Source organism: Tetrao urogallus, assembly GCF_951394365.1.
Source record: "Tetrao urogallus genome assembly, chromosome: 7".
Lineage (NCBI taxonomy): Eukaryota > Metazoa > Chordata > Aves > Galliformes > Phasianidae > Tetrao > Tetrao urogallus.
In genome coordinates, this window is record NC_136820.1 from 46,167,630 (window position 1) to 46,294,505 (window position 126,876).

The 126,876-nt window shown below is 41.2% G+C and overlaps 4 protein-coding genes across 6 annotated transcripts; 1 reads left to right on the forward strand and 3 right to left on the reverse strand.

Annotated features, from left to right (window-relative positions):
* Positions 1-6,097: 6,097 nt before the first annotated feature.
* LOC306948552 (sodium channel protein type 5 subunit alpha-like) lies at positions 6,098-43,022 on the reverse strand (the record flags this gene model as incomplete). The annotated part of the gene is made up of 25 exons (XM_079538188.1): positions 6,098-7,242; positions 8,678-8,942; positions 9,339-9,439; positions 12,346-12,487; positions 13,364-13,417; positions 14,219-14,473; positions 16,817-16,954; positions 18,458-18,631; positions 19,430-19,584; positions 20,649-20,760; positions 23,242-23,694; positions 24,442-24,795; positions 25,520-25,672; positions 25,785-26,023; positions 27,423-27,525; positions 29,446-29,637; positions 30,731-30,925; positions 33,101-33,245; positions 34,091-34,154; positions 35,068-35,289; positions 36,397-36,488; positions 39,638-39,766; positions 40,860-40,949; positions 41,594-41,712; positions 42,750-43,022. 25 exons carry the CDS (start codon positions 43,020-43,022, stop codon positions 6,098-6,100), a joined length of 5,364 nt encoding a protein of 1,787 aa, XP_079394314.1.
* Positions 43,023-58,157: 15,135 nt separating this feature from the next.
* WDR48 (WD repeat domain 48) lies at positions 58,158-78,927 on the forward strand (the record flags this gene model as incomplete). 3 transcript variants are annotated; one of them, XM_079538421.1, is made up of 19 exons in its annotated part: positions 58,158-58,214; positions 63,498-63,638; positions 65,164-65,242; positions 65,452-65,534; positions 65,649-65,778; positions 67,952-68,040; positions 68,809-68,910; positions 69,215-69,439; positions 70,436-70,510; positions 70,859-70,961; positions 71,424-71,521; positions 72,330-72,437; positions 72,763-72,859; positions 73,689-73,784; positions 74,787-74,892; positions 76,143-76,230; positions 76,788-76,864; positions 77,850-78,042; positions 78,832-78,927. In XM_079538421.1, the coding sequence occupies 19 exons, from the start codon at positions 58,167-58,169 to the stop codon at positions 78,925-78,927; spliced, it is 2,034 nt and encodes a 677-aa protein (XP_079394547.1). The 3 variants fall into 3 exon arrangements, with proteins under 3 accessions (XP_079394547.1, XP_079394545.1, XP_079394546.1); XM_079538419.1 differs by having other exon boundaries at positions 58,167-58,214; positions 65,164-65,233; positions 65,470-65,534; XM_079538420.1 differs by lacking the exons at positions 58,158-58,214; positions 65,164-65,242 and having other exon boundaries at positions 63,617-63,638.
* Positions 78,928-83,658: 4,731 nt separating this feature from the next.
* On the reverse strand, positions 83,659-89,128 carry GORASP1 (golgi reassembly stacking protein 1; the record flags this gene model as incomplete). The annotated part of the gene is made up of 9 exons (XM_079538719.1): positions 83,659-83,939; positions 84,152-84,307; positions 84,525-84,669; positions 85,262-85,403; positions 85,944-86,074; positions 86,423-86,509; positions 87,620-87,823; positions 88,623-88,703; positions 89,066-89,128. The coding sequence occupies 9 exons, from the start codon at positions 89,126-89,128 to the stop codon at positions 83,659-83,661; spliced, it is 1,290 nt and encodes a 429-aa protein (XP_079394845.1).
* Positions 89,129-109,752: 20,624 nt separating this feature from the next.
* CSRNP1 (cysteine and serine rich nuclear protein 1) lies at positions 109,753-115,218 on the reverse strand (the record flags this gene model as incomplete). The annotated part of the gene is made up of 4 exons (XM_079538502.1): positions 109,753-110,736; positions 111,641-111,937; positions 112,603-112,862; positions 115,047-115,218. The coding sequence occupies 4 exons, from the start codon at positions 115,216-115,218 to the stop codon at positions 109,753-109,755; spliced, it is 1,713 nt and encodes a 570-aa protein (XP_079394628.1).
* Between the last annotated feature and the right edge of the window lie 11,658 nt (positions 115,219-126,876).

Here is a 126,876-nt window from a genome sequence, read left to right on the forward strand (position 1 = left end):
AGAGCCCCATCCAGCCTGACCTTGAGTGTCTCCAGGGATGGGGCACCCACCACATGTCTGGGCAACCTGTGCCAGTGCCTCACCTTCCCTATTGCAAACCACCTCTTCCTTATATCCAATCTCAACCTCCACTCTTTTAGTTTGATATCATTTCCCTTGTCCTGTCACGACAGACCCTGCTGAAGAGCCTGTCCCCTTTGTTCTTACAGCCCCTTTCAACACTGAAAGGCTGCTCTCAGCTCTTCCCTGAGCCTTCGCTTCTCCAGGCTGCACAGCCCCAGATCTCTCATGCTGTCCTTGTAGGAGAGGTGTTTCTTCCCTTAGATCATTTTTGTGTCTCTCCTCTCAACATGCTCCAACAGGTCCAAATCTCTCCAGTACTGAGGACTCCACAACTGGACACAGCACTGTGTGGGTTGAAATCAGTTTGAGCACATTTCTTCAAATTCTTTTGTTAGTTGCCTTTTTACATGCTGTGTTGGACTCAGCCAGGTATACTCACCACCTATGCTGGTTTGGTAACTCCAGAGACACACTCTGTTAAAGAACTCGTGGTGAAATATTTACACCACCCAACTGACATAGAAGTCCAGCTAAAGTGAAGGCAACCCTCTGGTCTCCTTTGTGTTGAGAAAAAGTCAGCTTTCTTAGCAACCATTATGATCACTGACACTCTTCATTATTCTCTTTGAAGGCAGATTGCACTTTTCCCATCTCCATTCAGCCTTATTCCATGGTACAGGATACCTGGTCAGTCACACAGGAAGCAAATGCTTTTTCCCTGGACTGAATACAGAGTAAATGTAGAAAAATGAAGTGGGCAATATTAATTTTTGGAGCAGTAAGATTTTTTTGGCAGCTGGGTATATTCATGCATATGAATCTGATGAAACAATATGGCATAAGGAAACAGAATAACACAGAGATATGTTTTCTTAAAAAAAAAAACACAGAACCCATCTATTATATTTAAGATGACATGCAGCTGTTTGTTAAGGGATAAGGACCCTACTCAGGGGACAGTGAGAGACCTCAGCTGTTACCCATTATATGTGATGCCTCTCAACCAGCATATTCTGCCATTTGCACAGATGGTGGACCAAATAATATACAGTAGGAAGCTCAGAATCTGATCAGCAAAGTAGGCATAACGGACATAAGTACAAGTTTTATATTAAACAAAATGTCAGCCTGATGGGCCATATATAAATATAGGGAGGAACTAAATGCCATTCTCTAAAGCTGCTGCGGTGGGGTCCCATTGGTATGATTTGGACTAATATTTACTGTTGTTTCACTGAAAAGTGGGAGAAATTTTCTTTAAATGTTGTCCAGAAGTAGAAAGTGAAGCAGCAGCTGGAAGCGTTCATGGGAATTTTTGTGTACAGACAGTGAGGAATTTGTTCTCACACACAAGTACAGACTCCTGGCTGTAACAGCTACAAGCTCCTCTAGTAGCAATAGCAGGGGATGTAGCAAATGAGGAACAAAGGAATGACTTTCCATTATATTTGTCTCTTTATGTCTGTGTTATTATAGTAACTGATACTTCCAGCCATAGCCAAAAAAAAATAAGTAGCTATTTGGAGCAGTGGTATGAAATCCTCCCTGGTAAGTTCTACAGAGAATGCTAAGAGTTGTAGCATAGCAGGACACTACTAAAATACTATCTCTGTTCTATTCTTTTCATTTGAAGAAAGATGTAAACATTGAAAAATGCTGTAAAAGTTTATTTTTCTTGTGAGTACTTTAATATACCTGTGGGGACAAATCATATGCAGTGCTTGGACAGGAAAACAGGACAGCTTTTCTGGTAAATCTAACCTAGCAATGCTCTGACCTTAGCTCCTGAATAAGGCCATTCTCTGGGACCCTGCAGAGAAGAAACTGCAGGGCCCTCAATCTGCACAGAACACTTGCAGCTTTGAATTAAAGTAATAACTGTTACCAAAATCAGTTTGGCTTGTCTTACTTTAGCTCTACAGAACTATGAAAGCAGATGAGTGTAACAGATTTGCCCAAACAGCTATATTTCCTGAGGGGTTGCCAAAACATCTCTATTGCTCTTTCAAACCTCCCTGCAAATCAATAAAACCACTTACTAAGTTGATGCCTTCACATATTTTCTCTGGAATTTGCAGAGCAAAGAGCCTAAACTCCTGCCACCACACTCTGCTCTGATACTGCTCAATGTCCTTAGCCAAATATTTATAATGGATGGGGTTACTGAGGAAACTCTCAGAAATCTAACACGACACTGTAGGAGTTACAGAGGTCTCTTATTGTGTTCCCAGAGGTAGATAGATAAGAAGCCTTCTCTTGATTTTCTCTCTAATTGGTCTAATTAATCTATTGTACAGAAGACCTAGAGGTGCATATCCAAAATCTTGCTGACTGGTTTTACTCAGACCCCTGTGCAACACAAATGGCTGGTAAATAAGGAGGGTAAGACCTGTGTGCCTGTAAAAATTACATTTGAAAAGGATATGGCCACTGTCATGGAGTCATAGAGCAATCCAAATTTCATCTAACCCAACCCAAGGCCAATCCAGATCCAACTTTGGAATTAAATCAAGTTGCTCAGTGTCCTGTCTGGATCTGAATTTCTCCATGGACAGAAATCCCACCTCTCTGGATGATCTGTTCCAATGCTGACCCACCCACACTGCAGATTTTTGTTTTTTTTTCTAATATCTAACCAGAACTTGCTTGTTAAAGTGCCTCTTGGATGTATCAATGTGCACCCCAGAGACACTCTCCCATCTCTATGATCACCTTTTGGGAAGCTGAGGGCAAAACTTAGAGCCATCCTTTCACCTCTTCTTCTTAAGATTAAATAAAACAGCCTTTCACCCTCTCTTTATGGTCATGTGCTTCACCAACTTGTTAGTCCTAGACTTACTCTAATGTCTCTTATGTTGAGGAACCTCCCAAAACTGAGCTGCATTAATTTTTAAGAGACATGGAATTTCATTCCTAATCATCTATGACTACTTCTTGGTAGCAGAGCACTGAAATGCTGGGTTTGAATTTGTAAATATCTGAGTTAAACAGCAGGAGTATCTGCCTCTTTAAAGTAAAGCTTGGGATGTTGTACTGTTGGACTGAGAATCAGGAAGAAAGTTTCCTTTGATTGCTCCCAATTGTTTTTTTTATGATGCAGGTTCCATCTATGGAACTAAAATCTGCTGTTACACAATGCTTGTTTTGAGCAGGGAAGGCACAATGGATGCTTCTAAGCTCTCATTTCAGAATATCCTTTTGCTAGAAATGACAATACTTCATGATACCAAAGGAGAAGGGTCATTATGCTGCTATTCCATCAGTCATCAGAATATGGGACATTTCCTTACTATGCATCTGGGATGAGACACTGTGCTAAGTGAACTAGCTAACAGGATTATTGATAGTGCACTGTTAATTTCCTATTAAGATTCTATAACATTTTTAGTATCGATGGGAGGCAAAGTAGGCCATGATTTTCTTTTTCTTTTTTTTAATAATGCAACCAAAAACATTAGTAAGTATGAATTTGTGAAGCTGATAACTGGCAGGTTGTTAAAACTGAAAAGCCTTCTACAACCATAACAGTGACTGAAGAAGCCATCCCCTGCATCCAGGTGTGATAAGATACCAGGTATACACACAGAAGTGCTAATGCAGAAGGCATGCCCGTGTTCTGAGCAGCAGCAAGGATGAGCAGCTCTGCATGCACCAGCCCTATTTTTATTCCTCAGCTCTGAAACAACAGAGCTGAGAAGAACAGAAAAACAACTTTTCCTTGGCAGGTGAAAGAGGTTTTGGAAGGCAATCCAAACTGTAGAGTCTTACAGCAATCCAGACTGTAAAGTCTGCTGACCCAAATCAGACTTGCTATTACTTGGCGGTAGTTAAGAACAGCGGCAATAAGTACAGCTCCTCCTGCATAATACAACAGATCTCTCAATCCGAATAGCAATCCTGATCTGTGCATAAAGCCTTTTTTATGGTTCTGAGGTGAAATAATCCCCAAGGATGTGCATATACCAGCTGAATAGTCCCAGCAATGAAAATGAGGCCTTCATCTCTCCGATGTTTCCAATTCCAGACTATGACATAGCACCTGCTGCTTCACTCAACGTAACCTTAAACTGTAAAAATCTGATGCAAGAAAAACCTCGGCATCTTGTAAAACGCTGTTTAAAACTCTCTCACGTACCTGTCCCAGTCTTTCTTTCTATTCCAGGACACAAGAGCACAGCACTCTCACCCCTGCCTAACAAACGTTTCCCACTGCGGTGAGCAGAGACGCGCTCACAACCAGCGCCGGGAAGATGCAGCGCGGTAGGAGGACGGCTGCTTGCAGGAGGCAGTCTTTCACAATAATGAAGATCTGTCAAGCTGTCACATGTGAAATCCCATTCACAGCCAGCAAAAAGAGCCCCTGCTGAGAACCGTGGCTACAGCTTGAGAGCCCAGTGCAGAAAAACAGAGAACTGTGACATTATTTTCGAAGTTACTTACAATTAATTTAATAGTTCCACGTGGAGGTTTGCCATCTGCTTCGCTTGACTGGCCACCTTCTAAAGCACAGTAAACGCTGCCATCTAACGGCACCTCGTTGTCGAACACGAGCTGACAACTCACGGTGGCGCACCGAAGTAGTTTTGCCTGCCGAGCATCACTCGCTGTGCACAAAAGCAACCTGTGGTGCACAGGAATGGTGCCAAGCACAGCCACTACGTCCATGCACACAAATCTGAGTTGTCCCAAAAGGTTTGCAAGATCAATTATTTTTTTTCTTTTTTTTTTTTTTTCTCCCAAATGTAAGCTGCTCTGGAAGTAATACAGTTCAATCCTAAACTTGTTAGCTCTCAACTTTGATGTGCTTCTACTTATCCTATGCTTAGATTTGCCTATATTTTTCATGTTTTAATAGTATTTAGTACAGGAAATAACTGTGAGAATTGAGTAATGACTTGATACATGGGCTAAAAGTGTTAATCTTTTTGATTCGATAATGAGTAAAACTTTCAGAGTTTTTTTTGTCCTATTGGACAGTTCTATTTCATAGAACAATACAATGGCTGAGGTTGGAAGGCCCCTTAAAGATCATCAAGCTCCAAACCCCTGCTGTGGCTGTATTCTGTAACGGCAGATTGTGTCATGTAATAAACCAAGACTGAAAGATAAGACACCTCTTACAAACCAGACAAAACCATGTAAGCATCTGAACTCTTTATTAATTAGCCACAGTTCATCAGCAGATCTGAGACAACTGTGTCAGTTCACCTGATGGAACCAATCTGATAAAAAACAGTGAAAGTAATGTTAATACAAACTCATCCATACGTTTTGTTGTTGTTGTTGTTTTAAAGCCAGTATTTATTACTTAGGTACAGTGATTGTTAAGACTTTCATGAAACAATGGCTCTTACACAATCCCCTTTGATTTTTCAAACACTGCCATCAGTTTTCCTGCGTTGAATGACACAAAGAACACATTATGTATAACCTTCAAGCACAGCCACTGGAGGATCATTTGCTAAATCCACTTAGTTGCACGTGTAAAGACATCAAGAATCCTTCAGTGTAAATACTCCCAAAGGAACCAGGAGGAAGATGGTCTCAGACAACCTACAAGTGATTATATTTAAGCATCCTGAATGAGCGCCTTCACAGATAATGCAGTAATTATTTCATTTTGCTACAACAAGCAAATTTACAATCCAGGCATTCTCTCTGAGGAGATACACATTGTTCTACAGCCCTGTGTGCCTACTGATCATATTACAGCACATCTTGTGCAGATTTTTTCCATATAATCAGAAATATGAAGGAACAAAAAAGAAAAAAACAACACAAGTAAAAATTAACTCAGGAGCTCCACCAGCTGATTAAAAAAAAAAAAAAAAATCCATAGTTTGAGTTTCATTTAATTTTTATGACATATTTGTGGCAATCTTATTTAAGGAGCATTTGCAAAATAGAATAATTACCATACTCAATAGATATTATAATCTCTTTACATTTAGAATACCATGCTCTGGGAGCAAAACGTTTTCTTTGCCAGAAAACAGCTGTCAGTTTTATCACAAATGGTGCAGCTTGGGACAAACTATGTGCCCACCTTATTAGCATCTGTTCCAGCAATACCATCATAGAATAACGGGAGGGAGATGGAAGATGTAGCCTGAGATTTATCTAGCTTCCTCCCATAATTTTCACTCAGCATTGATGCAATGAGACGATCTTTCTCATGCATCTCTTCGGCGTAGACCGCACTGTTGTAACGTCTGCGACAGTTTAAGAAAGGCTTATGTTTCAGAGAACGCTGCAGCAAATGCCTCCTGAAGGCCCTCTGAATAACAAGCGCTGACACCTCCTCTTGCTTTCTTTTAAGTGTAGTAGTAATTGGCTTGTAGGGAACCTTAGATGGATTGGCAGCCATAAATTTTTCTTCCATGTGTAATTCAAGACCTTCAAAATTTCCAGTTTCTCCCAAAACCCGTTTAGTGAAGGCAAGCAAGATATCCAAGCAGTGAATCTTATCTCCACTCACCATTGGGAGGTCCATGGATATGAGCTGAATTGTATTTGGCTTTGGAATGCGTAAGGGCTCTGCCAGAGCGTCTGCAAAGTCTGAAAGTGCAGAATATTCAATAAACTGCGTTGCCTGAGGATCGAAATTTCCCCAGGTTTCATAAAACATATCAAAGTCGTCCTCAGAAAGAGGATCTGCACTTTCTTCAGTGGCAACACTGAAATTCTCTAAGATGACAGCTATGTACATGTTTACAACAATAAGGAAGGATATGATGACATAGCTTACGAAAAATGTAATACCAACCACTTCATTTTTGCAAGTAGTGCTGTCCTTATTTGCTACGTTGGGAGCGCAAGTTTTGGAATCTTTTAACACTGGACTCAAGAGGCCATCCCAGCCAGCTGATGTTGTAATTTGGAAGAGACAGAGCATGCTACTATCAAAAGTTTGAAAGTTGAAAAGGTTATTGATCCCACCTTCCCAGGCAAGACAGGCAAAATTTGTCATGCCCACAATAGCATAAATGAACATAACCAGAAATAGCAAGAGGCCAATGTTGAACAGAGACGGAAGAGACATCAATAAGGCAAAAAGAAGAGTTCGAATTCCTTTGGCTCTTTTGACCAATCTCAGTATGCGGCCAATTCGTGCCAAACGAATAATTCTCAGAAGCGTAGGAGAGAAGAACTTTGAAAAGGCTTCAGCAAGTGCAATACCTTTGAAATGAAAAAAAGAAAATATTTTCAGGACGTATCAATGGCATTCTGCATTTACGGTCATTTTGTTACATTCCATGCTTTGGGTGAGGTAAGTCATCAACTTCATCACTTCATATGACATCGCTTTCAAGTAAAAAGATTATCACCAGTATTGCAATGGCTTATGAAAGAGGTTAGGAAAAGCAAAACAATTTGTAATACCTTGAAATATTGCAGAATTATCAAGTTTCAGTTTAATGTGAAAAATGCATTCTCGCAAATTTCTGTAACTCAGGGGATGAAGCAGGGTAGTATTTTTAAAAAACCCTTTACAAATCATTTGGCTTCTGTGCTGTGAGGCTCACCCCCTTGCTGTTGTCCAACTGCTCCTGCTGGCATGAGCCAGATGTTAAAAGCTGAAATTGACTATAATGCTTGGTATTCAGATGAGAGACCAGAGAAAAAGAAAATAAAACTGTTCACTATTCACTATTGATAATATTGATAATATATTGATATACTGATAATAATCACTATTAATCCTCCATCACAATTCATTCCAATGATCCTACCGTTGCCTTCAGCAGTAGCAAAGTATGATTACAAACAGATGACCTAAGAACCAGCGGTCTTTTGGATTTCATGGAATAGCTTCCATGAATAGGGATGAAACAGAAAACAGTTTTTCAGACCAGTTTTTCTTTACTACGCCGTCTTTGCGCAAAGGTTATGAGAGGAGTTTCCACAGCCACACACAGTCATGCAGACAAAGAATGGTGTTAAGCTATTCAATTTTCCTAAGCTTTCCTCACCAGCTCTCACGATCTGGCTTCTCAAAGGAAAGTCCTGGAAATAAAAGTCTCCCATTTTTCATACAAATGAATTTTTAACCCCAAATTAGTTTTACTGAGAAAATGATGGCTACTTGGATTACTTACAAATCAAAAGTAGAAAAACATTGAGACTACCACAACGTAAGTACCACAGCTTAGAAAAGATGCTGCTTCATTAAAATGCTATTCTGGTAATTACTCAGTAAAACTCATACAAGAGAGAGAAAGAGAGAGAAAGAGAGAGAAAGAGAGAGAAAGAGAGAGAAAGAGAGAGAAAGAGAGAGAAAGAGAGAGAAAGAGAGAGAAAGAGAGAGAAAGAGAGAGAAAGAGAGAGAAAGGAAGAAAGGAAGGAAGAAAGGAGAAAGAGAGAGAAAGAGAGAAAGAGAGAAAGGAAGGAAGAAAGGAGAGAGAGAGAGAAAGAGGAAAGAAAGAATTTTTCTTTTAATACTCTGCAAAAAATACAATGGAAAATAGCACATAACATTTTAGAAGGAATCAATTTGTGTATGGTTTGTAAAATGGACCTGGAATTTATCAGATACATGTCAATTGTTACTTCATTTTGAAATTTGGCTGAATGTTAAGACACACCATCTGATCTAGCAGCAGTTGATACTTACTAACTAGTGAAAGGACCACAACAACTAAATCAAATATGTTCCAGCCAATGGTGAAGAAATAATGTCTCAAGGCTATTATTTTTATGACGCATTCCCCAGTAAATACTGCCACAAAGAAGTAGTTGATCCTTTTAAGAACATCCCTGACATCTTCATTGTCACTTTCTGCCATCATCACAACCATATTTAGACAGATGAGAGTCACCACACTAATGTCAAACGCTTTGTGTGACACTATATCAAAGAAAAATCCTTGAAATGCATTCTGTGGAGAGAGAGAGAATGGATTCATGTTACTTCTAAGACTCAGGCAACACTCAAGTATTAAACAGCAATTTTTGGTTCGAATTTAAGACAATAAAAAATTAACAATATGGTGCTAGAAGCATTTTAGGGGATTTCTTTGGACATTTTAAGATAACACTCAGTACGTGGCCAAGTATTCTCACGTATCATGCAACTACATTTCCTTAGAAAAAAACTACACAAAAGGAAAACTGTGCATAGGAATAATTATTGAAGCAGACATTTTAGTATAAGCAGAGTTGTAGGCTGATGATGGGCTCCAACTTGTAAGTTTAGTTCCAGATGCCCTGCTGCACGATTTGAACTGGACACCATCTTTATATTTTCTACCATGCTCCATTTTAAATGGTCTCACCAATGGTCTTGGGATGGGTTTTTGAGGTTTCTTGGATCCAAGTTTTTTTAGGGCATTATAGTACTTTTTCTGTTCCTCAGTCAAAAAGAGATCTTTTCCACCTAAGTAGAGGGAAAGAATACTGTTACTCAATTGAAGCTTAGGCACTTGACTAAATAAACACCAGCAAGTTTATGTTGAAAACAAACAACGACAACAAAAATAACACACAAAAATTCTGAATTCTGAAACTCTTTCAGTATTTCTTCTTTTCTTTGAAAAGGGGTGCTGAAAAAAAAAATGATCAGAGCTTGGTGAAAATCAATTCTGATCAGTATTCCTGAGTTAGATTCCTCAGCTGGGAGAGCCCTTCTGAAGTTCTGAGGAACCTATTTCATATTTTAACCACAACAGAAGAACTCATCAATAAAATGCTTTTCATTTATGTTTTTGGGAAAGGCCAGAGAAGAAGTGCATGGCTGAGTTACCAAGGAAGATAAAGCACTTTGGGACTGAATTCTTTGGGATTCTCTTTACCACAAATTTCTGGTACTGTTCTATTTACTGCCTATGCCATCTGTATTACTTAGCAATTATCCAGGAGAAGCCATCACAGAATCACTGAATGATTAGCATTTCGTAAAGCAAACATGTAACAACATCTCCTAGGGCATCTAAGCTCCCCATCGCTCTAGCAAGACCTCTGAAAATTCAATTTACATTTATTACAATCTATCACAATGAAAACCCCCCAAAAGGAGAAAAGAAATGAAAAAAAAAAAAAAAAAAATACACGCTTAGATCATGTACTCAGAAAAAAGTGTTAAATCCACATCAAGCTCCAGAAAGTGTTCGGGCTCATCAGTTGCTTAACTAACATTACTGCTGTCAGCTGGGATCATGCCTGGTACTTTGTTGTAAAAGGGAATTATGACCGTGAAATTGGACAGTTGCTCCTCATACATATCTTTTCTCTGACCAGATGCAGAAAGGCAACAAATTTCTTGTGCGCCTTTTTATCTTCTACCCAAAGCAGCAGTGCTTTGGTGCTTGGAGTAAAAGTCAGCCTGTGGAAATGATGAAAAATTCAGCCTATGGAAATAATGAAATTGCTCCTGTGGAGACTGTCTTTCATATGTGTACCTTGAAATTGCAAACCCCCTGTCAGTCTGCCAACAAAAATGCTTACTTGTTTTATTATAAGACTCCCAGTGGATTCATGGACTCAATTACCCATATTATTATGGATATATTAAGTTCCTAAATGAATCAGGGACAGAACTCAATCAACAAATAAGCTTGATAATAAATAAGGTTCCAGATGCTAAAGTTTACCAGGGAAGGCTAACTGTTGCTTTTCACTTGCTTTGTTTTTCAAGATTTTTCCTTCAGCTTCTGACTTAATAAAAATTTTCGATAATCCAGTACAATATGGAGAAGAAACAGTCCTCCTGGGCTTTAAGAAGCCTTTACATGGTTATCTGTCTTTTTCCTGGGGTTTGGATCTGACTACAGAATTCTTTTTTTTTTTTAAACTTAATAAAATAATTTGTAGAGTAATTTACTGAAGACTAGATTTTTTTTATTTTTATTTTTTTAACAAAGCTAGTTTTAGAAAAAGTTCTGATTAACAAGGACTTCTCAAGTTTCTTCACCAGGAAAACAGCTGCCACTTCTGCCATCAGCATTTATGGGGTTTAATCATCCTTACCATGTTTGTTAGGTGTTTCCACTCAGCAAAAAGGGCTGTTCTGTTGTCCACAGAAAGTCTTTAAAGCACAATCATAGAATGATTTGGGTTGGAAGGGGCATTTAAGATCATCTAGTTTCAACCCCCCAGCTATAGGCAGGGACACCTCCCTGTAGAAGATTGCTCACAGCCCCATCCAGCCTGGCCTTGAACGCTTCCAGGGAAGAGACACAACCTCACTGGGCAACGTGTTCAGCCTCTCACCACCACCACGGTAATGAACGTCTTCCTGATACCTAGTCTAAACCTACCCTCTTCCAGTTTAAAACTATTTCCCCTCATCCTGTCACTGAATACCCTTATAAAAAGTCCCTCCCAGGTTTCCTGTAGGCCCCCTTCAGGTAATTGAAGGCCTCTATGAAGTCTCCTTGGAGCCTCTTCTTCTCCAGCCCCATAGGGGAAGAGAGCCCCAGCTCTCTCAGCAAGCCTCATAGGGGAAGTCCACTGGATCTGTTCCAACAGCTCCATGTCCTTCTTGTGTTGGGGGTTCCAGAACTGGGCACAGTACTCCAGGTGGGGTCTCAGAGCAGAGTATGGGGTCAGAATCGCCTCCCTCGACCTGCTGGTCACATTTCTTGACACTTCTCTTGATGCAACCCAGGATATGGTTGGCCTTCTGGGCTGCAAGCACACAGTGCAGGCTCATGTCAAATCTTTCATCAAGTGACACTCCCAAATCCTTCTTCTCAGGGCTGTTCTTAAGCCATTCTCTTCCCAATCTGTCTCTGTGCTTGAGATTGCACTGACCCTGGTGCCAGGTCCCTCTGGATAGCACCTCTTCCCTGTAGCATGTCAACTGTACCACTCATCTTGGTGTCATCTGCAAACTTCCTAAGGATTCACTCGATCCTACTGTCCATGTCACCTACAAAGATGTTAAGTAAGACCAATCCTGACGCTGATCCCTGAGGAATGCCACTCGTCACCAGTCTCCACTTGGAAACGGAGCTGTTGATCACAACTCTCTGAGTGCAACCATCCACCCAATTCCTTATCCAGTGAGTGGTCCATCCACCAGATCCATTTTTCTGCAATTTGATGACCTGGGTGTCATGCAGGACAATGTCAAATGCTTTGCACAAGTCCAGGTAGGTTACATCACGTTCTCTTTATCCTCTGATGCTGTAACTCCACCATAAAAGGCCACCAAGCCTTTTATTCACCAAGCCTTAGATCTCTATAAGTAGTTACCTGAAAACTGTATAAATCTACATGCCAAACTGGCACAGACTCAATCAAATTGGGATTACAAGAGACATGAATTATTTCATACAGTACTTATCTTTTTCCTTTGTTGGTTAAAGTTGCTGATTACCACTCCAATGAAGAGATTCAGCATGAAGAAAGATCCAAAAATAATAAAAATCACAAAGTAAAAATACATAGGAAAGAATGCCTCAAATTCTGGCTGTAGATCAACCTGTTACCAAAAAAAAAAAAAAAAAGGAAAAAATATTAGTAAAAATTAGATAATAACAGCTTTGTTATTTCCAATCTATAATAACTATTTTTTTTATTGTAAGGAAGAATACACTTTTTTTTTTTTATTTAAACATTTACATGTGGAACAAGTCTTGTTCTGTCTTGTAGCTCTATGTAAAGGAAAATGCCAAACCTAGCTTTAGCAAATTACTTAAGTAATCAATAATAATTTCCAATCAGAAGGGATACTGCAAATGCCTGAATCAGAAAAACAACTCAGGCTGAAACATTTTGGTGAAGTTACCAACCTCTTGAACACTACCCCAGACAAGCAGCAATTCAAATTGCTAGCTCGCTATGATCAATTGTTCAAGCAAGGATCTTACTTTTAATTAGCAGCTACTTCATGATTGGTGTTTGAATGAAAATGGAAATAGCAGATGAAATTAAATATGTAAAAGTTAAAACATACTGTACTAATGAGTGTAAGAAACACCACTCAGAAATGGGGAATAGTAAGAATATCTAACATAGGGAACAAGCCTTCATAAATACCTGCTAAACATGAAGGAAAATTTGCTTCAGAGGCATAATCCCTCTAAGATCTCCTCAACTCTGTTCCTAAAAAAGACTTGTACAAAACATGCAACATCTTGTGCAGCATCACTCTATTTCAATACATTTTCTCTCATCTAAGTGCCAGGTATTTGGTATTCCACAGACTTCTGTTTCACTGCATTGTGTTAAGCACTGATCTGAATGTATTTCTCATTTGATAATGCAAATAAAGCTGAAAAAATACACTGCATGTCTAAAACAAAAAAAAAAAGGGGGGGAGGAAAGAAGTGAGAAGAAGTGAGAAGAAGTGACCCACCTCACGTGCATCCACTGCTGCATACATAATGTCCATCCAGCCTTTAAAAGTTGCCTGAAAATAATTACATCACTGAGTTTATTCTCATTAAAAGTAAATTAAAAAATTAAAATTAAAGTAAAAGATGAGGTAGAGCTAACATAAATGTGTTTACAGTCAAAGAAAAAAGAGCAGTGTGCTACAAAAATGTTGTAGTGATCTACTTAATTAGCAAAGAGAAACAAATTTTAAAAAATGGGTGTGAACCATTAATTGTTTTAATCAAGGTTTTTGTAAATTCTGTATTTCTTGGAAAACAGTAAAAGTTTATGTTCAACTAGCAAGTATATTCTAAAAGACAGAAAATAAATTCTAAGACAAACATCAGTTTTAGCATTTCTGAAGATTCTAGAAGGCTTTGAGGATGCAGGGCAAGGAACACTTAGATAGAACATGGGGAGAGGAAGCACTTCAAAAGGTGTTTCCATCATGTTCTTGTGGTACTAAGATCAGTAAGTTAGCATCCAGACACTTCATGACTTAAATAATATCAGAAATACAAACAAACTGCATTGAGCTATTTCTCTGTTCCCCAACACAGAACTAATTTGTGCACTAGATGAGTGCTTTAAATCCATGAACACTTCAGGGTTGGTATATTTATCAAAACTGCAATAAAAATCAAAAAGCCATGAAACAAAGTTGCATATGAGCGTACTTTATCAGGAGCTGAGCAGCTTACAAGCATGAAAAATATTTATTTAAGCTAGAAAATATCATCTCTTGCAGCAAGAAAAACAAATGCAGTGGTGTCCTGTGGCTGGGCTGCTCTTTTCTTGAAGAAAGTGAAGCTGAGTATATTTTTACAGAACTTACCACTTGGAGAAGAGCCAAGTATCCCATCCCAACATGATCAAAGTTTACATCGCTATTTGTCCATTTCCCTCCATAATCATCACAGTCACTTTTGTTGTGAACTTTTCTGTTATCTCCTGCCTCAGGCACACATTTCCAAAATTTTTTTCCAAGTAGTTTTACTCCTACAATGTTAAACAGGAGCCAGAAGACAACACAGACGAGTAAAACGTTCAGGATCGAGGGGATAGCTCCCAAAAGGGCGTTCACAACAACCTTAAACAAATAACATGAATGAAAAGAAAGAGTAACTTGTCACATTCAGTAGAACACCTTCCCTCTCCCCCGAAAACATTTTCTTTTTTCTTTGGTATCTACGAAGCTTCTCACTCACAGAAAAACTAGCTGATGACATATTTAAAGCCAACCCTCAGCTGACACCAAGCTTGTCTTAACATCTTGTGCTATCTGTCTTGTCGTACTGAGGAAACAGAACAGATGGCAACCAGAATTATCCTTGAGTATAAGATGTACATTAAGAAAAGTAGCCTATAGTGGCTCTGGACTCTAAAGACAGGTATAAGGGAACAGGTTGTCCTCAAATACTACCATGCCATAAATAATCCTCATTTACGTTGGAGAAGTTTTGTAAGAGAACACAAGCTTGACCTCCACAACAAAATGAGCCTCACGTGATAACCATTAGGAACTGACTGCAAACAGTACAAGCAGAACAATTAGGTTTCCAACATGACTGATTTTTTTTGGTTAGCTCTCTTCCTTCATTTAGGTTTGCTTGAGGACAAGGTGAATGCAAGACTGCGGTATGCATTAGATCTCTTACAAAAATGATACCACTGAAAATGAGATTCCAGCTTTTGAGTGTCTCTGCTGGTAACATTGGTAGACCTGGCTCAAGCAGCAACAAAAACTCGCATTCAGGAACCCACCACATTAATGCTGACAAGAAGGACCATGGTTGTTGCCAGTAGGAATTTTGGGACTATCTTATATTTCTTTTCACCCTTTTTTGTCATTTTGTGTGGGGCATAATGAAGCTCTGGAAATAGATCACTGCTAGAATAATGAGAAAATTCCAAGAATTTTATCTTGGCCTTGGATAATATTCACTAGAAGTACACAACACACTAGGAACACACGTCAGCTGTTCCAACCTTGATCATATTGTTCAGGGTCTCCAGTCACATTCTGATTTTTCTCCCCAGGATGGAGGTTCCACTACCTTTCTAGGCAAATGATTACATCTGCATGACAATTATCTTATTTAACAGGAATATCACTCGCTGCCAACTCATTCTTTCTCATCTTCCCCATGCAGTCCTATCAGAAAACTTTAGTTCAATTTTCTGTAACTTAGGTAATTAAAGACAACAATTAGATCGGTTATCTATTTAGATCTCACGTGATCCTCCTTCTCTTCCCCTGACAGAACAAGCTATACCCTTCACCTCTCCAGCTACATTATTCAGATTGCTAATGAAGCTGTAAGTAGTATGGACCCCAGGACTGAGCCATCAATAATGATCTAGGATTCAACTCAATCCTGCACACTGAACTTAGCAGTTCAGCCAATTTTCATTTTAGTTCATCTACCCAAACCATATTTAATCTCCATATGAGACCATGGATAACTTTTCCCTTCCTCAGACATCTTGCCATAGAGGATAATCAAGACAATCTTCATAAATTCACACCGGTTGATTTCATCTGATTTCTTGTCCTTCACATTTGTAAGGAGAATTTGCTCAATAGCCATCCTGGGGCCTGACTTTAGCATCTCATCACTTTCTGTAATCTGACATAGGTCAGATAATTTATATCACATCACATCACATATCTTATTTCTTCCCATTGGCTTTAAATGCTCCAGACAGAAACTGCTCTGAGCAGACTAAGGTTAAATAAGAAGAATCTCCTCCTCTGTTAAGAAAGTTCCACCCAATTTAAGTATGCAAAGGATTGTCCTCTGTCACACCCACCCAGTGCAGGGACCCTACCCAGAGACACCTGTCAAGGTAAGTTGATACAATCACAGCAGTTTAAAGAAGGGGAATTATGAAAAGGAGCTACAAAAAGTGAATAAATTCACTGCTTCAGCTGAAACATTTAATCATTTTTTTCCAGTTCCTAACTTCTTGTCTGAGGGAGGAAGGAAAAAATAAGAAAGGTCTGTAGTCATTACACTTCTTAGGCCATGGAGATCAATAGAAAATACAACTTCCATGGTACAGTATCCTCCTTGCGTAACAGTTTGTTTGGGATAATTGGACAAATGTTTTCCATGTCTGAAGTAAAATAAGGAATGGGCTTCAGAAATGTACCAGTTTAAAAAAAAAGTCTTTCTTATACAGATGTAATGAAATTTTGGAAATGTGAAGAAATATTTAAGTAGTCTCATTGATGTACACCATAATTCATTGTATCAGCACACTATAATTCAATTTCCTTCTCTCATTTGTATTTATATATTTATATGAAATTATTTTTGAAATGACAACCATTTTAATGTTATTTCAAGTCCCCGGATAGAGATGTTACCTCATAATAACTTCAGATGCACCTGCTCCAGAACATACACACCCCTCCCAACATCCATACCTTTATCCCTTCAAATCTTGACAAAGCTCGTAGAGGCCGCAGTGCTCGCAGCGTCCTGAGAGACTTCAGGGCACTCTCAGAGGAACACTGTAAATTTTGTCCTGAATTTTTTCTTAGCCCCCAGGAAACACAAGAAATCTGTGTTTATTGAATTGAAAATGAGATTATTAACTGGCATTCAAAAGCTTACTCCATTTCTGTTTGCAGACAATCACAGATCAATGGTGACTGTAGCTCTGATCAGTAAATCAAATGCTAACAATATTTACTCACAGCTATACCTAATAGGTAATGTAATTTTATTTTTTCAGACATTTTTCAAATAATGGCATTCTTTCATTTTTATTAACATATATATGTTCGGCTTTTCTTTCAAAATCAGTTCTTGTAATACCTCAGAAGGTCAGTATAACAACAAAAATGCAACTATGGTAATTCCACAGAATATAAGGTTTGAAAGTACTCAAATAAATGATTCTCCTTTTCTTTATAATTATTCTCAGAAGCAGATCTAGTAATTTCATGCCATGTCCACATCTTTATAAAAAAAAATATTTTCTTTCAAAAGGTAGACAGTCTCGATTTTAAATCCTCTTAAGACAGAAACTGAGCTGAAAGCATTAGAAAAAAATCTTTCAATAGTTAGGGTTTATTTTTTTCCCCACTGTCATAATTTGTCTCTTTCTTCCTAACTGAATTTGTTATCTTCTTGTCTAGTCACTCGATATTTTCATGCTCTTCCACTGTTTTGGTCACCTTCGCTGTGAAAATTGCTGATCTGTAATTGCTAGAGTCATGCTTTACATTCTTTTTATACAGTCACAGTTAGATTTTTCTGTTGAAATTTCTGAGTATTCACAGTTGGGCTGGGATTGTTTAGTCTAGAGAAGAGGAGGCTGAGCAGAGACCTCACTGCACTCTACAGCTGCCTGAAGGGAGGCTGTGATGAGGTTTGGCCTCTTCTCCCATACAACAAACAGGACCCAAGGAAATGGCCAGAAGTTGCACCAGGGGAGATTTAGATTTGATAAAAGAAAAAACTTCTTCACTCAAAGAGTGGTCAGGAGCTGGAATGACCTGTCCAGGGAGGTGGTGAAGTCACCAAACCTGGCGGTGTTCAAGAGGCATCCGGATGAGGTGCTACGAGATAGGGCTTAGTAGCTTAGTGGGTGGTAATGGTGACAGGAGGACAGTTGGACTAGATGATCTTGTAGGTCCTTTCCAACCCTGTGATTCTATGATTCTATAACTGCCAGGATTTATTCATCTAAATTTGTTCTCTTTTAAATAAGCAACTCTACTTTTTTCTGTTTCTGTATGATGGAGCTGCCAGCACTTTCTCATTTTTCTATCATCTTAACTAACTCAATTTCATTTCTGATTGCTAATTGCACTCTCTCTTTACTACGGAGAAGATTTATGTAACTGAGATAGTCCTCGACAACAGCAATAAAACACATTTAAGTAATTTGTTATCACCTAGAATTTCCATTTAAATTTGTCTACCGTTCCATTTGATTGCAATTCTTTTCAGCTTCTTGAAACTTTTACAATCCAGTTTAATCCCAATCCAATTTTCCATATAGTTCTTTATATAGAAAAAAATCAGAATTCTAAATGTAAGTTCAATATAATACTTACACACACAATGATGAAGTCGAGCCAACACCACATATTTGTGAAATAACTGTGCAAACCATAAGCTACCCATTTCAGAAGCATCTCCATAATAAAGATGTAAGTGAATACCATATCAGCATACTCAAGGAGCTGCTTAACTGTTTTTCTTTGGTCAAGGTAAATATCTTCAAATGCCTGGAATTTCAGAATTAATTTTAAGGCTGTTTAGTAATTTTACAGTAAATTATTTTAGAATTGCACAGTATGGTTTATTCTACCCGTTTCATGTTATGTTATTGGCTACTTCTTTTTATGCGTAGAAATAAAAATCTAAATAGTAAACATCATTTTCAGATTGGTTGAAAAACTTCAGGTTATTTCTGTTCTAGACTTCTTCAATAAGTACCTGATGAGTGCCTGATATGGCTACCAAAAATCTTAGCTTCCCAAATAAGTAGATAATTTTTAAACCCTGAAATCCCTCATAGCTAAGTTTAAATTAAACACATTAACCAATCGCTTTCAGGCCTAAACCTCCCAAAGCTGCCACCACCTTCAGTCAATCTGCAGAGTTGTAATACAGGTATGAAAAAACACAACACACACCTTGCCTGTTCTTTCCAGAAGTTTTGAATTTCTCACAAAACCCCTGAAAATCCTTGCTGTCAGTAAGGATTTTGGAAAATGCTTTATTGTGTAATCACTTCATTGTCTTGTTCACTTGCTTTTAACAGATTTGCTGCTCTACCAATTTATTGTAAGTTATTGATACTGCCAATCAATTCCCAATTCCTTTAATAGCTGCATTATTTCTTCACCAATCCTCTGGCGATGTCTTCCTACTTCCTTTCATCCCCCAGTCCTCTATCATACTACCTCCATCTCCACTTCATGTCTCCTATGGCCAATATTTCTAGTGATCTATCCACCCATTCCCACCACCACCAGTTGACAACCCTCCATTCAAAGTTTGAGAAATTGAATGAAATTTACCAGTGCTGCACTGCTCAATACTATTATAAAAATGATAAAATTTTCAAACCAGCTATGTTTGACAATTTTGTAGCAGGTTTTTCTAAATTTCCACCAAGTGCTGCCTGGAAACTTAGTGATATCTACGCTGCAGCAAGGAAAATGTTTGACACAACCTGAAAAGAAAAAAAAAAAAGCATATGAGCTTAATGGAAAATACAGTGCCACAGAATGTAAAAAGTGTATGAAGAGTGCACAAAGAATGTGCTGTTTCACTCATATGACCTTGCTGCGGCTGGAGGGATCTACAGCTGAAGAAAAGATAACATCTGTAGGCACACAGAACTGCTTTTTATAATGTATTTCATACATGGAAAAAGCAGAGAAAGCTTTGTGTATACAAACACACAAGCATTCCATATGAAAAAGCATCACTGCTCTATAGAAAAACTCTTGCTGGTTTTGTTATCTCACATTTATGCTTTTTGCTGTTAAAAGAGAGATGACCTTATGACTAGTTTAGAAAATTATTACTTTTATTCATTATTTCACTTGATTGCTCTGCACAAACATTGCAATAAGCTTCTGCTTGCTATTTTGCACATCCTTTCATCTTCAAAGGTAACATGATTGAAACATGACAGTCCACGCAGTCTAAGGAGCTGCTGAGGCAATTAAATACAGATGGCCACGCTGGGATAAACCAGACAGTCTTTTAAATTCCATTGGATGCACTGAGTGGATATTCACCCACTGCACTGAGATTTCAGACAGCTGAAATGCCACTTCAGATACCAGAAGTCAAGACGTATATCCTGGCTGACCTCCATCTGCCCCTTCAGAAGTGCTTTATTAAATGCCCTCACTCACATACACTCAACTACAGCCTGATGTCACAATCTAAGCGTGAATCACACTCCAAAGACAGCATTTCACAGCCTAAACACAGGTGTTTAGATCCATTTTAGGCCCATTGGGGTACCCTATAGTGCCTGTGTCATTTCTGCCAGCTCTATGCAGTTATCGTGGGTACTCTCAGGCATTCCATACAGAACTAAATGCCTGTGTTCAGGCATCTCTGTCCTGCTCCAGTTCTGTGCTGGCTCTGGCTATATTTATTTGACTTTTTATATGTACAAACTGCTCAGGAGAATGACATCTGTCAATCTGGAAACATTCAAACAGATACCTTTGAATATTAGTTCATTTGGTATCCCTGTGATACATAAGATCTACTTACTTTCTGTGCAACAGTCCTTAGGTAAATGTGTTTTTTTAGGCTGGGGATACAGGTCTATAAGAGTGACTGGGTCCACGGTGCTGGCTTCAGAATAGCTACCAACATCAAATCCCTGCACAGAAGAAGGCATAGAAGAAAATTATTTCTTTTTCCCTTAATAAAGACATTTAAAGCACATTCGAACTAAATAAAATCTCCCTCTCCTTCAAATAAAGGAATAAAGAAAACTAAAGTCATTATGGAAAACAAGCATAAATCAGCCCAAAAATGTAAGTGCCCTGACATGGAAGGGCAAGGCATGGGGACAGGTACAGGAATAAGAACCCAAGAAAAGGGAGGACTGTCTCTTTTGACAGCCATGATGGTCTACACTAACTTAAGTTCATTGACATAGACAAAAATGATTTAAACCCACATTTATATAATTAAGTAATTTACACCAAATAAAACTCTGGGGAATTTTATCTAAAACCAGCACATCTTAAAGTGCTCGGAGGTAATGATTCAGAATTACCGAATTCCCATTTTGTTTTTGTGTGGTAAGCTACAAATATTCACCTTTTTTTGCATATATATACATATATATATATATCTATTAACGTGGAACTACACTGCGTTAGCTAAGCTAAAATCTATAGCTTCTAGATGAGAAGCTATTTGAGTGGACCCGTTTTAGAGAATAAATTTTTACACTGAAGGATGATGGCAAACAGTTACCTACAAAACTGATGAGTGTATCAATTGAGTTTAAAGAATGCTCCTTGCTTAATTTCTGTTCACTTGTAGAAAGTAATATATTTAGTTACACAGTTAGCAATGGCTGCTCATGAGACTCAAAGCTCCATGTTTTAGTAGCCATGGTGCTGATGGGTTGACAGTTGGTCTAGATGACCTTAGTGGTCTTTCTAACCTTAACAATTCTATGATTTCTGTTATAAATTACTGTCACAAAGCACCACCTTCTGCACAATCAAGACTTTGGAAAATGCTCGTCCTGTTATTGCTGAAAATGTTAATCCCTAGAACACTCAGAAGATGGTAACTGTTACAAATACCTCTTCTTGCTCTTTATTTTTGTACGTTTCTGAAGTCCAAGAAATCTGACTCAGGAGACTTGAGTTTCGGCACTGCTCTCTGTGTCTCAATCTGTCTTCCTAAATGAAGTAATGCAAAACAATTGATTTTCCACCTTTTTCTTCCAGAGAGTTGTTCTTGAAGGAATAAATATTTATCAAAGTGTAAAGCATCCACAGAATTAAGCATGTCTGTCTTTTTATAGAGAATTATATAATACCTATTGAAGGCATGTAGAAAGTGTTTTTTTTCCCCCTCAATTCAAACACTTTGGTCCTGTGGTTATACTGTGAAAGTATATCATTTCTCGAGACGTACATTTATCCCAGTGATGGGTTCCTGCATCCACTGTAGAGGCTCAGCTGCAATCTCTACAGCTGCATTGCAGTAGACTCCTCTTTCTGGCTGGAGGCCAAAGAGCTCAGTGATCCCTAACAGCTCTCAGTCCTCTTGTTGATGTAAAATGAAGACAGTACATAACACGTAAAAATAACCAAAGTAACCCATAATGCAATCCAAAACATATTTCAAATTGTCAAAGATGACTCTAAGGCGATCAACAATTTCTGCTTCTTTGAAAATTTGCCCAAATATAAGACAACGTCTCCTCTTGTGATCAAAAATATAGGAAATGAATTCTAGAAGTCCACCTAGACACTGACCATATAACAATCTAAGCGAGATCAGCATCTGCTTTTCATATTTTTGCTGTGGCATAATGCTAAGTTACTGCACTTTGAGCCCAAATATCATAAGCTACTCTAAGATGCTTTCTACCTTGCTTTAGCAAATAACTTTCAAAGAAGTTCCTTCTTTAACAGCTTTAGCCAGTCTGTACTGGTACATCCTTCACACAAAGTGTCTGAGAAGGTCTTGCAATGTTTCTTTTGGTTCACCTTTTGGCAAAAGACTGCGGAGAACTTATATGCATTTAGGTATCTGCACTTAAGCGCCTATAGATTAAGCTTATTCCTGCCCTCTGCAGCAAAATTAAGATATACAAAAGAGAAACTAAAATATCACAGAGGAGAACAAGGGATCAAAAAAACTCAAACACGTTGGTTTGGTTTTTTGTTTGTTTGTTTTTACAGTGAAGATCTTATTTGCATTTGCTTTGGCTTCCGAACAACTGAGAAGCAACATATGAGCACTACAGCTAGAGACCTGTCTTCCAAAATATCCAAATGCCATTGATAAGGCTAAGGAGACAAAAAACAAGAATGTCTGTCTTGATAAAACTTCATTTAGCAATTGACAATAATAAAATGAAATAAAATAGCTATAAACAGATTTACAGCTACCACTGAGAAGAATAATGAAAAAGTAGACACCCAACTTCTCCTGCTGAATAACTGAGACTGCTGAATAGCTCTTGCATTTTGAAGCTACTAGAAGAACAAAAAGTAAAACTGTGGAGATGACAGAAGAAATAACATTTACAACAGTGCCTTAAAGACTGTATTTGCAGAGTTGCAAATTTGCAAGTTACAGCACATTTCCTATCATTAATACTTCTTACCCATTTTCTGTATTCTCCTTCTGTGTATACACTCTGCTCATCATCACCTTCATCAGTATAAGTCTCTGCTACTGCAAGGGGAATGTGGCCACTATGGTAGTTTAAAGAGCCTTCATATTTCCCTTCTGCTGAGGAACTCTCTTCATTATTATAACATCCAATGTCAAAACAACTGTTGTCTGCATCCTTTCCAACATCTGTCATAGCATAGTTATTTTTCTCTAAGTCTTTGAAGGAACTTTCTCCCAAAGTCTTCTTTTTGGCTGCTGTTTTTTTGCTTTGTTCCATGGTTTTGCCACATTTATCCAAAATTCTCAGTTTCACAGACTGCAGGCCCTTACAAATCCGTGCAATGGCAATCTCACATTTACTCTGTTTTTCAGCTTCCTCTTGTCCCAGTGAGGAGTCAGTATTGAAAGAACTCAGCAGCAGGGCAATGAATAGGTTGAGCACCTTGAAGGAAATAAAGCAAGCTGAAGACACCGCTACTTGTAACAGAAATAAATAAGTAAATAAAAAGATCAGAAAACCCTTCTTGTGCAAATAGATAAAAAAATAAATAAAAATCTCTCTTTCATCAACTGCTCTGCTATCAAATTGAGCGTACGAAAAAAATTTCTTCTTCCAGTCAGTAATAGAATGAGAATGAATGCTCACTGTAATGGAGTGTTCTTACCAAAGCATATAGTTATGTATTATGCTTCTAAAAAAGGTATGCAAAGATGCAGAATTTTCCAGAAAGTTTCAGCTTCTAGAGGAGCTGTATGCAAGATGGACAAACAGGAAGAAAAAAATCTAACTCACACATTAGAGTGAATCTAAATCATGCAGTCTACAAAATCTGGGTACTGTAGCCTTTTGATACTTTAAGGGTAAGTCGGTAAGCATTTAAAGCAGTTCTGTTGCTTGACCTTAGCAGCACAAAAGATGAAGAAAGCAAATTACCAATGAATTATGGGAAGTGCTGCATGTCTGTGCTCTTATTAGAATGAATCATTTTGTGTATTTTAATTATTGGTTACTTCTTGTGTAAGAAAGACATGGAAATAAATGAAAAATTGAAAATAGAAACCATAGAAACAAGCTAACATCCAGAAAACTGAAATGCAGGAATACTCTTCAAATGATAACATTTACCTAAGGGAAAAAGATGCCAACGTAACTTGGTTCAGTAGGGATGGAAAACAGCTTGAAACTCACCACTAAGTTTCCTATCACCAGGACTAGCAAGAAAATGGGAAGACACAGCCCTTGTCCAGCCACTTCCATGCATTCCCACATGGTTTCAATCCATTCTCCACATAATATTCGGAATATGACCAGGAATGAATGACAAAAATCCTTCATATGCCAGCGTAAGTTCTCGGTTGTACTTATTTTGTAGAAGTTAGCACTGTAACATTTGCCCAAAACCTGCTTTCCTACTACAGCAAAAATAAATACAGTGATAATCAAAACCAGAGTGAGGTTACCCAGTGCACCAACTGAGTTTAGAATTATTTTCATGAGAGTATTTAAGGCTGGCCACATCTTTGCCAATTTGAAGATCCTGAGCTGCAAGTAAAACACAAGGGAACAATGAGAGGCAGAACAGCACACAAACACACAAACAGACCCTGCGTTTATCACGCTGCCTTCACTGCCAAATTCAACACCACCCACCATAATTCATCCCTCCATATAAAGGTTTTTAGCTGCTCAGATCCAAAAGTTTTCTACTTAAGTTCAGATATAATTTTGAATTCACAGCAAGGGTGTAGTAAAAAAAAAAAAAAAATTAGTTAAAAAATGACATTATACATAGATATCTGAGAGATAGCCCTTTATCTAAGAAACTGGGAAGCCTGCTCCTAAATCTAAGCCTTGAGAAAAGCCATGTTATTTGAGGAAAGCCACAATGTACCTAGGAAAAGACAAGTAGTGAAGGCACCTTTGCTATCTTTAAGCTCAGATAACACATTTTCTAATCTGAAAATCTAAAATGTAGTTGATTAGTGACACTCTATGGACCTAACAGAGAAGTGGTGAACTTACTAAGTCAAATCTCTAAGGGGGAGCACTGCCAGAGCTTTTGTAGTATCCCATATACACAGCATAATAAACATATTACATATATTCTTTGCCATGCATCTAATATTCATTCCAATTTAACATTCATGCTAGCTTACTATTTGCTTACAAAGAGAACAATAAAATAATTTGAGGGTATTTCCACTGCAATGTCTTCACAAATCTATACAATGCAAGTACTTCTAAAAAAGAATACAGACATAATTACCAGCCTGAAAAATGTCATATTTTCATGAAAGCTTATTAGGCCAATCATCACAACTATACTATCAAAAATATTCCATTTTTGCTGAAAGTAGTAGTATGGATCTAGAGCGATGATTTTCAAGACCATTTCTGCTGCAAAAATCACGGTGAAAACCTGGAAAAAGAAATTCACCATAAAGTCACTGAAAATGTATGCCTCTTTATGAGACTGACCAGTCAGTCTGGAGCTATAACTCCATTCTTGATCTGTGAGTGACCTAACTTACCTTGTCACTTATGCAAATCAATCTTTTTTCAGAAGGAGACATGTCAGGGTGCTCCAGAGCCATGAAAAAAGTATTCACTATAATGCAAATCATGATTATGAGATCGACAAGTGGATCCAAAGCTATCAATTGCACCTTCCCTTTGACTGCTCTCCAGAATGGGCAACAGTTCCAAATCAGATACTTCTGAACAAGACGTTTCCAAACCAAAGCGAATCTCGCCTTCGCATTTTGCTGCTCTAAATGATAAAAGTGACATACAAATAATCTCACAGTATGAAGAAAAAGACCAATACTGGTATTTATTTTCACGCTTCGGTTCCTATCTTCTGAGAAAAATGGTATGATTGGAAAAAAAAAATGTTTCATTCACGCTACACCACCTACTCACAGGCTAATTAAAGATCATAAGCAACAAATTCCATGATTACAGAAACAGGTGATATTACTCACTCGTTCATATTGCCATTATCCTGGGGGATGAGAACATACCTGCTCTAAGGAGAAATAACTTCCTGTATTTGGGAAAACATACGAATTGTTTTCTGTCAGTTGTACCCTCATGGTCACAGAAGCAGAGAAGTGCCCACTTCCATCTTTTTCAAAACACTGTCCCACGTTCTAGAAGACTGATGACTTTCCCTTTAAGCCTTCTCTTTGCAATACTGAATCAGCTCAGCCCAAAGCAAGTGTTCCAGTCCTTAGCTGTCTTAGTGGCACCCTGCTGAACATAAGTTAGTTTTCCAAGGTATTCCCTATAACGTAGGGAACCAAAACTGGGTACAGTATGTGCTCTAACAAGCATTTAATTAAGGGTAATAATCATTCTTCTCAGTCTCCTGGCTATGCTTCCTTTAATACAGCCCAGAATGCTGTTAGCCACCCCTGCTGAACTCATGCTCAGCTTGCTGCCCAAAAGGACTGCAAAAGGACAAGGGCTTGTTCTGCAGAGCTGCTTCTCAGGCAATCAGCTAGCTCCCAGTTTATACTGTTGCAAGAGATTCTTGCACTTATGTAGAAGTCTGTCCTTGCTGAATTTTTGTCAGGTTTTTGTTAGCCTGTGCCATCAGTCTGCCTAGGTCCCTTGCCCTGCCTGTATCAACAAGTCTCCCCCAGTTTGGTGCCATCTCTGAATTTTGAGACCAAGTCCTCTATTGCCGCCTCCAGGTCACTGATGAAAACAGTAGGACAGAAAGGATCCTAAGATACCACTCTGTGGTACTCTATTTGCTTACCTAACCCACAGTAAAAAGTATCATGCCCACCAGACTCTCAAAGCCCAAGAATCCAGCCAGTTCTCTGATCAGCTGGCTGCTCACCCATGCAGACCTTAACATCCCAACAGGGATACAAAAATACTCTGGAAAGCCTTACTAAAAACAGTGACAACATTGCCTTCCTCTCAGCCACAAATCCCAGTGACTGTATTGTGCAGAGCAATCAGGTGTGATTTAGGCTTGGCAATTTCAAGTTACAGTTGCAATTATATGTGATCTGAGAATATTAATTTCATTGAAACTCAGATTTTAATTTCCCCTACTCATTATTAAACAATGTCAATTGCTCGTGATATTTTGCTCTCTTCAGTCAAGGTACACAATCAGAGTTGAAAAAAGTACTGAAGAATTAATGACTTACTCATGTTATCTGTAATAACAGTGGCTGCACTCATTAACCTCTGTCTCTGATAGGGATCGTTAATAGAGTCCATTGACAACTCATAAGACAATAGGATCTGCCTCTTTGGTTAGAAAGACAACAGAAGATAGTACAACAAGAGAATAAATGAATAAATGTTTGCAAATGTAAAATTATTCACAGCATAATATAAATGTACAGTTAAAGTGTTTAAAATTTGTTTTAGATATACACTGTAATGAAGCCTTACCTTGCTGAAGGAATGGAATATAAGACAAAACAAGAAAATACCATGTGAACACAAGGGTATGTCATTAAAAATGCTACCATGTGTCTCCTTCTGAAAATAAAGTCTTGCTAAAAATAATTTTGCCATTATAAAATGCATATAATCATATATAGTAAGAAACCTTAACAGGAGAGCAAGGGAAAAAAGAATAATTCCAAACTTTCTTGAGACAGATAATAGGAACACACAAAAAGATGACTGAAGATCAGTTTGAATAACTGGTTATGGAACTATTTCTAATAAATGACAAACATTAACTAATGTTAATAATAGCTATTTAGTGAGTCAGAATTATTGGTTTCCTCATCCATTTTAAGCCTATCAAGAATATCAAACTGCTTAAAGCTAGGAATGGGACCACTTCAGTTTTCACTAAAAGCTACAGAATGCTGATCTCAGTGTTCCTGATATACACTGAGAAACAGCCAGGCCAACACCTGCATCCTACAAAATACTCATTACAGTGAAAGATTATGTTCCTGACACATTAACTATGTACACACACCCCCAGTGCATATACAGTCTTTAAAGACTACACTGTGGTAAAACAGGTTATAAAGAATAGGTGGCAATCTCTGAGGTAGACAAAACCAGAAAGAAGGAAGATTCCAGCATTAGGATGGAATTAGAGCTACCAGCTAGTAACGAGTTACCAACCAGATCACAATGCACAGTCTTAGTGATCATTTTCTGCACAACAATTGAGGTAACTTCCTTTACGAGGAAGATATGCAACCAGCGATATGCAATATCATCACTTTAGACTTTCATCATAAGAAAATTCTTACAACATATTCCATAAAATTATTATTAAGAGAATTAAACTGACATCCTTAGCCCTAGGGGTTTAATATTAACTAATTTATTTCTGTTCTTTGCTATTTTAATGACTTCAAAGCTAAGCAAAACTTAGCTGATAGAAGAGTCATAAAATAGACATGTGAAATGAATTTGCAATAGCGTGCTAAAATGTCCCTTTTTTCAGTCTGCATTTTTTCAGAATCTAAAAAAAACCCAATTAGAACATTTTAATCATATCCAAGTCACTAGGGCAACTTGTCTGTTCATTTCTTTCTCTAATATTCGGCCCTTCTGTAATGTCCCTTTCTGCAATACATGTAATATTGAGAAACCTCTAAAAATTCATGTGTCTTCCTGAATGAAGTTTCCAAGTTTCTTTGTTTCTGAAATTCCTGTCTGTTCACAAACTCTCAGAGCATAAGCCTTTAGGAAGGTTAAGAACATCCATCAAAACTAAGCTGTTTACTGTTTAGCTGTTCTTTTCCTTTTAACCAAATTAAACACCTGGTTACAGGAAGTCCTCTGATAAACCACTATTTAAAACAGGAAAGGATTATCTAGATTATCTAGATTGTCAAGTTCTTATGGAATTGATGTTCTCTAAAGTTTTCCACCTGATCCACTTTCTTCTCTTTGTTTTGGCATCTTTAGCCTTTTCTTACAATTAAAAGTAAAGTGTACACTGAAGAGTGCTCATTTTTAGCAGAGGTTGCACGACTATTAGGTTGCCATAACAGGAAACAAACTGGCACTGTCTTAGAGTTGTGGATTACAGAATCACATAATCGCAGGGGTCCCTTCTCTAATGTTTCTTTCTGCAATATTTATCATATTAAGAAACCTCTAAAGGAAGGAAAGTAAGGAAAGACCTTCTTTCAAACAGCCATATCACATGCAAGTCTAATGAATATATCCTGTATTTTGAATACTTACCAGCTTCTTGTGGCAATGATCAGGCTGTGAACGAAGCATACTTTCCTCGTTACTTTGATCACCTACAATTAAACTTTGCCTTGAAACAGGCTTTTCTCCCCTCATCTCTTTTTCTTGTGATTTTTCTAAGTCAGCAACTGACATTTCAGATTCAACATGGGAGGCTTTATTACTCTCTCCAGCAGACAACATCTGGAAATGAAGCAACAAAAAGTATGTCTATTAATACAAGCCAAATAAACAGACTAGGATCATACATTACCTTTTGGATACCAAACTACTGTAAAGGGGTTTGAGTTGCATTTTGTATTCCTAAGACTGAAAGATAAAAGCAGGGTTAGTTTTCAGCTACCATAATTTAAGCTTGCCCCTGTCACTTTAGATATTGTATTCCATATGTGAAATACAGAATATTCAGGCATATTGTTTTACTCTCCCTTTTCTCACTTCGGATCTTGAGCACGATGACAACAGAAGAATCAGGGTTCAAACTACATCCTAAAAATATTAAAACTTTTTTACTAAGTAAACTTTGAAAGCTCAAATTTCACTCATAGAAACAGCACAGGCTTATCCACAGCTCTGTAGAAGAAATTTGGTACAACAGTGATGCTTTTTGTCTTAACAATGAAATGGGATAGTTGGTATGGAAAATTTGTACGTCCTCTTACAAGTCTGACTTTTCTGATTGCTAGCTGCAAATTGGAGGTACCTTTCACAAAAGTCAGAGGATAAATGATACCTTACCAATGATTTTCAATCTGTGTTTTTGCTTCCGCTGGGCGCTTAACTTCTCAGGAATAAAATAAAACGAGATCCCAAGTCTGCTATGGGCCAAGAAATTAAAGAATCTAGGCAATACTGTGCCAAGAAGAAGAGGAAAATATATATTTGTAGCGTGTCAAAACCAACAGCAAAGAAACTAATGCAGTTCCTGGATGCTCCTTTACATGAACATGGAACTAATGGTACTAGCCTGGCAAAGGCTGCCTATCCTGGTCTTGTCAGCTGGTAGACGTTCTGTGTGCAATCATTCAAAAAGAGCTCAGCTGAACACAGTGGCTCTCAGAAAGTGGGTATTCTTACACAGTCCTGAAATCCATCTGCAGTTCCAACCTCAATCTCAAGAAATTAAAGAAATGTCAACTTTCCTCATGGATGCATGTATCTCTACCTGTACTTCATTTGTCAGACTATGCAGTGATAGAAAAGACAGTTTGTTATATTCAAGGATATAAGAAAAAATATATATTTTATTCTTTATTATATACAACAATTTACAAACCTGTTCTTTCTCAAGAATTTTTTTAGCATCCTGAAGTAATTTTTCCTTTGCCTGTGTTTCAGCAAGAGTAGCTTTGTTCTGCTCTTCATATGCCATAGTTACTACAGCCAATATCAGATTGAAGAGATAAAATGAGCATAAAAAGATGACAGCTATAAAAAATAAAATGTAGCTCTTCCCAGATGAACGGATAGTCTATGAGAAAAAAAGGAAAGATCATAACAGGTTCTTAAAATACAAACATTTGCAGTAGGATTAGAAATTAGCAATTTATTTTCCTATACAATGCAAGAGGTCAAGATACTGCACTGTTTTCTTGACACAGTAGCAGGATCTACCTCTGGTCTAGGTTATGCAGAAGGTCTAGGAATACATCTAATCAGGAGCTCATATGGCCTCAAGTAAATAAATTGTAGATCTTAAAAAACCTGATAATACAATGTATTTTTATTCAAGCATTCATAAGGATGCTCTATACGGCTCAGAAGAAGAATGAACAAAATTTTTTTATTAAAATTAAATGAAGTAATTCTCAGCAAATTGGGCAAATGACCAGAGTTTAAGTTATGATAAGGCAACTTCAGCTGTAAAGAGTTTTATAGGTGACTACAGAAGAAATTACTGAAAATAACAAGAAAGAAAGCTAGAATTATCTAAAAATTCTAAAATATGCTATCATTAGTTAATAAGAGGCAATAATTAGAGTGCTTATTCTTACTTTTTTTAAAGTAGCACTGAAAGAGATGGTTAAAAATTAAGCTCTGAGACATTAGAAAACAAAAACTGCATGACCTTGAACTAACAGTAAGAATACATGACTGTTTAGGTTGGAAAAGTCCTTCAAGATCATCTAGTAAGACCTTCAGTATCATCTAGCAGTCTAGTATCCACCCAATCCTACACGTCCACTGCTGAGCTGTGTCCCTAACAGCAACATTAAAGCATCCTAAATACCTGCAGGGACAGGGAATCCACCACTTCTCTGGGCAGCCCATTCCTATGCTTGACAATCCTTTTTATGAAGAAATTCTTCGTGATATCCAGTTTAAACCTGCCCTAGTGCAACTTGAGGCTGTAATCTCATATCTTATCACTTGCCATTGAGAAAAGAGAACAACCCCCACCTCGCTATAACCTCCTTTCAGAGACTTGTAGAGAGTAATAAAGCCACCTTTTTCTTCACAGTAAACAAGGCAGTTCCCCCAGCCACTCCTTTTAAGCTTTGCTTTCTAGTCCCATCAACAACTCTTGCTCTTCCCTGGAAATGCTTGAGTAACTCAGTATCCTTGTGGTGAGAGGCCCAAAGCCTGAGGTGCAGCCTCACCAGTCCCAGTACAAGGCACGACCACCTCCTGCTCCTGCTGGTTGCACTATTTTTGATGCAAACCAGAATGCCACTGGCTTCGTGGCCATCTGGACACACTGTCTGGCTTGTGTTCAGCAGGCTGTTTACCAGCACCTCCACATGCTTTTGTACTTAGCAGCTCTCCAGCCACCCTTCTCAAGCCCATATTACAAAATGGAGTTGCTGTGGTTAAAGTGCAGAACCTGGCACTGGATCTTGTTGAATGCCATGAGACTCGGTGCAATCCATCAACCCAGCCTATCCAGATCTCTTTTGCTGAGCCTTCCTACCATGAGGCAGATCAACAGTCCTACCCAAGTTGGTGTCATCTGCAGATGTATCCATTAAAAAAATAATCTCAATCAACAGAAATTGCTGAAGAGATGTTAAAGTGAACCATACGAAAACTGCAGAACAAGGCAGAAGAGAATTCTCTTCTAGCACAGACACTGCATAGGTATAATGGATCCAGAAAGATCTCTGCATACAATTTCTGTATAGTTTATGTAAAAAAACAAACAAACAAAACCCCAGAACTTAAAAGTTGCAAATAAAACATAAAAGGCTCTGTTTTTTGGTTTTTTTTTTTTAGTTCCAGCTATCAAAATACACTCTGAAATCTAAGCGTATTTGTTCTGAGCCAAAAGGTTTGAGGAAGAGTCAGGATTTAGAGAAAAACAGAGTATGCAAGTCCTCACAGCTCCTTCAACAGTAGGGAACTCACTAACTGGATCTCTTACACATCCCCAATCCTTTGCTAGTGTCATAATTAAAATACTTATTTACTACTCACTGTTCTAAGTGTGTTCTCCAATGAAACTATGAGTGCTCATGTTAAGAATGCTGCCATTCAATGTCACTTGCAGAAAGTGTCACAACTTAGCCAATTGAAGCTTCTTCCTTAATATTGGTTCTAAAACAAGTTTCGTATCAGTAATGTTAAAATAGGTGCAGATTTTTCTACTGGACATAAACCTCTGAACTTCATGTCCAAAGTCAACGTAGCAGATGATAAAAGTACCTACTTGTCTGTACAGACGCTCCCAGGAATCCTGTGTCATCAGACGGAATAAAGAAAGGAAGGCCCAGCCAAAATGATCAAAACTTGTGTAGCCAAAGTCAGGATTGTTCCAACGTTTCAAACATGTGTAGTTTTCAGGGCACTCACCTCTAAAGAAGAACAATACTTACACTTGCAGTATTAGAATATGCTCTAAGGCACTCTAGTTCACAACACCATGTACAGATTTGTTCAGCTCATCTGAAACTCCAGTTTCATTGATCATAAAATGGCCTGGGTTGAAAAGGACCTCAAAGATCATCTAGTTTCAACCCCCCTGCCATAGGCAGGGTTGCCAACCACCAGACCAGGCTGCCCAGAGAAAGTGCGGATGCTCCATCCCTGGAGGTGCCAAGGTCAGGCTGGATAGAGCCCTGGGCAGCCTGATCTGCAAACAGATCAGGGTAGGAGGGTTAGAACTCAATGGCTTTAAACTTTCCTTCCAACCCAAGCCGTTCTGTGATTCTAGAAGAACTGATTTATATCAGACAACTCTGGAAAATCATTTGACTTGTCACAGATTTGTGGTACAGTCTTGACTAGACAGAAACTCTCTTCTCAAGGGGGGTACATACAAAGGTATACATAAAGGGGGAAAATCTAAAACTATACTGACATTTAAACAATCCACCAGGATAAAGAGAGCTTGTTAACACCTCACATTCTTTACTGATCTGTTCCCCTCATATTTTTTCTCATATTCTATACCAATTATATTACCAGCAGTTAGCAAGAAAGCACATCAATAACTGTGGACATTCTAGTATTACCATTCATTTGTTCTCTCAGATTAAGTATTATGAAAAGAAGAAAATAAGAAAAAATTAATAAAATTAAGAATTAAGAAAAAATCCATCTTTCTGAAAAATCATCAGTATTTCCTCGTGCCAAAAATAAAGCCAAAATCCATACAGAGGGGAAAACAAGGAAGTACTGAAACTGTTTTCTCACTTACGAAGAATTTCCATTGTAACCACAGAGCAGGATGTCAGAAGATCCATTCATTCTGGCACAGATATCTAATAAACAATAATAATAATAAAAAGGAATCTTTAACTCAGAAGTTGTTGCCTTAAACTTCTCCAGGTTCAAGTGGCTGTTCACATACTCAATTCCTAACCACACACAGTAAGCCATACATTACTGCACTATAAATGATGGCCTAATATACGAAATCTCAGTGAAAATCTTATTAGGGCTGTTTCTCTGCAGATCCATCCCTAGATATGAAAGTTTTTGTTTTTGTTTTTGTTTTTTTAAATTTATTTATTGTAAGATTTTATTCATTTTTGTAAATATAGGAATACCTAAAAGAGGTAGTCAAAATCCGTGAACAACACAGTCTGTGTTAAAATAAATTCAATTTGAGCACAGTTCCCTTAAAAATAGGATAAATAGGTAAAGAAGGTAGCTTATGGGAACTGCTGAATCACAGCCTGAGCCTCTGATTGACCACCTGAGGCAAGCAATGAGTCAGCCAGGTGAAGGCAATTCTCCAGTGCCACCTGAAGGGGTGGAGCCTGGCCGCACCTCTCCTAGACTCCATTTAACAGTTGACTACCAGTGGGGAAGGATCTTTTTTGGAGATCGCTCCTCCTGGATTTTCTCAGTGAGCCCAAGCTTTCCATCCATTCTTCTTCAGAATGACTAAAGCCTAACATTCTTGTATATTTCTTAATTATAACTTGTCTATTCCTTGATTATACAGGTGCTTACAGAAAATGTAGCCTGCGCTATCACATAGACTGCTAATCTTTCCTTAAATACTAGACTCATTAATGTCACGTTTCTCTGTCCGAGAGATTTCATATGACTACTTTTGCAAATACCTTCTCATAGGAAACACAACTGTTTTGTATCATTTGTGTTAAAAACAAATTTTTGAAACTTCCTTCACAGGTAGGAAGATACACAGATGACATAAAAGGAGACAATAATAAAATTTACCTGTTTCACTTGCGTTATATATCTTGGCATCCTTACAAAATGTGTCATTGTACGTAGTATTTGTGAGGACACATTTGTTTTTTAGATTGCCCATAAAAAGCTGCAGGCCTATTAGAGCAAATATGCTCAAGCAAAAAACAGTCAAGATCAACACATCAGTAAGTTTCTTAACAGATTCGATAAGTGAATTCACGATGACTTTCAGACCTAGAAAAATAAGATTCAATGATATGCATCATGAGAAGAAGAATGCAACATTGCTGTATGACAACATACAACAGTTTTGAGTATATTAAAGTATATTACACCCAGGAGGGGAGTAAACTCTTCAAAAGGGCTGACAATAACAGGACTAGGGGAAATGGATCCAAGTTGAAGGAGAGGATTTAGGTTGGATGTTAGGGGGAAGTTCTCTACAAGGAGAGTGGTTGGGCCCTGGAACGGGCCGCCCAGGAAGGTTGTGGATGCCCCGTCCTTGGACGTGTTCAAAGCCAGGTTGGACGGGGTCCTGGGCAACCTGATCTAAATGTGTATGTTTGGTGGCCCTGCTAGGCAGGGGGGTTGGAACTACATGATCCTTGAGGTCCCTTCCAACCCGGGTGATTCTGTGATATTAAAAATAAATCAGTGTAAATGATCTTGTAGCTTCACAGTATTAAGTTAAATATGATGAGCAATGTATTTTTTTACTTAAATTTCCTGATCATTATTAAAACTGATTTTGCTAGCTTGAATATTAAAGCTTAAGGTGTCATCTAGCTTAAGATGCTGGCTACACAACCTCTTATGAAATAACATTCTTAAATATTGTGAAGCCAACATTCTTGTAAACTAATTATAGCAGCTTAAGCTAATGAAGTGTAACATAAACCAGGAATATGCTATTATAGCAATTATTATGTTAAGAGAAGAAATTGGATAGGGTGCACTGTTCAGAAAAGACATAAGTAAATAACACTGAGCATTAATGATGGTATAGAAAGAGGAGAAATAGTAAAATCTGCCTGGGGCAAAATCATTTTGAGTAGGGATGATAAAACATTCTGTTAGCATACTACTGAATGTTACTACATACTGCAAAACAGTCACACCTTGGGACCACGTTAACTGACACAAAGTGACCAGACAACACAACCCTGGAGGTGTTCAAGAAATGTTTAGATGTTGTACTGAGGGTGACAGATGGGCAGTTGGACTGGATGATTTTAGAGGTCTTTTTCAGCCCTGGTTATTCTATGATCCTATGAAAAGGTGAGGAATTAGTAAATCTCTGTTGAAGTAAGGAGGTGATTAGTCATACATGTTGTTCCTTACCTGGTATTACTGAAATAGCCTTCAAAGTCCTCAGTACTCTGAATGTCCGAAGAGCTGAAATATTGCCTGATGTTGTACAGATACTAACATACCTATAAAATTAAACATCATGTAACTGAATGACAAAGATCCATCTTTGCAGAGAGTATGAACACAGAGAATACATTAATTAATACAATAAACACAAGAAAAAGGCAAATATATCCTGAAATAGAAGCCTGAAGTTTGGAATCTAAATTCATTTTTAGGAATAATTATAAAATATTGAGCCTTTTGAACAGTGCCACTCAAAAGAAACACAAGATTTTCTTCCTATGGATTTGGATGCTGAAGTCTTTAAATGTTTATCCCCCAAAAATGTCAATAAATATAAAACCTTCAATGACATAATCACATCGTTTCAAAATGACTGACTCAGAAGGCTAAAGTAAGCATATGCTGAAACAACCTATTAAACTGAACACAGATATTGCAACTATCTCATAAAACTACATTATATATAGTTTACAGAAAGGGAATTGAGCAAAATTAGCTTTAAAATATGTTAATTCTGTACTGCTTGTAACTTTTGCCAGTCAATTAAAAACTTGAATATAGAAACCATTTTCCATTTAATTTTTTCAGCAATTTGGAAATGATAGAAAATGAGGACTGTAAGAGCTTCATATTCTATGCAACACTTTATCTGGCTAGCTCATACTTTGTAAGATGTCCTTCATGTGAGAATGGATATTGTGACCCTTTTTTAAATGAGACCATACTGGTAACAGAATTCCTTAAAACATGAAGTCTCAATAACACTATCTGAGAAACACCGGTTGGAAAGGACCTCTGGGGATGATTTAGGCAACTACTCACTCAAAGCATGACTTTTAACAGTAACAGATCAGACCACCACAGCTTTGCCTAGCCTGTAAGATTAAAGTACCTGAAGTAATAACTGCACTGTTAATTTCCATATACTACAGATAATATGTAGAAAAGTGCTTATAACTGCTTGAATACAAATGAATCAGGAGTATGTGTAGCAAAGCAAGACTGCAAAACATAATTGTGCATACAGCTGGTGGACTACTTGATAGCTACTGATTGTGTACATGTCTTCAGTCTAAAATCCTTAGAGGTTTGTAGATTGTACGTGATGACATCTGAGTACATAACTTGTTACTCTTGAGGGAAAACTAGTTATGCATATGGCAATTGTAAGCTGTCTTTGTTACAGAGCCCATTAGATTCTGTAAGTTTCAAGACCCTGGGACCAGTAAGCAAGATAAACAGGAGGATGAATTCCTGGACTTTGAGACAACAGACCCAGCTTGTTCAGAGATTTGCTTGGCAGGAACCCAGGAGAAATTGTCTCATAGGGAAAAGTAACCCCTAGAACAGAAGGTTTGATCTTTAAGGGTATTTTCTTCAAAGCACAAGAATCACATGCTCCGCTCTGCACAGTAAAGCAAGTGCAGCAGAATATCCCCTAATCTCAACAGGGAAGTCTTGACTAAGGTATTCTAAAAGGATGTGTAGGAAAGATGAAGGAAAAAGACAAAATTCAGCTGAATTTGGAGTTGTCCAGTTCCTGGAAGCTTACCATGAAATAATGAGAGATGGCAGAGTTAAGTTACTACACAAGACATTCCAATTAGGTAAATGGGTGAAATAAATCAAAATGCAGTTGGGATGGGTTGCTTGGGGAGATTTACTGAATCTCCACCCTCAGAGAAACTCTGTACTCGAGCAACAAGATCCCAAACTTAACTTAAATCAACTCCACTTTTGAACCACATGATTTCTAAAAGTTCCTTTCAATCAACATTCTCTAATAAATTAAAAACAAACAACCGGAACATATTCAGCAATGCTAAATGGCAGGGAAAATTTTGAAAGCTCAGACTTGGCTTTGAGCTATCTGTTCACTGCTACCAGACTATCTTGCTTTCAAGACAAATGTTCTGCATTTGAGATGCAAATTCTGACTTCTTTTCTTCCTCATTTCTTGTCCACATAGCTAACTGCTTTTACTTTGAGCTTAAATAAGATCACAGCAGAGATCCATCTGGCCACTTATCCCATATTTAAGAATGGCCCATGACAAAGGCTTACAGAAGAGTTTTGAATCAAGGCCAAGATTTCCTTCTTCCAGAAAATTTGTAGCTCAGGGATTTCCTGAAGATGACAACCTACTTTTGTGTTAAATAAAACCTAAATGTGATCTCCTCCAGCATTCTATCCAGAAACATTCCAAACACAAGAAATCCAATACCTCCTATGGTAATGCACCTACGCATGCTGTGAGAAGCTAAACCCTTCATTTTCATTCTGCCATCTGAAAACTTCAGTTGGCGCCTTTACCTCATCTGTGGTTTTATAAAAAGGATTTATTCTCTTTCTGGTTCTGTCCTAGAGATTTCTACCATGTTCCTACTGTGTTTTTTTTTTCTTTCTCATGAGTTCTACACTAGTTTCTCCTTACATGGAACACAAGACGCACATTTACTCATCCTTCTCTGTATCTTTTTTGTTGCCTTTTGAAGGCTGCAGGTGCATCCTGAAAAAATATAAAGATTTCTGTATGTAAATAACTTTGCATTCCACTTTGTTGTATCTCATCCTCAATATCTTCGTATTCTATTTTATTCTCTGGCCATAAGTGCACATGAAGTAGTGTTTTCACCAGATCATTTATTTAAACTCCAAATGCTTTTCCTAACTAACGAAGTCTATTTCAGAGCTCCTAGCTGCGTATGTAAAGTGAGGTCTGTTTTTCCTTGAGCAATGCTTTACATTACTTAGATATCATCTGTTACTTATCAGCATGTCATTCAACACCTTGTAATGTCTTTTGAATCCTTCTCAAATGAGCTTCATCTGATCCAGAGAAGAACAAATAAGACAACATAAGGCATGCTTGGTTTTGGCTGTCTATGCAGAGAACTCTTAAAAGAAAGATAAGAATGCACTAAGTTGAGAAAATAGGTCTATTAAATGTGATAATGCATTAAGACACAAAGCAAATTAAAGGGAGCTCAAAAAAATGAGTTTTTACATTTAGGTCTTGTTTTAAAGTCTACTGAAGTCTCCCATTTTTCTCTCACTGGGCAGCAGATACACAGGGGGTGACTGAAACAGAGCAATTTTTAAGCCATAGAATGTCAACTACTACAGAGAACTTTGGAACATAAAATAGCATATCATGTGTACATTTGTCCCCTTGAGTGTGAAAAAAAAATTGAGCTTTACTTACGTCACCACAAGAACAGCAAAATCCAGAACGTTCCATGGATCTCGAAGAAAGGTAAATTCATTCCAAACCAATCCTCTTGCTAATACTTTTATCAGTATTTCACCAGTGTATATGGCAGTGAAGAGGTGTCTGAGAAGGAAAACATGTATTAAAGATACAGAAATAAAAACATGAATGAGATTGAAATGCATTCAGGGACATTCTACCTTTTCTGTGATTTAACTACAGGATGGGAATCAAAAGTAGAACCAACAGGATAGATTACTTTCATGAGTAGAAAAAGATGTATCCCTGAGTTTCAGAACAATTTCCATGTAGATCTGTGATTACAAATGTTCATCTAAGTATACCATACTATTTCCAGATGAAGAGTAGCTCATACGTTCTAATTAAAAATAATGAAAGTCCATATACATGTTCTAAAGCAGGGCAAAAAATACCATGGCTTTACATTTTGGCAGAACTGTAGCAACAAAAGGCATTCTTTTCTGCAAACCTTGGAAAGATTGCATGTTTCATAAATGTATTCTAGCAAAAATTCTGTACCCAAAATAAGGTCTATATAAAACTAAGCAATCATTATCACTGTCCTTACCCCAAAATATGAGCAATTAAAAATATGGAACCTCTGATGCCACAGGCACATTTTCAAGTTTTAATTCTGGAATATTCATTCAAGTTAAAGTGGATAAAGGGCACAATTGCCAAAGGTAAGACGACAGTCTAAATAGATGGCTTCCTACTGTGAGCAGCTGAACAGGGGGCATCTCAGAAACTCCCAAAGGAGGGCAACAAACATGGTAAAAGAGCTAGAAAGCAGGTCCTGTGAGGAGAGACTGACAACACTCAGCTTGTCTATTTTATCCAGTTCTATCTCATCCTATCCTATAGGATATATAGATATATATGGGATATAGGACTTAAAGAACTTAAAGCTGTACAACTTCTCTAAAAGGCTGAAGCCTCCAAAGGAAAGATGGGCCAACCTTCTGCATTACACAAGATGGCAGAAGTAGCCAATATGAAGTGCACATGTGTATGCCTCTAAGAAAAAAGGCTGAAGCTCCACAAAGACCAACTATAAAACAGTAATCTCAAATCTTCCTCAGCAGCCTGTCTGAGGGTTTTTGAACACCAGAATTAGCACACCACATTATTTACTCTTCTTCAGTCTCGTGTGTTAGTTTCCTTAGAGTGAAGAAAAGGCAACTGAGATACTTACTCAGTTCCATTGAACTCTGATGCAAGCTTATCTATAGCCATGGAGGCACAGTTGAGTACCACAGTCAGTGTAATGAAGCCAACAAATAATGTGAATAATAAGTTAAGGAAAAAGCGCTGTATTATAAAACAGTGAAGTTCAGGAAAGTTGCTTTTAGCAATGGCATGACTATGCACGAAAGTCAGCCATACTGAGGGATCTATTCCCACAAATGAACAAGTCTAAAGGAAAACAAATATGTGGCAGAAAGAACAGAAACGACTCAGCCTGCAGCTCTGCACCTGCAAGCCTTTATATTTTAACTTCCTTCAAACTATATATTTTTCCAAATACAGGAGAAGTTGTGCTCAGGGCTGTATAAACTTGAGCCCGAAATATCCTTTTTAGGGAAACACTGGACTCTTTCAGCAAAGCATTGCTGTAATTGCCATTCTTCATGTTTTAATTATGAGGAAGTCCCTGGTTTGTTTTTAACTAAAATTTTAAACTTGTTACTATACTGGAGATTCACAAAGAGTTCTAGCTTCTAAATGTTGTTTCATAACAGCATCTTCAAATCTAACTCTTCAAATAAGAGTTTTTTTAACACTAAACTGTAGTATTTGTAAATATTGCATCTCGTAAACAGTTTTGCTCTCAGCATGAAAGCCACAATTTGATTAATATGAAGAAAACCACATAAATGTGCACCATACATTCTAAAATTAAAACGACAGAACTCAAGCAAAGGATATGAATGGATCAGAATTTTAATTGCTGCTTTTCTGATTGGATTAAAAGGACCAAGTATACACAAGGCAGGTGTGGCAGTAAACCGGAAAATAGTCCGTCTTTTATTGATCACCATGAAAGTCTATAAAAAAAAAAGAAAAATCATAGCATATGAAATATTTTAAAGAAATAAAATGATCAAGCAGCTGTGTACATTACCTCCTAGTTACCATAAGGTCCATTGCAGCTCAGTACTATTGGCAGATGAAGTAAAAACTGTCTAATCAAAAACAGCTAACTAACATTTCTAACTAGCATTTATGTAGATGCCTTTGGAGCAATCAGACTTATTTTCTTTCCATCAATCATTCTGTTTGCTTTGAGAAAAAAAGCCTCTGGAAGGCCCTTTTCATCAATAATTACAAAGCCTGCTTCATGTTCTCTGATTAAACGACCACATTCCAGTGAATGGTCTATTTTACAGACAGCGACGTCAGACTGAGTGGAACATTCTGCTCTTCAGGTATAATAATAAGGAATCATACAACAGACATTTAATTTGGAAGAGAATCCTACAGCATCTAATTCACATACTGCTGTAGGCAACAAAGAAAAACATTTTGCAGTGGCACGGAGTATATGCAATCTCAATACTGTACAATTAAGAAAGCTGACGAGACATTACAAAGTAACAAAAAATTGATGTTGTCTAAAGCAAATTAATCTTTTTGCTATACAGAGTACTGGAAACATTTCAAATATGCCTCACCTAGTTTGTATATTTGCAATTATGCAAAAGCATTTGCAATAAGTCAGGGTAACCCACTGTTTGACAGGCACTGAGTTCAGCCTCACATACTTCATAGAAACTCTTCTGAGTAACAAAGCATCAGTTATCTCAGAACCTATTTTTGATCAAAATCTATCCAGTGTATTCTATTCTCATAATCAATTCTGATTACTGACTGGGCCTTAAAAATACCTTGTAGTATTACACAGTATGGGACATAGGTTAGCGAGCCTACCCCAACAAATACCAGTAATGTTCTAAGAAAATCTATCTACAGATCTGTCTGCAATCCAAAAGCAGCAACTTCTGAATACAACCTTCATTATCTCTTAGGAGTATAGCAGATTAATTAAAGAAAAAAAAACGTTTATTTATTTATTAATTTTAACCCTGTGATCACTGTAGTATGGATCCAAATCTTCCAGGGGTTCCCCAATAAGCTCCACAGGAACGTCACCATAGAGAGACGGCAGTTTTTTACAGGTTTTCAGATCAAGCTGAGGAGTCACTTTATCCTCTTCAACTTCTTGGTCAGTAGTTTCCTGCTTAAGTTTGGCTTGCTTCTCTTTTTTCTCAGCAATTTTTTTCTCAATTGCTGCCAAGGACTCGGGAGTGAACCGTTGAAAGCTGATAGTTTCCAGTGGCCAAAACAATGGATCCATTTTCCTTCTGTTTGTTTTCAGTGCTAGAAATAGCTTAAAAGAGAAAGCTCTTGATAAGTAGAAATTAATAGGAAAAGAAAAAACAAGAACAGTAACTAAAACGAAATAGATACATTATTTTTTCCTTCTGTGAAATCCTGCGTGAAAATAAAGGAATTAGAAACACATTCAATTAGAAGAAAGGGTAATGTAAAACAAAGCCCATTCCTTCCTCTTTTTCATCTAGGATGTGTCAAAATCACGTCTCTATCAGAACTTTGACAACTGCTGAATTGTTTCTCTGAAACAACTCACAGTATTAGCAACCTCACACTTTGATTTCTGCACTTCTTGCTAACAGTAGTTGCATGTCTACCACCCCTCCTGCTCCCGTAGGTACACAAAATATTAATTGGAAGAGGCTCACCAGATCCATACCCTGCTCAAACCAAGGCCAACATTGAGTTTATCACAGTGGAGCTTTGTACAGTTGAGGTCTGAGTATGTCCTAGGAGATATTCACAGCTCATAGTAAAAACCCAACAAGAAATAGGTTTAACATTAAAGGTCTTGAGCTCAGAATCTCCTCTGATTCTGCTGTAGCTCAGGCTTTACAATTTATGGTGAAAGTAAACACTTGCATTGTCTATTCATCAGCATTAAAAAAAAAAAAATAATAAAATAACCAACCTGTACAACAAACTTTTAAAAACCTTCAAGCTCAAAAAGAAGATGAAGAGTCTGTAAAACAACCAAGTTTCAAACAAACCTCTGCTGAGGTTTCTCCTGGAATTACTCATTTACCTTCAAAAGGTAAATAGGTCAAAAGGACCCATCAAAAGTGTACAAAAGGCAGAATGCATCACACCACAAAATGCACAATGCTGCTTGATATTGTTTTTCACTAATACTTTGCTGACAGTGAGTCTTGCATACTCTCACACCACACTTAGTAATTAAGAGTCATTTGATACAGTCAGGTACATTAGATAGAGTTCTCAAAATAATAATAATTACAGTAGCATCAGTGATGGAACTGGGATAGCCTCTATGCTGGAAAGCAGCCCTGCTCTGCACGCCAGGGATCTGCATTTCTTCAGAACAAGGCTCGCTAGGAGATGATGTGACCACTGATCAACACTGATGAAACTCCATACAGACTGCTACACAGAACTTAAACAACCTAAAGATAATCATAAAATACTACTTTCCAAGAGCTTCACAGCTGTCTCAATGTTTTGGAGGTGTGCAGTAGTATCTGGAGGTCTTGGTTATGTTTATTTGCTTGGTAACTACTTTTTTTCCCCACATCCTAGAAGAAAAACGTCGAATTGCTTTGAACTACCGTGATTTTGATTCAAATCACTGACTTGTTTATTCATGCTGACAGGTTGCAGGTGTGATTGAAAACACAATTCAGCCTCTCATAACAGCCTAGCAAATGGTGTACATGAAAAAGTAACTTCATCTTCTCACATACTCACAAACCCTGCTTTTATTCTGGGGTTTAACAGAGTATCTTTTGCTTGAGCTGAAGTCACTGACAAAGGGGTGGGTGGCAAGGCCCTAAAAAGTACTGAATTAATCCAAATCATTATAAATATTTATATACTAATTACACTTGGTGCAAATTCACCGTTATTTCTTACGGTTGCCAGCAATTTACACGACTGCAGTTCTCATCCACAAAAGGTGAAGAAGATTGAGAATCATTAAAGGATGATTTACCCTTTCAGACTCACAACAGAACCAACTACGCCCCCCTATTACACACCTCTGGTCAGCAACAGAGCTTTAAAGCACTCTGCATTCTCACTGCCTGAAGTCCAGCTGCACTATCTTACTTTTGTGAGCTCAGCTGTGGCCCATGACAGGGAATCTGTATGCTCTTGTAACTAGAGCCTGCTCCTTTCAATGCACAGGTGTATTTATTTGAAAAGAATATGCCAATGGCTGGCATACTGTGCAACATGAATCACTGTGTAATAATTTCATTTTGGTTTTCAGATTTTTTTCCTCCTCCGGGACTTTAAAAGCAAGATGAGATCTGACCAGACACCGCAATTCCAAGATCAAAATGTACCATTGTAACAAACTGAAAGTGTATAATCAAACAACTGTTACTGTGCAAAACCACAGGCCCATTTCAATCAATAAACAAAGTGAAAAATCAATATGTTCTTTTCTTCACTTTGTAATAATTCTAAGAAAATTAATTTTATCTTCCAAGAGATTTTAAGGATGACGGAGCAACTGACCTTTTAGATAACTGCACGGACTGTCATAAGTGAAGCAAAGGAAAATTTTTCAGCTAATATGAAGCTGGATTTAACACTACAGCTTCGGGAAGTGAAGGCTGGACCTGCCAAATGTGATCCAGAGGAAATAAAAAAAACCACACATCTCCTTCAGCAGCAGAACTACAAGTTGTAAGCAGATAAACAAGTGGACAAACATTAATGGACAATGTGAGACCTATATTAGCACTGTATTCACATGGAACAACAGAAATGCTGCCCTTCCATCATCTGCCAAGCATTTGTGTTGCCCTCAGAAATAATGCCAGCCTTTGCATTGGACATTAAAGTCTCTCACAATTCTGAGAGGGAGGCAACAGAAAATGTGCTCCCAGAAGTAATGACAAAGCAATAGTGGATGGGATTCCTTCTAGAACCTCAGAGAATAGACCAGAGAGAGTAAACTCAAATCAGTGGGGAGAAATCCTAACCACACATTAACCAGAACACGCTGCTAAAGGTAAATACAATGCTAGAATGAAGTCTATTGATTTCCAATGCAAAGTATTTATGAAATTTCCATTGAAACTAACCCCAGAATTGCAAATCCTATGTTACATTTTGGTATCTCTGGCCCAAGAGATTGGTCCACAAGTAACAGTTATAAATGCACTTCAGTTACTGAAGGGTAATAGCCTAAGGGTCGGGAACTCAAAAACATTCAATTGAATTCACATTTTTTTTCCTAATTAACTTCAAAAGTACTTGTTTTTCTCATCTTGAGAGAAGGAACTGAATTGATTGTAAATAAACTAATCATGGTTTTAGGTAAGCCTAAGTAGCTTAAGGCTGACTGTGATGACTATGAAACTTAACAGTCTTTTTATGCCAAAAGGAAAACCCAAGGAATTCCAGATATACTGATGAAATATATTGCAAAGTATTAGGAACAGATGAAAAAGTAATCAAAGAAAGCAAACATATGTGTGCTACTGTACTATAATTATTTATTAAAACAAAAACCTGAGACAGAAACTTTCCTTTCGGGACAATATTTTCTAGAATGGCAAATGAGACCATTAATACAGACAGAATTCACAAGTGCTCACGGGGGTAATGACTAATCACTGCAGATAATAACTAATAGATTTAGAGTTTCAGAATGAGATACACACTCGAATTCCATGAAGGGTGTTTTTGATGGAAGGAGCTTTCGAAGTATAGTGGAAAAACTAGCAGGAATATAAATAGAAAACTGCCCTCATTTGGATTTCAACTTATTTCCAGCACGTATAATATTTAATTCTGATTGTCAAATTATTTCTATCTGCTCCTCCACTTGTAATAGCCCACTGAATATTTACTCTGAGCATCCGGACATGAAAGAATAAAGGACAAATTGTATTATCTTCTAAATTGGTTTTAACATACATTTAGTACATTCATTCACAGAAAAATAAGGAATAAAAATGTCTCACTCTGATAGGATTTTGTTTGCACAAAATCAAATAACTCCATGTTTAACATAGGGCAAGTACCTTAAAATGAGTAAATAAAAGAGCATAACATGTAGCAATACTTACAATGAGACCAACCATCAAAAGGCTGCAACTACTAAAACCCATGCTCCTGCAGAGCCCAATTCTACCTGGACAGACTGGAAAATTGAGCAGAGAGGAACCTGATGAGGTTTAACAAGAGCATCTGTAGAGCCTTGCACCTGGAGAGGAGTAACTGTATGCACCAGTTCATGATAGGGGCTGACCTGCTAGGAAGGAGCTCTGCAAAGAAGGTCCTGGGTGTTCTGGTGGGTAACTGGTTGGCCATAAGCCAGCAGTGCGCCCCTGTGGTCAAGAAGGTCAGTGGGATTCTGGGGTGCGTTAAAAAGAGTGTGGTCAGCAACTTGAGGGAGGGATCCTCCTCCCTCTATTCTGCCCTGGTGAGACCATGTCTGCAGTAACGTACTCAGTTCTGGGCTCCCCTGTTCAAAAAAGACAGGGCTCTCATAGAAAGAGTCCAAGAGTCCAGCAGAGGGTGATACAGATGATGAGGGGCTTGGAGCATTACCCTCACAAGAAAAGGCTGAGAGACCTGGGTCTGTTCAACCTAGAGAAGATAAGGCTGAGTGGGGATGTCATGAACATTTATAAACATCTCGTGTGAGGGGCTCAAGTCAATGGGGGCAGTCTCTTTTCATAGCCCAGCAACAGTAGAACAAGAGGCAACAGGCAGAAACTGAAACACAGAAAGTTCCATACTAACACAAGGAAGAACTTCCTTACTGTCAGAGCACTGAACAGCCTGTGCTGAGTTGTGGAGTCTCCTTCTCCACACATATTCAGTACCTGCCTGTAAGCCTACCTGTGTGCCCTGCTGTAGGGAACTGCTTAGCAGTAGGGTTGAACTCAGTGGTCTCTAGAGGTCCCTTCCAGCCCCTGTAGTTCTGTCATCTTATGATTCTGTACCTTTTTCAGTGCTCATCAGCAGTATTTTCAAAAGCTTATTTGGGCAAATCTGTGCATTTTTCAATAAATCATTTTTCAGTGACAATGTGCAAAATCAAATTTTAATAATTCCTACACATAGTTCAGATAATGATAATAACTAAACACCCAGAACAAAGTATTTCCAAGTAATTCATAAAGGTGTACTTAACCACACTGAACTGTGTGCAGCACAGTTTTTGTTGACATAACTAAAAGGCCCACTTTTTAGGCCAACAAAATCAGCAGCCTTTTTAGTACCTTAACAGTATAAAAATAAAAATGCATATAAACACATAGGCCTGATGTTCAGAAACCCAAAGATGTTAGGTTGGATATTGCCTGTAGATAAAGACACCTTCATTGAGATCCTGCCTGTGATCAAGGCATCTCAACTCCAATTAACAGACAGTGGATGTCTATTAAGCACAGTTAATCACAGCTGGAGAGATACTGCAATGATCAAATGGAGATAGCTACTTTAGAATTTCACATTTCAAATGTTATATTTAATCAGCTCACCATACACAGCAAACGCTGATCTAGAAATGCTGAATGTTATTAACATCTTCAAATCCATCATCAATTTTACATGTTGATGCACTAGACATATGTACTACAATGAATGCCCATTATTAAAAATAACTGCTAATACTCCACAAAAAGCAAAGGAGATTTAGAAGGAATCAAAATACTATTTCATACCTAGCTCAAATGCTTTTGAAACAAGGAACTGCAAGGAAAATGAGGAAATGAGAGGGCAGCTCATTACAGCACTATGAGATAGGCTAAGAACTCTCTTTTCCGTGCTGTAAAATCCTTGCAAAAAAGCTACTATCATCTACTCAGTTCCAGCTAAACAAAACACATCTGCTCTCAGATTACTTTTTTTTTTCTGTCTAAACACCAATACTTCATTATTACAAGGTTTAGCAGATTTATTTTATCCTTTTCCAAAAACAAGCTGGGAAACATAACACATTTTACTGGACTAATATCTGTTTCTAAAATACGTGGTCATTTCCCCCACTTAACACTTTGCTCCTCACTCTCTGCAATCTGATTTCCCCTACACAAACTTTATGTTATTTTGAGTGGACAGCTGTTTGTTTCCTTGCTTGTTTTGAAACAGGCATAAAAGATATTCACAGTTTCGATATAATGTAATCAAATCTGCTCATCGCTTCCAAAATCAGAAACAGATATCGGGCCAGGTTTTGCATTACTTGAATGCCTTGAATAAAATCACACAACAACATTTCAGATTTGTGCAGAAAAAGAAATTGCACTATCTCAAGGTAATTAGAGCTAGATTAGATAGCATCAAAGCAATTTGAACACTACTGTGCATCAGCCAGTGTAGCAAAGCAAGGCAAAAAGCAGCTTGAAAGGAATGAGAATTTCATTAGTGTTTAGTAAAATGTGATAAATGTTAAAAGAATAGCAGTATGTTTGCTGCAAGATAGCAGTTCCACATTAAAAACAGATTCTTTTTCTACCTGTAACTAAAAACAAAACCATATCTAAGAGTTAAAATCAGACATGCTCTTATAAATGTATGTACATACACACATACATACACTGAGAACCCCACAATACTTCGAACAAACACACAGAGATTTAAATTTACAAATTTAGCAATGGAAATTTTGCACAGTACACCAAATATGTAGCAGAAACAAAACACTTACAGTGCCCCCTTAGAAAGAAAAAGCCTCCAGACTGATTTCTTTAAGTTAATTTCAACAAGCTCTTATCTTCTAAGAGAAAGTTTTCATTTTCCCACAATCACCACTCTGTTCTGAAGACCATCCTACCCACTTATCTAGCTCCCACCCAGAAAGTTTTTGTAGTGGGATGCCTGGGGGAGGGACAGAGGGAGGAGCTTCGTTGTTGTTCTGAGGTCTTGTAATCTCATGGGGAGCACTGCAAAAAAAAGGAAAAAGCTAGAGGGTGATTCTTTTGAAGAATGATTACATAGATATTACTCGATTGTTTTATTTGCACTTACTAAAAACCTGCAACGTTTCTGTTCAAAAGGAAAATGTTGTTATGCTTTGTATTTCATTCTGAACTTTTAAACAGCCCAACTTCCCAGCATATGCTGAATATTCGGACAAATTTTGCGCTTCATTAAAAGATAGAATCATAGAATCATAGAATGGTCTGGGTTGAAAAGGACCACAATGCTCATCCAGTTCCAACCCCCTGCTATGTGCAGTGTTGCCAACCACCAGACCAGGCTGCCCAGAGCCACATCCAGCCTGGCCTTGAATGCCTGCAGGGATGGGGCATCCACAACCTGAAATGACACTTAACACATTGCTGGTTTTCATTCCTAAACATCTACTTTTTATTATTCCCAGGCTATGATGTATATCCATTAAGTATTAGCAAAGATAAAATCTCAAAGTGAATACAGAATCACAGAAGCATAGAATGGTTTGGATTGGAAGGCACCTTTAAGATCACCTAGTACCAACCTCCTGCTATAGGCAGGCACACTTCCCTCTAGACCAGGTTGCTCACAGCCCCATTGAGCCTGGCCTTGAATGCTTCCTGAGGCATCCACAAACTCTCTGGGCAATCTGTTCAATGTCTCACCACCACCCTTACGGAAAGAATTTCTTCCTAATATCTAGTCTAAACCTACCCTCTTCTAGTTTAAAGCCATTTCCCCTCATCCTGTCGCTACATGCTCTTATAAAATATAGTTCATATTTTATATGTATAAAATCCAAGCTCAAAATACATTTAATATTACATTATGCTGTTATTTCATCACAACATACAAGCTTTGTCTGAGCAAAATAAAAACCACAATTTTGTATCCTGAAATTAGTTATATTTTTGAAATAAAATTTATGTACCGAATCTACTAGTAATAGTAACAGGCATACATTTCTGATGAGTCTTATTGCTAATTACAATTATTTCTCTTTCAGCTACATCAGCGGCACTCATTAGTGTCCAAAAATTATTTTACTCTTCAGCAGATAGAGCCTAAATCTTTCATACAGTGATTAAAAGCTGTCATGGGTTTTGTTGGAAGAAGTATAGTGAATAAACTACGTTGTCCTTAAAAGCCAGGCAGCCTTAATGCATGCGAACTGAAAAGCAACAGGGATCAAACGCTGCCCAATAGATGCCATCAGCAAAAGAAACAACGGAGGATGGTTTTAAAGAAATAGCAATGCTAAGTGTGCTGTGATGGAAGTTCAAGTGTAAGTTATTTTTCCTGAAAGCATTAGTATGTCCTCAAGAGCAGAACTGTATTGGTAAAACAACATTCCATAAGGGCGCTGCATGAGCTCTGGTCAAAATCAGCCTGTTCTGTAATAGTATATCTGCTAGTATCACAAAGTAGAAAAGAAAAGAAAATCCTGATCTGAACAAGCTGCTTTTGCTACATCCCCTTCAATAACGTAACCCTGTGAAAAGTCGGGCATAGGGAATAAAGAGAGATATCAAAGGAGTATGAAGAGCTGCACTTCTGCCTTCTTTGCAAACTGTAACTCCTGTAACCTGAAGAAGGGAAGGCATGGATAAAAAAAAAGAGAACAACTGCAGCTGTTAACAGATGATCTTAGGGTTTGCAGCTAAAAACAAAACGTTTAAACAAGTAGTTTTTCTTGTACTGCTCTGCTGCAGGGATGGGGAAAGCTGGCTGAACAGTAGGAATGTTGTTTTCTTCTCGGTTTCCTTCATTATTCCTCACAATAATGAAAGAAGAAAAGAAAGAAAGAAAGAAGCTGGTTTAACAACAAGATAATATTCATTATAGAAACAAATAAATCTCCATTTAGTTGCCATCTTCTTGCCATAGATCTGTCTCTACCATTAACTGCAACACATAGCAATCTTCTTTTTCCTTTTTACTGACAGAGCACAAGAAAAATATCTTTTAATTTGCAGCCCTATCTAGCCCTACTTACAAGCACAGTTTGAGCACTGATAGTAGATTTTCATAGTATAACACTCTTTTGTAACACTTACTTGGAGCAGTGTAAGTTATTAACCCCGATGCTTATGGCTCATAAATAATGTTTCTTACAAGTTGATACGATTTCTTACAAGTTATGTAGTGGTAGCAGTTCACTGCTCAGCAGTAAAATTTCATAGTCCTTGGTAAATGGCTGTCAGGCAATGTCTGTGATACTGGAAAAAGGGAAAATCACTCCCGTATTTAAAAAAGGAAGAAAGGAAGAGCTGGGAAAGTACAGATTGGTGAGCTTCACATCTGCCTGGCAAGGTCATGGAGCGGATCGTCCTGGAAGAGATGCTGAGGCACATGTGAGATGTGGAGGTGACCCAAGACACCAAGTATGGCTTCACCATGGGCAGACTGTGCCTGACCTATCGGGTGGTCCTCTATGATGGAATGACACCAGCAGTGGAGCAAAGAAGGGGGGTTGGAAGAAGATGGTTTTTAAAGTTCCTTCCAATATAAACCATTCAATGATTCTATGATTAAGAGCTACCTCTAAATAATGCACACACCTTTATTACGATGCAGTCCCAAATGCATCCATCATGGACTGAATGACTTCAGCTGCTGGTCAGAAGCTTCAGGATACTCCTTAATTTCAAGACTTAAATAAGCAAGAGATACCAGGAATGCCTCTTAAAGTTCTCAAAGCAAGTGATATGCAACAGCAAGCAAACTGAACAGTGCAGAAATGCATCTTTATTACTACTCATGGAATGCATGGTAGCTATGCATAGAATAAAAGGACAAAAAGAGAACAAATTCACATACGAAGGCAGATTTATATTATACACAATATGCAAAGGCTGTAGTTTATCACTGAGACAAATGCAGGAGCTCATGTTATTGAGCATTTCTGAGATATGCTAAAGGTTTGCCCCAATCCCTTCTAGAAAATAATTTCATAGCGTAAAATATGAGATGAAATTATCAAGGTAATAATTTATACGATTCACATTTTGCTTTTTTCTTAGCAAAAAGAAAATCACACAGACATGAAATTGGGTATTTGGTAAATAGCTAATTGGTTTTACAGAATAACAGGAAATGGCTTTTATGGTAAGTACACATTAAATGCGTTGTTACACAAAGTAGCTTTCTGCCTAATGACCTGATGTACACTGAGTAAGCCTGAGAATGAGCTCAGCGCCTAAAGTTCAAGCCATTTCATCTGCTTCCTCTTCATATTCAGCAAAACAGTGTTTTTGAAGCAGTTTGTGTTTCTCCAAAGTAACAGGCATTAATTGTAAACACTCAAAATACTGCTACTATCACCTCTGAAAGATTTCCAGTATTTCTGATGCGCTCTTGCTTACACGGTTCATTCTTAAGTCTCACCATGTATTGCGCTCCTCCAAGCAGAACTGTGAAATGAGAAATGGAGGAGCTCCACCAAAGTCTGAGCATCCAGTTTCAAAAATACTTCTTACCGTATTTCCCTGGAAGATTCAAGTCTAAACTTCAGCTCTTTGTCAAGAATGCAATAAAAAATGTAATAGCAAACAGCTTTACAAATTTAAAGCAAACAAACTATATATGCTGGAGAAGCAGAATACAATATTTAGTAAATCTTAGACTAATGCTAGAAAGCATATTTAAAGCAATGTTTAAGTGGAAATAATTATTCATTGACTTCCTCCCAAGCCTCCAGTCCTTCAGTTCTTTCTGTCCCTCCTCTCTGGCTAACTTGGGCGTGTGATTTATCAAAGTGACTTAAAAATCTAGAAAAATTAGTTTCTTTCTTTGCTTCCAGATGCCGTCATTATGGTTCTACTTCATGATTGCTACTTACATCAATGGCAGTCATTAAAAATAATTGTATAGTCACTATTTTGCTATTTTATCCACAGAACCATTGCTCATACAGTTCTGATATATGCTCAGACCTCACCTGCCTTACTGCCTCCACCAGGTGCCAGAGACGGAAGTAACTCCTCATCCAGCAGTCAAAAACAGAGCAACTGTAAAATGATTTTTAGTATTTTTCATTAAGGCCCTACTAATATCCATTTTGAAGAGAGCAAGAAACATAACTGAAAATATTTTTTTGTATTTTTACACTTTAAGCTTTATTCCATAGGAATTCTGCAACTTTTTGGCTCTTAATCTAGAAGCAAGAGGGGCAATTACAGACACAACAGAACCAAAGACAGCAAACACAAGCAAAGACTGTGGCCCTTGCACGTTGCTCTGTGAATGTATTTATGTATTTATGTGACTTTGACAGAAGGTTTGGAAAATGAAGGAGACTAAGGTGGGTTGAACAAATGTCTTGTTGATGCAGTCACATCAATGGGGTAATAAAAAAAAAATTAGCCCACAATAAAATAGGCTCTACTCTGGAGATGTTCAAGACCTGCCTGCATGCCTACCTGTGCGACCTGCTGTAGGGAACCTGCTTTGGCAGGGGGGTTGGACTCGATGATCTCCAGAGGTCCCTTCCAACCCCTACAATTCTGTGATTCTGTGATCCCATCAGATACAGACTAAATACAGTAATTTCAAACAGTTTCTTCTGAGTTACGCCCATAATTTATATATAGGCTTCAAATTACATAAAATCCATCATGTCCTTTGGGGATTTGTTCAGTGATTAGCTGGTCTTAAAATGATATTTCTTCATAGCTTGATTTTATGTAGTTCTTCTCCCAACTGTATCATCTATTAATGCGCTTCCTGCAGGATTCAAGAGCTTTTTGCTTCTGAAAAACATTCTATAATTATATTAAAAAATGGGGTTGGAAGTGATACTCTAAAGCCACCTTGTTCCTGATTCATCCTCAAACTGCATCAGCAATACTGATGTCATTCCTGGAGATATTTGCCTCGTCTCTTCTTACAACAGATGGTGATTCCAGCCCCTCCATATACAACATACTCTAATGCTTCACTATTCGGACTACCAAGAAATGTTCTTTCTTATGCTTCGTATGAATCTTCTGAACTGCAATTACAGCCCATTACTCCTCATTCACCATGGACATGAAGATGAGTTTATCCCATATTCCTTCTCAATTATTTGAAAACTGCTATAACGTTTCCTTTCATCTTCTCTGCTGCAGCCAATAAACATTTGAACTTTTCACTGTAATTCCTACAGGCTCCAAATCATAGTTATGTCTAAATTCTTGCAAGGTTTTTATTTTTAATGCTGTGACAGCCAAACCTCACAACAGCAGAGGGAAGAAGCTGGAAAATGCAATAGTATTTTTGACCTTATTATTACTGAGGAAATTTCATCTTCATCTTTTTATTTATTACAGTGGTTACTTATCCAATAAGCATCTACTTGCTTTTCTCCTTATCTCGATGCCCTGCCCTAATTCCTGAATCCTGCTCAGTTCTCTCCCACTTCCTTTTTGGCTCAACATCTATTTGCTCACGCCAGTGTTTTCAGAAGGTTACAATTCAACCAAAGATGACCAGAGTTTTAGGGAAATTGAAAAATAATCCCTGGATTTATCTACAAATCTTGTTTCTTCTCTTCCAAAGCCAAAAGCAGTTAACCTCATAAATTTGATGATGTTATTGCTTTCCTAAAATGCCATGTCAGTTCAGCACATAACATAGAAAATCTTATCTACCATATTTTTTGTGCAGTTTGTCTTCAAGACTCTGTATCAGCCCAGCCTTGCTTCATGTCAGTGATGAATGAGAATGAGTAACAGGCTGAAAGTGCAGCTCAGACACACAGAAAGCAGCAACTTATTGCTTACCACCATGATACTTCTTGTGTTTCAGCAAAGACAACCTCTGATGGACGACACAATCTCTAGGGATCCCTCCCAACTTCAGAGGTACGATACAAAGTGAGCTCTATGCATATTTTTTTCTCCTTTCAGTAATGAACTGTTGGTCAGAGGGGTTTAAGAAACACTGTGTAGCAGGGACTATCCACATGTAATCAGTTGACATGCAGAGAGGAAAAATCAATTTTAAAATTGCATTACAATGTAAGTAAAAATGGTCTACAGTTAATAAATCTTTTTTTTTTTTTTAATATACCATCAAGAATCATAGAATCACAGAAGACTGCCCTTGAAGACACAATATGAAGATTAACTCTGCTAAGTGAAAAATCCATTTGTGCTCAAGGATTATGAAATGATTATTAGGGTTTATTAAATAAATTATTCCATTTTATCAGAATAACACAGAAATCATAAACATGTCAATATCTTTATTAGAGAGACTTTAAGAGAGATTTTTAAGGTATGCATGATAATTATTGTTCCATGGAAAGAAGTCTTAAACCCTGTAATGGACTAATGCATATTGAAAGGTGGGAAGGCACTTGGTTCAGTATTTACTTAAGCAGAAAAACTTCATACTACCTCTTTGGTTCACAGTCCATTAAGATTACATAAGAAACGCATGCATCTGAAACAATTTGATAATTACTGTTAGCTTAATGCTAATATACATCTCAATTTTTGCTTAAAAATAAAGAGCTTTAATTTTATCTTAGAAAAAATGTAATGTGCTAAGCAGTACAACTTTGTCATATCTACCATAGATGTTTTGAATCATATGCTCTGTAATATTGTAATAACAGGAAATAGTGGAAATAGAGCTGCTAAGGAAGAGCTTACGCCAAGGCTGATCTCTTTTACCCTCTGCTTGCAATTGCAAGGAGGACACTGCACTCAGCAGTGCTGGAAAATGCATTTCTTATCAGAATAAGCAGTTTGTATTAGCATTAATGAGTGGCCAGTGAGCATGGCTGCAATCAGCAATCAGCAATATGAATACGTGACTATATATTTTTTTATTTATTCCTTTACCAGTTTTTTTGTCACTGTAAATGCTTTTCACTAGGATTATTGATTCTCTGTGCATTTCACCAATCTCCTATTCCAGTCATCTTTTCTGTTTTAAAGTAAATGAAATAACCAATACCAAAACAAACCCTCCAAGATAACATCCCTATGCACAATTCTATACAGATCTTAATCCAGAATATCGTCATTGCTGCAAATCAACACTTCATGCATTAATGGGTCAAGCAACAAAGAGATGCTTTGAAGCTGGGAGGCATTCCTCTAAAAAGCAGCATAGACTTTCATAGTCATACACTCAAAATTTGAGCAAGTATTTTCTATTAGACAAAATAATACAATCTTCCCAGGCTCTCTAGGGAAGATGCTTGAATCTTTGCTATTTTCTCAGTAGGAAAGCTCAAAAGTCAGGCTGAGCATTTGACCCCCAGCACACTTATAAAATGGCTGCCATCCAGAAGGACCTGGACAGGCTTGAAAAATGGTCCCATGTAAACAAACCTAATTGGCCTCAACATGGCCAAGTGCAAGGTGCTGTACTTGAGTCGGGGCAATCCCAGATGCGTCTACAAAGAACTCTTTGAGAACAACTATGCAGAGAAGCACTTGCAGCCTGGAAGGCCAACAGCATACTGGGTGATATCAACAGAGGGGCAGCAGCAGGAAGTGGAAGGGGGCTGTCCCCCTCTGTTCTGCCCACGTGGGACCCCACATGGAGTGCTGAGACCAGGCCTGGACCTCCAGCACAAGGATGCAAAGCTGCTGGAGTGGGTTCAGAGGAGAGCCAGAAAGATGCCCAGACAGCTGGAGAACTTCTCCTATGAAAAAAGGCTGAAGGAGCTGGGGGTGGTCAGTCTGGAGAAGGCTCTGGGGATACCTCACTGCAGCCTTCCAGTACGTAAGCATACAGACAGGAGAGGGAGCGACTTTTTACATGGCCTGATATCATCAGGACAAGGAAGAATGGCTTTAAACTATCAGAGGGGAGATTCAGCTTAAATGTTAAAAGGAAATTCTTTACTCAGAAGGTGGTGAGGCATTGGCACAGAGAAGCTGTGGATGCCCCACGCCTGGAGGTGCTCAAGGCCAGGCTGGATGGGGCAATGGGCAGCCTGATCCAGCAGGGGAAAATCCTGCCTGTGCCAGCTCCAACACCCAATAATCTCTAAAGACTCTTCCAACTGAAGCCGTTCTATGACATTTAAAGGCACACGTGAAGCCTTCAGCAGCACAGAAGCACTGCCTGATGCAGCCAGAGCACCTCAGTGTCGGGGCCATGCACCAGCGTTCTGTCAGCACCTCAGATGGAGTCGAACAACTTCAGCCCACAGGCCACGCCTCCACTGCTCTCCCAGGGATAAAAACATGTCCCTCCGGCCACCAATAGGAAGAAAACAATCAGGAAGCGGTGGGATGAGTAAGGAGATGAGCCCGCACCCAGAGCCCCGACGTCCAGAAGATAAAACTAAGGCCGTAAAATGGCGCGCGGCCACGGCAGGGCGGAAACGCTCACCGCGCCTCCTTCTCTGGCCCCGCCCCCTTCGCAGTTGCCTGGCAACGCCTCAGTCAACGCTGGCGCCCGCGCCTCTCCTCTATACGGGCTTTGGGCAGAGAGGGGGGCGGGACTTCCGGAACGGCTCATCCTCCTCGGAAGTGACGTCACAGTGTCAACATGCAAGATGGCGGCGCATCACCGGCAGAACACGGCGGGGCGGCGGAAAGTGCAGGTGGGTGCGCGGCTGCGGGGAGCAGCGGGGCTTCGGGGCGGCGTGGATACGCGTGGGCCGCCCTCAGGGTGACGGTGGGGCACTGGAGGGGGGCGATGGTTGCTGGGGACGGGTCTCCGCGTTGCTCCGTGAAGGAGGTGGTGTTCTGCTCCGCGGCCCGGCTGAGGGGTTGAAGGGAAGCGGTTTCCTCAGCTCGGGGGATGCAGAACTGAGCCACCCGGCCGGCTCCCGGCAGCCGTTCCAAAGGGAAGTCCGCAGACCGGTCAGGCTGTGGCAGTGAATGGTAAAAGTCAGGGAAATGGGTTTATTGTGATGTTTCGTTATCTTGTTCGGGATACTGCCGGCACTTTAAATGGTTTTATGTCCTTCGGTATGGAAGAGGATTAATGTTTTATGCCTACCTTTAGTGGTAAGTGCAAGTTTCAGCTTTTTTTAACCGTTGTATTAATATGTATATATATATATATATATATATATATATATATTGATTTGGCTTGAAATAGTCTCAGCGTCCTTCCAAACAGAAGTGTGTACTGTGTCTTAAGGTGTCTTTTGTGTTCTGTCACATAGGGGAAGTGTTTTTAGCTTATAGTGGTTTTTTATAGTTAATGTAAGCACTTGGTCAGTGCTGCAGAAAGAACCTCCGTGCCCTTCTGAAAAACCCACTGGCATTTTCAAAAATACAAAGAATAAAATACTGCAGCATCATCTGTAGCATGCACAAGTTCTTGAAGATTGGCCTCCCAAGAAAGGGAAACTTGTAGCTGGCTATTTATTTGATGAACTGCTATCACTGTGTTACTTGATGCTTTTGCTTCTCCATATCCTGCTATACTAATCTGGGCTTCAGCCAGTGTACTCCAAGTCTAGATCAACAGAGAATAACTTTGGTTACATGATAAGCACATACAAAGTATTTTATTGTAGTCCTATTATTTCACTTACTTGGTTAAATACACATTTTGGTCAGGTTTTCTCAGTGGCTTTTACATCCGTCAGCTGCTGGTAGAAAGTAAAAACCATTAACAGTTTATTCTGCTTCCCAATGGCTGAGCGTTTAATATGTTTCTGCTTCAAATAATAGAGATTAATTTTGAAATCTGATTAGAAAAATGTCCATCAGGCATGGAAAAAACTTCTTTTACAGGATATGAGAGCTGGTTAAGATTTATGCAAGTTTGAACTGTTGTTGTCTCTGATGCACCTGTTTTACTGGTCAGTAGAACCATTCAAAATAGCGTGGGATGCTTCTGGATATAATTGTATATTGCATAAGGGTTTAATCAGGATAGGTGTTTCAGACCTCAAAATAACGTGGATAAAGGTAAGAACTATAATTATTTAAATGTAAGGCACTCATTTGAAATGTGTTGGTGTCCCAACTGTAAGGTCCCCTTAACTGGGTGGGAATGGAGGTGCAGGGTTTGGGAGTAGTAAACACCACTGTGTGATGAGAAGCAGTTGGCCGTGTGCTGTGGCTTTCTGATGTTGTACTGTGAATTAATTTGAGGTGGAGCCATTTTTCAGCAGGTGTCTTAAAGTAGTTTCCCTTCAGGAGAAGCTTATAAATGCTTTCCCAAACCTGCTGCTTGTCCAGAGCAATTGTAACTCTCTTCTCCAAATCCTTTGACAAAACTGATGAACATCAATATGATTTGGACCAATATCTTGGTTATGAAATTTGAATCAATTTTAAGTGTTTTTATCTTAAAGATAAAGGCCTGTACAGAATAAGAAGACTTTGCACTGATTTTGTCGTATTGCTGTCAAGATGTTTTAGTGAATCAACTGGAAAGTAGTGAAAGGGAAAACTTCTGTAGTTAGAAATATTTCAGCTACTGATTTTATTTTTGAATGATAGAACTTTGTAAGAACAGGGTAGGTTTTGTATGCAGTATATTTTTTTTAAAGATGTTATGTGTCGTGTTCTATCTAATCCTTACCCAATAAATTGATTCACTGTAAAAAGATAAGATGAACTCCTTAACACATTACTGTTATTCTGGGCTTGGATCCTCTGATGAAAACTTAAATATCAGTATATTCTTAGTTTTAGAAGCTTAGGTTATTTTAAAGAGTACCATCTGCAGTGCCAAAATGCTGAAGAAACGGCTTGTTGTTTTATCTTTTCCTTAGTGGTTACCTGCTTCATCTCTTATTTTTTAATGCAGCCAATGCATTCTAGGGTTCTTGAAAGATATCTTTTCCCAGTTGTCTATGACAGCAGGTGGCTGAGAATTTCCCTCTACTTAAAAAAAGGAATGCGTGCCTTCATACCTTGTCTGCTCACTGTTTCCTCCAGAGGAATGCTGGCATTTTTGAAGGCAGATTCTACCCGTACATAAAGAAAATCTGTCTTAATGTGTGTATTGTAACTAGGGGAGCAAAGCTTCCATCTGACTGATAGAGTTGATGAAGGAAATGCATTACAGGTACTGTAAGAACTTGGACTTGTGTACTGAAATGTATCTGTTGATATTACCTGTGTCTCTGGTGCTCTTAGTCATTAAAATGGCTAGTCCTGATCCATTTAAGATACTGAGTCCCATAAATTCTTTATAGTGAGGGTTAATCACTGTAATATTTCTGCATTGTTTACTGCAGTGAAGTGTTGTTATTTGTTACAGGAGTTTATAAATGCTACAGCATAATAAACGTAAAAAACCTTGGTCATTATTGGAGTATTTCATGCCACATCTTGCCCTGCCTGGACCATCAAATGGCAATATCACAGCAAGCTCAGTCATCTTTGTGTTTGATGCTGGCTTTGTGAATCAGTCGATGCGGTGAACCAAGCAGCAATGTGCTCTCAGTTGCCTGGTTTGAAATGTCTGCCAGGTGGTGCAAGTCGTAGCTTCCTGATGACCTTCACAGTCCTGTCCAAATGCAGTGCCACCTCATCTGGACTGGGAAAAATGTCTGTGCTGTGGCTTGGAGGAGAATTTAATCACAGAAAAACCTCTTGTATCTACTATTTTGTGCATTTGTGTACACATACTTGAGTATGTACTTCATAATTATTGCACTGTTACCATATTTTCTAACAGTTGTTATTTCTATTTTGAGTATCATTCCAATCTAAAACCAAGTAATAATACTTCAGACCTTTCTCCTCAAAAATAAGGCAACGATGGAGAGTGACATGTGGATAACCTGCATTCTTGCTTTGTTCGCCCTAGTGATCTCTAGGCTTTATTGAATGTGACTGCTGTCCACCAGCCTTAAACAACTGTCAGATATTTTAAATCAAATTGCTGCTGTGTTTATTGCTCGATTTCAAGTTCCTTGTTTTGAGAAGCATTCTAGCCCCCTTTTGGCAGACTTTATTTTGTCCCTTTAAATTGCATATTTACATGTAATTAACTATTAACTATACCTGCATCTTCCATTTGCTCTTAAGTCTATCAGAGACCTGTTAACTCTTTAAAAAGATACTTGCTCTCATTTACTCGCTTCTCTCAAAATATAAACAAGAGCTGTAAAGGAGCTTGTAAAGAGCTTGCATTTGGTATTTTCATTGCTTTTATTCAAAAGTTGGAAAGCAGTGACTTTGCCCATCTTTCTTGCTTTGTGTGTTAGACCTTGACTTTGATCGTAACGTTCTTTGAGTTAGGTAGGCTGCATGGGCATTTTAACAACACAGATGTGGCGTGGTTGAGGCCAGATGAAGTGTGCTGTATGTACACTCATATCAGAGAATCACAGAACGGCCTGGGATGAAAAGGACCACAATGCTCATCCAGTTTCAACTCCCTGCTATGTGCAGGGTCACCAACCAGCAGACCAGGCTGCCCAGAGCCACATCCAGCCTGGCCTTGAATGCCTGCAGGGATGGGGCATCCACAGCCTCCTTGGGCAACCTGTTCCAGTGCCTCACCACCCTCTGTGTGAAAAACTTCCTCCTAATATCTAACCTAAACCTCCCCTGTCTCAATTTAAAACTATTCCCCTTTGTCCTATCACAATCCACCCTTGTGAACAATCATTCCCCCTCCTGTTTATACACACCTTTCAAGTACTGGAAGGCCACAATGAGGTCTCCCCAGAGCCTTCTCTTCTCCAAGCTAAACAAGCCCAGTTCCCTCATCCTTTCCTCATAGCAGAGGTGCTCCAGCCCTCTGATCATCTTAATGGCTGCCTCTGGACCTGCTCCAAGAGCTCCATGTGTTTTAACAGCAGTGTTATACATGGTTGGTCAGTGGAAAACATTTTCTTTATGCTGCTTTAAGGTGCTTATTGGCCTGAAAAATTAATTTCATTAAGTCCAAAACTACTCCTTGAAAGAGTTTTCAAAACACTGGCACTTAAATATCCAAATTATTCCTGCTGTTGGCAGGCTGTATTCTGTCAAGCTTAATGTTCTACCCTGTTGTAATTGTTTTCCAGTGTCTGGAAAGGAGGATAGCTTTTGGTTCTCCCACGCTGTCTCTGAATGGAGAGCTTTCTTCTTAGCCATATGCAAACCACTGTAAATGGTTAGGAGGCAGCATGATGTGAAATGGTTGGGTGAATGGGTTGGCTTGGAAGCATCTGTAGTGCTTTATAACTGTGCTTACTGCAGGAGTCATAGTGGAGAGCATTGTAAGACATGCAGTTTGTCCCCTTAAATCTCCATTTAATGTTTCTGAGCAATACACACTGTGCTGTCGGGTACAGAAGGACTGAAACAAGATTTTCCCTAATTGGAAGAAGACTAAGTATTTCTGCTTCTTATGTTAGAAAGGAGATGTCTGTTCTTTAAAAAAGAAAAAAGAAAAAACCTAAAAAATATCAAAATACTGCCTTTCTCCAATTGTCATAATAGTATTAATAGTAATAGCTGGGATAGAATTTGAACCTGCAGTATTTTGTAGTCCTTACTGTTGGCATCCTCTCCCTGCAAGGCTGAGAAACACTGTCATCACAGCTTTAGAAAACGTGAAACCTGCTTAGAAAATGAGCCACGAATGCATCATGTTGTTTGGGATCATCCAGAATCTCTGTGCAAAGCAGGGAATTGAACTGAGGATTCTCCCAGTCTAAGCCTGATTTGTAAGGATTAAATAATCCCTTGGGCTCCTTGTGTAGCACTGACATCTTTGTAATTCTTCCCCGTTTTCGGGGGGGGGAGGAAATTGGCTGAGGTTAGTGATGGTGACTTTCAAACTGGCAGACTCATTTAATGCTTTTAAAGCTCTTAGTATTTTCTACCTGAGAATCTTGCTGGAATGAAATTAGCTGGTAGCGTTTTTGGCCGATTCAGTATCTTAATACCATAATCAGGTCTGTGTAAATGTATTTTAGGTCTCCTATGTGATTAGAGATGAGGTGGAGAAGTACAACCGAAATGGGGTAAATGCACTTCAGCTGGATCCAGCATTAAATAGACTCTTCACAGCAGGCCGAGACTCTATTATAAGGATATGGAGTGTCAATCAGCACAAGGTAAGCCTAGGGGATTTCTCAGTCTAAATCTGCTTTGTGTTTTTTCAGTTAGCACGCTACAGGTGTATACCAAATGTACCAGTTTTTAACAAGTGCTAATCATGATAGAAAAATGTTTTTGGTAAGTGTTCATATTGTAACAAGATGTATTGGAGTTTACAAACCCACATTTGGGCCAACGTCCTGAAGAACTAATTGCAACTGAGATAAATTCAATATAGAATGTTGCAATTTTCAGTGATAAAGAAGTCATAAAAAAAGATTGCTTAGGTCTATGTTGTAGGTGTATGTTGTGTTAGTTACAAATGAACTTTTGGTGAACTTTTATATATTCTGGTATCTTGGGAGGATCTCTACTCCTTATCTCCCCTTTATTATTAAGATCAGTTGATCACATCCTGTTAGCTCCACTTTCTTTTTGATCTTCTAGCTAAGGAAAGCTTATTAAAGCATTATGCCAAACAACTCTGGCTCTTGGACTCTCCTCGGAGGAGTGGTGTTTCAGACACTTAATTGCCTTGGCCTTTTCTTGGGCTCTCTTCAGTAGTTCCATGTTTCTCTGGTATTGGAGGACCCAGAACTGGGCACAGTGCAGAAGGATCACCTCCTTCTGCCTGCTGGTGATTCTTTGCATAAGGCAGCCCAGGATACCATTAGCCTTCTTTGCAGCAAGGTCACACTGCTGGGTCATGTTCAACGTGATGTCCAAGGGACCCCCGAGTCCTTTTCTGCCAAGCTGCTTTCCACTTAGGGGTCACCAGCCTTGGCTCCCTCTGAACAAAAGGTGAGCATTATGAATCTGAGTAGAGTACTGGAAACCAGGGCTTCTATGTGAAATATGCAGGAGATAACACTTCTGTCAGACTCTTTTCAGTGGCGAGCAATAATAGAACAAGGGGCAGCAGGCAGAATCTGGAACCTAGAAAGTTCCATACTAACACAAGGAAGAAATTCTACACTGTCAGAGGGACAGAGCACTGGAACAGCCTGTGCTGAAAGGTGGTGTGGTCTCCTCTGGACATGTTCAAGACTTCTCTGGATGCCTACTTGTGTGCCCTGCTGTAGGGACCTGCTTTAGCAGCAGGGTTGGACTCTGTGATCTCTTGAGGTCTCTTCCAGCCCCTAAAATTCTGTGATTCTATAAGCTTCATGTCTGAGAGATCTTTGTATTGTATTTTAGTTGTTCTGTTCCTCTCTGTAGCAGAAGTCTAATCTTATGAGTGCAGAAATAACTTCAGCTTGGCAGACACTGCCATTTTGGTTGTTTTTCTGTGATAGAAAACTAAACGTTTTGAGGTGAAATTCATCATGAAATGGGAATGAGTTTAAAATATATAGTGGGTTCCCTGAAAACTACTTTGTGATATTATATTTTAAAAGAAGGGGAATAGTGACTTCAGGCAGTATCGTGTTAGTCAACCTTTGGTCCATTCGAAGATTGCAAATGTAACAACAAGATCTGATAGTTGCATTGTCTTTTCCTTTCACAAGGGGATTTTAAACTTTTTTTTTTTGTAATTTTCAGCAAGACCCTTATATTGCATCTATGGAACATCACACAGATTGGGTAAATGATATTGTACTCTGCTGCAATGGTAAAACATGTGAGTACTAAATTGTGTCTTCTGTAAGCATGTAAAATTTATTTGTGTGGTGTTAATGTGCTAAAACACTGCGAGCACATTTAAATGAATCATACCTACACATTTTGTTTTCATTGAATCATTTGTTAAGAAGCATAGAGGATTGTTCAGGCATCTTCTAAGGTAATATATTAGCTATTAAAGTTCACTCTTTATCCTTCCCCATTTAGTGATATCTGCTTCTTCAGATACTACTGTGAAAGTGTGGAACGCACATAAAGGATTTTGCATGTCAACACTAAGGACACATAAGGTGAAAAACATTATTTGGAACTACTGTATATTACAATTGACGACCTTTTAAATGTTGTAATGTAAGCTTCAAGTGTGTAATATTGTTGAGTCACATTGTTACACTTTGTTATAGGATTATGTGAAAGCCTTAGCATATGCAAAAGATAAAGAACTGGTAGCATCTGCCGGGCTGGACAGACAAATATTCCTCTGGGATGTAAATACTCTAACAGCACTGACTGCCTCAAACAACACTGTCACAAGTAGGTACCTGGGGATGGGAGACAAATGAAGCATATTTTATTGAACTAGCATAATCTGTGAGATCATTTTAAGACTAAAGATACCCATTTCTGTGTGCAGATTAAAAAATGTGCAAGAATCCTTAAGTTTTTGAGGGTATGTACTTGGTCCACTTATTGTGTTGTATAATAGTTGCAGATGTTGAACAGCCAACAGTCATGATGCTCAGAATAAAGATAGAGGTCTATTTGGCCCTCTTCTCCTGAGATGTAATGAGCTGTTGTTCATCAGAAGTTCACAGAGCTTTAGCTTAAGAAGCTTTTTGCTCCTTACCAAATGCAGAAAATGCACTGAGAAATATTCAGAGGGAGAATTTCTGTAATGTGTTTTGTGTTTATTTAGATGCTGCAACAAATGTAGTACAGCCCCTAGAGCAGAATTTGGTACATTCAATAGATGTATCTGTCAGAAGAATAAAGTTACTAGATAAACTTTGATAAGAATTCCTGCCATTGTGGTGAAATAGAAGTAATGGTAGGGTACTGGAGAGATCTAACTTGGTAGTTAAATGTTAGAAGGCAAGGGGACACTGTCAGTAGGTTCTACATCAGGTTTAATCCTTAATTTTATCATCATATTTTAAGGAGTACTCTGTCCCTTTAAAGATATTACAGTATATTGAAATTCACTGTTTTTTCACCTAGAGAGCAATCCCAACCTCAGTTTCTTAGAATTGTCAGAACAGTGTTGGCCAAGTTTCTCTTCTGGAAAGTGTGACACCAACCTTCAAGTTGGGTAATATTTAATTGCTTGAGTGAGTGACACAAATTTGGGCCATCAGCATCCTGTTTTGTGGTGGCTCTTACATTTTGTGGAAGGAGATCTAGTTTGATCACAGTGTGCTTTGCTGCCTGTAGGTACTTCAGAAGTATACTGTTCAAAGTGAGTGGTCTCTTTCATTTTATACAGAGCGTTTGATCTGTGTATAGGATTTTCAATTCAGTTTTAGCCCTGTGCTGGCATGTTTGTGTGGCCTCCAGCAGAGATGACTTCTGAATAGTTGTATGTGTTTTCTGTGGAAGTTTGCTATCACTCAAAGACGTGTTTTGTCACCAGATTTTGCTGATAACTTTAAGACATGTTGTGATTTGGTTGAACAGGGAATTTTTGAGGAAAGTCTTGCTCTTGGGAAGACTTGGTCTAGGGGGGAAAAATTAGTTTGTTGAACGCTGCTACTGTGATACAGAACCCAAATGATTTGTTCTGAGCGCAAAATGAAAAGGAAATAGAGGCATTACCTCTAAGATGACAGACATAGATTTGCATTTCTGGTGTTAGAGCAGTAGTGCATGGTAAGGGAGAGGGAAGAGAAGCAGGCAAAGTTGTTCTCTGTAAGTACAGTGCTCCCAACTAAAAATGCTTCTGGTGGGAAGAACGTGTGTTGTGAATGAACTGGCCTTTCAAACAGCATTTCATTGGAGTGCAAGTGAAGGCTGTGGTTTAATTTGCTGTCTGATTACAGGGAAGCAATGTACACAAGCCAACATTAAAAGGAAGCCTGTTTTTAAAGATTGTCTCTCAGTCAGCATAGCTATAGTTTAAATTGGATGAGGAGTTTTGCTTCTGAGTGACTGTCCCTTCTAGAAGAAGAAGGAGTTGAGCACTGCTTTTGTTACAGCATGAATTTTGTTTCTACAATTCTGTCCTACATTCCCAGTGTCCTCCTGCCTGCGTTAGCACTATGGAGGAAGTTTTAAAGCCTTTTATAGGTTATATGTTTGTTGGACAGTGTGCTAAACTCAAAGATTTTTATTACCACTTTTTAGCTTGCTTGGCTAGGAGAAATCTCTGCGCTTAAATCCAAGCACTTATTAGGAAATCACTTAGAAGTGCCATTCTCTAAGCAGTTGAGAACCACAAGATTACCTTGCATTGAATCATTGTGGACACCAGGATTGTGGTGACCATAAATGTGAGGTTTTATACAACACTGGATCACAAATCAGAAAGCATAGCAATATGCTGTCTGCAGTCTTGCTCCTTTTTTTAGCAGAGCCCCATATATGGAGTAGGATGGCACTATTATAGATCAAAACCTACATTTGATTCTGTAGTGTTTTTAGTGAATAAATAACTACGTTTTCAAGTGGCAACATTAAAATTGAAAGTGTTAACTTTTTGCTTTTGAAACAGCTTCTTCCCTGAGTGGGAACAAAGATTCCATCTATAGCCTTGCAATGAATCAAATGGGAACAGTTATTGTATCGGGGTCCACTGAGAAGGTAAGCAAAAATCTAGTAAGGCTTATTCTGCTTCTCTTCAAATCTTAATGTAAAGAGACAATTTTACTGGTGTTCACTTTTACATCTGTAGCAGCTTTTGTGTTTTAAGTAAGGAAAGTGAGGTTTTTTTGGGTTGGTTTTGTTTTTTTGAGTGGAAGTTGGAATATCAGTCACCTATAGATTACGTATGAAAACTATGCATTGTGTAAACATCCATACATCAGAGATCATTTAATTTCATTGAAAGAGCTCTAATTTTGGGGGCATATTACTCAGCTGATCATACAAACTGAAGCATGTACCACTGAAAAAGAAATGATACAGCAACTTCCAAGGCCCCCATGGGGTGGTCAGTAAAGTGAGCTAGTGAAACTTTGTGTTTGATGGTGTTTGTTATAGAGAAAGGTACAACACCCAGGAGTTCCTTGTCTATATGAAAATGAAAGTAGAATGTACCAGCCAGGTTCTCAGAATTCTTTTTCTTTCCACACGTTCTCTTGCTTCCAATCACTTGCATTCATTAAGATCTTAAGAAGACAACAGAAAAAGCAAGAAGAGATGCCATTACAATCAAGGGAAGAAAATCTGTCTGTTTGTTAGAGATGCATAAGATGGAGTTGTGTATCCTGTTCTAACAAAACATGCTTTTGGTGATGGATGTGTACTTGTTGAGGGTAAAGGTCAGTTTATTCAGAAAGGCTTAATTATATAGAGAAAATGCATAAATGAAAGAATGTTAATGCAGTTATTCTGTGTCTGTTTGTGTAGGTTCTCAGGGTGTGGGATCCAAGAACTTGTGCAAAACTAATGAAACTCAAAGGGCACACAGACAACGTAAAAGCTTTGCTGTTGAACAGAGATGGTACCCAGGTATGTGCTTCTATTTGAGGCAAGGCATTTTGCAGAACACGGAAATGTCATTAATGTCTTTTCAGCACGATAACTGTTCTGTGTTGTCGATTACAGAAGATGTACCAACAAGAATTGTTTAGATGCTGAGTGATTGAGGGGGTGGCTGGCAGCGAGTGGTGTTCATGTATGGGAAAGCGATGAATACAGACTGTCTGGAAATAGTGACGAGAGTTGTTAACTGCCACTTCTCATTTAGCATCATCTTAGTGGAAAAAGAAGAATTATGAAAGGTTTTTATGAAATTACAATGATTGTTGCTCAGTGTCTTTCAGGCAGTTCTGATGGGACTATTCGTCTGTGGTCCCTTGGGCAGCAGAGATGTATAGCCACATATCGAGTCCATGATGAAGGTGTTTGGGCTCTGCAGGTCAATGAAGCATTCACTCATGTTTATTCAGGAGGAAGAGACAGGAAGATCTATTGTACAGATTTACGGAATCCTGATATTCGTGTGCTTATCTGTGAAGAAAAGGCACCAGTCCTTAAGGTAATTGATTTTGCTTCACAAAATCACAGAATGGTCAGAAGGTATCCCTGAGAATTATCTTGTCCAACCCTGTGTTCCGGTAGGACCATCTAGAGCCAATTTCTCAGGACCAGTTCAAGATAGCATTTGAAATCTCCAAGGGGGGATGCTTTGTAACACCTGTTCTGGTGCTTGGTGACCCTCACAATCTAAAAAATATTAATAATATTTAAAAAAAAAATAAAAAATGTTGTTTCCTGATCTTCAGAGGGAGCCTCTTGTTTTTCAGTTTGTGCCATCTGCTTCTTGTCCTGGCACTTATCCTGTCTGACAAAACAGTGGCTTGAGGTGTATGCTGACAAAAGATTGTATGCTGCACATTTTTACCTGACTAGCAACCTCCAATATTTTGGTTTTTTTTTTTTTTTGTCTTAAATTACATCTGAAACTTATTTGTCTGAAGAAATACCTGATTGCTATCAAAAATGTATAAATTCAGACGTTACTGAAATTGAGCATGTTTTAAATATGAAAGGTTTTTTTTACTGGGCTTTAGTACAGTTTTTAGAAAGCAAATCAGCAGTGCCAAGGCTTGAGATAAAAAAATTAATTGCTTCTTAGAAATATATGCACAGAACTGTATTAGTAATATTTTACATAATCACTGGAACCAGCAGCAAGATTTCTGAACACTGAAACTGTGTGATCTTAAACTGGGGAAAAAACATGTGCATGAGTCTGAGCCTTTTGAGGACACTGCTTTTGAAGGGTCTGCTGATGGAATGTTTTTTAATTATCTGTAACACTTAATGACATGGCAGTGGAACGTGTAGGTGTAAAAAGTGTGACTGAAACAGAAACCAGTATATAAGACATATAAGTGTGTATATATATGTATATTGCTTATACACTTAAGCCAAGATGGTGGATTCACAAGGAAAGCCATTATACAAGCTGTGCATACACAGAGCAAAGTTAAATTGAGTGACTGAAAGTATCTATAATTCTGTTATCTAGATGGAACTTGATAGATCAGCTGATCCTCCTCCAGCAATTTGGGTTGCAACAACTAAATCCTCTGTGAATAAATGGGTAAGTGAGAAATATTTTATGCTCTGTTGATTCAAATACGTCATCATGGAATTTGCAGTCTTGCTTTAGGATCTACTGGAGTGTTACTTGCAATTGGACTGACTTGAGATGATCTATAACGTTTTTTCTTTGTTTGTTTAAATTATAAAATGTGAATACTCAAGTTGACCAAAATATACAAATCTTTGAATTACTTCCTTTATTATCTATGCTGCTTCTATTTATTAAATATCCGACACTGAGTGGTTAACATCTGAATAGCAGCACAAACTGGCACTTCTTAGTCAAGATAAAAGCAAAGTTTTTGAAATGGTTGAATGTGTCCTTTTTTTTTTTTTGCTTCTTTAGACTTTGAAGGGAATTCATAATTTTAGAGCATCTGGGGACTATGATAATGATTGTACCAATCCTATACCACCCCTATGTACACAGCCTGACCAAGTTATAAAAGGTAAACAGCTGTTTTCCTGAGTGCTTGTGAAATGTTATCATTAGCAGAGATGGTAGATCTTTAAGACCAGCTCATGTTCTCAGCTGTCTGACACTTTGATTTCTGAAAAGTCCTTGGCTCTGTTTAAGGACTGTTCTGTAATAACTTTATGCATTGCTCTGCAGCAAATGAAAACATTGGTGCTGTCACCACTATTTACATCAAAAATCCAAAATACAGCATCATGTGAGCATCTACAGAGAATATTAACTCTGTGCTGGGCAAAACCATGATAAATAAAATCAAAGACAGCACGAGTATCATTTATGTAGTGTTAGTTGTGGTTGAATAGCATTTAAATATTGGTGCTTGCATAATAGAGTTAAACCAAATAATCGCTCCTGTTGTGTTATGTGGTTTAATTTACTGTAAAGCTAGACAAAAAGAGAAGTGTAGTGACCTTAATTGTTGTTTGTTTGGCAGGGGGTGCTAGTATCATTCAGTGCCACATTCTTAATGACAAGAGACACATATTAACCAAAGACACAAATAATAATGTGGCATACTGGGATGTCTTAAAAGTAAGTACATAATTTTAGATCAAACATCTACTGTTGTATCAGTAATTATTTTCTGGGGGGGGTTCTGAAATTTTTTTTTGTTATGGGAGTTTTTTCTGGTTGAAAAATAAGTCATTTTTTTGTCCTAAGACATAATGCAAAGATGACTTTTTGGAAAGAGAAGATGCCTTTCTGCATCTTAAGAGCTTCTTTGCCCAATGTTAGGTTGGATAATAACATCTTCGTTTGCTTTAAATTCAGTCCTTTAATAAAGCACACTCAGCTGTGTTACTGAGCTGCTGACTGAAGTGAGAAAGAAGGGAATGAGAATGAAGAACGTGGATTTGTACTAAAAATGTTTCAGAGGACTTGCAGAAAACGGAATGTTTTCTTTGGCTTGCAGTGGTATATACTGGAGAACAATATTAGGACCAAGGCAGGCATTAATGTTAATTTGGTACCTTCATTCAGTTATTTTTAGCTTTTGTTATTAGGGTTTTCAGCAACTTTTCTTAGCTGCAGCTGCGTACATACTCACTGTAGAGATGGGTTACTCATCAAGTCAAAGTGTGTTGACTTGTGTTTAAGATTCACTTTTTTTTTCTTTTCTTTCTCTGCTGGCTTGATGCTTTACCTCAGGAAAAAAATGTGTTCTTCAATTTATGGACAAAAACTCGAAGTTTTAACTTGTGTGTTTCTGTACTAAATTGGTTGTGGAGAAATGATAATAATTTTGAGTGTATATGAAAATCAAGTATAAGTTTCTAAGAGTTGTGTTATGATTCAATGTGCAGAATTGAAACATTCCTGTATCCCTTCTGCTGTACAGGCATGTAAAGTTGAAGACCTTGGGAAAGTAGATTTTGAAGAGGAAATTAAGAAGAGATTTAAAATGGTGTATGTGCCAAACTGGTTCTCAGTAGACTTGAAAACTGGGGTGAGCTACAAATCCTAAATCTCTTCTTCTGGTGTCATATTTTGTATACTATTTCTTCACAACAATTATAACGTGTTCTAAGTTTTGAAGAACTTATCATTTGTCTGATGAGTTTGGCTTATATTGAAGCAAATCAATACATTGTACCTCCATTCTTAATAATCTGTATGACTTTTACACTATTGTGACACTTTAAATTCACAGTACAGTTAGGAGTTAATTTTTTTGCTTTGTATTCCCAGCTGTTCCTTCAGTAAATTTGTTGGGTTGTTTAGTACAACACAACTATTGCATTCTTGTTGCTCTCATGGTCTTTTTCCAACAGATGCTGACAATCACTTTGGATGAAAGTGACTGCTTTGCAGCTTGGGTTTCAGCAAAAGATGCTGGGTTCAGCAGTCCAGATGGTTCCGATCCGAAATGTACGTTTTTACCACTAGTGGTCCTTCTCTGAAACATAAAAGCAGAACCAGTTCCAGTGTTTACATTACAAAACGTTTGTTGGATAAATCAGTTGTTGATTGGGTTTTAGAGAGATTTTCTTGAGACTAAATTTTGTAAAGAGTTCTCCAAAGAAAAATTTTTTTTTTTCCTGAAATATTCAAGTAGTTTTTTCTTCTTGGCTTGGTGCAGTGGAAATGCTAAGTTATGGGCTGAAAAAGTGACTGAGCACCCGGTGAGAAACAGGGCCAACCAAGGGGAGGTCAGGTGCAAGCAGTGGGCCTGGCTGACTGGAAGGGTTGGAGCCAGGATCCACCCCTTCCCACACTTCATTTAAGGGTAAACAGTGGAGGTGAGGGCATCTCTTGCCAGAGATCCCTGCTTACCTGAGGCCTTCCAAAGGTAAGCAGCTCTTTTCCTCCATTTCTGCTTCTGTGGCTGCTGTATTTGGGCTTGTTCTCATTTGCTGTAGCCAAAGACTTTGCTACCCTGCTGTTATCCCACTTGGTTTTCGACATCCAGAAAGCAAAAGGGAAAAAGTGATATTCCTAAACGTAGAGCTACTGTTAAAACTAGAGAATGTTGAATTAAGTCAATGAACCAGCAGTAATGATTCTGAGACTTGAGTCTTTCTGAAAGAAAAATCTAAAAGATTTAGCCTGCAGTTTTGAGTTTGTGATAAGCAGATGTCTGTGCCAATGATTAGTTTGCTTTGGGAACTTCGGGGGGAGTTTTCATCTGTGGATCAAATGTAGGATGTTATAAGTCAATGCTTTTGATGTAACTGAGGTTCTTGCTGTGTCTTGACAGTGAACCTTGGAGGGCTTCTATTGCAAGCACTTCTGGAGTACTGGCCTAGAACACACATCAATCCAATGGATGAAGAAGAAAATGAAATAAATCATAGTAGGTGTTTTAATACTTTTTTTCCTTTGAGATTTGTTCTTATATTTTTATGTTTTTGTTTCTTTAACAGTTGCAGCACTTAGCAGATTTCTCTGGGTAAACTTGCTGATTATCATACTTCTTTGTATTGACTGCCCACAGCTTTGGAGTCAGTATAGAAGTGTAATTCTCAAGCTTTTGTAGTGTTGCCATATTCATGCCACGCTGCTTATTTCTGTGAGTTGTCATGGATTAGTGAAATGTTCAGAACATTCACTGCAGAATCAGAGCCTCCATTTTTCCTTCTCAAAAGTAACAATTCGAAGAAAGAGATGAGAACTGCTTCTTATTGTTACTGTCAGTTGTTAACAGAGCTGCCGTGAGGAAATCTCTCAAACTATAGGACTTCTCTCCTGCTCTACCTTAGCATTATATTCATTCCTTCTCTAATAAATAATAGATTTTTCTTTCTTGGGCTCTTTGCTTAATGTGATTTTACTTTTGGAAGATGTGAGTCTAAATACTTACAACTTATGTTTCAAGGTACTGGAATGACAAAATTAATTTTCTTCAAAAATTGCATAATTAATGCTGATTTTTTTTTTTTTTTTTAATTTTTGATTTTGTGTGGATGTAGAATCATTTCTTCAAGTGTTTGAAGACCAGACTACTAACTGTGCAAAAATAAATGAATGTAGAATGCAGTAACTTAAAGAAGTGTGAGTCTGAGCTTTACTAGTACTGTATCTTGACATTTGGCAAATCCACGTGGAAAAACAAAGCTAGTATCTTTTGAGTTCTGAAAACACAGAGGAAAATCCCTTTACTCACAAGTTTCCTTCTGATAGACTTGCTGTGTGTTGGAAATGGGGATTTGCTTTCTCTTACAGAGCTGATGATTTTGTTTCATTTATGAAATTGATTAACTGCAGATGGAGAAGATATTTTTTCTGTCTGTGTACACCCAGTTTTAAGGCATAGTGCAGTCTTATTGGTGTGTGTATTTTTTTTTTTTTCCAGCAGTGAATGGTGAGCAGGAAAACAGAGTCCAGAAAGGAAATGGATATTTTCAAGTACCGCCACATACACCAGTTATATTTGGTGAGGCTGGAGGACGCACTTTGTTCAGGTATAGAATCTCAAAAGCATGCACTAAGTGGCCAAACACTTCCTGCCTTACCAACATGCAGTCACCTGTGTTTGTTGTGTGCTATGCATTGAAGATGTGCCCTCGACAGACAAAATAAGCAGTTATAATACTCCTTGCATTGTTCAAGCTGACATCTTTGTTGGATGCCAACAAGGTGTGGGGTCTTACAGTGTTGAGAGTTACGATAGCTTTTAGTTCTGTGTTGCAGCTGTGAGGTATTTTTTGGTGCCCTCTTCCTGCAAACAGGTAAACTGAACTTTGTTTTAGAAGGAAACTGCAATGTTTCAGATTCTTGTAGGACTTCGTTACGGATCTCTTACATTCATCTCTGAGCATTACTGATTTGGACAGAGTGGCTCCTGCCACTAACCAGAGAGTTAATACTTATTAACAGTGAATTTTAAAGCTGGGAGGTGCTCCTTTTGGGTTTATTGTTTTTTCTTTCACAAGCTGCATAGGTTCCAAAACCATGTAACTTTCAGTACGTGAATGGATCAGCAAAATAGGGTTACAATTTTCAGCTTTGAAAGCTGGATTTTTCTTTCCAGTATTAGTGTATGTACATCTTGGCTGAAGCTTAATATTGCATTCATTCTGTATGGTGGATTCAGGTGTTATACAGCTTGTTCTCAAGAAAACATTAAAATGACACCATTGGAGGTAACAAGCTTTGCATGTTGCACCTAAGAGCTGGATTGCAGAGATCTCTGGGGAAATACTTGATAATTATTTATGAAAACGAGGTGTGCTTTGCTATGAAGGAATTAACATAAATGTTTGGTTTTCTTTCATTGCTGTATGAGCGCATTCCTTAAAATTATTTTTATTCTTTCAATTCGATGAGAGTTCAGCAGATATTTTACATGCAGAGCTCTATTTTCCCAAGCAGAAAAGAACTGTTTTGTCAGCTGCCTTTCCCCCTTCAGGTTTTGTGCTTACAACACAAAAAACACATGCAATCCATGAGCAAAGTAGTTCCATGGTTTGTGCTGCAGCCTGTAGTTCTCCTTATTTTTGCCTTAGAGATCCTTCTTGCATGTAGTTACACTCATTTTCCTTTGTAGGAAATACCTGACCACTTCCTCAGTAAGCTTGATCCTGTGAAAGGCTAGCTAACCAGCTTCAAGCACGTTAAAAGGGCACATCCTCTCCTGAGTGCTTTTTAATGTGTGTTATGATTGATTCCTGTACACTGAACGTTTCCATTCATAGAGCTGACTTCTCTGCAGGTTATTGTGTCGGGATTCAGGTGGTGAAACGGAGTCTATGCTTCTGAATGAGACTGTGCCACAATGGGTGATTGACATCACTGTGGATGTAAGTTTCCCACGTGTAGACTTCAGGTTTTGTTTGTTGAAAGTCAGCTACAAAATCTTTAACTGAGCTCAATCTGAATAACATGTTCAATTTTTCAGCCTCTCACGTACTGTATGTTAAAATAAGTGTTCTCAAGGGCTGTACTCAACACCCATGAATAAGCATGATTTTTTTTGAAGTGTCCAGTTAAGGTTTTTTGTGCATTGAAGGCTTAGAAAAGGATCTCAAATCACTGTGTGTAACAGGAGTCCTTTTCAAGTGTAGAGCTCAGGTATAGAGAGTAACCTTTACATCGCTGCTGTATTTTCATATTGTCTGATTTGCTTTGAAGCAAACAGTAATTACATTCAGAAGGTAGGTGCAATATGTGCATCACTGAAACTGGAGCACATTAGAAGTGTCAGTAATTTGGAAGCTGTCTGTGATAGTTGCTTATTAAGAACCTCTTGGTTATTGGTAATCAGGAACTGACTATCCTTTGCTTACCAGATGGTGGAAATGGGAGCTGATAATAGTCCATTCTAAATTTAACATTTTCCAAATTTATTTCCTTCCAGAAAAATATGCCCAAATTCAATAAGATTCCCTTCTACCTCCAACCTCATTCATCTTCAGGGGCAAAAACTCTAAAAAAGTAAGTAATAGTGCATATTTGAGTCTCAACATTGCATAAAGGGAATTGTAAGCTCAAAAAAAACCATATTGCTGGAATCTTACTGTGCTGGATTTACTTGTGGAACACAGTTTGCAGTCATTGAAGCAGCAATGTTCTGAAGTGTTCAGTTCTATCAGAATCTTTGGAAGAAAGTAAAGTTTCTTTCAACTGACAGTTTCTGAAGTTAATGCTTAGAAATCTCTGAAAAACCAAATAGTGAAATTTGATTTGGTGTTGTTTTGTTTGTTGTGTTCCATCAGAGCACAGAGGAACTTACAGATTGTCCCACTGTCCAGAACTACAATTTTATGTTCTTTTCCTCTTTCTAACAGTGATCAATAATAGTTTTTAGAAGGAAAAGGTACAGAACCTGGCAGGGAACATGGTTTGCCCATCACATGTGGGCTGCATACATTGGAATGCAGGTTCTCAAATGTCTAGTCAGTAAGGTGGGCAAGACACCTACCATTTATTTGCAGTAATTCCAAGTGTTTTTTCATAAATGTCTGGTTCCTTTGCTGAGTTCTTCACATCAGAGACAATTTGTGAAAGAAAAGCTCCACAGACTTTGCGTGCGTTGTGGAAGAACTGCCATTTATTTGTTTAGAATTCCCTTTTTGTAATGTAGGAAGAACAGCATATTCTTGTTCCATATCCTCTGTCCTTCTCTTACTAATTCCTTTTCTTTGGAAAGAATAAGGTTTGATTTTTAACCTAATGAGGTTTGATTTCTTGAATTCAGTCTGTCAGATATCTTGCTGCTTTTCTGAGATCCTTTGTGCCACTCTTTGAATTGACAGCTGTTGTGTCACGGTATTTTGTTTGGATGATCCCGTTCATCTTTCTATATTATGATAGGTGCAAAATTTAATGGTTTGCTTAGCTTGCTATAGATAGAGTATGATGGAAATAAGAAATAGTTCCCTCAAGTTTTGTCTTGCCAATCTTTATTTACCTTCTGTAGAGATCGGCTGTCAGCAAGTGATATGCTTCAGGTGAGAAAAGTGATGGAGCATGTGTATGAGAAGATCATAAACTTGGATAATGAGTCTCAGACAACTAGTTCTTCCAATAATGAGAAAGCAGGAGAACAAGAAAAAGAGGAGGACATCGCTGTGCTCGCAGAGGAGAAAATTGAACTTCTTTGCCAGGACCAGGTAAGGCACTCAGGAATTTTTAGCTCATGAATAAAACCAGCTTCTAACAGTCAAGCAGTTGTGAATTTCTGAGTACTGAGATGGAAATATACCACAGATTATCTGCTGCATTTAAAAGTAAGAAGAAACCATCTTATCATGTTAACTGACAGTTCAGGCAGTAGTGGATGGCTGGGCCAGAGAATTCATGAAGCATGCCTACTTCATTCAGTTCTGACCACCAGCCTTTATAGAATCATGCAATAGCTTTACACGTATGCACAGCTGAGCTCTCCCATATTGCTCTTAGTCATTTTCCTCAAAGGAGGGAGAGGAGAAAATATGATGGAAAATGGCTCAAAGAGTTGAGATTAGGACAAGGAGGTCACTCAATAATTACCATCATAAGCAAAACAGACTCAGCGTTAGGGAGATTAATGTGATTCATTGCCTGTTATAACTCAAGCAGGGAAAACTGGAAAAAAATAAATAAAGTTTGGCAGAGTTCTTGATATGAGCTCTAAAAATCATCCATTTCCAAATTCTCATCAGGAACTTGTTCCTGACATTTGCTTGCATGAAGGTTAAATATTGAGGAAGTGGTGGTTAATGAAATTATACAGTAAGTGGGCAAAGACCTCTGTATAACACAAGAGTTTGGCTTGCTAGATGACAGATCTGAGCCTTTGCATGGTTGATCTTTGATGCCAGTTTGCTCATAGGAGTATGTTGCCCAACCACGGTGTTACATCCTTGAATATTCTGACAATGCAGCAGACTTATGCAGTAAATGACGTTCTTACTATTCAGGTTTTGGATCCGAATATGGACCTTCGGACTGTAAAGCACTTCATCTGGAAGAGTGGTGGTGATCTGACGCTTCATTATCGCCAGAAATCAACGTGAAGGGGAGCAGTGGACTTACATGGTTACTCATTGACTTGACCATAATGTACTGGTTCCAAGAGTAGTGCTATAGAAGCCCAGTGAACCCCTAAGGTAGATGAGACTTCTAATGACTCAGTGTGGATGGAAAGTATGCATTTAATTGAAGTGACTAATAGATCTGTAATATAGAGGAAAAAAAACCTGTATGATTTAAACTAAAATCTGTCCTAGTCTCAGTCACTGAGATGGGAGGTCCCTGAGTGGTTGACATTGTGTGAGGTGTACAGGGAATGGATGATAATCCAGTGCAGACTTTTGCTTCCTCCTTTTTTGCTGTATTTTTTTTTTTCCAGAACTTTATATTGTCATCTGCTCACGCTTGATATGAAACCATTTCCATCATAGTAATGAGTAGTGGTATGTACAACATAATTCAGAACTGCACGGGCAGTATTTTTATTACATTCCATTCATAAAGTACCTACAGTGGTCTCTCGGGTTACTGAACCATTTCTGTCCCTTAAAGGCATTTAGTAAATAGGTAATGCATACTTCAAAGAACTGGCCTGCTTAATTGCTGATGGAGGATTAACATCAGACTTGTTCTAATACTGTGACTTGAACGTTCCTTTAGAGAGTTGTTGTCTGCAAAACAAGAACACTAGGTAAATATTGTAGCAGGGTCAGTCTAAGGATGCTGTGCATCACAATAGGGTGAACATGCTTTGCTGCAACCTAATGAATTCTTTTTTAATCTACATCACCAGTTCTGGCAATTTGTGCTCTAAGGACACCGCAGTCTAATTTTTGGTAACTCTGCTCTTTGTGACACTTTGTTGAAACTTCAGACCGTTCTGAATATAACTTCCAGTGTTTCACCTCGAACTCCAGACAATTCACAGCACATTTTCATATTCATGATGTAAAAATACTTAACTCTTTTTTTTTTTTTCTTCCAAAGTTTTATATGCAGTTGTTCTTTTGTTGTAGATGCGGATCTTCTTTTCACTGTTATTTCTAAACAAAGAAAAACCTGTGACTGTTGCAGACTCATAGTAGTCTTTTATAGTTTAACTTATTGGGGGGGGAGGGGGGGAACGGCGCTTCAGCTTTTGTTGAGAAAATGTGGGATTGTCCCAGGAAAACCATTTGTATCCAGAACAAATTAAAATCCTCACAAAGAAATGATGTAAAGATGACTTGTCTGAAGCAGAAGCACAAGTGCCTTCAGAGGGCAGTACGTTAATTGAGTTTCTTTGGGAGACACGTGCTCTTGCCCTTCCTGGGTCTTGCTATCAAGATTTAGGTTGAGGCCTAAAGGAAGTCCCAATAGGTTTTGTTAATGGGATTGTATTGGTCAACAAAAAGTGAAATATTTTTCATTGTATTTTATTTGAAAAAATGAAATCATTGCCTTCTGCTCTATTAACCTAACTCAACAAACTCATTGCTTGAATAAAAAACGTGGCTCAGAACTAAGCTAGCATGTCTTTTACTCATCTTTTGGAAGGGTTGCTTTCAGTTTTTAGAGCCCATTTCTGTGTATGCTCACTTTAATGCGGTTGTGCTATCTCTGCACATTTTTAGTAGTATTTGTGAATTAATGCTTAAAACACAACTGTAATTTTTATTGATAAATTGTCCTGACTTGTATTAACTAATAGCAAGGGTTTGTGCTTTGTTTCAGTAGGCTTTTTTCTGGTCATCTTGTTGACCCATTGTATACACTGTACATTCTCCCAGCAATTTTGTTAGAAATAACCCAATGCTGTAATTTTTCCTCTTTCCTTTTTTTTCCAAAACATCCTAAAACTGCAGTTTCAGGGAAGATTGACAGAGGAGTCTGCAATGCCAGAAGGATAAATGATGTTTCACAATTGTATAGAATAAAAGGCTTTAGTTAAAAGTCTGAAACTGTTTTGTGTATTGGATCACTTGTGTGAGTTTGTAACTTGTACCATTGCCACTTAGTGGCTGAACTGCAAAGGAGTTCCGAGTACTTTGAAGCCTCAAGGAATGGAATGGCTGAGGTAACTGCAGTGCTTTCATCAAATCCTTCCAAGGTGATCTTGTAATGTGGGTGAATATGAGAATGTAGCAGGCCTTCAAATGCGAACTTGGAGATGCTGTTGAGATGAAGAATGTGCACAACTAATGCTGCTTTTGCAGGCAGTGCTTATTTTCATGCTGTGAGAATACTGTGTGCTAGCAGCAGTGTAGAACACAGGTAGCTCAAGTGAGTTTTCTGGATGTAGAAACATTAGTGCTCTAAGTGGCAAATGGGAAAACACCATTGTGTTTTCTGATGCTGAAAGTGCAGAAATGGAATGCTCAATATTTCCTGTGGGTGCTATCAGTTGTGATGCTCTGAGAGGAGAGAGCAGTAAGGTAGAGGCCAAATGCATTTCCAGAGTTCTCAGAGGGAACAGCAGATAGGAGGAATCGCTTTTGCTCATCTTTTAATTTTCATCTTGTTTTTTTGAAATTGCTTCCTGGAAGTCCTGAAGGAAAGAACATAAGATGCACCACCCAGCTTTTTCAAAGTCAGCTTGAGACACATCCCAATGGTGCATTACAAACAGAGCAAGAGATCGAGATGGTCAAAATCATAGGAAAGGCCATTGAGTTGTAGGAGCTTCTTGAATTCTATGCTCAAATTGGAAAGGCTTTGTAAATCAAGTTTTGAGAGACAGAGCCTGTTATGAGGAAAAAGATTGACTGGGGCAAGTGATGTTTTCCCTTCAGTCAGGGTAGTGCTGAAACCAGCAGTCGTAGGCAGTAGTTACAGTTGAAATGTATCATTTTAGGACAACTACGTGAAAGATTTAGTGTAAAATTCAGGAAGACTAAAAGTTATATATATATATAAAAAAAAAAACAACCCTACTCAAAAATGAAGTCAAAGCCTTAAATTCTAACTCATGGCCAGAAAAGGTGGTAGGGAAAAAAATGTGATTTGGGATTTATTAGTTCAGTTGTTTATATTCTGTAGGAGAGGAGTGACCAGGCTAATTGCCCTGACCTTGAGCCAAGGCAAATTAGTGCTTCTCTGAAGGGAAAAGGATGTTTGAATGGTGGCAGCCAGGAATAACAGGTTAGTACCATTAATTAAATGAAATTAGCAACTTGCAGCTGCGCTCACTTGAAAACAGTGGAAGGCAGAGGATGTGAAGTTCCTGCAGTAATCCCTGCTACCAGCTGAGATGAAATTCAGAACCCTGCAGCAGCTGAAGCACCCAACTCAAACCCACCAGTGCCTGCTTGGACATTATGATCTCTACTCTTATACTGTAGGTAGATTCAAGCATCTTGAGACTTAATCTCCAACCTGGCAGGGGATCAGGAATTGAGAATTCGTGCTAAATGAAGCTTAACCTTCTATTAGAAGAATAGAACATACTAGGCTTTCCTAAACTGCTCTATCAGACAAACGTTCCTTGGGCTCAAATCTTCACACCAACTCCTCCCAGTCCCAAGATCCACTTACAATGAAGCAGGCTGGACACAGGCTGCTGTAAGCATCAAGCTCTTTATTCCTATAGCATTTCCAATTCAGTTTTGACACTTCCTCCACTGAAGGTTTGAAAATGTGCTTAGGGTACAGCATCACCTAAATGTATTGCTATAAGCTTAAAAACAACATTGGTAAAGGTGCAATGCTGGAAGCAGTCCTAAACAAACAGTAAGAAATAACAGATCACCTGCATGTCTTCACTTACGAGGCTTAGGAAATTACCTCTAGCTTAAATTACATTATTATAAACCTTTAGTGTTTGTTTGGATGTTTACTCCTCTAGCAGTCAATTAAAGGAATAAAAGAAGAAATTTATTTTAGCAGCAGTAGAAAGATCAGTTAGCAGGCCATCCAGCAGATGGGATTTCAAGTCTTTTAATTCTGCAACCTCTACTTAAGGTGTAATCTATTTGTCTTCTAAGCAGGAAGAAAGCATTCTGACCCCCTCCCGACTTCATAGAATCAGATCATAGAATCATAGAACTGCTTGGGCTGGAAAGGACCATTAAGCTCCAACCCCCTCTGCTACAGGCAGGGCTGCCTTGTTTTACATCAGAACTGTGTTTAAAACTAACAATGACTATGGAATACAAAGAACATTTTGACCCACAGGTACCCAGTTCCCTTCATTCGTTGAGGATTTTCACCACCTTAACTGTACCAACGACACTGAGGGTATTCCCAATCAGAAATAGTAAAATTTAGTGATAAATCACTGCCCTGAGAGGTATAAAAAACACCCTCACGTTGTTCAGTGTTCGTTTCAGATTTACTATTCACCTACCACGCCTTCAGAAGCTATTTGAAAACAAGTGCAAACAAGATAAAAAAAATAAAGCTACAAAAAGCAATAAATGCTGCTGCACCATGACGTACCCCCGTGTCTTAATGATCGGTAGGAAAACAGCAAATAGAAAAGCAGAGGAAAAGCTATTCCTTTGTCACTAAGGAAACTCAGACATTTGATTGCATTCAAGACCATTCTCCAACTAGTTTCCACATTAATTTTGCCTTCCACTTGGTGACTCTGGATGGCATTCAAAGTTTGAATGCAGACCAATCTGCTGAACAGTGGTTGCAGAAGACAGTACAATATGTAGTTCACCTGGATATGTTTTTTTATAGTGTTGTCTACACTAACAAAATAGAACAGATGTAATTCTTTCAACATCATAAAAATATTTCAAAATAATTTTACAGCATACTTTCATCTGTAAAAAGAAGAAGCATCCATTTCACTCATGCCTTTGTGGAGCTTCATCGCCTTTCTGTTCAGGTACTGCTTCATCATCAGGTTTCACCTGAGCAGTGGGCTGAGAGCTCTCAAAACTGTTCATGAGTACTGTTTCTTGGTTTTGGGGATCAGTTTCTAGCGCTGTTTTTGAAGAAATTTCATTAGGAAGAGTAAAAGAAGGTAAAGATGATGCTGCAGGCAGAAGGTGGTCCAACTCTGGCTGCCTGGCAGAGCCTTCAGGACTCTTCATTATATCTTCAGGGCTCAAAGCTGTGGTGTTCTCTGGGAAATCGAGAAGTATGTCATAAAGCAAAGAACCAAACACACACCAATTCCTGTCAGTGCCTCTGGTTATGGTGCCCAAAAAATCAGATTGAATGGCAAGCCTCTGATGGGCACAGCACACAGATTCACAGCTACCAAATACATGAGCTGTGTTTACTCAGCTCTGAGGTCTCTGAGCTCCGAGGTCTGGAAACCCAAAGTACACTTACCAAAATAAGCAGAAGGGTCACTGTTTGACATGAGCTTTTCAGTGCCTACAAAAGAGCCTGCTGCTGGCATGCTGAAGGAGGCGGAGGAAGAAATGCTGGACACGTTTGTTAAGTCAGTGAGCTCAGGAAGTGAAATACCAGACATGTCAAGAAACCCTGAAGAAAGAAAATGTTGTGACACTTTCAGATTAACAGAAAACTTCAGCTTCAAAAGAGACATGCTACGTGCAGACTGAAATTTATTCAGCTCTACACACCACTGCTCATGGTCTTGTATTTAATTCTCAAACTTGTTTAGAGTTTTTTGGTTTATTTAAATGTCCTCTTTCTTTTGAAAGGGAGTAGGTTGGAAAAAGCATGAAAGAAAACATACCTGGATCCATAACCCTCTGGAGAGGGGGAGGAGGAGAAAGTGAGCTTTCTGGTGAATACCCACTCATTTCTTGGCCTGTGGATTGATCCAGGTTCATAAGTACTTCAGAGTTGTCACTTTGAGAAGTAGGTGCTAATAATGCAGCCTGGAATGACAGAGTAAAACACATCTTTTCATGCTGCAAGTGTCAACTGAAATCAGTCTTCCCATGAGACAGTGTTCTGCCTTGGTCTCTAAGTCCATCTATTCAGAGAGAACTTAATGCTGAAACTAATAATCAAGTCACTGTTTATGACTGGTTAAAACATATTCTTTCAAAGCCAACGTGTTCTTTGAACAGCTGACACTTAACTCTTGTAGGTATATTTTATTTCCTAGTCACAAGGATATCCTAAGCCATCTTCTCACTGATCCAGACAGTTATCACATCCTCAGAACAAGCAGCAAGGATCTGACAAAAATGCATTTCAGCCAATACCAATGAAAGAATAACTGGAGGAATATTCATTATTGCACCCAAATACCCAACTACAGTGATGAATACAGAAAGATACCAGATGGAATTTTGAGGCAATAAAGTCTATTTCTCTCCCAAGCCATCATTTCTGCCATCTGCTTGGCGTCATCAACTCTTACTTCTGCTGTGCTCAAAAATACTGCATTCTGAATCTTAAAACAAGCAGAAAATTAAATGAAAATGAAATCCCATAGGATGTGTGATCTTACTTCCTACATACCTCTGTGTAACCATTAGTGGATGGTACAGGAGTTCCAGCTTCTGGTAAGGGCGAAGGTGGTTTGCTTTCTGGCTTTTTCTTTGATGCTATTGACTGTGTTGGAATCCTGTGCAAATAGCCATATCCAATACCACACCCCAAACTGCACAACAGAAGTAAAACAAGATTTGGAAAAAGTCCTTAACAAAGCTGGTAAGCCTTTTAAATTCTGACTTCTAAAACGAAAAGAGTTCGAGTCCTTAAACGGGAGCAGGAAATACCTACCTGCAAGAATCCTTTCTGCTACTAACAGAGCACAAGGCAAATGATATTTAGATAGACGTAGCTCAGCTCTTGGTTAACTATTTTCTATATCTTCATGAAATATACGATCTGACCTGATTTGCATTTCATTCTTGCTTCACCAAATGCTCAAGTGTGAAAGTGTAGCTCGCGCATCTGCTAGCAAGGAAGTCAGTATAAGTTTTACCATCAGTATCAACTCAAATAGGATTAGATCCAGAACATGCCTAATACCTCCCAGCTATTTCTTTTCTTTAATGATGAACAGTTTCACGCGAGAAGGAAACAAGCCTTAAAGCGAAAACAACGAGCTGTAATCAATGACAGTATTCTTAACAAGAGCTCATTTACAGTGAGTGCATAAGCTGTCATCACCCAGTGGCTGTCCGCAGATCAGTACCTTCCTTCTCCACCCCAAGCTCCATTGGGAGTCACAACTACCTCTCGAATGGAGTCTGCTTCAGTGTTATAAACCATCAGCTTCAGCGGCTTTCCCTCATGGGACTCAACCAGCGAGAAGAAATCTTCTGACTAAGAGAAGAAGTAACAGCAGTTATTAAATGCACGAGATGAGGAACTAGAAACAAATGGGTATTTGAGGCATTTACTTCAACGTGAGATATTAAAAACTCAAAGATAGACTAAAACTCATTAATGTACACTTTTTTTTTTTCCCCTCCTTTACCAGGTTTAAATAGATAGATAAATGAGTAAATACTGGTAAAGTTGAGCTCAGCCATTAAGCACCTCAAACGTTAACCTCACAAAATCCAAAACAACCACCCCCCTATGTTCTGTGTGCATGCAATTAGGGTTATAAACCCTAACACATAAACACAGCAGGCATGAAGATGTTATGTGAAGGAACACCAACCCTACCTCCTGCAGAATCTGATCGGATCCAACAATGTAGTCAGAGTATGGCTGCAATCCACCTACAGCAGCAGGAGATGCAGGTTCAACATCCTGTGAAAGAATGGCAGCTGTCACCTGCTCTCTCAGAAGATGAAATTACTAAAAGCTAACTCAAAAGACATCAGGAGAAAAGAACATCCGGTTTACAGGACAACACAGAAGTCTTCAAGCAGTTTATAGTAGGAGCAACACTGTGTAAGACATGCCAAATACAGAAGGACCAATTTGGAAATGAGATGTTTTGAAGTTGATAAGAGGTTGCATTTACTTCAAGAATCACAGACATAAGAACAGACCAGCTCAGTCTTTCCTAAGCTGTTCTACATTTTCAGCTCTCCCTCTTGGTTTTAAAACAATTTTTTGGTGCTTTTTCTACACGAGTATTATTTCAGTGAAGTTGAAAAAACAAAAGCACCAACTGAGCCAGAATCATTGCTTTTTATTTTTATTTTTTGCTTTGCTATTGTTTCTTCAACAAGACAAAACACCCTTCTGCCCATCATGCAGTCTGCACGGTCTGGTTGGGCTGGGGATGCGTTTTATTCTTAGTGGCAGGCAACGCTAACAGACAACAACTTGTCTCTGTTCAAATAGCTCAAGCTTTCAAGACTGTGTTCCCCTCCTCTTCGTGATTTCAGCACTGCACTTCTACATACTACTCTTAAAAATACATATACTTTAAAGCCAGGTTATAGGAACACCAGCAGGCCACCAAGAGACAGTCACCCACAACTGCATTCTACATATACAGCAACATTCTCACGCATAAGGATCTGTAAATCCTTATGAAAACATTCCTGAAATACCTCAGACTATGAATTAGCAATCCTTCTAAATGGCATACCTCATCTAACAAAAAACACACACACACACACACACACACACACTAGATGAAAAGCTTCAAATCTGATCAGTAAAACTGGAGGTTGGTGGCCCTGCCTGTGGAAGAGGGTTGGAACTTGATGATCCTTGGGCTCCCTTTCAACCCAAACCATTCTGTGACTCTATAGAACACCTTTTTGATGTTTACCTCCTAGAGAGAATATATTCCACCAATAAAATAGTATATTGCTGTCTTGGAGGAAGCTTCGAAATGGAAGTCTACATTCTGTTCTTAGCTCAGCAACAACTATTTTGGATAAGCAAGGAATTCTGACTCACCAAAACATGCCACACGTGTTCATTGGCCCCCTGGAAACTGCAGAACCTCACGCTGGCTCCGAGAAGACCTTGTCCTCCCCACATGTTACTGGGGACCACCTCCACCTCTCTTATCTTCATTGTTTTGATGTTATACACCTCCAGTTTCACTGCTTTTTCAGCATTTGCCTTCAGCAGATCTTTCAACATATTGTTTTCTTTATTCTGTAGAGCGATACATGTATATGGTTAATGCTATTTCTAGTTGCTCTCGTAACACAGATGTCACGCTTGTGGCAGAATTTGAATACAAGGAACCAAAGCAGTCATTAGACTTCATGTTTTACAATCAGTCCAGCAGTACAGTTTTCTTTTATTCAGAAGCAGTGTGCGCTCTCAGCTCATGTCCTTCTAAAAGAGTAACTACTCTCATTCAGTTTAATTGCTTACTTTCCTTTTCTTTTAACCTCTGGTAAGTCAGGAATGTTAGATCTTAACTACATGTTTGCATCAGTAAGTGGCAGCACTTCCTGGCTGATCAGTACTGGTCCTTGGGCCAAAGATGTGAATCTTCCAAACCAAAACAATGCATTAAAACGCACTTAATTCTTCCTCATTAACTCACCGTTCAGGAACTGTGACCAGCCCTAAACCATAAGCAAACAGGCCACGTGGCACTTTTCTTCCTGTCAGTGATTCTTTCCCCTATTTTATCAAATGTTCAAACAACTTTGCTTAAACAAATGCTGAGCTCTCACCACTGACTCACCAGCTCAATATTCACCTGGTGGCAGAAAACACCCACGAATAACACCACAAGCACAGAGTTAACCTGCAAAGAAGCCAGGCTGACCAAAGGCATCAGTAAGGCTCTTCAGGCTTTGGCTTACCTTTTTAATGCCACGTGCAACGCCCCACAAGCCATTCTCTATTCTGACAGCTTTGCCTTCTACCCCTCACAGTAATGATACTTCAGGAAAAAAAATGAAGAGAAAAAAGAAAATAAAGTCTTAGAAGGACTCACCAGCCTGGTGTGTCCTATCGCAACGATGAAGTCAAAGAAAGGCTCCAGCCCTCCTTGCTGAGCAGGGGAGTTCTCCTGAACCTGAAGCACATATATGTATACATTTTAATTGTACATGGATCTGCAATCACGTTAAGAGACACGGTGTTAATTATTACACCTGAGTCAATATTTACCTTCTACTGAACCAGAAACGAGACAGCAAGCAACAGACACTGGAAGCAGTCCACAACCGTGAACTCAGATATTTATGTATTCGCTTCCAATCGCCCCTTGGGGCTTTTCCTCCACACACACACACACACACACACACACACACACACATTCCCCAGGTGCAGCACCACCATTTTTCACACACGAGTTCCTCCCCCCTGAGGCAGCGCGGGCCCGGCCCGCCTGAGGCAGCGCGGCGCCACAACCCCCACCGCCCCGCGCCGCCTCACCCCGTGTACGTGGAAGCCCTCGGCGCCGCCGTCCGGGAGCTCGGAGCTCGAGCCCAACCCCATGCCTGGCAGCGCGGCTCAAGCGGCGGCGCCGAGCAGCATCTCCCCGCCGCCCGAACTCGACGAACGGCCCCGCAGACCTGAGCAGCGGAGCGCCGAGCAGGGAGATGCGGGAAGCACCGCCCCTAGCAACGCCTCCGCTCCCGCCCGCCGTCATTGCCGCCCCGCCCCGCCATGAGGGGCGGCTGAGCCGCGTGTGCGGCTGCGCGGGTTGGAACAAGGTTGTCCGTACTCCTCTGGGCGGTCCGTGGCAGTGTCTCACCGCCCTCTCAGTGAAAAAATTCCCCGACGTCTAATTTGAATCTCCCGTCTTTCACTTTAAACCGTTCCCTTTTGTCCTGTCGCTATCAGACCGTGTAAAAAGTCGCTCCCCCTCCTGTCTGTAAGCTTGAGTACTGGCAAGCCGCAGTGAGGTCTCCCCGGAGCCTTCCGCAGACTGACCACCCCCAGCTCCTCGAGCCTTCCGGCACGGCAGGAGCTCTGCAGCCCTCTGAGCATCCCCGTGCCCTCTGAGCATCCCCATGCCCTCCCCTGGACGCGCTCCCACAGCTCCAATCCCTCCCCCAGCATCGCTTCATGGCCCCACGAGGCAGTCACAGAATCAGAATATTTATACAGTCCACTCCCTGTCCCCGCTGCCGCCCCTCTGCTGATGCAGCCCAGGTTGCTGTCGGCCTCCCGGGCTGCAGGCTCACACCGCTGTTGGTGTGCAGCTTTTCGTCCATCAGGACCCCAAGTCCTTCTGCACAGGGCTGCTCTCGGTGAGTTTTTCTCCCAGTCCGTACAGCTGGGATTGCCCCGACCCAAGTGCAGCACCTTGCCCTTGGCCTTGTTCAACCTCATTAGGTTCACATGAGCCCACTTTTCAAGCCTGCACAGGTCCCTCTGGATCACATTCCTTCTTTCTGTTGTGTCAACGGCACCACTCAGCTTGGTGTCATCAGCAAACTGCTGAGGGTGCACTCAGTGCCACTGCCTGTCATTGCAATGGAAGAGCAACGATCCTAAGACGGACTCCTGGTGGACACCACTCATCACTGGCCACAAAGCCATTGACAACAACCGTCTGGCTGCAGCCATCTAAGGCATACAGAGCCTTGGTAATCACTAAGAATTGCTGATATTTCCCTTCTTCCTTAAATTTCTTATCTTCCACTCCATTTGTCTTAGGATGAACTCTGATTCTGCATCAGTAATTCCTCAATAATGGAAGAGTTTCTTCATTCTCTCTTCAAACACCAAAAGAAAATGCCAGAGACTGACCCCGTTACAAAAGGACTACTTAGAATATATAAGACCACAGCCTAAAAGCCCAATGAAATTATTTGCTTTGATGTTTACTGTGGAAGATAGTGAGGAGGATCCCACCCCAAAACATTTTTTTTGTGGGAAACCTGTCAGAGGATCTGCCTTCACTTAAGGTGAATGCCAAGGAGACTTCCAAACTTATGGTTTTGAAGGAACAGGTGGCAATTGCACAAGCTCTTCAAAGGAATTCAGAAATGAGTTAGCACACCTATTGGCTGTAATAAATAGTAGATCTACTAGAAGCTGGCAAAAGGGATAAGCAGTGAAATGACAAAATACACCAATGGAATTATTCAGAGCAGTAAAAGTAAGGAGCAATTCCAGAACTGTAAAAGGTTCATGAAAGATTAGGTGGGCAATAAAAGCATAGATACAACGAAGTGTAAGTAAACACAAAAGGATATTTGTCAGGAAAAGCTCTGACTGACTGCACGTGTGAAAATGTGGGCTCTGAGCTGTTCAGCAGCAGCCTGCTGTGAGAGCTGAGGTTTACAAAGAGGCATTTCAGCTATTGGTAGTAACCGAAAAGCACATCCACTGGGAACTGCTGTAAAAGCAAAAAGGAATAGCAAGGAAGACATTGGTGAATTACCATATGAATTCCATTTTCCCTTGTCTTTTCCTAAAGAAAAACCAAAAACAACCAGTAAGAACTGAAAAGATTGAAAGAGAGCATTAATAATAGTTGAAGGTATCACACATAGGGAATGATGAAGCAAGCCAGCACTTCTTCATTTGGGTGAGAAGCAATTGAAGAGAGAGAGAGAGCATGTGCTACAAAGTCGTTTGTGGTACAGGGGAAGTAGTTGGGAGCTGAGTGTTTGCTCTTGTTCCCTTTTCTAACAAGGGAACTGTTGAAATTGTGAGAGCACAGGTTCAAAGTAAGCAGAAGGAGGTGATTTTTCATGTAACAGCTCATTGAGTTCCGCAGCTCCCTACCACAGGAGGCTGTGATGCCAAGAGTTCACTTGGCCCCAAGGAAGCACTGGACGAGTTCACCAAAGAAAAATCCGGGGAAAGCCAATATGTAGACAGAAACAACTGCAGCAAAAGATATTTTCTGAGCTAAAACCATCCAAGGGCTGGGAGAGTGCTGAGGGGAGTATTGTTTGTGCTAATTAGGAGACTCGTTTCATTTTACTTTCTATCTATATGACTTTTCAACATTTAATGCATTAGGACAATTTTATTTTAATAGCTGCTAATATAATAGATTGTGAAACTGTTTGAGAGCTGGGAAATGAAAGAAAAAAGAAAAGGGAAAGGAATATATTACACAAATATTTTTGATAGCTAATGGGTAGAAATGTTTTTTTTTAGTGGATATGTCTACACTACTCCGAACCTCTTCCTCTTTTTCTGATAAGTAAGAATGTTTGAATTTTTTTCTGCAGTGGGAAAGTAAGTCCTTGTTAGGGGATAAAACTCTTCTTGCAGGTCTGCTTGGATTTGGTTGTCATTTTGGAGCTACTTTGATGTAATTATATGACAGAAGCAAGTAGACTGGTACTGAAAGGCTTTCTGGGCAGTCTTCCTCCTTCCATTTAGAAGGGTTTATGATGATATGCAGGGAGGGCTGTCTGATCATATCCAGGGCATGGTAAAAAGGGAACCCAGCTGTACTTGAATGTGCTGGTCTGTAACTGGTGGGTGAGAATGGTTGTCAAATTTCTTAGCGAATGTGTTCTGAAATCTCACTCTCTAGATGTCATTCTGTTAATTGTTTATTAGATAGTGAAAGTAGGGTTGTATTATCAATCATAGAATCATAGAATGGCTTGGGTTGGAAGAGACCTCAAGGATCATGAAGCTCCAACCCCCTGTTGAGGGCAGGGCCACCAACCTCCACATCTAATACTAGGCAGGCTGCCCAGGGCCCCATCCAACCTGGCCTTGAACACCTCCAGGTATGGGGCATCCACAGCCTTTCTGGGCAGCTGTTCCAGCACCTCACCAGTCTCATAGTAAAGAACTTAAATCAGGAAACGGCCAAGAGTAACACTTGAGGTATTCTCCATAACACTTTGTCAGCAGTGGATTTTCCTTTTATAATAAAGTCAATACACGATAAAAATACAGCTAATTTTGTGAGGTGGAATGTCAGGCTGCGGACATGAAAATTAGCAAGCCATTTAGAAATACATTTTGACTCTTACAAAGTTTGAAATCACTTGAAATGTGGCATTTCACTGTTATGGCGTTTCGGTGTTATGGCATTTTAGAATTAGAAAAATGACAGCCTTAGAAAAACCTGCGTGTGGTCTTTCCTTTCCTTGTGAAGGAAATGCAATTTATCTTCCAGCATAATGGAACTAAAACAACGTGACATGCGACCGACAGATTCTGCAGAGCACTGTAAACTTCAAATGCTTATTTTTCAAAGCCCTTTGTGTGCTTGGCAATTATAACTCGCTCTCAGGATGGGTCTTTTCTAAAGGTTCCAATGTAAACGAGAGTCAATAGGTGAAACGTGCGCTGACCATTCTCAAATGTGGTTAGATGAGCACATAGATTGTATGAAGCTAACTGATTAGTCACAGGTTTCTTTTTCTTTTTCAATTAGTTGAGAAAAACAGGCACTTCTAGGCGGTTCCCTTACAACAGAGGGTTTTTCCCCCGTTGTATAAGTAGTTGTGCAATATGGCAGAAGAATTGCATGGTGTGAATACATTTCTTTGGCTTCTTGCATACTTGTTTTCTGTAGAGTTCATCAGAAATTGTGTATCTGATAAGATTACCCACTTCAGTGGCAAACAATAAATTTGTCCAGATCTTCAGTCATATCTGCTTGTACAGATATGTCCTCTTTGAGGACAAGGACAGGATGCTCATGAACAAGGACTGTGAACATATAGTTGTCTCCAGGACGATGTAAGGAAGGGTTTTCATATATACACCATACATAAAAACTTCAAATGATCATCAATAGAGTCTTGCAATCCTGGAGAAGCATATATAAGAAATGATAGAACAAGGGGGAATGGTTTTAAACTAAGACAGGAGAGGTTTAGCACTGGCACAGGTTGCCCAAGGAGGCTGTGGATGCCCCATCCCTGCAGGCATTCAAAGCCAGGCTGGATGTGGCTCTGGGCAGCCTGGTCTGCTGGTTGGTGACCCTGCACATAGCAGGGGGTTGGAACTAGATGAGCACTGTGGTCCTTTTCAACCCAGGCCATTCTATGATTCTGTGATCCTATGACTCTATGATGATAAGTGTATTTCTCTCTATGAAGAGGCCAAAGTTCAGCTGTTGCCAGCTCTGTTGATTTTGTTGCTTCAAGCTCTACTCACAAGGGAGACTTTGAATATAAATTGAATATAAACATTATATTGGTGGCATTGAATATAAATAATATATTGATGTTCACTGACAAATAACTTTTGGGTGCTTCCAAAGCAACTCAATTCAATGCAGCAGTACAGCATCTCTTATTTAATAGGCTTACTTGTCTTATTACTGAGACTTGCAGAGACTAAGCAAATTCTTTGTTTGCTCAGTTACTGTACCAGCATGCCAGTGCTATCAAAATTACTCAGGTTGTCAGGCCAAGGTATTTCCTATACAAATAGAGATTTTGGAAATATTCTGGCATTTAAGCTGCATTCAGTGAGGAAGGAGCCCGGCAGGCTAACTGAGTTGGTAGCAGGCAGGCAGTAGTGCAGGCTTGAGTATGTTGAAATAACTTGAATAGCGTTTGGTATAAGTTACCTTAAAGCTTCAGAAGTGAATGAGTCTCCTGTAAGTCCTATGTCAGCCCAATGAGGATGTATCAGGTGTTTGGGGGCATTAAAATGGCTGTGTAAGTGTATGTTTAGGTGACTAAGTAACTTCCAATGGAGCCTGAGGAAGTGCTCTGCTCATAAAGTGAGGCTTTATATTAAAAGGCAAACTGGTTAACTCTCTAGGTTGTGCTCCCCTAGTCATGTGGTGGCCCTTTACTGGGCTTGTTCCAGTATCTGAGTGTCTTTCTTTCACTGGGGGACACCCAACTGGACAAGTACTCCAAGGATACAGTCTTACAGATGCTGAATAGTGAGGAAAATTTCTTCCTACAGTCTGCTAGCTACACACAATCTGCCAACTGGACAACTACTCCAAGGATACAATCTTGCAGATGCTGAATAGTGAGGAAAATTTCTTCCTACAATCTGCTAGCTACACACCTGCTAATGCAGCTTACATTGTGGTAGGCTTTGTTTGCTGCAAGGGTTCACTGTGCAATTTGTTGTTCATCGTGATCCTTTTCTAGAGTCCCCTCAGCATGCACAGTTACATGTGGTTATTCCATACCAGAGGCTAAACATCCTCTGCCCTCGTCCCAGACAACTCACTGTGGAAGGCACTGGGTTGACTGTGGTGCAATTGCCTTTGGTAAATCCATACTGGATGATCTTCTTGGCCTTCATGACTCAAAATTTGCACCATAGCCTTCTTAATGGCCGATTTTAGGCTGACTGGCTTGTAGTTCCTTCCGTGTTGAGGATGCAGTTCCTTTATCTTCATTGTTGAAGATGAATGTGATTATTTTGCCTCTATCTCACTTGGTTGTAGTGACCTCTCTAGGAAGACAGATTGTGTAATGCATTGGTGGATAGCTGCTGAAAGGATCAGGCCCAGGACAGCTGATAGATACCAGGATGTTCAATCCTTATGTCCAAGTGTTCTCCAGCAAGGAAAAGCACTCTTGTCTGCTCCTGTTCTCCTGGCAGTGAAAGCAGGTTTTGGTATGGTCAAAACAAACTGGTTCAGTTTAGAGTCCTGCTACTGCTGCAGGTGGAGAAAGGAAAGGATCAAGTTGGTTTGGGGAGGAAAAAGCATGGGAAAATAGAGGTGTAAGGAGTTAAAAGTGGTCACTTGCCTGTAAACAGGCTGTGATTAATATGCTTGTCTAGCCATTCCCTGCATCTCATCAGCAGTCTGATTAAACTCCATTTCTAACTATCTCCCAGTCAAGAGGCTCTCCATGGTGTTTGTATGGAGGTCTCAATGCCAGAGATCAGAGATCATGGTGTTTTGTGTCCATAATGCCAGGAGATGGAGCAAGTGAGGGTTTATATGTCTATCTATGCAGGAATTTTTATGCAACCATAGTCCTTTCAGTACATTTCATCTGCTTGCAGGCAGCACCATCCCTGGCATGTTTTAAAGTCCAACAGTCCTGGAGTGCCAGAGTGAAAAGGGATGAATTTTATATACTGAGAATTATCCCTCGATAAAAAGTAGTGATGAAACGCATAGCTGCACTTACCCCATCAGTGTCAGCATATTGTGCTGGAGTAGTGAAGCACTTTAACAGAAGCATTCATTGAAGTGGACTTAAGAATGGAAAGGACTGAGATGGGAGATGGGGAGAACGATCTATACTATCCACTAGGAAGAGCCATGATACTTCAATGGTGGTTTGTTATTTCACAGGGATTCTCAGTCGTGCACACATATTTGGAAGTAGGCATGTAAGCTGCATCATCTTTCTCATGAACAAACATGGAGTGAAAGATCTATTCTTGTGTGTGCATTTTCATATATATGAGAAATATGCTGGGAAGGAAAATAGATGTTGACACTGTAGTCAAGGTTCTAGAGCCAGGTTCTACACAGAGCACAAATCAGGTTTTCATTCCTACTCTAGTTAATATGTTATTTATACAGGATGGAACAGCTTCAGTGGGGAGGAACTGAAAGAGATTGATTTTCTAATACCAGAAGTTGAGTGTTTAGGACATAAATCTGGTGATTGCCACATGGTGTCACCTGCTTCTTTGCACAGGCTCTGAAACCATCCAATTCCATACCTGCCTGATTCAACTTTCTAAAATGACAGAGAAATAACAGAGCAAAAATGCCAACAATTTTCCCCCAGGTTAGTGAGTCAAATCATTTGACCACGTGAGATGAAAACTCCCAGAGCTGATTCAAGGCAGCTCAGGACCACGTTGCCAGGAGTGGAGTGATAACAAGTCCCTTTTTTTTTCTGTAGCAACAAGCTGTTAGAGCAGCTCAGGCGTGTAGGTAACATTACCCTTGGCACAGCTGATGGAACTTGCCCAACTCATCAGTTTTGTGTTACGTTAAGCACCCGTAACTGAAGAGCACGGAAGCCAATACCCTACTGCTGTATGCTGCTCTAATTATAAATTGTCCTTGCCAGTTGCTCCAAGCAGTTCCTTCCAGACTGCAGAAAAAGCTGCTCTTTTTTTGAATACTGCTCTTCATTATTTAATTTGTTGTCAGTGCTGTAGTACAGGTGTAACTTTGTGCATCGTGTTAAGCAACGTAGTTAACATCTGTTATGACCAGCCTATCCTCCCATTCACTGTCTCACAAAGGGAGCACTGAATAAAGCTCTTCACTTTGCTAGTGTTTTGGGGTGAGATTAAGAGCATCAATTTTGACATTTCAGATAGAATCTTGGAGAGATGTAAGCATCTGCCTTCCAGAGTGGGATTTGAATTGGCAGGCTTTCAGCAGCACGTGCCATTGATGGTGTTTAAATTCATTCAGCACCTAAGCACATGTACTTGATTAACTGCAGAAGCATTTTCTAAGCATGTGAGCACTAGGTACTTATGCAGTCACGATTCAATGCAAGAGCTGTGGTACAGGGAGAAAAGTAAATAGCAAAACCCTTTCTCCTCCAGGGCTACTTCCTCCTTCCTTAACATTTTATACGCTTGGTGCCTGATTTATCTTTTCTTTAAGTGGTTGACTTTGCATTGATGTATGTATATGAACTGGAATAAAACACGTTCTGTAAAACTGTAGGAACTCTGAAACTGTAAGTGAAGGGATGTCGTATGTGTGAGATCACCTGTATGTCCATCAACACGTTGTAAAGTAAGTCAAATGTCTACCTAAAGAGATTATTACACTTCCTATTGCTTATAGTTTTGCATTTAAAGGCAAATGAAGGCAACTGCTTCACAATTTTTTAAGATGACGATCCTTTCTCCTAGTGCTTTTTATAGGTAAATATGGTAACTTCATATTGAGGTGACTGGTTGTTCTCTGTTCCTTTCAGATAGGCTCGTCACAGTCAAACTCTGAGATACTTTAACACAGCTACACAGAGCAGCAATAGGAGATTTGTCTAAATCCTCTTGGACTTCGGCTCTTCGAGTGCCTCGTAACAGCAGTTTTTCTGATGGACTGTTTATAACTCACAGAAGTGTTTTTCTCCGTTCTGATGGACTCATCTGCTCTTCCCATTGTTGTGAGCAGTGTTTTTTCAGTGTCAAATCCAAGGCCTCTGCCTGTAGAGAGTGACAGTGCAATTTTTCTGAACACTCAATCAAAATAACTCGTAGTACAATTCAGGATGAATGGACCTCAGGAGATCATGTAGCCCAACCTCCAGCTTGCTCAGCTTTTGTCAGGATTATGGAGCCTTTTTGGAAGAGATTCAACTGTCTTCTCAAACAATTCTCTATGCTTTGCAAGATAGGGTATTAAGACTGCAGTCTTGGGGGTTTTCCTGTGCGTTACCATTTAACTGTCAAGCACAGCACCTTTTTGCAGCAACCTTTACAATGCCCAAACCACATTCTTACACTTTGCAAAACACTCAATTGATTTGCCACTTCTAATGAGTAAGTCTCCAGACAGAGAATTTTGACATTTTGGATGGCAGCACTAGGCTTCAGCATCTCGAGCTACGTTTCTGAATTGGAGCTTTGATGTATTTCTGTGATACCAAAAACTAATCAGCCATTTACTCCAATTTCTGTGGGTTTTTTAATTGATTTCCTTCACCTACAGTCAGTCATAACTCATAAATTCAAGGTTTTTCACCCTTGCCAAGTCCTCTTACATGGAGCAGTACTTCCCAGTCCTAGTGCTCTTACTCCCCTCTCTTCATTCACATATGACCAAGAGGTTCACCTCATTCACCAAGCATATAGCAAAACGCAGACAGTCCCCCCGGAGCTCTACACTAAAACAATGTCTGAAGTGGAGGAATTCAGAAAACAGCTGTAATTCATCATCTGGAGTGTAATTTATTTCTCCTTTGGGCATTACAGCACAACCCAACATCAAAGCCACTCAGCTGCAAAATGAGTATACCATTTGCTTTGCTGTAGAGTACAGATTATGGACAAACAATTACTCAATCTAAATGGCACGGTGTCCAAAAGGAGAATAAACAGACAACAATGTTCTTCAACAGAATTGTACATAGAGAGCACACACAGAATCTTTGGAATAATAAATTAGCAATAGAAAATGAGAGAGCTGGCCGGGTCTAACAAGGGTGATGAATGTGGTGAAAATGAGAGAAGAGACTGTTTGGCTAAGAGGCCACTCTCTGACCTCCTAGCCAAAACTAACTGGGAGCTAAAAATGATCTATGATGTAAAGGGAAAAAATGTTCAATGGCTTAAAAAAGGTTTCAGTGCTAAACATCACAGTGAACTTCTATGGCTGCCAAGAAAATACAAAGGGTTGGTTAAATAGGGCTGGTGAAATTGCACAAGAAAAAACCCTGGTCCTACCGTGTCCATCCCATGGGCAGCAGATTTACAAACTTGGTTGAATGAACCTTGCTCTCTTTTCCAGTTCATTTTCTTAACTCTTCCTTTTTTACTTTATTATGTCTACAATCATAGAATCATTAATGCTGGAAAAGACTACTGGAATCTTCTAGTCCTGCCATCAACCCATCACCACCATGCCCACTGAGCCGAGTCCCTCAACCTTGTCTAGCCCCAGACCTGCTGATGTCAGTACTTATAGAACCCTGCACCTACTTTTAAAACAAACTCCTCGATAGAAACTTGGGTAAAAATGATCCGGAGAGAAAATTCAGGTCCGTGCCGTGTATGGAATTATACCAATCATTTCTCATGCTGACAACTGATCTTTGACTGCAGTTCAAGGTGGTTTACTGCCTATACTTTGATGCTCTGTTTGTCCTGAAGAAATTTTGCTTCATCGTGGAAAGAAGTCTCTGGGTTTTTATGTTGTACTGAAGAATCTGTGTGCTCCTAGATAGATGCCTAATGCGTGTCAGTAAGTGCTTAGAGTGGTTGAGCTTTACACTGGATGTCTGGAATGCGACTGGATGAATATTAGCAGAGGTGGCTCCTGAAAAAAAAAAGGAAACGTTCCTCTAGATCACAAGTAACCAACCTTTCACTTTGCCCAGGCTGCAGTGAGAGAAGAGGAATTGTTTTAGGGTGCAGATATGTAGGTTGCTCCAAAAGTAATGCCTCCAAACTATTTCCATGGAAAATACAACTGAGCACAGCAACACTGATAGAGCAAATTTTCAGTGACAAAACACTATTTCTCAACATAGTCACCACCATGAGCTCTGCATTTTTGCCAGCAATGGACAAGAGCCCACATGCTGTGCTCGTACAAATCTGCCCCAGCAGGGATGACCCACTGCTGTTGTTGCCACTGCTGAAACATCATCTGCCACCTCACTGTGCTCACAGTCTCCATAAACGTTCAGCAAACATCAATGAATGTCAATGGGTGCCATTTTTTCCTCATGGAGAGATTCAGTTTCACACTTTTGCTTCATCTACACTTCCATGTCAGCTGCCATTTTGTCATTCTGCCCCTCCGCTGCCATCTGTCACAATGTTACTCATTGCAAAGGCTTCTACCTGTTCATCTTAAGGGCTATGTTAAGGCTGCTAGCAAAGATGGAATGCACCTCTTGGCATTTCCCCCTGCAAGGACCACCACTTGCCATGGTCAGGTGGACTACCCATCTGGATAATGGTCTGCTCCACCTGGGAAAAAGTCTGGGATGTTTTGCACTCCTATGAGGGTGACCAGATCTCTGCCAGCCACAGCATTTTCCTCTTTTTTTCCTCCTAGCCCAGATCTCTGCCACCCCTGGAACTGAGAGCCAGCAATTTGGGTGCAGGCAGAGAGAAATACATTCAGCAGGAAGAAGGGAGGAGAAAAGGACCAGCACATCCAGCCAAGGTTGAACCACCCTCCCCTTAGGCTAATGCTCTTATTACCCAGTTGATAAAGATCCGGTTGTGTTACATGGAGCAGCAGGCAGCTGGGTGGACAGATGCTTTTCTTAGAAGGGAATGCAACATGTGCATCGACAGTTACCAGCCTGAAGTGCTGGCTGGGTTAGCCCTGCTTGGGTTTTAACCTGATCCGAAATTCGTCAGGTGTTATTTCTTCTGCACAGCCCAGTGGGAACTGTGCAATGTGGAGGTGTTTGGGTAACCTTGGGCAACGCCTTGAACAGGTCCTTGCTTTCTTTCGGTTGTGGGTTTGTTTTTAGTTTCTTTTTTTTTTTTTTTTTTTTTTTTTTTTTTTTCCACATTGGGAACGTTTTTGATCAGTTTAACAAGTTCTGAGCATAGTAACATTAAGCAAAGATTTAGACAACAGCTTCTTATCAAATATGCTAGCATTAAATGCTTGGAAAATTGCTACCACTTCACTGAAGATGATTCAATATCTCCTTCCTCTTGGTTGCCTGAGTAAATTGTAATTCGAATATTTAAGCTAGGAAAGGGTGAATCTCTCAGCAGCTAAGTGGTATAGATTATAGCATATTTGTTCTTTCTCTCCACTTAGCATGCCAGCACAAAACCTGAAGTGTTTGTTACAGCGATTGGAAAGGGTTCCCTCTATGGAGGGAACAAGATCTCTGTGAGAAAGACCTGGTAGCTCTCTGAAGGAAGGGATATCAGCCAAAAAAAGGGACTTAGGTTGGTAAGAGCATGCATTGCTTCCCGGTCATTGTGGTGGGGTTGTGGAGACTTCTGGAAGCAGACGTCAATTTCACTTCACTTGATATGACCTGGAAGACTGCTCATGGTGTTCTTCAACCGTGGAAGCTTTAAAGACAGTGGCTGTGATGTCACCAGGTGCAGTGAAAGGGCTTAGCCAGAGAACTTTGATAAGCTGATGGTTGGACTAATGTGTTGGTAGTTGGACTAGATGACCTTAGCGGTCTTTTCCAACCTAAATGGTTGTGATTCTTTTGAAATGAATTTCCCTAAGCCAATTCATAACCTTTTGTGAGCATAGTTAAACCACTACAGGCATCTTAACACAGTAATGAGCAAAACCAGCTAATGCAGATTTCCAGCTCCATGGTCTCTTTTCCATGTTATATGGAGATACTCCACTATTCAAAGGCACACACACCATTTCTGCATGGCCTGGGTGCCAAATACTTTGTAGTTTCATATATATATAATAGTAGTTTCATATATATATATATATAATATATATATATATGTGTATATATACACACACACATATATATATATATAATATATATATGTATATACGAAGGTTTTAAGTCTTTATATATACTTTATGTATATAAAGTTAAAATTAAAATATATATTATTATATATACATATACATATATGTATATAAAGACTTAAAACCTTTCTTCTCATCCTCCTTCTTGCTACTACTGCCACATCCTTCTCACCCTCTGAGTTCCTGCTGCTGTTCCTGCACAGCTGGGCATCTCACTGTGCACTTAATCAAAGGAATGGTAAAGCTCTCTTTGCTTTAACCTTGACTTTACACATAATTGCTGACTTCCTGGGAGTGGAAATCAAGCTGATTGCTGATTTACATAAGAGGAGATACATTTGCATTAATGCCAGCACTTGAAATGGGTTTGCATCCTGAGAAACCTACATAGGGATAGGAAGGTGGAAAGAAGTTCAGGTTTCACAGCCCACAGACCATGCTACACACTTTGCTCTGCAGCAAGTCATACGTGCACCGCACAAATGAGACAGCACGACACCAACACACACTATTCCTTAATTATCCATGGCGTTAGTGAACGTGCTTACAATAGGGGGTAACAAGCTGATCTTTCACCCTGCTTCAGACAGAGATGCAAAGTGAATGCTTAGGTGCCACTAGAGGGCATTGGCAAACCGGAGGAATGCTTGATGTGCTTATCACCAGCTCCCGAAGAAGTTTTGCGGGCTGATAAAACGGCGTGTATACAGCCTTGCACTCTGTCCTTTGTGTTGGCTCGCAGACGCTCAGATAAGCAACCGGGAGCTTCTTTTTACTGCCATTACCCGGAGGTCCTACTGGAAAACAGATAAACTCTGCTTATTGCGGTGAGCGCAAGTGAAAATGAAACCAGCAGCGCTTTATTCAGGATTTACAAAAGGACTGGAGCCCCAGCTGTGTTTGTAGCTTATTGCTTTATCAGGCTGCCCTTGACAATGTCTCTTCTGCATTCAGAATTTTGGCAACTGTCCTCGTCCTCCTCTGACGCAGGCAAAGACACAAAAAATAATGAATTAGCTTTCCTTCCCTTTAATATTAGTGAGTGGTTCTTGCTACTTTTAAGACAGCGTGTGACACCAAGTTCAGCTGCTTCACTTCTAGATATGTTAGACTCACTAATAATGGAGTCATAGCCCTTGCAGTTTGCTTAGGAACCAAGTGAGAGCAGCACCCTGAATATACATGATCAAAGGCTTCAGAGAGTGGAATTTTCCACAGGAGTCCCTCAATCCTTTCCAGAACCCTCCTGGATGCTGAGAGGTGAAGGAGTGCAGTCTCTGTTGGCTTTGAGGTGCCTGAGATTGGGTCTATCTCTGTGTGCTCAGTGCCTGAGCCACAAAGAGGTTAAGGATGGCAACCAGGAGGAGAAATATTATGCTGCAGCTGCAGGAGAACCACGTGTTAGAGGCTGTTCAGAGTCATTATCACGTCCCCAGCACCAAGAAGGAGCATTTTTTTTTTCCGGGTTCCCATGACAGGAACAGTTTGTGCTGCTCAGCTGTGATTTATGGCATAGGATAAGAGGAGGCGATGGCCTGGGAGCACTCACGTGGCATTGCATGTGCTTCTTCCATGCCTTGGTATTCAAGAGCCTTGCTTCTGAGCACTACAGGAAAATCTGTAACCTTACCTCAGGCACCTGTGGAAAATGCTGTTCTTCCAACAGGCTTTATTATGTGAAGGTACTAGGTCTTACAGAGATACAATATCCAATAGGACAGCAAAAACACCATTGGGTACCATAATATTAAATATTATGTAATAAAATATTTGCTTTTTCCACAGCTGGGTGATGAGTATGCAGCTAAAGCCGTCCATGTTTTGGAAAACTGATGTTCCCCATGTCCTTTAGCAGAACAAAAAAAGGAAGCACTCATGGCTACTGAAGGCACCTTCTGAGTCTGATCCCAGCAGGTGTAGGGTGCTGGTGAGGTACAGGACTGGCCACAACATCTTGAGGTGTTTGATAAGGTTGTAGATGATGTACAACACAGTTCTGGGATTCAGGGATCCAGTAGGGAGGACAAGGCCACTAGGGACAACTGAGGACATCCCATCCTGCTGCTGATTCAGAGAAGCACAGGTTTCTGAGGCCCCATTTCATCTCCACCAACCCCATAGAGCTGTCTACAGAGCTTTGAACATCTCCGATGGCCCCAAACACAGCACACCCGGAGTTCTTAGAGGATCTGACAGAGATACTCTTAGAGATCACACAGAGATACACTTGGCAGTGGAGCCCTCAGTCATGTCACAGCTGGATTGAGATGATTTAGGAGGAAATTTTTCACTCAGAAGGTGGTGACGTATTGGAACAGGTTGCCCAAGGAGGCTGTGGATGCCCCATCCCTGCAGGCATTCAAGGCCAGACTGGATGTGGCTCTGGGCAGCCTGGTCTGCTGGTTGGTGACCCTGCACATAGCAGGGGGTTGAAACTAGATGGTCTTCGAGGTCCTTTTCAATCCAAGCCATTCTATGATCCTATGATTCTATGATCTTATGATTCCATGCTTATATTATGGACGTGCCCTCATTCACATCCTACCCCAGACGTGTTTTGTCAGATAAACCTCCAAGTACAATAGTCAAATTTACATCACTTCATCACCCAGTTGTTTCCTCTCCTGAGCAAAATTGACCCATATTTTTGGGAATACAATGAGCTCCCACCTCTCCTCACAGCTATTCAGCCCTAATTACTGCAAAGCACTTTGGGAAGCTTTCAATATAAAAAGCACTTACGAACCATTAAATTCTCATCTCTATTTACTCCAAAGTAGTATCCAAGTCATTATTTCCTAGAAGTGGAGTAGATAACGCTCTCAATAGAGCAGGTTTATTTTGGAGGAATGTTATTTGCTGTGGTGGCAGCTTCCTCCTGCAACCTTGTCCAAACGGCAGCTCTGAGCCTGGGCATCCCATTCCATGCCCACTGCCCTCTGAGGCACAGCCTTTCCCTCACCCCCAGCTGTCCCTCCCTGACAGCTCCACGTTGTTCCCTCGGGCCCTATCGTTGTCCCAAGAGAGCAGAGCTCAGCACTGGAGCTGTATGGCCGTGAGCCCTGCCTCAGCCTCCTCTGCTCTGAGCTCCAGGCCTCAGGCATTTCGGTACCTCACTCTCTGGGCAAAATGTGCTGTGGAGCTGAAGGAGAAAGCAGCTGGGGCTGCTGCCCAGCAGATGGCAATGCTGCTGTTCACAGCATCCTGGTGATATAAAGCAGGCTGATGAAATGTGTGGTTCAAGCCGTATTTAAAACTCCTCGTAGATGAAGCTGTGAAGGAGAAAACTTGGTTCTTTCCATCAGTGACTTATCTGAATTCTCTCTTTAGCCAGGTGTCTGTCAAAAGAAGAATATTTATTGTTTTCTAGCAAGAAATAGAGCTAGGATGAGAGGTACTGGCACGAAGTTGTGTCAGGGGAGGTTCAGGTTGGATATTAGGAACCCTGAATGGGTGGTGAGGCATTGGCACAGGCTGCCCAGAGAGATGGGGAATCACCATCCCTGGAGATGTTCAAGAAGAGAGTGGATGTCACAGTGAGTGACGTGGCCTAGAGCTGTCACAGGCATGGGCTGGTGATTGGACTAGATGATCTTAGTGCTCCTTACTACTTCAATGATTCTAGGAATTACTTACCTTTCTTCTCTACATTTAGCAACACCCATTGCCTGGGATGCTCCTGAGATGGATGAGCACAAAGGAACCCTCGAGGGGTTCAAATTAAGCTGCTGTTGTGCTGGTGTGCAATACTGGTTGATTAGATAGAGGGACCCTTATGGAGTGATGAGGATTTCTGTGCTGCAAGGATAAAAAGTGATTTATTTTGGATCTTCAGAGTAGACGCAGGTCCTTGATGTGGGAAAAGCTGTCTTTATGAAAGCGTCCCAGGCAACACCCTGGGTTTGCATTGCCCTGCAGCTCCTGGGGTGTTTTTTTTCCCTACTGCACATGAAGTCCATCTTTTCTGTCACTTTATGGCTGTTCCTGCCCAGAACAGAGACATCTCCTTCCTGCTTGGTGCCAGCTCTGCGCAACAAATGACTCAGTCCCTATGTAGGGAGAGAACTGCTGTCTGTCTGCTGGTTGCAAAGATGCTTTAACTCTTTCAGCAGCAACTAAAGAATGAAATGAAAGCAAACAATGAATAATTGTGTGCTTTTGGGTGTTAGGAACGAGGGTAGCTGCACGGAGGAGAGAAACTAACGACAGTAAAGAGGGTGAGGAAGGTGGGGAGTGCACAGCTCGAGCTGGAGCTGCAGAGGCGGGATTTATTGGGTCCATTGAAGGAGCTGCCCACGGCAATGAATCACAGCCGTGTGTCATCGGGTCTGGGCATGTCTGTCCCGCCGCGTGCTGAATTGCAGCTGGCCTCAGCCTTGCCATGGAGGCTGCCAAGGAGGGAGACGAGTGACACAGGAGGCTCCCCCTGGGGTGGAAAAGCAGGAAGGCTGTGCTGACCATGACAGTTTGTTGTAGGCTGTTTTGGCCCAGTGAAGATGAACATTTAACAGTTCATCAGCACAAACTACAGTGACAGTGGGAAACACCTTTGCAATGGGCTAGAGGGTTTTTTATTCCCACTCAGTCTGGATTTTGAGGGGCTCAAACGTTGATGGGGAAAAAACACGTGGTTCCAAATCCAGCTCATGTTCCGTGTTCACGTCTCTGATTTGCGCTCAGATGAATTTGGCCTTTCCATTCCTGAATCCTCAGTGCCACACATCATGGGCTGGCACCAGTCAGGAGGAAGGTCCTGCAGAAAGAGCTGCATTAGTGGGACAGCCCAGATGGCCTCAACACAGTGACCTTCCAGCCAGACAACTCCAACCCACCGTGCCAGCACTTTGCTGGGCTTTGATACAACCACCATTTCCCATTTCCTTGCTAAAGGTGCTCTGCCCAGTGCAGTTTCAATGTCCAGGTCTGGACAGAGCTACAGGCATGGGGATGAGGACAGTGTCCCACCCCAAGGGCGTCCTTTGACACTCTTCTTTCATCGTGGTACTGGGTACCTCTGGGAGGACACCCGTCCTTGGGCAAAGTCATGATTTTGAGGTCCATCTCAGTATTTGGGGTGGGAATCCTGGGGTGATGAGCTTCAAAACGGTCCAAAAAAAAGCAAAAACAAAGGAAAAAAAGAGCAGCTGTGACATGCAGTAGCTCTCACACCCCTCATCCAAGCATCTGAGCCACAGCAGAGAAAAGAAAGTAACAAGCAGTCATGCTGGAGGCGCAAGGAGAAAGAGTGAAGACGCTGCCGCATTCAAACAAAATTATTTTATTGAAAGTGTAATGGAAATTTCTTCATATTGCTTTGATGAAATGAGAGACAGCAGCTGTAGACAAATATGCTTTTTTCCTTTTTTTTTTTTTTTTTTTTAAACAAATGCAAATGGATAAGGTAAAAATAAAGCATTTTTTTTTTAACTTGTACCCTTAAGCAACATAATCACAATATATACACAAAGAAAGCTAAAATAAAGCTATGTTGAAACCAAAGTGTTTCAATCAATACATTAGATAATTACAGATTGTGTCAATAAATAGCCAGTTTAAAAACTGTTTAACAGGCAACTTTTTACATAGATACCGAGAAGAAAAACAAACAAACAAGCAACAAAATTATATATTTACAATTCAGTGCCTTGAAAAGAAAAAAAAAAAAAAAAAAAAAAGAGAAAAATTTTTTTTTTTTTTTTTTTTTTTTTGGCACCAACACAAATAAAATGAATAAATTATAGAAAAAAAAAAATCCACAATGGCAGGAGTCAATCTCTGTCATTCATTACAAAAAGTGTTGTGTATATATATATATATAAAATATATGCATATATTTTATATATATAAATATATATATATATGCAGAGAAACTGAGGAATGTTATAAAATATATTAGTGCCAATAAATACAGAACGGTACCAGACTTCCAACAGTCAGTATTTTTGATGCAGTCTGAAGGATAGCAACTACCACCAGAAGACAACCAAGGGGGGTTTTCAGTCAAAAGAAACGACGGCGACAACAAAAAAATAAGATAGATAGATAGATAGATAGATAGATAGATAGATAGATAGATAGGTATCCAGGAAATCCTCCATCTGCCAGTAGTATTCCTACAGTCGCCCTCCTGCCCATGGGGATGGCCTCAGGGGGATGCCTCGTGGGAGGACGTGGCGGGTTGACTCTGCTTCAAGGTTGACCGGCTCAATACCAGAGAAGATGTACAATTAAATAATAATAATAATAATTAATAACAATAATTTAAAAAACAAAAACAAAAACAAAAAAACAAAAACCCAGCCTTCGTGCTATTCATACGCCAGAAGCTTTCCGAATTGCTGGCAGGGTGCCATGGTGGCATGGCAAGACTACTTGTCCATCAAGTGGCAGGTCTCAAACAGCCCCCATCCCTGCCGGTGGGGACAGCGAGGGTTCAGCTAAGGGAAAGGTCCCCAGCCCCACATTCTGGGATGATTCCCCCCAACTGGGTGACTATGCAAGGGGGGATTTCAATGTACAGCTGTGGGTTTCCAGAGAGATACATAGACGCTCACGCTGCTGGCGTAGGCACTTAGTGTATCACTGGCGTGCAGGTTTGGGTCCAGTTACGTGGCATGGCCAAATAGTGTCATGTTCTCAGGCTGATTCAAACAACAAAAAATCTAAGTAGGCCTCTAATCTCCCTCCTAAGCACAACCATTTCTCTTTTTTCCTCCTCTCTGCAATCGTACTCAATAAATAATGCAACAACCTTCATATTCATCTCCTTTCCTTGATTTACCCAATTTATCTGTTTAAAAAAAGAGTATAAACAGTCTGGCCCACACGTTTCTGGAGTTGCCATATCCTTGATATCTGGGAGTCGTAAGGGTGCTGCTGCCCTTCACTTTGCTCTCCAAAGCCCCACGGGCTGCAAAGGTCACCCTGACTTTCTCCCTCGCTGGCAGTTCCTCTGCATATTTAGGCACCATAAGTGATCACAAAAGATCTCATGGCCAAATCCTTAGGAAATTCAATAAATTAGAAAATAATTTATGGAAAGATTTCGGTGGTTTTTGTTCATTAAATAGAGCTAGCTCATGTTTCTCAAACACAGGATGGTTTTGCTCCCTATAGCAGTATCATGCATACCAGACTACGCGCTATCACGTCTACAAAGGATGGTTCACTACCAGAGGATGCTGTAGGAACACCTCCCTCATCCCTCCCCTCCCACCCACCTTGCATTCAGCTCTTGTAGCAGTGTGAGGTGAAGACCGAACAGACAGCACCTCCCAGACTCAGACACTGGGGTCATCTTTAGGACGTGTGCTGCTGGAGACCCTTACTGCCCTTCCAGGTCATTGACAAACCACAGTGCTATTCATGTACTACAGGTAGAAAATAAATAAATACAGATATATTATGCAAAAAATATGATTGTGCACATAATACATCTGAGGTATCACCAATTTAAATAAGGTTTCATGCTAGTTCAAGCTTCAGTGGCTAGTTAAATTCTGGAATTTGCAATAAATAGATGAAGGATGATTATGTATATAGTGTACGGATCTCTTCTGTAAACCTTTTCCGATTTAAACCCAAGAGCGTGTTGGTCTGGCTCTTATGCAAATCACGAATTTTCACAATAAATACAGCTTCAAGAGTTGGCTGAAAAAGTTCCCGCGACACCGAAACGTTTCTAGAAGGGGCTGTGTGTACGACTGGCAACATTCGCAAGGAGCATTTCTCAACAGGCCTTTGCATACAAAACACAAGGAAATTCATACTTGAAAGTCTTCGTCCCTCCCTCCACCCCCCCCTCCCCCAACCCCATCATGAAAGTTTAGAAATTTTTGCACAAACAGCAAGAGGACTGATTGTAGCTGCAGTATGTCAAAACGTCCACATTCTATAAAGACCAAAAATAGTTTGTCTGCTCAGAAAGTCTGATTTTTTTTTTTTTTTTTTTTTTAAATCCTTTTCACATAGCACAAGTGAAAGTTTGCCCGTCCAACCGTTCTTCGGCTTTGGTTTCAGCACCACGATGCTGCCAATCCTTCGCATCCCCAGCCAGCCAGGAGCTTCACACCTTCACCGTTTCCATCAGCGATGACTTGATGGCGTCCTCCAAAAGCTGATTGTCTGTGAAAGGGGCTGGGGTTTCGGGGACGGATTCGGACAAACCGATGAGAGACTCCAAGAAACAGGAGCCCTGATCTCCAGCTTGCGGGAAACCGGGGAAATTAGGCAACTGAAACTGTAACGCTGAGAAGTTATCAAGGTTCTCATACTCCTTCAAGGAGTTGTAAAGGGGTCCCAAGTTATAGTCCGAGAAGGACTGGAAGAAATCCAAGGAGTCAGAGGAAAGGCTGAGGTCAGCATAGCTCTTGGAACACGACTCAGCTGGGGCTGGGGCGCAGCACGACACCCCATCACAGCGCGCGTGCATGGCCTCCTCCAGCAGCCCACCACTGTCCTGGTTGGCGTTCTCGTCCAGGCACTCAGAGAGGTGGGATGAGGCCCCAGGGCCGGGCTTGGCCTCGCAGTCATGGTCCTCAATGAAGAAGTCGGCAGGGTGGAAACAGCTCAGGTTGTCCTGGCAGCGGTCTGCCTCCTCCTCGGCATCCGAATCATTGAAGTGGAGGATGCGTGCCAAGCCATCGTCATCGATGTCCGACTGGGACTTGTCGGAGGGGAGGCTCTCATAGGGTTCCTCCAGGTCCTCGCTGGGGTGGGAGGAGATGGAGGAGTCCGTCATGTCGCTGCTGCAGCTGTTCTCCCCCAGGGCTTCCAACTCAGGGCTGAACTGGAATGCGGGGGCCAGCGGTGCCGTGCGTTCTTCCAAGGGCCCCTTTGTCGCTGTGCAGCCCAGCTGAGGCAAGCGCTCTCGGAAGGGAGGTTCAACCTCTGCCACCCCCTCACTGCTCTGCTGCTGCTTCTCCAGCTCCAGCTTCATGATGGTGTGGATGAAGTGGGTCTGCACCCGGGCCTGGTTGAACTCGATCCTACCTTCTGTGTTGCCGCAGCCGTCCTTGGTACAGCCACAGGGGAAGGAGGTGTGGTCCATCTGGGGGGAAAAACATGGGGGTGAGGACCCTCACCTAAAGCCCAAGCCACCTTGATTAACCCCCCCAACTCTCACACATCATCTTTGCAGCATGGGAGAGGGATTTAAAAGCAAGCCAAAAAATACAAAATAGTGAAAAAAAACCAACCCACACCACTTGCTCTTTGGAAGATGCTCGGAAAGGAGACATAAGTGGACAAATGTGAATTTTTGTGCACTGCACCACGATATCTAATATCTGATCTGTATCACGAGCTTCTGCCTCTCTGCGGGATGAAGGACAAATTGCTCCACTGGTATCTGCAGCACTTCTACGTACCAGCTGTGAGCAGCCACTAGAGGGGGGCTGTGACATGCACATGGACCATGAGTCCTCCTGTGCACATCCATCTGCCTGTGCATTTCCAACTGCCTGTGCACACCAACTGTCTGCACACACACCCTACACCGCCCAGCCTGCAACCACAGCACATAGCAAGCAAGTGAGCAGCACCCACAGTAATGAATACTCCTGCAAACACAGCAGGACAAGCACCTCTGAAAACAGAAAATATAAAAAAAAATAAATGAAGGTAACTAAGTGCAGCTACAGGGGTCACCCTGTGACATGCAGGTAGGCCTGCAGAGCTGACACTGATGCTCCTACGTGTGCTGGGAGCTGGGATGCACACCAAGGAGAATAAGAATAAAACCAAAGGAGAAGGAGAAATTGGAGCCTCGTGGGAGGAGCAAAGGGCTTCCCTTTGCCAAGGCATCCCCCACAGCCCGTCTCTCTCTGCCATTCACAATGTGTGTGCAATTGCACATCCCCATGGGATGAGCGATTTGGGAGGAAGATGCTTTCCAGCAGCATCTCCAAGAGCTTTACCCGCTTCAACTTGAGATGCATGAGATAGGGCAGTACCTGGCACTTAATGCCTGCCAAGCTACAGCTGCAGGTCTCGGGATCGCAGACCTCCTGACAGTCACAGCCACAGTCCTCCCGGGACAGGCGGATGCTGTGCAGCTCCCGCTTCTCCTCCTTGTCAATCTTCTTCACCCCAACGGCTTTGAGCAGTGCACGCCTTTTCTTGGCTGGATAGGGCTGGAGAAAAAAGCCATCCTCCAGGTCCACGTTGCTGACGTCGATGTCGTCATCAGAGATGTCTTCAATAGTGAGCTGGTTGGCTTCCTCTGATTCCTTCGTGCCGTTCATGGTGAGCTGAGGGCAAAACATGGGCAAGGTGTTATGGAGGTCTCAGGGACACCAAGACAGCAACCCTCAACACCTCAGGCCAGGAGAAATCATGCAATCATAAAGATTGGAAAAGACCACTAAAGTCATCTAGTCCAATCCCAACTCATCCCCACCATGCCCGCTAACCATGTCCCTCAGTGCCACATCTCCGTGGTTCCTGAACAATTTCAGGGATAGTGACTCCATTACCTCCCTGGGCAGCCTGTTCCAATACATGAATCATAAAATCGCAGAATAATACAAACTGGAAGAGATCCATAAGGATCTGACTCCTGGCTCCACAGAGGACCACCCAAACACCAGACCATACATCTGACTGCATAGCACAGACACTTCCTGACTTGCCCCAGTAGTGGCCACCTCTATGACCAGTATCTGTCTCAGAGCCTCCAGAGAGAAACCCGAGAGCCTGAAGACCATGGGGTGCACAGCATCTCGCTCAGGTCCCACCTGAACACCTGATGAATACCTGCCAGGGGAGCTGAGCATCACTTCTTTCAAGGCAGAGAACCGACCTGTGTTTCTCAGAGACCCACAGAAGGTTCTGGATCAATGTCCCGAGGACTCGGAAAGACCAACAGAAAGAAAAGACCTTCATGAGAAAAGACACCCCCAATCCAGCCACTCACTTTCCATTTCAAGGCTTCCAACTTCTCCTCTTTCAATTTCTCTTCCAGTTTCTCCCGACGAACGTTTTCCTGCTCCTTGGAGAACTCTGCTAACGTGAACTGCCGAGAGGAGCTGTGTTTGCTCACCATCCCCAGCGTGCAGCCCCCGCGGCTCGGTACGCTCGTGAAGCCCTGGCAGCGCGGGAAGTAGAACACAGTGACCCGGTCAAACTCCACGTTGTTCTTCTTTAGCCGTTTGGATTTCTTCAGGATGGACGTGGCTAAAAAAGGGGGAGAAAAGAGTATACAGTCAGCGATGCCATCCTGAAGATGGAGGTAAAATAACTTTGCTAAACGCTATGAACCGGACTCGCAATGGTAGCATAATACGATAAGGTCACCGCATCTCGTGCTCCAGGATCTAAAGGTGGAAAGTGGATACAGGAGAAACTAAGCCAAGTCCTGATGCACTGGTGTCACCACTCAGATTCACCCTAATAAATGCCCACTGCTTCTCCTCCCCACCACAACTTCTGCCAGGAAATACATTTACTTCACATGCAGCAGAGCAGAACGAACAAGCAGCCAACCACCCTGCACACCTGTCCTGTTCCCAACCCCTTCACCCTGCCTGCTGTCCCAGGGTCCCACAACACTGGGACACTGATGCTTCAGCTCCAGCTTTTGGGGCAGGACAGAAAATAGCCCGAATTGGCTGCTTCTCCTGGTATTTCCTTTTACCATCCACTGGGAGGAACCACGAATCTGTAGTTTATTCTTGTAAGCCTCATTTGAGAGCAGCTGCTAAGATGTTAATCTTGATGCAGGTGACCCCAGGGTAAACATGGCAATGCATGACTCTGGTTTATTTTATGCTGCTGAAATACACTACACAGCACTCAGAGCAGAGCTTCTCCAGAGATACCCGGTTCTGCACACGCAGATGGAGAAAGCAGGGGTGGAATAACTGGTCAGAGCAATTTCACAGAATCATAGAACTGTCTGAGTTGGAACTGACCTTTAAAGGCCATCTGGTCCAACCCCCCTGCAAAGAACAGGGACACTCACAGCTCCATCAGGTGCTCAGGGCATTGTCCAGCCTGACTTTTGAGTGTCTCCAGGAATGGGACATTCACCACCTCTCTGAGCAACCTGTGCCAATGCCTCACCACCCTTATTATAGAAAGCTTTCCTTATATCCCATCCAAATGTCCCTTGTGCTGTTTGCATGCCAGGAAGAAGAGGAGGCAATGCACAAATTCAGTGTCTGATTTTTTTGGTGTCACTCTCTGCTAATGAAGTAGTGGGAATGTGGAAACAAGCAGCCAAGAAGGGCTGGGTCAATCCCCAGCACGAGACTGAGCTGTGCTGCTTGGAGAGCAGAGCTGAGAAAGTGCAAACTGAACAGCAAGCTGCACCTACATTTCACAGGTCTTGCTTGCCAAAATACCGCATCTCAGTTTCAGATGGAAAAAAAGAAAAGAAAAAAAAAAGCATTCACCCAGCTGTGTCAGCAGCTTCTGCTCACTCACTGAGGGTTTCGAACCAGGCTGCGCCATCGCTTTGATGCTATCTTTGCACTGTGCGTTGCTTTTTCATAATAACCTTGATTCAATCTTCTAAACCATCAGCTCTTTATCAAGAGGCAAGTTAACCACCACCAGCATCTATCGACCGAGCTGCTGCACTTTGGCATTTGCTTCTCCCTCCTTCCCCCCCCCCCTCCAAATTGTTTTTCCATTCCTGACCCTTTTTCAATGGAGCCAGAGAATACAAAAAGTTCATTGTTTTGTCACCAAACCTGGGAAGACAAGCAAGAATGAGACTCTTTATTATTACAAGACTTCTAAAGCCTTTTCAGACCCTGCGTGTTTGTGTGTGTCTGCTAAGTGGAGCTTAACTGCTATATACAGTGGGTGTTCAGTGTAATTTACTGGGTTGGACCATTTCTCCTCCACGAAGATGGTCTCCTATTGTCTTTCTTTTCCCTTTGCACAGCAGATAAGGGATTTTATGACCTTGTCTTCTGCATGTTTTCCTAAAAGCCCTCAAAACCGATAACGCTGGGAAAACAAAATAGCATTTATCTGTACTGACAGCGGAGGCAATGTCAAACGCATCGTGTTCTTTGGCAAAGTCCCCACCTTACATAGGAAGCGGGTTCTGAAATGGTAATTAGGCTGCTGGTTAATCATTTTTCAAAACCAGCATTACGGGCTGTCTGTTCCATAGTTGCCTATGGAACAGCTGATAGCATGCTGAAGGACGGAGGATGCTCTGATAGCAGCATCCTCTGGACACTTGTGCACTGGCGTGCCCCATGGGCCCAGAAATTTGGATTTGGACCAAAAAAAAGGTGCAAACAAATGGCAAAATGGTAGGAGGAACAGCTGAGGAAGACTCTCGTGAAGACGCTGGGGGGTTATAAGGATAGGGCAAACAGGGCTAGGCGATAGGGGACTCACGGGTAAAGCCAGGTGCTATGGCAGAGCTGGGCTTGCTGTCTCCACGGGAGCTGTCTTCATCCGAGTCCCAGCCTGAGGACGCTGAGGAGGACAGAGGGGAACAGGAGGAGGAGGAGCAGTAGGTGCTGTCATCCCCCAGCTCTTCATACTTCCTTTTCAACACCCCGCTCATGGTGACGCCGTATTGTTCATATAACTGCAAAGGAAGGGAGAAAAGCATCATGAGAGAGGGAAATCATCCCACTGACAGTCTGCACGGGCTCAGTGTGCAGGCTGTGACCCCCCAAAGGTGCACCCACAACCACACCTCGCTGCCGCCCCTGCACGCAGCTGCAATTCCTCTCCTCTTTTAGAGGAAACGCAACTGCCCAGGAACCCATTCAATCAACACAAACGTTATCCAACAATAATTACTACATTTTGCTTACTAATTCTTTTATGTTAACTCCTTCCCCCGATCGCTTTCTGCGCAGTTACAGCTCGAGCGTCTTGCTAATTACAAAAATAAGCCGGTTTGCAGAGAACAATCTGCTGGCATGATTTACTTGCTACAGCCCCCTGGGGAAACAGACTTATTAAATGAAGCACTGAAATACAAATATATCAACTGTGAAGAACAGCCCTTCTCCTCACGGTGCCTTTCATAGTCAGTCCCCCATTCAATAAGCTATTCTTGTTTAGGCTGGGTTATGTATCAAGCATAGTAGCAATTAAAAACAACGTAGCTAATTAAAAACAAAGCAGCTCTGTGCTTGCCTAGATTCCTAAATTTCCTTCACGCTCTTCTACTGCCCATTTCCAGCATTCACAACCCAGTGTGCCTGGAGCAGCATGGTGGAAGGGCAAACCCAGTGCTAATGGACGCGGTGTCCTCATACCCTCTTGTGAAACCCTCCCACCAGCACAACCTACTCCTCGTAACCGTAACCATATCACTTTCTCACCCTCTTTTGCATGTCTGATGTGAATTTAAATCTCTCAAACCGACATCCTCCTGACAGCCCTGAGCAGGCGGCACAGAAACTGCATGGACTTCAGAACCTCCCCATGATGGGATGCTCAACAGTGCCTGCGATGGTGGGTGCCTGCAAAGCCCCACTGCTCATCGATCACATTCACCGACAGCTTCCATGCCAGAAGTCCCCTGAAAGGTTAAAGATGGATGGATGAAGTGTTTCTGGGCTTGGAAGAAGTTAAACATTGCATGGGGCTGCATGTGCCAGAGGTTGGGTTGTCGAGGCCTTGACCCAAAGCTGATGTGCAGAAAGTGGCTGTGGCACCATGTCCAATCCAGCACCAGTGCTGAGCCCTCTCCTTTTCACTTGCAAAGTGCTGGCAGCCACAACGTTGCAAACTCTCTAATCTCCTTTTTTTTCAGTTCTTTTTCCACCACCCGTTCTGCTGATGGTCACCCATGCCAGAAGTGAAGGAAAAAACTTCCAAAATGAAGTCCAAAATGAAGTACCTCCTCATCCACACAGAATGGTCAAAAACTCCACAAAAACAAACACAGGTGGCTCTGGGATGAACCCACTCACTGCCGCAAGGCCGTCTCCTCTATCCCTACTGAAGGATGTTGCCTTCCAGCCAACAGGAGGAGAATGCAGCTCTCCAGCACATCCAGAAGATGGGAGTAGAGCAGGCACTGATGTCACTTGGGCTTTGTCCCCTCCCTGCAGGGACACCAGCGGGCATCAGAGAGAAGCCGCCAGGCAGTGACATGGCGTTTTGGCCAAACTCACCCCATCCTTGCATCAGTTTGCCACCTCCTCCCACGTGCCATCCATCCATTCAGCCCTCCACCCCAAATCCTGACTGCGGGGATGAGCTGGGCGAGGACCAGCTGCCAGCAGCCTGGGCAACACCAGGACTTCTACCTACAGACAAAAAACCCCAAAGGTATGAAGGGGCTTTCCCAGTTTGTATAATTCCCAGGGAAGCGAGCAGAATGTCGATGCTGTCCCAACACTCAGCCAACGGAGCTGTGTTTTGGACGGTACCATTTTTTAAATTTATTTTGAAAAAATACCTCTACATCCATCTGCCCCTTATAAACACCACCCGGATGGGGTTCAGCCATCAGGGCTGAGTCGGTGCCCTGCACTGAGCACAGCCAGTGCCCTGCTCCAGGCGCCATCAGTGCCCTCCCCTCCTTGCCCAAGCGCTCGGCAGCAGAACCCAAGCCATGAGAGCAATGCTGCTGAAACCACGGCTGGGATCACTGAGCTGCGGTGATGCCGCAAGCCTGAGACTCCCATCCGCATCTGTGCCTGCCATAGAAGTCACAAAAATGTGCACAGCAGCGTGAAAAACAGAAAATATCAGCGCTCGGCAGTGGAAATCTCTGCAAGCGGCTCAGAGCGCAGGAGGATTTTACCACCTTTATTCCCTCTCACTCTCTCTCTTTTTCTTTTTTTTTTTTTTTTTTTTTACATAACCTGAAATAAAATAATCCTATCTTCCTTTTAGTTGCCAAAAAAGACATTCTGTTCTTGGCTAAGACTTCTTACTCATCTATTTTACTGAAAACAGCTTTTGGAACAAGCACATAATGCAATGGATCAAACCCGCAGGAATTCCTCTCTGGCACCAGAACTCCCACTATCCTGGGAATACTTTCTAACAAATATTTAGCCCAGATGTGCATTCCTTTCTTTTTCTCTCTGTCTCCCTCCTTTTCTTTTTTATTTTTTTTTCCAAGCTTTTGGGGGGTGGGGGGACTTAGTGGGAGGGGGGGGGAAGGGGAGTGAATCCGCTAAGTCCCATTTCTGGCACTCGGCGAGTTGCAGAGCAAAGCCCTAATATGCAGGAATGCAAAGAATTAATGTTTTAACTATCCTCCACTTGGACAACGTATCAACAGTAAATATTTTGAGTCATTTGGATTTCAGAAGGCATCCGTGCAGCCCAGAGAGGAGGAGGGCACCCAAAATCCTACAGAGCCTGGCTGTAAGGGGCTGCACAGAGGCACGGGGAGGAAGTTTTGGGGTTTTGCAAGGAGCAAAGCATGCGGCAATTAAAGGGAATCACTCCTGGAAGCAGGTCCTGGGGGACTGCAGGAGAACAGCAGTGTTTGCAATTTGATTTTCCGCCTGGGGAGAATCCCAGAAAGGTGGAAGGATCCCAAATCTACACGTGAACTGTAAGCAAAGTCCCCTCTGCAAAGCAAGAAAACAAGCGGTGCTACGCATGGATTTACCAGCAGCTTTCCTGCCTTAGGAGCACCCTGCAAGCCCAGTGCAAAGGGGCTGAGCCTTCAGCAGGGCCCAATATTGCTTTAAAACCCAACACTACAGCTCTAAATCCAGAGCTGAATCCAAGGGGAGGTTTTTCTTCCTTTTCCAGGTGTTATTCCCACCGCATGACCTTAGCACCATCAAAAAGGACACCAGTGCAGAGCCATCAGCCCTCAATCACCGCCGTCCACTTAACCATTTTAACTCCTGCCATATTTACTGAGGTGCAATGGGGAGCCCGTAGGGTTCAGCCCAGCTGATTTTCACCCTCTCCCGTGGTTGGGTTTAGGGTTTCACAGCTTTCCCCTGGTTATAAATAGCCCTTAGGCACTCGCTGTGCCCTGAGCAATCCTACTGCCAGCGCCGTCCATGGGAAGCAGGGCACACGTGAGCCAATATCTAGGGAACCCCAGCAAGAAACGGCTTTGTAGGCTTGCCATCAAGCCCTTCTGGCTCACTGACAGCTCAAAAGGTAAATAAGAAACATTAGGAAATGCATTAAAAGGTTATCTGACATAGCCCGAACGCAGCGTGCTTCGGATGTACTCTGCACCGCAATAAATATGAACAGAGCGACGCGTGCTTTTGTCTAGGAAAATCCTCGACTTGATTACACCCCATGAATAATTCAGGGCAGGTTTCCGTGTGCGTCCTCCCGCAGGTACACGCTGTGCTGCACGCTGCCCCCGGCTCCGCTCCTTTCCCGCACTGAATTATTAAAGGGAGGAATGTGAAGCTCCGGGTGTCCTCCGTGAGAAAGGAGGAAAAGGAAAAAGGCAAAAAGGATAATAATAATAAAAGAAAAAAGAGCGATAATTAAGATGTGGAGCCGCATGAAAAAGAACAAAGGCGAAAAAGAAAAAAAAAATAAATGATAATAGTTAAAAAAGAGTGACGATGAAAGGGCGAAGCTCCGTGGAAAAGAACAAAAGGGAAAAAAAAAATAAAAAAGAATAATGATTAAAACGTGAAGTTCCGTGAAAAAAAAAAAATAAAAAAATAAAAGGGGGGAAAAATAATTAAAAAATAATAATTATAATAATTGGCTCTGGGACAAGGCTGTCCCCGTGCGTCAGCCTCATCCCAAAGTGACGGCGGAGGTGATGAGCGCTCCGGGAACACCGGGGCAGCTCTGTGTGCGGAGGGCTTCCCTTTGGCTCCTCCGGTTCCCCTCTCCCTTTCCCCAGAGCGCTGCCACAGCCGCCGCTGTTGCGCTGAGCGCTGCGGGCGCTGCGCTCCGTCCGTCGGCGCGTCCGTCGGAGCGCCGGTAGGTGTTGCTGTAGCGACAGGAATACATCCCCGGCCGGGAGCTCCGGGGTACAGCGAGCCGGCCAGCCTTCCTCCCCCCCCACACCCCCTCCTCTTCTCCCCCCGCTTTTCTTTCAACATCTCAAAACTGCAGCCGCAGCCTCAGCGAGGGGCGACAGGGTGCCGTCAATAGGTGTCCGGCCGGGAAATAAAACCGGGGGGGGGGGGGGGGGGGGACTCGCGGCGGAGACCCCCCCCCCAATTCCGCTCCCCGATCCTCGCCGTCCCCGCCGAGCTCCCAGCGGTTCGTTCCCCCTCCCCGGGTCCCGTCGCCCCCGGGCGCCGCGGGCACGGCAGCCCCGGCCCAGACGGCGCCTACGCGACGCTCCCGCCCGGCTCCGTCCGCCGGGACACGGGGAGCCCCGACCCCCGCGGCCGGGAGCGCCGAGCCGCAGCCCCCGCACCCGACGGCGGACGGCGATCCGCACCCCCGACGGACGGACGCCAGCCGTACGCCCCGACGGCGGAGCGACGCGAGCCGGACCGTTGGCGACGCGAACCCCCCCCCCCCCCCCGCTCCCCGCTCCGGGCCCTACCTGCGGCGGCGGCTGCGGCTCTCGGCGCGGCGGCTCCGGCTGCAGTGGCGGCGGCGCCTCCCGCTCTGCCGCTGCCGGGGCTGCGCCGCGCCGCGCCGCGCTGCCCTTTTTCGTCAGTGGAAAACTCCGGGCTCTGACGCAGGCGGTGACAGGAGCGGGGCCGGCGCGCTCCCGGGCCCGCCCGGCTTCCTGCCCCCCCCCGGGCGGGGCGCTGACTCAGGGCCGCCGCCGCCGCCTCCCCGCCCCGCCCGCCGGGGGCGCTGCCCGTGAGGGGCCCGGGGGTCGGCGGGGCGGCTTGGGCCCGGAGCGCGGGCGCCGGAGGGGTGAGGGGCTCCCCGCAAACACGGCCTGAGGGGCTGGGAGCCACAACCGCGCCGAGGCCCCAGAACGGCTTTGGGTGCCTCAAGAGAGTTCAGATCCCGGGGAAGTTTGGGGACGCGCAGTCACACCGGGACCCCCAAAAGGGGTTTGGGTGCTTCAGATCATTCAGATCCCACGTGCAATTTGGGAACTCCCAATTGTACTGTGACTCTGAAAGTGACTCGGATGCCTCGGGGTGTTCGGATCTCTCCGAAGTTTGGGCGCTCGTAACCACGCTGTGACCCTGAAATGTGTTTGGGTGCCTTGAGGTATTCAGATCCCTCCAAAAGTTTGGGGCTGCAGCCACACTGGGATTTCAAAAGGGGGGTTGGGTGCCTCAGGGTGTTCAGATCCCACATGGAGTTTGGGAACCTGCAATTGCACTGTGACCCTGGAAGGGATTTGCGTGTCTCAGGGTGTTCAGATCCCGAGGAAGTTTGAGGGGGATGCAGCCACACCAGGACCCCAAATGAGGTTTGGGTGCTTCAAAATGTTGAGATCCCACATGGAATTTCAGAACACGCAATTGCACTGTGACCCTGAAGGGGATTTGGATGTCTCAGGGAGTTCAGATCCCATGGAAGTTTGGGGACGCACAACCACATTGGGACCCCAAAAGGGGTTTGAGTCCCTCAGGGTGTATAGATGCCACATGGAATTTGGGAACCCATAATTGCACTGTGATCCAGAAAGAGGTTTGGATACTGCAGGGAAAGGCTTGGGTTTCCAGAACCATGCGGGACCCTGGTAAAGATTTGGGTAATTCAGAGTGTTTAGATCTCATGGAATTTTGGGAACATGCAGCCACACTGGGACTCCAAAAGGGGTTTAGATATCTCAGGATGTTCAAATGCCACAAGGGCCTGGGGTTTCACAACCGTGTTGGGACCCAGAATTGTTGACAGGATTTTGGATGCCTCAAAGATTTCAGATCTCACAGAGGGTTGGGAGCCACAGCCACGATGGGACCCCAAGAGGGCCTAGGATGCCTCAGGTTGTTCAGATCCCACAAGGATTTAAGGACCCACGACCACCCTGGGATCATAGAATCACAGAATCATGAAGGTTGGAAAGAACGTCTGTGATCATCCAGTCCGACCATTAACCCATCCCCACCGTGTCCACTGACCCACATCCCTCAGTGCTGCATCTCCACCTCTGGGGGCAGTGACTCCACCACCTCCCTGGGCACAGGCTGCCAATGCATCACCACTCTTTCAGAGAAGTAAGGGATTTGGATGACTAGGGGGATTCAGGTTCCACCTGGGGTCTGGAGAACCAAAGGCACAGGTTGGATCGTAAAATGGATTTGGGTCACCCATAGAATTTGGGTCCCTCAGAGGATTTGGGACCCACATGCCTGTAGATGACCCAAGCCCAGAAGAGAGTTTGAGCTCCATGCGGGGTTTGGACTCCACAGACCTGAGCCCTGGAAGGGCTTTGGGACATGCAAGGGGTTGGGTATCCTGAAGGGTTCTGAAACTCATGAGCAATGACTGACCTGGAAACAGAGTTGAGCTCCACAAGAAGTTCAGGTATCTTTTTGAGATCCATGGACACAGCTTGGACCCCAAGACTGAACTAGGACCCCACTGAAGGGGGTCCCTCAGGGGGTTGGGAGTCTCAGGGTTAGCCTGTGGCCAACTAAGCCCAGAAAAAGGCTTGAGTCCTATGAGGATTTTGGGCCCCACAAAACACTTTGGATACACAAGCAGACTGGGGTCCCAAGATTTGGGCTGGTGGGTTTGGGCCTCACAGAGTGTTTCGGGGGCGAGGGTTGACCCCTGGAAGGGGCTTGGACCCATAAGACTGGGGATCACAAGCAGGCTGGGCTGCAAAAGGTATTTTGTCCTGCAACCACTTTGTGTCTCACAACCACTTTGGGCCCCACAAGGAAATTCTGGACTCTTGAACATGTCTGGGACCTCTTTTGAACTCTAGGCTAAAATGTTAGAAAAAAAAAATACTAAAAATCTGGTGATGAACTATTCTTCTCTAGCACCAAAACCACAGCCAGTTCAGCTGATGCCACCAATGTCAGGTTGTGCTACCAGGATTTTTGCTGCTGGTCTCACTGTGGCACCTTTCAATGATTCCTATGGGGAACAACAGGGGATGGAGGGAGAATAACTCCAATACCATTTTGCTGCTCAGGAAAACATCTGGTGGAACTCCATGCCATTGTGGTTGTCCCATGTTTCCATCTTTCCCCTAGCACCCAGCTCACAAATTGACAGTAACAGAAATATAGAATTGTAGAATGGTTTGGGTTGGAATGGACCTTAAATCCCATCCAGTTCCTCCCCCTGCTGTGGGTGGGGACACTTCCCACCAGATCAAGTTGACCAGAGCCCCATCCAACCTGGCCTTGAGCACCTCCAGGGATGGGACACCCACAGCTCTCTGGGCAGCAGTGCCAGTGCCTCACTGCCCTCTGAGTCAAGAATGTCTTCCTAATATCATATCTAAACCCATTCTCTTAACGTTAAAAACCATTACCCCCTTGCCCTATCGCTATCAAACTGTCTAAAAAGTTGGTCTCCATCTTTTTTATAAGCACTGACGGGTGAGTCCTGTCTTCAGGGCAGGAGGCCCTTCCTGAATGTGGCAGCATACAGCACTCGGTTTCCAAAGGAGTGGTTTTCCTGACGTTTCGTTGACCATGTTTGGACATGGCCGTGATTAATATTTCCTGACAGGAAGACGTCATGTGTGCAGGCTTTCCTTTTTGGGGTTTGGGTTGTGAGTGAGCAAGTTCAGGTTGTATGCTGGCTCCTCGCTTCCTCCAGCTCTGGGACTACACCCGGCGACTCCGTGTCGGTTGTGGTCCTGGCGCCGGTGGGGTGTCACCATCCCATCCCTGGGGACATGGAGGGCTTTGTTATGGTGGGACTGGGGCGTAACATCACTGCTCCGTACGGCGTGCCTATGAGATGAAGGGGAGGTCGTTTGTCACTGTCCCTGAGCTGAGTTTGGCATGAAAGCCAGGGTATGGGAGAAAGGGGATATCCTGGAAAAGTGACCTCCGGGTTAAACTTCTGCCTCGCTTTTATTTGTTTCGAGGAAAGTAAAGCCGCTGTGAGATGGAGCCTGGTGGAAGCTAACACAGAAGGATAAATAGCCCTCAAACAACATAAGACGTTTTCCTGTTTAGGTTGAATGGAATATTTCACTCTATGTGCATTTTGTTGATGTTGCATCTCCGAGACTCCATACTCCAACAAACGAACTCGAGAGGGAAGAGAAAAAAAAAACAATATGCAGCTATTTCTTTCTATACTTCTATATTTCTTTCTAACCCAAACCAGGTTGGTCTTTTTACCATGGCTTTTCCATCTCAGGAGAAATATCCTCCTCTCCCCCATGCCCAGGAAAGCCAGCACTCCCTTGCCAAGGTTGCTGGCAGCCTGGCCTGGAGCTGGGTTTGCTGGCTGGATGCCATGTGAGCATTTTTCTGATCGGAGGAAATTCCCTGCTGAGCATCCAGGCAGAGCGCAATGGCTCAGACCAAGTGCAGGATGCAGCAGAAAGGAGCAGGGGGTGATGCTGCAGCTTTTATAGGGCAGCCAGATTGGAAGAGACCCTAAAGATCACCCAGTTCCAACCCCCATGCTATGCACACGTTGTTGCCACCCACCGGCTCAGGCTGCCCAGGATCCCATCCAACCTGGCCTTGTGCAGCTCCAGGAATGGGCATCCACATTCTCTGGGCAGCTGTGTCTCACCACCATCTAAGAAAACATTTCCGACTAATCAGTATATAATTTCCTCCTAACATCAAACCTAAATTTCCTCTCTTTTAGTTTAAAACCATTTCCCCTTGCCCTATCACTGTTGGATGATATGAAAAGTTGATCTCTCTCCTTTTTGTATGCTCCCTTCCAGTACTAGAAGGCCACAATGAGATCAGTCAGTCTTTTCTTCTCCAGACTGAACAACCCCATCTCCCTCAACCTTTCTTCGTAGGAGAGATGCTGCAGCCCTTTGATCATCCTCAAGATGGACACTAAACAGAAGATGGACATTAAATTGGCAGATGGGATGGCTTTACCATTCACCTGCATTGGGAACCACAGGAAGGGTGTGACTGCATTGGAACCAGCCATTGGAATGAAATGGAAGATGCCCTGTGCTTCCCTCATTGATCTTAGACCAGCACAAGTTCATGAGAGCCTTCTCCCAATTGAAGATGATGCTGGAAGACAGTCAAAACGTGTAAGGCTCTATATGCCATGTTGTTACATACCCACTGGGTGGTTATGGGTGAATTTAGTGCTGGATACTGTTCTTTCTGTACATGTTATGCTATGTTGTCAATCCTTGATGCATATAAGGACGTTGTAATACAGCACTCTCCTTAATGTACAGGAACTTTGTAGTTAGGTGTGGTTGTTGCCCAGAGGAGTTGTGGATGCCCCATTCATTTAGGACCAGACTGGATGGGGCCCTGGGCAGCCTGATGTGGTGGGGGTCAGCCAGCCCCCTGCAGGGAGGTTGGAACTGCATGATCTTTAAGGTGCCTTCCATCTGAACCACTCTGTGATCCCGTGACAGCTGGACAATACAATCTATGTGCTGAGGAGTGCTGATATAATAGTTTGATTCCCAACGAATGTGCAAAAATCATCAACCCAAGCGAGAAAGTGTTAATGTAGACTGCAGACACAGAGTGGGAATTGTGACAGTGCTGTGCAGCTTCAGCCACCGCCGGTGATGGTTAGCAGCACAAACACAGCAGAGAAGCAGTGTTATGCAGACAGCTGTGTCCTCAATTAACCCAACTGATGGTTAACGTGGGTGTCAACAGAATCCCTCATGCTGGGATTTGGAGGGGGGGGGGATGCAGAGTGTTGAGCTTTTCACTCCTTGATGTGCAGAGAGCTGGGTTAGCACTGTGACATCTCCAGCGATGGGACCGCTGCAGTCCTTGCAAGGGTATCACCCTCCCAGCAATAATTAAATCTCCAGCTTTCAGGCATGATTACCAGTGACAGAGCCTCCAAAATCAGTTCTTATGTATGCTCAACTGTTTGGTCTCCTGACATAACGTTTCCCAGAAAGATACAAATACAGGGACAAGGAGCAGCAATGTGAACTCCATCCTTCACTATGTTCAGTGGCAATAAACCATCTCCAGACACCAGAGGGGCCCAAAATCGCAATCCTAGATTCCTAATGGGTCCCAAAGGAAACAGAACCTTACAGCACAGCTTCTTCAGCACTGAGCTGGTTGGGAAATGGTAATTTTTCAGCGCTAGGACTTGCCTCCTGTTCTGGGTTTGTAATTGGTGGTGTTGGCGGCGAGCCAGGCAGCTCTCACAGCTCTGTCTTGTGAGGACAAAACCCCCATTACTTTTTGCTCCCTAATTCTCCCAAGGTGTGCTGCTGTCTATCAATGGAGTCGCCATGAGGTAATAGAAATTACAAGCCTCTCCAGACTTATTTGTCTGAAAGCATTTCTTGTAAAAATAATTATGTGGGTCTCCGGAACCATGCTACGTGAGAATGGCAAAAGAGAAAGTTTGCAAATTAAAATACAACAAAAGGCTCTTTATGATAAACTGCAAGGGAGACTGGATGAGAGGCTTATTGCCCTTCCATTGGGCTGGCTGGAGGGAAAAAACAAGTGTTGGGGTCTGTTGGTTGCTTTGCTCCAGACCCCAGCACCCAGTTCTGTATTTGCTGAGGCACTGCTTGGAGCTCAATTCCTGCCCTTACCGTGATCACAGAATCATAGAATTGTTTGAGTTGGAAGGGACCCTTAAGGGCCATCTGGTCCAGCTCTTCTGCAGTGAACAGAGTCATCCACAACCCCATCAGGTGCTCAGAGCCTCGTCTAGACCTTGGGTGTCTCCAGGGAAGGGGCACCCATCATGGGGACTTTGCACCTCCAGCCTCGCTCGCTCTGCCTGACTGCAGGCTGGGGATGGGACTTCACCCACCAGAGCACCCTGCAGAGCACAAATGTGTAAAGTGATGTGGCAGACAAGCTGTGGAGGAAGTAACCTGAGCTGTCTGAAAATGTGACTGCCCCCCTGCCTCCAGCAAAGGACCAAGCCTTTGGGCTCCAGCATCTCAGCACGATCCTATTGTGATGCAAAATTTATGCTAGACTGGGAACAGGAACATCTGGGGCAGTATGGAGCAGGGACATTGCTTCCCCCATAAGCTGTTGTGAGACTGGCACTGGGCTGAAATAGCAGTGAAATGATCAAATGAACTCAGAGGAAATCTCAACTAACCTCTGCTCTGTCTCTGAGAGCTGAAGTAGCATTTGGTGGCCATGTTGACACTTTACTGCTTTCTTCTTGGCACCTGAGCTCAGGATCATGGAATCATAGAATGCCCTGGGTTGCAAGGAACCCTAAAGCCCATCCACTTCCAACCCCC